We start from the raw sequence: 144,179 nt of genomic DNA, 5'->3' as shown, positions 1-144,179 counted from the left end.
TTAGTTGAACTTTAAGAGACCAACATCAGTGAGATAATTAGAAAATCTCGTAACATAATTGGAACAAACTTTGCTTCAGTGATCCTTTCCCTATTAATCCTGAAATCTCTTTCTAAATTCGAACATATTGCAAATTCTACCTTTCTTTGAGAGTTTCTCTAAGTAAGATTCTTTTTGTTGAAAAGTCCCTCGAGAGATTTTTTTTTGCCTTTTGGGGATTGAAAGTCAGTAGTGAGGGTTTGACTTTCTCCTTGGAAGGTCTCCATGTGAAGTTTTTGGCATTGAAAGAAGCAGAGAATAAAGCTTAAAATTGCTTCACCTTGGCTCTGAAGCATTGTGCAAAAAAAGGAGGAGTTGAAATCTCACCTTTTCCCAATAGAAACTCAAAGCACTAGACTTCTTGTGCTTTCTGGAAAATGAATTTGGCGTTGAGTACTTTACCTACACTCCTCATTTTCCAAGTTATACATATTATGTGAATTTTTCTGCCGTATCGTCATCAGCAGACAGTTGAACGAGAAACTTTTATTTATTTATCTTTTGCTACGAATCCAAAGAGATGAACAGAGGATGGCAAATAGGACGGCAAGCATCCTTTAAAAAAAAGGGGTTTCGTCGAAGCTTGGAGAAACGAAAAAAAAAAACAGTGGAACAAATGTATGGAAAGTTTATCAGAAGAGGATGGAACGCTGGAAGTTTACACTTTTGCCACATCTCTCCTGGATGGTGGTTGATGGTGCGAAATCCCAAAGGGTGTGTTCAAATAAATTGTTTTACAATTGGAGCCTAATTTTCCCATTTTCCACCCGAATCTTTCTACTTTTTAACTTTTTCACTCACTGGTCCCTTTTAAGACCCGTATCCATTTATAGCTCATAAATTTCTAATATACGCTTGAACAAATATACAACCTTAAACTTTGCAAGAAGCAAAATTATTCTGAAGACTTGGACGAATAAAAAATAAAACTCCAAGGCACTGTCTAAATGTTTATTTAATATTTCGACTCATAAGGTATTGTAGACTTTTGCCTTTTATCAAAAAAATAGCTTATTGTAGAGCGTACAGCCTATTCGATAGTTGGTAATCCAGTCGACACATTCACCAATCCTAATCTTTTATTCCTATCACACAAGCAAGGACACACAAAACCAACATACCTAGGCAGGTAATAAAGGTTTCTGAGGCTTTTGCTCGAGTCAAGCGCATCGGTACTTCAGTGAGTGAATTTCAGCGAGGGAGTTGTAAGATGGGTGGCACCGGTAGGATCTAAAGTTCACCATTTTCGCTTTATAAGTTATAATATCTAGGCTAGTCACAACAATGCTTACATTATTAAAAGCTCTAGTCAATCAGGAGACACGATGTAAATTATTATATTTTAAATATCAAAGTATCATAATATTTTCTTTCACAGACTAAAGTTTAAGATAAACTTCCATTAAAAAATAAATAAAAAGTTCAGTTTATGTTTTCAATTCTTATTTTTTTTGTTAAGGTTATCTTTTTTTTTTAAATAATTCTTGCTCCAAAATTTTCTCTGTATTTTCCGACAAAATATGGCTGTATAACTTTTGTTTTTTCATATACATTCATTTTGTAACTAGATTATATGGCAGATCTCTTAATCCTTTATGACCAACGCACAATAATTTTTGTCTGTAAACATGTTTTCAAAATTTTCCATGAGAATGACCGAGATGACTAGATCTAGATCTCACTCACTCTCATTGAAATGTCAAAAACATGTTTACTAAACAAAAGTTGTTATGCGTTGGGCATTAAGGACAAGTGGGACACCGCGGTGGTACAAAAATAAAAACTTTATTTTTTTGGCTATAGAAAGTTATCGTGCCTTCTAAAGAGTTAGAAAAAAATGGTTTTTGTTTTTGGGACACTGGTGTCCCACTCGTTCTTAAAGGTTTAAGAGACCCATAATACAAATGTAATAGTGTTAAGTCGTAAAAATCAAGAAACACATTATGAACATCCAAACATGAACATTTAGACATCATGTAAGAGTAATGTGAAAATGTATGGTAATTGATAAACTTTTAAACTGCTTGTGTTAAGAAAAAATTGAGAATCTGAGAAATTTTTTAACAGATAAACTAAAAAATACAGAAAGCAAGATCTAAAAGGAATAAAACTGGAGAAATATGCGACAAAGAACTATTGCAGTAGTTGAGCAAAGCGCGTTTCCTCCGGACGATTCGAGTTTTGGATAACTTAATTTTTTTTCTATGATCTTTATGGATATCCCTCTTAACTCTTTTATGGAAATTAGAGGTATTGGACTAGCTTATTAAAATATAGGGGAAACTGGGGCAAAAAGTCACAAATCGAAAATTTTAAAATTCAAAATCTTCCAAGATAAATAAAATAGCAGCTTAAAATTTTCTCCATAGATAGCCTCCATAGGTCTTCTTCAATGTCGTAAGATTGTTAGAATTTGAACTAGGAATTTAGAAAATAAAAAAAATATCGAAATTTTTAGCCTTATTTTTCAAATATTTTCCGTGCAGAAGATATCAATTATTAGCTTTAGTATATTTAGATATTACATATTAGTTACTTATTTTAAATTTGATGCACTGGTGAATATTTTCCAAATTATCTGGATATTCTTTGAATACGAAACCGCTATCTATTTTAGAATTTTACAAAGATTCTTTTCTCTAGAAATCCTTTTATTATAAAAGATCACTTGGGGTAAAAAGTAACAAAAGGTATAGAGCAAAAAGTAACAAAAACCGAAGCAATTTCTGATGTTCCACGGTGAAAAGAAACGTCAATGTTATGTGTCACCGCTTGTTGTTTGCGTTGGTCAAACGATTTGCAGTCTTTTGTGTGTTTTTTTGTAAAATAGCTTAAAATGCGCTTTTCTCGCTCAGATAGAGAAAACGGTGTTTTACAAAGGCGTAGAAGAATAAATTTCCTATGAAAATATGTAATCTCGGTATTTTACTTAAATTTACGGAATCCCGTAATATAGCGAATCAAAATGTGATAGTATCTTATGCCTGATACTATTTGCCCCAGCATTTTTGAGAATGATCACAAAATTACCCTTTAGAAAACGGCTCGATAAATATATTGCCTTACAATATAGAAGAAAATGACTTTCACAGAGTTATAGAGCTGTAAATTTCCTATAAAACTGTGCTAATTAGAAATTTTGGAGGTGCTCGGGTAGCTTATAAAAAAGTAAAATATCCTTTTTGTGACTTTTTGCCCCAGTCTCCCCTAATATTATAATGGGCCAAATTCATTAGAAATGCATTAAAAAAAGAATTGTTTAAAGCTTGAGTTGTCTCAGTCGACCGAAGGTAGCGCATTGCCCCTATTTGAAAGTGGGCGAGTCTTTAAGTTTTGAGCCAGAAGAAGAACAAGATACTACCATAACGGAAAGTACACATTGCGTTTTAGGGTTTTTAAACCACAATGATTTTTAATATACTTAAAATATTTTCAAGGTAATATACAGATAAAAAGTGTTTTTATTCGAAATAATGTAATACAGCTAGTTATTTTGTGTTTCATTTACGGATAAATCTATCAAAGAAGCTTGTCTTCTATTCTTCAGCAAAATTCGCTTTAGGAAGAACAATTACGGAATTTAAGAGACTAAAGAATTTCAACTAAAAAGAATTTCATAAAATAATGAACAAAAGCAAAAATATATCAGAATAATTAATAATTTCAATTATCCTCATAGTACTTTAAAACCAATATAGTGTATTAACGTTATATTAACTAATGACAGAATGAAATGAGATAAAAAATGACTGGTTTTAAATTGGTTATGAAGCGTTTTGTTTGTATTTCAAAAAAAAAATCAATTGCAGTGAGCAGATTTAAATATATATTTTTTTACTTTTGAGATTGGTAAAAATTTTAGCATACAATCAATTATATAATATTGCAAAAGTGATAATAAAAGAAATTAACGCAATTAATATTCCAAAAGAATCATTCATATATATATTATTATGTATTTAATACAAATTGTGTAGAATTTCATGATTTTTTTGTATTTTTCAGGTTTTACTCAACGGTACGACGGATATTATAATCATTTCTTCCTAAGAAAAATTAGGCCTACCTTTTGAGTATAGCAGATGTGAGAAAATTTTGAAAGTTCCAAATAATAAAGCCTGAATAAATTTATATGTTTATTTCGAACCTGAATACCAATAAAGCACTAGAAGAATAATTTCGTATTTAGATAGTGAGAGTGATAACTTCTACTTTACTCAGTTAATCACAAAGTTGTATCCATAAAATTCAATTCGTAGCCTTCATGAACTTTCTCGTTTCCTCCGGATGAGCTTTTGCTCGTTGGCAAATCAATGTGATTAATTTGCGGAAGAGATGAACTTTTATTTGGGAATTGTGGAAAAATCACACGGAAAAATCCTCAATGCATGAGAATGGATATCCTTTCATTCACCATCATATGTTCCTCCATTTTATTTATTTGGAACAATAAATTAAAGTTGGGAAGCGCGCTGAAGCAGTTTGAAAATTATCCAATCAAGTTGAAAAATGAGCCTCGTCTGGCTTCAATTGTACTCTCATGTGCTGTCCATTTTATTCTGCAAAAAGTGCAAGAAAAACTCACACGAGATGAAAATCACAGACTGAATGTAAGGGAGAATTAATTGAAAACTCTACGATTTCAGACACAGTTTAATTTGCAATTATATTATTTATTGCACCTTTTTTGGGTTCTCTCTTTTCTCGCCTTTTATAGAGCAACTCGATAGCCCTACACCTGGATCTTATGAATGCTTTAGTGCTGAAGCGTGCTATAGAATAGTTTACAGTATACATTTTTTTTGCTCTTTCTATCATTTCATTCATACAAACACTTAATTAGAGCAAATTAATTTCACAAAAGTGCACTGTGGCACAACAACGTGTTAGTTGAAATTGCAGAAAGGTATTGCACTTTGTGGGAATGCGGGGAAGTTTTTCATTAGGCTCTATGTTGTGCGTGAAATTTTTCATAAAATGTTGAATTGCATGTCGATCCAGCCTACAAAGCAAATATCCGCACGCAAATATTCTCAGAACTAGCAAGAAAGCGTCTAATTTCGAGAAGAAATTCTGCATATCAGATCGATTTAATCAGGAAACGCTCTCTATACTCATTTATTATCGTTGGATTGGAATAAAAATTCATAATTTTAATCAATTTATTTATAGTGTCCAATTTTATCCTCAATGTGTCCAAATTTAGAAACTGTCCAAAATTATGAGCTCTTACCCTATCAAAACAATTTAAGACTTATTTAGAGTACTTTTCAGACGATTTTTTGTTTGTAGAAATTCAGGTATGAGTCACTATTCTCAAGTAACAAAAACTAGTCTTCCTGATATAACTTTTAGTAATTCTTACTTATTGATTTTTGGTTTATATCTATCATATCTAAGGACTTTCAAAGGTATATGACTTAAAGAAAGAATTGATTGACGGAATTGATTGATTGGGCAAGCCATATTAGCGATGCTCTCAAAATCCTAAATTATAAGACTATTACTTATACTTAATATCGAATTCAAAATAAATACATTAAAAAAATATTCACAGATAAAAATTTAAGAAAGTTTATCAATTTGACTAAGCCACATAGGTCTGCAACTCATATTACAAAAAGGTCTCATTTTTTATGGGACTTTTTGTAACAGCATTTTATTATTTAAGCAAATTAGGGAGAAATGGGGAACCTTTGAAAGTAGAAATTTTTCCTATTTTTTTTAAATGTTTATCATAATGTAATTTAGGATGAAAATTAATAAGGTCCAGTTGCATTAAAAAATATGAGAAAAAATCCCAATTCTAAAGCTGTTCTAATTCAAAGGAGCTCCCTTCCTCCTATAACTAGCGATTACCATGATATCGATACTGCAAAAAACATACAATTTTAATCCATTTGCAGGTGATGTCAAACTAACACGATTTCGGTCATATATCTCTCAATATCTCGATTTTGATCATATACAGTGGCGGCCAAAATAATAGAATCAGCTCCGCAAAGACCCCGTTTTTAATTCGTTGAAATAATTTTTATATAGAAATGTTCAATGTTACACCAAATTTTTTTTTCAATTTTCAATTCAATTTATTTTCATCTCATTACGTCTTTTTACCTCCCTTCCCATGCGTCCATCGCCGTCTTAGAGTTGATTCCAGTCTCCAGGACTAAACGATGGAAACGTCCTTTCACAGACTGTATGTTATTTGTTACAAAGTCATTGTTACAATTACATTGGGAATAGGCCAGACATAAGAGAGAGTAGTAAAACCACTTCCGAGCCAAAAGGCTGTTTGGAAAAGTGGGTGTTTTTTTATATAAAAAAAAAACTACAAAAAAATATTAACAAAAAATATCAATAACTATTAACTAAAATAGCTAATCACCATAAAAATAAGTATTGTTTTGGCCGCTAGAGGTCTCTATTTTTCACAGAATACATCAATAGTGAAATTTGGTTTGAACAACACGATAGGACCACTTTCATTTAAATTAAAGAATGTAGTCTATAAATCGAATAATTTTAAATAAAGACATATTTAGAAATTATAATTGACAGTTTTCCAATTTTTTTTGACCAAACTGAATTATACCATTGACAAATTCCGTGTAAAATAGAGACATCTAGCGGCCAAATCAACCCTTATTCTATGATTCTAATAATTTGAAGAATTCTACTTCAGAATAATATCAACAAATTGTGAAAAATACAAAAGTTAAAAAAATATAAGCTTTCCAAAGTGATTCTATTATTTTATCCGCCACTGTATACCTCAATAAATACATACTAATATCGTTTATGCCCTAGACATCCTTACGACTTAAGCCAAGAGATAGCTTAACGTAATTATAATCAAAAAAACTGATCAGATTACACTTCAGTCAGATTCTAACAAATACGTCTCTCGACTTAATCCAAAAAACTTCTTAGTTAATGAGTTAATGATTATTTTGTTTATAATTACGTTAAGCCATCTCTCGGCTTAAATTCGACCTGTCTAGGGTATTAAGTATGCGGTATAATTTGGGTTGAGTCGTCAGATTAATAATTTGCTCCTTGGGATTCGAAGTACAGTGACATTATTCTAATTACATGAATAATTAAACATTTTTATTTTATATTTTATATTTCTTTGTCTTTATGCAAATTTTTGACTTGTTTTCCTCACGATTAAAAAAGACATAAAATTATAGTTCTAAGTACAGGTCTAAGTATGTACAATTGTACTTCAAATGAGCAATTAATCATTGTTAATGAGTGAATGCGCCAAATCTGAGCTAAATCAGCCTAAAAACTCGTAAAAGATATTTTTAAAGATAATATTTTAGAAAATATTGAGGATTCAATTGCTAACATTTTTTAAGAAATATTGCAAGTGCGAATGATTGTCGTATGCTAATGCAAATCAGTTTTTAAAATATGCTATTGCATATTTGCAAATACTTCGTATTTCCAAAGAATATTTCCAAGTCCGATAAGCTAAATCTTTTGAATACCGTAAACAATTATAAGTGTTTGCTAACAAAACACAGATAAGTGTTTTAAGAGTCAATGTAACTTCTAGAGGCAGTTTAAGATATTCTGCAAATTACCATATTAATTGAAATTTGTATTTAAACTCGACTTCATCTGTGCAAACTTAAAATCAATTTTTGTTGCTTTTCAACTTCTGGTTAAATTTCAGTTTCAATTGAAAAGATATTTGCTGCGACAGAGAGTCAATCCACATAATCTCAAGAAAGTAAACGGTTGAAAAAGAATCGTCTCACTTGATGAAATCACGTGTAAATGTTGTCAGTGGTGGTGAGATAAGATTTCTGGAGGTGAAAATGGGACACTGGGAGAGAAAATGAGACCACCACACGATAAACATCCAAATAGATCGAGTCACTTAAAGTGTTTATTTGCTGCGATGCCAGTCAAATTCAATTTCCCTCCATGGGGTATTCCTCCAACCGAGACATTTTCCTAGGTGATTTTCTTCACCTTCTCCGTCTCGCATCAATCCCGTCTAAAGTCATTTTCAATCTAAAATCAATTTCACGCCAACAAATTGCTGATAAAAATTGTCTTCACGGAGAATATCTTATCAGGTCGGAAGGTACTAAAGCTCTCTTGCTTCTTGGAAAGTGTCTTCAAGTATGTTTCTCTAATTTCCCTGTGGAAATATATTGCCACAAACCACATACTATCTCACACAGAAATCCACCCACAATCCACAGTATCACTTTAAGACTACACTGCAATAAATTAAAAGGTCTATAGAATATTCAGTTTCATTTTGCAAAAAGTGAAATTGACGTCACTAAAATAAAATGCTCAACTTCACGTTAGCGTCAATTAATGTGGTACCTGCATTTTTTATAGAGCACCTTTTCTGTCACTAACAATTTGACACAGACTACACAAAAAGCTGCATTTCCATTTTATATGCATTTAACGTGTCTGCCGCAACTTATAATTATCACATTCAAATGAATTTAGAGCGAAATTTTCTAGGAAAAAAACCAAAGCAATAATTATTTTCCCATAATTTTCTAAACACGGAATTTCGATTTAAAGAGTAGGGTGGATTTAGGTAATCTCGCTATATTCCCAGCAAATGTACTCAAATATTATTTTTGTGTTTGCTAAATAAGGAATGGCAAAAAGTTCCATACTTTGCATAGTACTCGAACTCGTGTCTTAGATGTTATACTTCAAAAATACCTTCGCGTCATTCACTATTTACCGATTCTCAACCGATTTGAATGGATTCATAAATCATATGAATCATCACGGATTCATAAACTTAGTTATTGGACATGAACCGAATCATTACCGGTTCAGAACCGATTGAAATCAGTTCAGTTTTATGAAAACTCCCAAGACCTTTCCAACAAGTCTAAACATGATCACAGTTAGATCCTTTAAATTTAAACCTTTGATCTTGAAAAACCGTTATGAGGAATGATTCATCGGTATTGATCACAAATTCGGATTTTCAGCGAAGTACGTTTCGATATTTCTCTCTATTACTAGAATACTTCAAAAATTTCTGAACGTAACGTGAACTTCCTTACCGAAACATCATCGGTTCCTTACCGAATCAATCGGTTGAGAAACACTCTCTTCCTTAACCTTTTTCTTTGAAAACCCGTTAGAAGAAATGATTCAAAAGTATTTCAGAATTTCATTTTCAAGAAGTTGCGCCATATGATTATCACTCTTTGCTGATTAATATTGCTATTTCCGATTGAAATGTATATATTATCTTAAATTGTTTTTCTTATGTATTAAGTATGTATATTTAATCAGCGACATATACGATCAGTGATTCGGAGTTTTCTGCCGTCTTCTCCGATGAGATCGGATGTGAAGTCGGCGGCAGACGCAAATTAGAGATTGGAAAAACAAATATTATTATTATTATTATTAGGTTATTTTAGAAAAACAAGAGTAAAATGTGATGCAAGGTGCATGATATGTCAATTTAACCACAAAATAAGGTATCGTAAATGCGGATGACTTTGCAGCCTTACTTTTCGCGAGCTTTGCTTTAATTCCAGGACTTAAGGATGAACCAGAGTTTAGAGACCGCAAAGGCACTTAAGGATGGCCTAAAGATCATCCTTAAGTACTTGAATTGAAGAAAAACTTGCGAAAGAGATGCAGGTGCAAAGTCACCTGCATTACGGCAATAAAATTTGAAATGAATTTAAACTGTGTAAACAGTCGAAATCTAGATCATTTGCTCTACCCTGTAACTTGTGGCTATAACTTAATTTATGCAAGTATTTTCAGTTTAAAAAAGTTGCAGAATTTCAAACAGTTGAATTAATTCTTGTTAAAATTTGCGATTGGATTTCGTAATTTCCCATTGGAGTGTACTCTGTATGATTTTGTTAGAAAGTAAGGTAATCGTTAATGAAGATTCAGAAAGTTTCAAAAAAAGAATTCATTAATTTTGAATTCAGAAGTTATAACATTTTAGAGAGTATCCACAAAAAATTTATTGAGGAATTTACAAATTGTTTCCAAATTTGGAATAATTCGACTTTTCCAAGGAAATTAGAACGGATTGTTAATACTCTATTTCAGAATCATTTAATTTTTTCACTAAACAGGATATCCTAAATTATTTCTAATAAAATTTTGTGAATTTAAAATTCTAATGAATATTCTAAGATTATCTTCAAAATATTAGCCTTCTGAACAAACAAAAGAAACTCATAATGAATCTTAAAAGATGCTTTTGCGCAATCTTAAACAATTTTTTCATGATCACATCGTTCTAAATTGCTTTAAAATTGCAGTCAAATTTACCTACTATGAGTAATTCGCTCCATGTAATTCCATCTGATGATATTAGTATACATTACATTACCTTTATGGAAAATTTATACAAAGTAGGTAAAATTTAATGATCGTATTACTGAATTAACGTAAATAGCTAAACATCTAATTGAAAAATTTCGCAACACCATTGATAACTTGCTCATTAGAATAATAATATCCACTTATTAACTTCTATGTTAAATCAATATTAATTTTAGTTTCAATATTATATGTTTAAACCCTTCAATATGACTGATTCATTTACGATCTCTAATATAATTGTTGAAATTTTGAATTTTGTAAAAATAAAGGATTATAAGAAGTACAAGTCCTACTTAACAGTACTACTTATGATGTTTTCCTTTGCTATTTTAAACAATGAGGAAATCTCCAAATTCTAATAGAGATCCTATTTAAAATTACCCAATTTTATCATAATTAATCATTACTTTCAAAGTAATAAGACGTTTAATGTATTTCCACGCCTATTGTATAAAAGTATCATAATGTCTATTATACCCTGGACAGACTCACGGTTTAAGCCGAGAGACGGCTTTGCTGGTAATTGATGGAAATGGAGTCTAATCATTATTTTTATTGTAATTAAGTTAAGGCATCTCTCTGCTTAAGCCGTAGGTGTGTTCAGCACCTCATAAACGGTATTAGGAAGCTTCGTTACTAGTTCGCCTTCCCTCTCTGATCTAAAGAACTGACCTGAGAAGTACATTTCTAAATTATAGAAAATGAGAGAATTAAATTTTTTGTTGAAATATTTCTTTAATTTCAAAATTCCCAAAGAGAAAACGTATTAACTGTTCACTTTGTCTACAAAGAGATTCATGAGATCGTCTGTTCGAACTTCGAACTGTTGTAACAAATGTTAGCAAATTTACCGTGATAGTTTTTACTCTTAAAAATAATACAGCACAGGATAAAAAGGTCCATTATGTTCCTGAACCGTTATAGATTTCCCCCAGGAAAAGATTCTAAGATCGTTTTAGAAAGCCAAAGAAAAATTTATATGTACTACATGTTTCGTCCTCGTGATGGCTGAAGCACTTCCTATTCGAATTTCGAAATGTTTTGAGAGTCAACATGTGTCAATCATTTTTTTTTTTTTGGAAAATCGAAACAAGGAGGATCATATTATTATTAAATCCTTTATAATCATTAAGAGGTCCCGTTCAAAATTATCAAATTTAAAAATTTTGGTGGTTAAAATTCTGAAAGCTAAAATCTCGATTTTTTAAAATGTCGTGATTACGTTTTCACGTTTGATTTTGGTCCTTTCGGAAATTTAGCTTTTGAGATTTTGGCTGATACCGATCACTGAGTCTTACCATTCACAAGTGGAGTTTGAGATATTCGAAGATCGATTTTTTGCTACTGCAGAATTCTGTAAGGCGTCTGAAGCATTTCTTTTTCGAATTTCGAAATGCTCGAGTGTCAGAATATATCAGTCTTCACTGTGTTGTGAAAAAACAAAGAAAAGACGACGGCTACTATTTCTGTCCTCAGGTCACTGAGTAACACTTTTATCACCTTTTTAGTGTGATTTATTTTTCCATCATGTGCGAAAACTTTAATTTAAAAATTCGAAATTGAGTTTGAATCATCGAACGTCAATAACATTTTGTGCAAATAGAGTTCCATTTACCTTGTAGTTGGAGAATCAAACCCCAATTGTAAGTACACCTAATATATTTTTTGTAACCTTGTAAATTTTTTTTTATTTGAAAATTCGAAATTCAGTTTGAATTTTTCGAACTTCAACGACATTTTGTATAAATAGAAAGAGACATGGGGTCCCGGGATTATTCACTTTGGGATTTTGCACATGATGGGATTATTCACAAACAATTATGCATTTTTGCCTACGATTGGGAGCCAATTTGAGAAATAATCCTGAATGTATGCAAATCTTTTACGCAGTTAATTTGAAATGCGCTTCTTGTAAACCGTTGGTGCTGAATATAGGGCGAATACTTTGCGCCAAGAATTTTTGCATACATCACTCATAGCATTCCTAAAGTATATTCGAGAGATATCCCCTCAGCGTATGCAAATTTTCTGGGTGCATAATGCCATTTCGTGCGGTTTTCTTCGGTCCCGGAAATGTACATAATCCCGAAACCTCCTTTAATTGCTTTTTAGCCGAGATAATTTTGGTGCTTCAAACTGGCTATGACCTATGAGTGTACCGATTTTCATGAAATAAGAAGCAATTTGTGAACTTATCTACAGGTAAGAAAATATCTTAGCCGAGACACTTGCTGTAAATAAAGAATAAAATTACTTTTAGGATGACTTTTTCAATTCCTTGAAAAGGTCGATGGAAACAACTCTAACCTGTAATTCATGAACATAATCAGACAAAATTTTGACTGGTTATTGTCGATGTACGCGGAAACGAATTGCCATTCAATGTCGAAAATGTGAGATAGTGTCTCGGATGGTATATTGTACGTACTAAAATTGTTGGTAATATAATTGATGGTATGTTGTACGTACTAAACACCCAGAAAATTTCGTGAATTAAATTTATAGTCCCTTAAACAATTGTTGGTAACGTTGGTAATAATTTGTGTATTAACGTAAAGAACTTTTGTGAACCAGTAAACTTTAAGCAGTAGGTTGAGGTCTACGATATAGTGAAAATAACTTAATTGTATTTTTGTAGCAATTTCTGAAGAGAGAAATAGTTCGGGTTGAGAAATTGTAGCATTTCTCTACACTGTATTTGTGAAGAAGGTGGAGAATCCACCCACTCTTGACTTCAATGCGAAGAGTGTGAGGAAACAAGAGTTGCGAGTAAGTAGAGTGTATGGAAATTAGATGGTTTGATATTTACCTTGGCATTATTGGATTGGAAGTAGTAAACCATAATAAACATCCATGAGATTGATAAGAGTAGGAGAAATTTCACATTCCTTCTCATTTTCACGGTTCTCAGCATGAATCTCCAGTTGCAGGACTTTAGTCGAGATATCACTTTCTTTTGGGACCTTCTTCGTCACACACTCACTGCACAATCCGGCACTCTTGGGCCACTCTTGCTACTGGTAATCATCAACTTCTTCAGCACCACGCGGTATTCACAGCACACTCTAGAGAGTACCCACTAACAATTAACATGCAAGAAATCACACCGAAATTCCTTTCACTTGCCACCAGTTTTGTATCGGCTTAGTGCTCGCTAATGGCTTATTATATTCTTTTTGCGTTACTTTTTTTGGCACCAGAGACAGACCGTTTGTTTGTCTATCGCGAGACACAAAGTAAATTTATCTGGGACAGTGGGGAAAAATACAGAGAATCAGGGAGTTCCAGCTAAATGGTACTCTCTTATGCCTTTTTTTTTATTTGAAAGCTCCAATGCGCGCTCTTTTCAAACTACAAGCGGATTAGCTAATTATTCTTGCATCACACCTGAGACTGATCTCAGGGCAAAATTACTCACACGACTCTTTTCTTTTGGGCAAAAATTCCCGCGTTCACTGCACAAGCTAAATCACTCTTTGGAATCGTCGAGATGGTTAATTTGCATTTAGGAAAAAGACATGGGTAATTTTGACCACCGGAGCTTTTCAGGTGATTACAACATATCACTCGCGACGGCAATTGGGCACGGGAGACACAACCTTAGCACCACTTCAACTTCCTCCTTGAGCTTCAGTGGAGTGACTGAGTGTCTGGAGAGCAATTCTGGGGTTAGTGAATGAGACAAATCTGGTGTCGGATGTAGCGCGCGCGCAATGTAAAAGCTCTATACCTCAGATCCGTCTTCACGAACAGTCGCACCAGCAATGCCACAATGCTTTCAGTACTGGAGCTGTCTGGCCTCATCGCCGTGGTCGCCAGAGAGTCGCGATTTTCTCTCTTGCCAGCTCCATTCACTTTTGTTGCGAAAGCACCTTCACTCTCTCTCTCTCTCCACGTGGGGGAGCAGCCTATCTCACCTGGGCCCACCGAGAGAGGCAATCACCTTGATTTAAGATCACACACAAATTGTCTTCACACTCCATTGCATCGGTGAAATGTTCTAATTTCTATTTTTCAGCGGTAGTCCCTCTGCTTTTTGGCTCCAAATCTTACTCACTTCCACCCTCGTCATTTCCTCTAATCACCCACTGTGAACTCGTTAAGGGAAGATCTATATGGATTGTCTTTCTTCAATCCCTCTAGGGATGGAAGTCAGAGTTGTACGAGCACTTAGTCTGATGCTTTTTATAGATGAATAATTCATTAAATTGTCTCCTATTTCAACACTTCAAAAACCAGTAAATTCACTTGGATGGGCTTCGGCAATGTGCGATAGCACACTTTAGGAAAAGAACAACTATTAATCGTTCATTCGAATTTATAAGGGTACAACTCGTTTTTCTTTTGCAATGGAAAGAGCATTTAATAAATATTTAGATAATCTGTGCAATTAAATTTCTATGTTCAAACTATATTTCACAATTTCACTCTTTTTGTTTACTAGACATAAAGAAGAAATGAATATAAATTATGTAGAATTACATAAACACAAACTTGCTTTTTGGAAAAAAGAAAAAAAAATATTTTGAAAGATAAGAATGTTAAAGATTCAGTACCTTAAATAGTACATAAACAAATGAAGAAGAAATAAACAATTTATGTCCATTATTAATTGATACCTAATTGAAAACTGTTTAGAATAATTTTTAATTTATAAATCCGAATGAACGAACATATTTTGAAAGATTTTGGACAAATCTGAATTAAAAAAATATTATAATATTGAAAAATATTATTTCACTATATTTAGTTGAATGGACAATATTTTATTTATAATCGTCAACTTAATAGAATATTTTATTTATAAAAAAAATATTGTCCATGTCCATAGTTTCATTTTTCTACCGGTTTGTTTCAGACTTATACGGTCTTCAGATCTAAGGTTTATTCAAATTGATTTAATTGTTCTAATTTATGGTAATTTCTCAATAAGTCAGATGATTGCAAAAACTCTGATCTAGGACCTATTGAGGGTAATTGGCCTAACATAGAGTTAAATAAAAAGCCTAATTGCTTATTGCTATTTCGAAAAACAAGATCTTTAGAAACTGGCCGAAGCCTTTGACTGAAGATGGTTTAGAACCGAAATGGTTGGATATCGACTACAGGATTTTAGTCATCTATGCCCCTAGTTATTCCCCCCCCCCGGGTCCAAATAACTTAACATTCCATATCAATAGGGGGAAGTAGGGCACCTTTGAAAGTGGGGCACCTTTGATATTGGAATCTTTCTTCTGTTTTTAAATTGAATTGAGCCATATCATAACGTAATTTAGAATCTTGATCTGTTTGTGCAGCTAAATTATATCATAATAAGGTTCAATTTTATTTAAAAATAAGTGAAAAATCCCAATTTCAAAGGTGCCCCACTTCTCCCTATGGGTTTCTTATGCCCTAGACACACTTACGAGTTAAGCCGGGAGACGGCTTAACGTATGGATAATAAAAATAATGATCAGATTACAACTCCATCTGTTTCTGACTAATCTGTCTCTCACTCAGCTCAAGATGAGAAACGGCTTAGATAGTGGCAAATTGAAGAGAATTAGTCAAATCATTATTTTGACTGTAATTATGTTAAGCCTTCTCTTTGCTTAAATCGTAAGTATGTCTAGGGCATTATTTAGCCTACTTCTACTCCCTCAGAAAATGATTTTTGTTTTGGTAATATTACATTATTGAAAATTGGTATATTAGATTTTACGGATATTACTCAATAAATTGAATTACCATAAGTGTAGGTGCTTTGCCCTTGCAGGTGAATTTGACCCCCTTCTGTTCGTAAGCTTTTCTTTAATTCTAATGTTTAGAAACAGTTCTCATCAATCAGACATGGTAGATTGGATCGGTAAAGGCTATCCTTAAATACTAGAAGCAAAAAAGCGTACGAACAGAAGAGTGTCAAAATCATCCGCAAGGAACAAAGTCACTCGCACTTACGGTTTTTATGAACTTTTCCAATTCGTCCGGTTTTGACCAATAACTAAATTTTTCTCATGATATTCAATTTCCTCGTTAGGTTTCGAGAACAGTTATAAATTGCTTCAAATGGGATAAGAAAAAACCAAAAAAACCTACGAAACCTCTAAAAATTCAGTAGAATTTATTCAAAAACTAAATTTTGTTTTCTTTTTTATATTCATTGATTCAATTTTTTTATTGTTCTGTAATTTTACATAATTTCATGTTCTTTTCAAATTTAACTTGCACAATTAGAAATTATTTGAAAATAATTTGGGCTCTTTTTTATTTTTTTTTCTATTATTTCAATGAAATTAGGCAGAAGTTCTTGAATGCATAGATTTTTTTTTGTGAAAATATCTATGAAATTATTATTTATTATTACGTACTCTCTTTCATTATATTTATATAAAAAAAAGATACTAAGTTAATCTGAAATTATTTTATTGAATTTCCAAAATTAGTTATACTTACAATTTTTCAGGCAAATTTTCATTATTTATTAGCTCTTCTAATTTTATTTTAATTGTGTAAGGTTGAAAGTGATTCAAGAATAAGAGCAGAGCAATTTAAATTTCACCCCTTAAGCCCTAATTTATTTGTAATTTGTATAACAACAGGCTAGTTCACAATCCCACAATTATTTTTGAATTTATTTTATTTATTTATTGTAATATAAACTCAAGAGCTTTAACATGTGTACAAATCAGAAAGCTCTTCAATTAGTGGCAGCCGCCAACACTTATAATTGTTGCAGTAGGACGGACTATAACTATAGATTGATAAGACTGGCCAGTAATTATCAATTTTGAAGAGATAAAATAATTTATTTTCAACAAATGAAGTTAATTAAGTTTACAAAAGGAAAATTATAAAAAAATGTATATTGTCTTACAATCTCAGATATGGTTAATATTAATTTATGGTCAATTGTTTCATGAATATGTTACTTTATTACTTAATATATTACTTTATTGGCCAAAATTACATTCCTAATTGCCTCAGTGAAAAGAAATTGCTAAAAATCTCGTATAATTGACTGAATTGTTTAGAAAAATATCAAACTCTAAAGTAAGCTTAGTTACTTTAAGAGGTTACGTGGGTAAAGAAGACTAAAATAAATTAGTCTCCAAGGGGTGAATAAGTGGTTCTCAGAGTGAACCGTGAGTGGTTATCAACACTATTTTGCTAAGAAATCGACAGATCGATATAATTTGGCCAAAAATCGGAAGATCGGAATGAGATCGGGAGATTGACACGATATCGGCAGATCGGCACCATTTTTGGAAGAAATCGAAAGATCGGCACTCGAGTGAATCATGAGGGGCACCGTTATCCCTTGATACTCCCTCCGTTCCGAAGAAAGTCGTAACTTTTTCATACTAAATGTACTGGCAATCCTTCTATTTCGAAAAACAGTCGTACCTAGATATAAACCTTAGGTCAGCAACCAACATAAACCTCATACGTATAAACCATGGTAGAGTGTGATCTTGAGTTGATATTCGAATTCACGAGTGTTATTCGACAATTTTTTAAAAGTACTAATTGAATATCATGAAGTTAGTTTCGTTACTTTGTTTGGGAGAGGGTGTAAAAAATATGACAAATATAATAAAAATGTTCTGTAGGGAAATTCTGTAACAATATGACCAAGAGGTTACTCAAACTTGAAATGCCGACACATTTATTCGTTCGAACCTGTAGAATTCATGGAATTACTCGTAAGATTCTAATAGAATCTAAAATGATATTCCTTCAAGAATCACTGGAATCAAATGGAATCACAGAATCATTCTTACTCAATATTTCGCGATAGATAATGATAAGCTATAGTATAGATTGAGTAATTTGTGTAGATTGAGTTGCTCATTATTTAGGATTGATAAGAGGCTCTACTTAGAGGCAAGGATACAGCCAAGGTTTTTACCAAGACGGGAGCCAAATTGGAAAACTATCCCTAAAATAAATCGTTTTTCCTCGAACGCAAATTTGTAAAAATTTGTATTTCTCAAAAATTTGTAAAAATAAGCTTAATTATTATAACTTTGAGCTTAATGAAAAATCAATAAAAGGAAAGGGGAATCCACTTATGATCTGTTTTTCGAGGAAATCACTGTTCCGAGTTAAGCGGTATTGGAGGATTTAGACAAAGAGTACAAAAGTGTTTTCATAGATCAGAGTAGGTTTCCGTTCCAGGAAATTGCATTTAAGTATGAGTTTTTAAACTTTATATGCTTGAAAATCCGATTTTGATTATTTTAAGTGGTTTAGATAGCACATAATCAGATTTAATTGATTTCCAAAAATAAATATTAGCTTTTAGGTTTTAAGGAAAAGGGATTAAAATCGCCTTACGTTTTTATAACTTTCTTGAGAAGACTTCGACAAGGTTTCTGTTAAAAGTTCACAATAAATTAATTTTCAAGTAGTTTTTTTTTGATGATATCAACGTATTTTCAAAGCCGAAGACATTCCACAAAAAATTCAAGTGGACTTTTTGATTAAAAATTTTTTTTTCTATGTTTAAACTCAAGAATTTAATTAAGGCTTTTCCTTGACTGATAATGCTGGTTTTAGAGTTTCATTAACTTTCTTTCAAAAGTTGAATTCTGGCTCTATTTTGATTATTTTGGGAACTGATATGGAAAGCTTTCTAACTAGATATTTTCTAAACCTGTTCCAAAGCGACATTGTAGCTCTTCCTATTGTTCAAAAATTATCCTGATCGTATTTAACAACATCTGAAATTCGTTAGATTCGAAGATATCGTGGATAAACAGACTCACAGAATGGAAAAATTAAGAATCACAGAATACCGAATTGAATTATTAAGAGAATCACACATTTGGAATCATTATAATCACATTGGAATCCCATGGAATAAATTGAATATAGACACAAATTTTCGATCTTCAGTAACCCCTTGAATATGACAATGTCATCGGATAAATTGTCGTAGTCAATTCGAAAGAAAGATGATATTAAACCAAATGGCCATTTCAAGAAGCTCTATTAAGCTCTTAATAACTAATATGAATCTTATTTTCAATGAATTTTTCCAAATTTTATCACACGAAAATTTTTGAGTTTGTCATATGACATTGTCATACTATTACAAAATTCCCGTACAAAACATTTTTCTACTTATAACCAATTAATCGCAAAATTAAGAAAAAAAACTGTCCAGTAAACGGTTTTTTCCTGTTAAGATCCTTAACTTCAACCTCAGACATAAGGTTTCCTTTTATAGAACAGATAATTTTTTTTAGAAACCGCTATAGTAATTATCGTAATATAATTTTGGAGTATTAATTTGTCGGGTAGACAGAAGGGCCTTACCCAAGAAGCAAAATAGCTGCCTTATAGAACCAAGTATTAAACAAGTCTCTTAGTGCACTTTTAAAAGACTTAAAGTGATAATTTTCTTTTGAAATTCCTATAGAAACTCTTAAGATCCTGAAGAGTGCGCCACTGTACTTATTGTAATCTCAGTGTTGGAACCAAGAGCGTTATAAGCAAATAAAAAGATTTTTGGTTCTATAGTGTCTTACTTAAGGAATCCTACAAGACTATATTAAGAAAAAATTGTTTCTTAGGTAATTGTTTTGTTTACCCTATAAATAGCACTATAGCTTCTTTGTAATAATCTAATCTTATCTAATTGCTCCAAGTCTAATTTCTTATTCATTAAAAATTTCATATACATGTCTTATCGTATGCTTAATTAAAAGGCATCGCGATATTCAGATTATAAGATAAGACATCGTTTGAACAATTTTTAACCTCAAAGCCACAAAATCATTGGTATATAAGATGTGTCTTTGAAATCTCTTTGACCTCGTAAGATGAACCTATCTGTTCCCAAAATAGCATTTGTGCCTTTTACATAGCAGATGTTTCCCCTTCTTTTTGATGGATTTTCCAATCTTGTGTCTGAGGCTTCTAGGGTGCATTGGGATCCCAATGAGGTGAATGATTGAACAATGGTTGGAGAATAAATCAACCAAAATGGGTTAATGTCTTCAGCAGTGAACAATGAGTGGAATCTTGTGAAAAATGTGTATGGGAATCCCTACTGCGAGAGCTTGGGGTAAACCCTCTCTTTCTGGAGAGTGGGCGTATTTTGGGGCTTCTTCCTAGCACTTGGCGGAAAGGGTCAAGGAAGACGTATTGGCTTTTTGCGTTTCACCCAGCCATTGAACCGAGACTTGGGGAAAAAATCGCGTGCTATGTAGCTGTTTGGTCATTTCTTAAACCTCAATCCCAAACCTGACGGTATTTTCTGGCTTAAGGGGTTAAGAGGGGTGGGGGTCTAATTGTGGGTGTTTACTCTAAAAATCCCTTGAGTTTGCCCCGCCAAAAGAGAATCATTTCTGAGTATATGGCTTATTAATTAAATCGGTGAAATGGAGTTTTTCCCCAAACACCAAGAATGTCTCATCATTGATTTTCCTCACTTTTTCGGAGAGATTTTCACACAGTGATTTATCACAAGCTTGTAATTTGATGGTTTATTCTTTCATGTGAATTTTGACACATTAATCGTTGTTGGAAGGAAGGTGTATAAATCTTTCACTTCATCAGCTTGTTTTTCACTCTCAGTCTTGCACACTATATTTAGACACTTTCAATTATAAACATCTTTTCCTTTGCCCCTCGCCCAGAAAACTGGGACAAGTCCATGGGGTCCGGTCCTGGCACTGCACTATTGCACTCAATCACGTGAATGGCCGACAGATAGTCTGCCCACGGGGAACTGCAGATGCCAAAAAGGGGTCTATTTTTGCAAGGAAAAACACTTTTTGACATTTTCAATTTTCCGTCATTTTCTCACGGATGACTCACGCCTTGTAACTGAGGGATTCTCCTGAAATCCTCTCTCTCTCTCTGCACTCGAAGAATTGTACGCATTGTCGGTGTTTTTACTTCCAAACATATCGTTATCCCACTTCTGAATATGTTGTGCCATAAGCAGAAGGGAGATGGTACGAGATAGAGACGAGTCGATGGCATTCGTATCAACCATGTGGAAATTCCGAGGCGCGCATGCGACTCTCCACACGCTCACATGAACATTTTTTCATCTGCAATCAATAACAAAACACCCAACCAGCTGATTTTACGTCACGTGACTCAACAATGCTCTAACACTCCCAATCCTAGATGGCACTGCTTTCCCCTACTTCAAACACCAACGGTTATCCCAAGTGATCTCAGCAATAACACTTGACCAATTGAGCGAAAGTGAACACATTTGTCACGATCTTGACATACAATGTGCAAAATGCAATATAAGTGGAGATTTCTTCAATGAAAAACAACTCGAGATGAATTATTAAATAATTTATTGCAAAAACAAAAATTCCTCATCAAGAGTCCTAATGCAGTATAAAACACCTTCACTTAACCATTTAAGAGGTACATTGTACGAATTATGGATTAATCAATAAAGATTTAATTCTTCCTGCTATCACATTGCACTTCATTCCCCACAGAAATTCTTTTTAGCTCGATGAGAGATTAAAGTGCTGCTTCACAAATTGTCCAATATACTGAACAGCTGGGAAATTGGTCCTCCTCAGGGATAACCTCTGACGAATGAGTAGGAAGGCCATTACATTGAAGACGAGGTAGAAAATGCAGAGAGCACCCACAGACAGGGGATAGCTGATTTCCTCAAAGCCCATTGTTACAAGGAGAAATTTGGCTTTGCGATAGGCACAGAAGACTTCTTCCTCCGGACATATCATGTCATCCCGACTATAACCGTAAATTGCAGCAACGATGCCTTCTAAACCATATCGGAGGTAGCTTAGCGACATAAGGGCCTTTACGTAACCGGGAATGACAACACCTTTGCCAAACCCTATTCCGTAGACAGCCAGGAGCATTGTGGGGACAGTAATTACAGGCCCGACAAACATAGCGTTCTGAAAAAAAAAAATAAATTTTACCCTATAAATTTTGGACTAGATTTAATATTAGTTTTACACCTAGTTCTTAGATTTTTCATGTTAAATAATATTTTTTTTTGACAATGTTCCATTTGGTATAGTTTTTGTATTTTGTTTTTATTAAATGTCTCAACCGATTTGTCTAAATTTGAGTTTTTGGAAACCCGGTTGCATCAGTTTTAATCGAGAATGAATCGATCAAGTAGAGGAGACTGGGGCAAAAAGTCACAAAACGGATATTTTATTTTTTTACAAACTACTCGAACGCCCCAGAAATTTTAATTAGCGCAGTTTTCTGGGAAATTTACCGACCTACAACTTTGTGAAAGTCAATTTCCTCTATTTTGTAAGGAAATACGTTTATCGAGCCGTTTTCTAAAAGGTAATTTTGTGACCATTCTCAAAAATGCTGGGGCAAATAGTACCAGACATGGGATATTATCATATTTTGATTCGCTTTCTTACGGGATTCCGTAAATTAAAAAAAAAAAATACCTAGATAACATATTTTCATAGGAAATTTATTCCTCTACACCTTGATAAAATACAATTTTTTCTAACTGAACGATAAAAACGATTTTCAAGCTATTTTAGAAAAAAAAACACACAAAAGACTGCAAATCGTTTGACCAATGCAAACAACAAGCGGCGACACCTGGCATTAACGTTTCTTCTCGCCGTGAGACATCATAAATTGTTTCGGTATTTCTTACTTTTTGCTCCATACCTTTTGTTACTTTTTACCCCAAGTGATCGTTTTTAATAAAAAAATTCTTGACAGAAGAATCTTTGTAAAATTCTAAAATAGATAGCTGCTTCGTATCCAAAGAATCCAAGTCATTTAGGAAATAATCATCAGCGCATAAATTTTGAATGATAAGTAGGTAATAAATTGATATATTCCTCGAGGAAAATATTTTAAAAATAAGGCTAAAATTTTGATATTTTTTATTTTGTAAATTCCTTGTTCGAATTCAAACATACAATATCGAAGAAGGTTTATGTAAGCTATTTATGGTAAAAAATTTTAGCCGCTATCTTATTTATCTTGGAAGATATTGAATTTTGAAATTTTTGATTTATGACTTTTTGCCCCAGTCTCCCCTACTAGTAATTGATTCATCTTTCTTTAATATTTTATTTTTATTTGTCGACAAGTTTGTTACCGCGCTAGGAGTTAAATGATAAGAAATATCGACTAACGGTCTTCGGTGAGCTCCCTACCCTATAAGACAATATTATCTTGAGACGATTGAATATACTATTTTTTAAAAACCCCTCTTTTTCAAGCAAAAATGAATTTCATTTTAAAAAATTAGAATTTTTAGTAAAAACATTTTTCAAATTTCTGTAAAAGATAAATATTTCTAGTTATATTCTAAATCTATGAATCAAACAATTAATATTTGTAATTTCTGGATTGAAATCTGTGTTTTCACTTACTTTAATATTAAAAAAATAAATACAAATATTCATTCATTTGTTTGTGATCTCTCTAATAGGTCAAAATGATTAATAAAACCAACAAATTTAATAAAAATTTGGCCAGAGAGAGAAAATCCTTTGTTAAGCCAGAAGATTTCTCAGCAGATAGAGAAAATTGCCATTTTCAAAAAAGAATTAATTGTGTGTACTAAGTAAGTATTAACAGAAAATCAAAAATTATTTAACGTGTAATGGCCTCTAAACCGGTATCAATTTTCATCAAAAATTACTTTAAAAACAAAAGACAATTCTGCCTAAAATGATAGAGGAAATTTCCTTCAGAAAAGTATCTTTTACAAAAATTGCTACCAGTGCAGTGTGTAAAAGCCTTAAATCATTTTAAAGGACAAACAATAAAAATATTAAATAAACAATTTAAAAATTTCAGTAGAAAAACCGTTAATAAAAGGCAGTGATTTTTTTCATTTTAATCAATAAAACAATCAAAATAGGGTAGAAATCTCTCAAAGGTATGTTTCATAAGTCATGGAACTCCATCCTTATGGATGTTCCAAAAAATCTTTTTTGTTTGAAGGCCTTATTCCACTTTGCAAAGTTATGCCACCAACTATTATTATTATTATTATTATGTTTCTGCTAAACTATTTCATAATTTACTTTGTTCAACGAATATTTTATGAATTTGTACTAAAAATTGTAAGGGTAAAGTACGCTACTTTCGGACGACTCAAACTTCGGACAACTCAATTTTTTCCATGTTCTTAATGAATTTGACCGATTTGACCCACGGTTCTTTTATAGAAATTTAAGGCATTGGACTTGCTATTAAAATATAATATTATAATGGATGAAATTCATTAAAGACCTTACTGACAAAATTAATTGTTCGAAACTTGAGCCGTCTGAAGGTAGTGCACGTTTCACCACTTTTTTTTTAAATTTATTGACCAATTTATAGATATTCTATGTCTATAATGAAATTTTAAAGTGTTATATCTTCTAAAATAAAAGAAACCTAAACGTAAAATTTTCACCATTGATGTACGGCTACAAAAATGGCTGTACCATATAAATCGGTATTTTATAAAAATAAATAATTATAAAAGGCATTTAAACATATTTATTTTGCAGAGAGATAATAGGAGCTTATCTCATTCATCAATAAAAAATAATTTTTACTCATACTTTCGAAAATAAAATATATAAATAAATAAATAAGCTTTAAAAATATAAAGTTGGTCAGTAAAACCGAATTTATATTATATTGTTCATGTGCTTTTCGTTAATAACATAAGCAAAAAAATATTACTTTTTTTCAATAATTTCTCATTCAGCCTCAAAGGATTTTTTTAGACATTTTGCCTTATTATACTTAATAGAATATTTTACTGGCCAAAGGGGTTATCTCAGTTTCTAAAAATGTATTATAATTAGTAAAGAAGAATTTAAAAATAAACAAGAACTAAAAAATTCGCAATGTAAAATGAGGTAATTTGGAACAATTTATAATTTGGGATATTTGAGACTTTCTCATTGTTTCAGATGAGCAAAGAGAAAACAAAGACCGAAAATAGAAGATAAAGGCAATTAAGAAGAACAGAAACAGCTTTTCTTGCTTTTGAATTTCTAAAACAGTGAGAAAATCTCAAATGTCCCAAATTGTAAATGGTTCCAAATTACCCCATTTTACCCTAAGTAAATTCTTTTTTGCATTCATAGTATTGAAGTCTTATTAAATTCAGCAAACTAATATAGTAAACTGTATTCATTAACATAGCATTTTAATACAATCAACAGAAATTGCAAAAATCTTTCCTTTTTTTAACAAAAAACAATATAAATGCATTCTCACCACAACTCTTAGGCGGGATGCAACCAAAAGGCCCCAACTTTCGGAGGTGAGGGAAACAAGAATGCTGATAGTGTAGAACATGAGCATCCTGGAGACGGAGATGGGCTGGTCCGTGAACAAGTATACCATCGTTATGTATACAATAGCTAGTGTAATTTGAATAGGCAGTTTGGCCAGAACCAATGCCAAATAGTAGACATTGAGGCGATACCATCTATTGAAGTACTCGCGCTTTAAGAGTTGCACTTGCAGAGGAACTACAAGAAAGAGGATTTTGATTACCATACTCTCCACTTACCCCCATTCCCAACCAGGAACTTACATTCGAGCAAAATTGGCATCATGGGAATGTACATGAAAGCAATGATGATTGTGAAGCAGAAGCCAAAGTTGTAGAGAGTCTTTGATGCATCGTTACCCATGTTCCAGAACAGACCGCCTATGACAAAACCCAGGAAAATGTGCAGATAAACACGGAGCATGAGGTAGCTTTTATCTCGCCACATTTGTATTGTCATTCGTCTGAACAGGATGCAGAATTGATGCCAGGACGAGGCGCGTGCTTTCAGATCCTTTGGGTTAATTTCAACATCAAAATTTTCCATTTGCGCATTTGAAGCTTCCAGCTCGTGACTCTCTGGATTACCATTTCTTTTCGCTTCCTCAATTGATGGTGTCCAAATATACCTGCCATTCCCAACACTCGATACCATCTTGTCTAAATATTCCCCACCATATTCCCCACTGGACACCTCCACAACTGCAAAATCAGAAGAAAGTACATTCTCAGAATAATTTCCTCCACTAAAACCATCCAACTTTTCATCAAAATATTCCATTTGTTGTGCAAGACCTTTCGTTCTGGGCAATTAAATTGCCTTTTTTGCACTCAATATCGAAATTGCATTGAAACTGAGCTGCTTTCATGTATTTAAACTTCAATTAATCATATTTTTCACACAAATTTAATCTCATAATCAATTGCAATTATTTAATTTTCATTCAATTTTAAAACGTAAATATATCGATTTATCGTTATTCTAGTGAAAAATCCTATGAATTGACATGGAAATTGCATATATTTATTTAAACTAATAGCTTATTATTAAAATACCCAAAATTCCCAAATGAAATCGGAATTAAATCGAAATTGATATATGGAATGTCTCCCAAAAAGCTACATCATATTACATTGGTATTGGCATGAATGCATAAATAAGTGAAATTAAATAATCCATTAAATTAATTACTAAATATATTTTGAAATCTGATATGCAAGTGGAAAATTTAGTAACAGAGATGTATTCTAATATATTCGATGTGTCAGTTTTAATGATCTAATTAGTGCTTAAATTGAAAAATCCAGAGGCATAATCTGATTACTCGAATTATTCGATTACAAATTTATTAGTCATTCGTATTTGCAATACTTCCTCATTTACGCTTACTCTATCTCTTTTGGGAATTAAAATTTATGTTCATGATGCTTATCCAAAGTTATTAAGACAAATTATCCATTGATCGCTATTTGCTGCACAGTTTAAACGGCTATTACTATCGGATTTACTTTTTCTGAAAATATTTCATATATCAATCCTGCGGTATACTCAAATCAGATTTGACGCTATAGTAAAAACAATAATACGGGCTTCAGACCTAAAGTTTAGCCATATGGCTTATTCCTCTAATATCTTATCAGTTCAGATTTTCGAAGACCTTCTGGCTTAGAATTGGATATTAAGAGCATATGATTCATTTCCAGAAAATTCAGTAAAATTAATTTTTATTTAAAAATTCGAGTCCTGGAACTAGGTTAAACCTCTAGACTGAAATTCTTCTAATAATTATTTCGTACATCAGACCGTTACCCCTTAATTCAAGACATCTCATCCCTCTTTAAACTTCTGCTCCCGTCTGACGAAGAATAAGAGAGCTCAGTAGTAAGGCTTTAAATAACAACCATCTTTAGATATTATTCAGTTCTTTAACGCTAAGATTTGAATTAGGGTGCAAGGAATACCTGTTCGGCAGGGAACCCCTATTGGCAGGCTCGCGAAAATATTGAAATTTCTTTTAAATAAATTATTTGTATCTAATACAATGCGTGTAATATGACATGCTTTTCTTTGATCTATCTTTCCCTGTAACTTCTCCATGATTTTATAAAAATTAAGAAATGTTTAACCCATTTCATTTTCCGACGTGAAGAAATTTACAAATTCTTATGAAAAATTATAAGAAGAAGCTCCTACGGAACTATCTTTTTTCGTGATTTTATCAATAAAAAGAACGTATAATTATTACATGAGAGTGAAAAAATAACTAAATTTTAGTGTCACACAAGGTTTATATCAATTTATTGTATTAAAAGATATTTAATTATTGTGCTTAAAGGTAGACTCAAAATTCATTGCCTTCGGGACCTTTAAGCACGTTCAATTTGCCCACTTTTCTATGAGTTTGACACAATATGAAGAATAAGAAGAATTATAGAAATCAAAACAGTGCTCCTCAATTTTGTTAAAAAAGACGTGGAAAAATAGAAGAATAAAGTATTTGTGAATGTGAAAAATTGATTAAATTGATTCGTGAGTGTCTCTTTAGTGAGGTGTAATGATATTTTTGCCTGGAACCTACATATTTCTGCGAAAATTTCGATTTACTTCATTGTTTGCTTTCTTTTGCAAAATACAGCTGAATTGAATGATACTCTCTGGGAAACGATGACACCAAAAAAGTGTTTGAAAAGATTGGCTTATCCTCAGAAACAGATTGGCGATGCAATTAATGCTGTTAAAAAAGGTATGTCAGTCCTAAGAGCTGCACGTGAATATGGAATTCCCCGATCAACTCTGCAGTATAAGGTGTCTGGCAAAGGAAAACTAAACACACTGGGAAGAGGAGGATTTCACAGTGCTCTAGGCAATGATATTGAGCAAAAACTGGTCGAGTGGATTGTGCAATGCGCAAATTTTGGGTTTCCTATTAGTAAGGAGACTCTGTATTCTGGGGTGGAAACTCTTTTGAAAGAAGCAGACATACAGGTAAAATATTTCAAAGACAATCGTCCATCGCCTAAATGGATCTACGCATTTTTAAAACGCCATCCAGAGGTTCGTCAAAAGAAAGCCGAATATGTAAACAAGGCACGCGGAAGTGTCACGGAAGCCAAAATCCGTGCTTGGTTTACGCAGATTCAAACTGAATTAGGAGAAAATGTCCACATCCTCCAGGAATCACAAAGAGTATTTAACATGGACGAGAGCGGGTTTAATCTTTCTCTACAGGGAGGGGTTGTAATTGCTCCTTTGAATCATCACGCATACATTGAATCTGAGCATTCGGATAAAGAGACCCAAACAACATTGTTTGCTGTAAATGCTGCTGGAGATTTCGCACCACCTTTAACCGTGTTTAAATACGAGAGAATGCCCCAGCAAGCCGCCACCTGTGCACCTACTCCAGATTGGGGTTTAGGCAAAACAGAGTCGGGATGGATGACCTCGGAGTGCTTTTATGAGTATATTGCTAATGTGTTTTTGCCGTGGGTGAAGAAGCAATGTATTCAACTTCCCGTTATCGTTTTTCTGGATGGTCATAAGTCCCATCTATTTTTGCCTTTGAGTAAGTTTTGCGCTGAAGCAGGCATAATATTAGTTTCGATCTACCCAAATTCAACACATATTCTTCAGCCGTTGGACGTGGCGGTTTTTAAGCCTATGAAGGCTAACTGGAGGCGAATAAAGACAGCCTGGAGGGTTAAACATGGACACGAAATGAATAAGTTTAATGTACCAGCCGCCCTGCACATGATTATCTCAGATCAAAGAATGAGAGGAAATATCATATCGGGATTTCGTGCGTGCGGTATTTTTCCATTTAATGCAGATGAAGTTGACTACTCTAAAGTTATTAAGAGGAAGGAAGAAGTGTTGCAAAATGATTGCAAAGAAACTGACCCGGAAGAAAGTGCGGACGCCGTCTTCCTGAGGATGCTAGAGAATAGAATTGATGTCTCCACGCTGCATCAATTCAAAATGACTAGGATGAAGAACACTCACTGGAAGGGAGATGTTGAATCGAAGAATTTATTTGAGTTTTGGAATAATGCAGTCTCTCTGGCTGAAGGAGCAACGCCAATGACAGTAAATCCTTTGCTGTTACCAGATAATGGCTGTTTCACTGAAGATCCAGTGTTGATTACAAGTGCTTCCTTGCTTTCGGTGGACAATAATTCTGCTTTTTCATTGGAAGATAGAAATGAAGAATATGGTTGGCATTGCTGAATTTTGCTAGCGATTCACTGCTGATGCTAATTTTTTATTTTACTTTTCAGCTTCACTTATCGAGGAAGATGATTGGTTTATTTCTAACACAAATAACCAGAATGCACTGATTACTATTGAATCAATTCTTTCTGAGCCTACTCTCAGCACGTCCTCAATCAGTGGAAATGACGATGATATTGTTGCCACTCAGGCCCCGAAAATGATGTCCGCTCAACTTCCAGTGTCTCCTTCCAGCACATCCTCGATCAGTGTAAAGGACGGTTGCTCCTTCATTCCAATCAAGAAGCGAAGGGTCTCAGAAATTCTTCAAAGTGTTGTGAAATGGCCAGAAAAATCAAAAACAGAGAAACAGACAAGACAAAAGGAAATCACTCCGTGTGCCGTTACTTCCAAAACATGGATCGAAATTAAGGAGGCCAAACAAGCTGAAAAGGAGAGGACAGAGAAAGAAAAAGAGCTCCGAAAAAAAGAGCGTGAAGAGAAAAAGAGGATACTTAATGAGGAAAAAGCACAAAGAAAGATTATGATGGAAATAAAGAAGACTGAGAAAATGAGGAAACAAGAAAATGTTGGAAAGAAAAAGAAAATTAAGAAAGAAAATTGATTAAATAAACAATAAATTTATTATGAATTTCAAAACATGACTTTTTAATAGTATTAAACTGATTTTTGTGGTCCTAAGAACTTGAAAACCATATAAATAAAGTGCCAAAGAGGTCCAGAATTTCACTTGCCCAATGGTACCGAAATTGCCAATAGGTACGGAATTTGGTAATGATCTTGAAAAATATTTTTTTTTCTAATTTTTAAAGCATTTTGAGCAAAACTGTTGTACAGATCGATAGCCAAATAAATAAGCTAATTACCTCATTTTTTTAAAAACAAAAAATTACAAAACAACAGAAAATATTAATGAGCAAAGTCACAAAAGTTCTTAGGGTGCCAATAGCTGTTCCTTGCACCCTATAGAACTTAATTCAGTACACGATTTTTTCCATTAAGATTAATGGCGGGACGAATGTAAAGCGGTCTTCGGACTAGAGGTTTATCCCAGTTCCAGAAGATTTAAAAATTCTAAATAGCGAGTAATTTTATTGCTTTTTGAGAGCTTAACAGGCCAACCATCTTTAATAATCCAACCCTATAAGTAAAATTTTTCCAAAAAATCGTGATTGATAAGAAATTAGAGCAGTTAAGCTATATGGCTAAGCCTTAGGTCTGAAGCCCGTATAATTGTCTCTAGTATCTCCTGTTTTATTTCCTAGTTTTGTACAAACGATGCAATGTAGACAGTGATTATCCAATATTGGATGGATTAATTAACTTTATTTGTATAAAAAAAAATACTATAAACCATTACTGCCGTTACTACACGACTGCATGCAGTAAAAAAATTATATTACCGAATTACTGTACTGAGCAATATACGTTAATTTTACTGAAATATGTTTAAAAAGATGCCTAAACACAGTTATCCAGTCATACTAAGATTTACTGAATTTAAGTTTGATTACTGGATTACTGTTTTTTGGACCATTATTTTATTTGATACAATACGAGTAGATTAAAAGATATAGTTTTTCAGTAATTATTCAGTAATTTAGTAATAAATTTAAATTATCCAAATGAGTTCTGTATATTTCCAGGGATCCAAAATACTGCACAACAAGTACCTGTAGAGCCCATTGGCTCAGATTCAGTAATAGAACCTAGTAAAATGCGCTTCATTACAGGATTACTAAATTACTCTACCGCTATCCAATTTTTTTTTTATTCAGTATAACTGGGGGAAAAACTTTTTAATAATAATCCAGATATACTTTATCTAATATTTACGTCCTGAATGATTATTTGCTTACTAAAACCGGTGAGATTGTTCCACTATAAGTTTAATATATTATTGAGTAATTGTTTATTTTTTTAGTATTCCAGTATTACAGATTTAAAAGATAAATTTGTCTAATAAAAACTTCTTATCCATTAATCGAAAAACTTTCAGATCAATGAAGTTCTGGATAACTATCTGTTTTATAGATAGCTAAATAATTAAATCGAAAGAATTACTGCCCTTAAGTAATTCCAGTAATTCAGTAATTTTAAGTTCTAGAAATATATCAATTGTGTATACCTGGACTTCAGAAAATCTTAACCCGATAGAAAGATTTAGAATTATACTTAACTATAAAATAATCCTGTAAAATTTTATTCAATATTAAATTAATGTAAAAAAAGTAGTCAGTACTATATTCCATGTTTATCGGTAAATTATTTAATATTGGTCAGTAAAAAATATGAAATTTATCCTAATTGCAATATATTTAACATTATTTATAAAATTCATATTTACTGACATTTTTTACGAATCTGCTGCCCAGTTTGTTGCGATCCTAATTAAATAATTCCATTTTTTGTTACTAATTTACTTGAACTAGTATTAATTTATTCTGAGAAGTAGAAGATACTAGGACAGTAGTAAGCATGGGGTAGTTGTAAACACTGCGATTTTTTAATTAAATTTTAGACTTCAGAGAATAAGATCTATGTGAATTCATAGATATTAAGTACATATATACATATATATAGTACAGATAAGTACAAGTAGTGTAGACATTAAATCAGTCTTCACAACTACGGTAAAGTGATATAAGTTGGACATAGTGTTACAAGTTGGACAATTCGCCGGTACAAGTTGGACATGGCTTTTTTCTTGATAAATACAGTACTATTTTTTTTAAGCACAAGAAACCAAATTATAAAACTAAAGCATTAAAAATATACAAATAAAAATAATATACTAAATTTATCAAGAAAAAAAGCCCTGTCCAATTTGTACCACTTTACTCTACACCATGTTTATTACTGCTCCAGTTTCTCCTCTTTTAATTTATTATCAATAGTACATAGAAAATATAAACTGACTCTATTAGAACTTACTGAAATCCGCTGGGTTGTACGTTACTGGACAAATGAGGCCTACGGACTGCATGTAATTTACGATGTTGGAGCCTAGTCCTTGGTAAACACATTGACCATTGGCTAGTATGTAGACATGGTCGAACATGGCAAACATCTTTGCTGAAGGAGTGTGAATGGAGCAGATAACTGTCCTTCCTCCATGGGCTATCCTTCGCAGAAGGGAAACGCACTGTGAACTGGATAGGTCATCCAGGCCCCTATAGATTACGTATATATCAATCGTTAATGTGAATCAATTATTCGAAATAATGTTTGAATTGGCTTACGTTGTTGGTTCATCCAGGAAGACAACGGGTGGATTATTCACCAGTTCCAAAGCTATTGACAACCTCTTTCGTTCTCCACCTGAGAGTTTGTGTCCCATTGTGTCGCCGGCTTTGGTCAATCTTAGTAAATCCAAAATTTCATCTATCTGCAAATTATTTGAAAGTCTTTAATGAACTTTTATCAGAAGCAAATCCTAAGATTTATATTACCACTTCCAACTTTTCTACCCTCGTCAGCTGCTTTCCGAGCTTAAGGTCGGCCGATACGAGCATAGCCTCCCTTACTGTGAGCATAGGCTGATAAATATCCTCTTGCATAATGTAACGGGACATTTTTCGGAAAATTCTCATATCTCTAGGACGACTGTTGATATTTATTGTTCCCGTGGCTTCTGAGCACCTGTTGGAAAACTAATATTAGGATCCCCAAAATTCGTATTTTGATCAAAAAGCCATACTTGTATCCGGCCAGGACATTGAGGAGTGTACTCTTGCCAGCTCCGGATGGACCAAGAATCGCTGTGAGGTGACTAGATCTGAATTTTCCATTAATTCCACGTAGTATCACTTTATTGCCTGAAATGATTGTAAGAAAAAAAAAGAACTAAAATCCATTGTCTAACCTTATCACTATCAGCTGGGTACATCGTGGAGCAATATTGTAAGCATGATCTGAAGTCCCGACAAAGGTCAGCATGCCGATAGTTTGTTCTAGTTTAACACACGATACTTTAAGAAAAAATTCGCTGAAAGCGATAGTGACAAGCATTCACTGAACTTTTATATGAACTTTAACTTTGAAATTACAAAAATTTTACTGATTATTTTGACATATCGATTTCGTAAGCCATCTGCAAAAAAACGTATAGTGTATTTTATTTAATATATTTGGTTGCTAAAATCTTATTAACATCTAAAGTTTATTGTCGTCAAATCCAACTAGTAGGGGAAAGTACTCTCCCTTCGAACGTTCATCCTTTCGAATAATGTGAAATTCTGTTATTTTTCCTAAGAGACTTGCAAATAATTATCACGTAATTATCAATAAAATTGCTTATAAGTTAATTAATGTTTAATAGAAATGTGTACATCTCTTAAGAAAAATAAAAGAAAATTCACATTATTCTAAAGCATGAACATTCGAAGGGAGAGTACTTTCCCCTACAATTAACACCTAATTTACTATCTATTATCACAATACTCTCGAGCTTACGAAATCTTTTTAATTTATCCATATGTCCACAATCAACGTACAATGAATGCCTTAAAGTGAATATTTTTCTGCTAATTGTATTTGGAATTTTTCGGCTATTTGACAAAAAAGAAACACATTCCCATATCGAAATGAATTTTGAAATTTGAACTGTTGACAATTTTTTGCGCATTCAGTGTTTGGTTTACATTGAAGATTTGTACCACTCCATAAGGAAATCCATTAAACAGACTTTAATGTTGCGGATAAGGCATTTTTTTTTACAACTCAGGGGAAAATTTAGTGCATTTCGCCTTATCAAAATCAATGGAACATGTCACGGGTTCATGATTGAGGTCGATCTCATTCTCGCAGAAAATTACCCTGAGATTCATCATCTGCAGAAATTTATTTATTTTCACAGGAAAAGTGCGAATGACGATTTTATAGAGATGTTTACATCTTTATTTGTGAGCTCCATTTGACTAGTATTCAGTGGTTTATCGGGGTGAATTGAAGCTATGATTGAGAGAAAATAAACTCACTAGGTTTATCAATTGAAGCATTTGATGTCATTCTCCTCATGCTCAACATTATTATTGTTCACCCAATCGTTCTAACAGCTACATCTTCCACTCAAATGGAACAAAAGTATTCAGAGAAATCTAAAACTTTGCACATTTGTCTAATCAACTGACAAGGGGTCTACAACTAAGCAAAAGAGGGCCCTTTAATAAAACAGAATAAAAAATTAAGATGGATTAATCAAAAATTACTTTAAATTAACAATTTAAATATTAAGATATTAATTATTATTTTAACTAAGACTTAAGATATTTAAATAATATTTCACTAACTTTTATTCATAAAAAAATATAATTCGGAATTTTAAATGTCGGTTTTACTGGGTTCAATATTATATGTGTTTTTAAAAAATAATATTTTTTGCAGGAAATAGATATAAGTAAAAGAAAACATACTTATTGCAATTCAAAAATAAGTTAATAGGTTTCAAAAAAAAAATTAAATTAATGAAGTTTTTTTTAAGTAAGTAATTGCTAAAAGTTTCCTCATTTAACTAATTTGTTTTTGAAAACTTAAATTTTATTTAAAGACTTAAAAGTTACTTTGCAAATTTAAAAACGAAAAAAAACTTCTTTTTCCAAATAAAAATCGTATTTATACTACGAAACTTTGAATAAAGGATCTTTCAAATTGTGTTGTTTTTTTCTATTTTAAATGGAACGTTCAAGAGGTAACGCATTTTGGCGAAATCGAACCAATCTGGACAGGGAACTCACGGAGAACCGAGAAGTCACGGGGAATCTGGGAAACCTATTAGGAACTCACGGGGAACTCGAGGAACTCATATATATATTTTAAGGGAACTCAAGGGGAGCCCAAAGAATTCATACAATTTTTACTCTCGAGGAATCTGGGGAACTCACGAGGAAACCGGGGAACGCGCATATTTTTCAGGGAAATCACCACGAACCCGGGTAACACATACCTACATACATTTTTCAGGGAACTCACGGGGACCGCATATTTCTTCAGGGAATTCGAGGAACTCATACATTTTTCGGGGAACTCATGGGAAAACTACGTATTTCTTACAGGGAACCCACGGGGATCTCATATATTTTTCTGAGAACTCGGGAAATCCATGAATTTTTGTGGGAACTATCAAGGTACCCGGAGAACCTACATCTATATTTTTTTAGTGAACTTACTGGGAACTCATGAAACTCAAAGGGAACTCAGGGAATCCATATATTTTTTGGGGGAACCGGGAACTCGAGCTACTGAATAACCCCTTGGGAAACTTATAATGAAATTAAGTTTCACAACTGGTTTATGGAGCTAAATTATATTACGGTAAGGTCCAGTTCCATTTAAAAACAGGAGTAAAACTTCCAAGTTCAAAGGTGCCTCATGTTAAAGGTACCCCACTTCCCCTAAAGCTTTTGATTCTGTAAATGTCTTATTGAAGCTCTCGCTAGTAAAAGATTGCGGAATGGCTAAAATAATTAATTGGAATTAATATTTATATATTTTATATGTTGATGATAATGTTTTCATAACATTTGATACTAAAACTTTCAATAACATAAAATATTAGAATTTATTCGCCTTATAATCATAAAATGGATTTGTTATAAAGCTCAAAAGTTTCTATTAAAGTATTTTAAAAAATGAATAAATCCCCAAATCTTCTACTAAAAACACCATTTATCAAAATCTCTTTGAAACAAATTTGTGATTTATTTCTCTTTCAACTTGCACATGTTTCATGTAAAGTTTCAAGTGAAGTTCAACAAAAAAATGAAATTTGTCATAGCTTTACCCCTCGGTCAAGAATGCTAATCAATCTCGAGCAGGTCATGTACATTATCAAGAAATTGACCTCTTCATGCCAAATAACAAATGACACCAGTAACTCAATTTTCTTATCAATGACATGAAAAATTCAAATGGTATTTCGTAATTATAATACGAAAAAATATACTGCAAAACATGCGTTTCCGTGTTACCTTTTCTTATGAAAAACAGGACAATTCTTTCTGACGTGCATTTTGCAAAACTTTCTTAAGTGATTTACGATGTTTTTCATGAGAGCACATGGGAATATGTTTGCGTGGAAAATCGTGTTTTGAAGAATTTTCCAAGAGAGAAATTTTTATTGTCTTTTCTATAGAAAAATACTCCTCCATTAATTTCGTAAAATTCCGTGAAAATAACACTGATTGCATCACTTATTTAGCCATTTTTGGAACAGCTTGAATTAATCTTTTTTCGACAAAATGCGAAAAAGACACATTTCATCTAATGATATGCTCAGACATTTGCATATTTCTCAAAGATTTGGAAGCAGAAAATGGATTTTTTATGTCTTCTTTAGAATAGAATTACTAGAATTATAACTATAACTCTGACAAATATATATTTATTATGTAAGCGTTTTAAGAATTTCGCAATTTTTTGGTTTAACTTCTTTCCAGCTCACTAATAAATTATAGATGATCTTTTATTTTAACATAAAATAAACATTAACTTCCCAAAAATTGGCAACAGCATTATAAGTTGTTAAAATGGATTTAAGTTAGACGCAGAAATATCCGTTTAGAAAATTCTTTCAGAAAAAATAATTCTATGTGGGCAAATAAAATATATTTTCTCTCAGTTGAAAGTGAAAGGCAAGGATGGTGAACTAGAAAGATAAAACTAAGTGTTTGTATAAAGAAAATTGACACATTTTTCAACACTTTCTAACAATTGAAAGCATTGTACTTTATCTTGAAACTATATTAAATGTAGTACAAATCAGATAAGACTCAGTCATGTCATTTGAAGCACAATTAATCCACATGGAAATCCCATCATTCTTATTTCCCTTTTGCCACAGTTGTCAGTTTAATTGAACTTTAGAGTTTCCTAATGAGCAATTAGTGATAATACTGTTAATGCAGAAGTTTGTTAAGCAGAAATTAATAAAGAAGTTATTGTATCCGGGAAATACTCTTAACTAGAATTTAACAAAGAGACAAATTCAATTAAAACTCAAATAAAAAGTTTGAATAAGACATTTCCTATATTACCTATATTACATTTACTTAGTCTTCCATTGGAATATTCAGCCATAACATCTGTTTCTTGCTGAAATTAATGCTAATTTCTAGGAATTTAGAAGTTTAACGACCTCTAAATCATTTTCATTAATCTCAAAAGTTCTGTGGCTATTTCATTTTCTTTTGCGATTGATTAAAGTTATTAGAATGATTCATTCAGTTACTTTTTGTATTTTTAAATCATTAGTATAATACAGAAGATGTGGAGGACATTTTATTGCTCATATTCACAGACAAATGAAATAACACTGGAAGGTTTTCAGGCTTCGCAGATATTCTGCCTTCGAACACTTACGTTTTCCCCCAAATTTTTTTAACGTATCTGTCCTATTTTTTCAGAAAATGTATGACAAGAGTAGCTATTAAAATATATTGCCATACATGCCATAAGATCTGTTTCTTTAAAAGAATATGAAAAATATGAAGTGTTTGAAGCCAGAGTGTTTGCGAAGGCTGAAGGCCTTCCCCTACTTCTTTTTTAAAATATTTTGAATATTTTAAATATCATCAAAAACAAAAATAAATCGAAGACTTAAAAACAGCATTGGAAGATCTTCAAATCCTGAATTTAATTATTTCTCTCAAATATCATTTTTATGGAAATATTTAAATTACATTTCTCTGTCTACATTAAATAATAGGATATACAATTTCAAAAAAATGACTATTCCTGAAGCACAAATATTCCAAAAAACATTCCAAATGAGAAAGCAAGTTTACAGACTGACTGAAAAGTTAGGCATAGCAAGGGAGGAAATGTAGAGTTTGAATAAAATTTTTATTATTATGTGAAAAATTTAAATGAAGGTGTGAAGGTACGGTTGATAGATATGTTAGATAGACTATCTGACAACCTTATCATATCATGCTGCTATTTGTTATACTCTAAGGAGCTAATACTAAGGTATTATATATAGTCATTCGATTAGAGATGAACGAGAGGTGTAAACAGGAGGCAAAGTGGTCCATCTCTCCCACTGTCCCATATCTCCTCGAATTACTATATCGCTCCTTGGAAATTATAAGGGGTCAACTCACTTTTTTGCGATTTTGATATTCTAATGCATTTAGAAAGACAATTTAATAAATTTTCAGATGATATAAGTAATTAAATTTCGTTATTAGAAAAGTTTTTCAAATTTTTAATCTTTTTAATTACTTGCATAATTTTGTTTGAAGTAAAGGGGCACAAAATATATTCATCGTTCAAATTTTTGTGAAACAGGGGACTAACTAAAGCAAGTTGATCACTTGTCATTCTAATTTTAGCAAAATTGGTGCATCATTTAGGACGACAATGAGCTAACTCATTAAAAAACATATTTTGAAAGGTAAAAATATAAAAGTTTTGATGTTTATATTAGAGCTCATACAAATAGAAAAGAAATAAGTTGTTTTTGTTCAGTCATTAAATTAAGATATTTACAGCCCCATTATATTATTGTACAGCCCCATTATTGTACTAATCTATGTACAGGGACATGAATCAGAAATATATTATTATTATTATTATTATTACACAAAGTTGAATCTTTCATGCTGTCTCCTGAAAAATGGCCGAAAATTAGTTGGCCCCTTGTAATTTCCAAGGAACGATATGTATCTCTACTATTTCTATATTACATTCATTCAAATTCATCACGAAATGGAAAAAAATGTACTAAGGGTATCAACTTATTAAAAATTAAACGTTTATAGGACCTTAAGTTTTAAAATAGCCTGCAACCATTAAAACTCATCAATGAAGCCGGGCGTCCAAAAAATGCATCAACATCAGAAATCATTAAAATAATCTATGATATAATTCCTTTAGACCCACATGTAGCTACGCGGTTAAATATACCATAGCGATCGAAAATAAATAGGTAAAGATATATTTTACAAAATAATTTGCATATGACAAACCTATAAATTAACTTGGAAACAGATTCGAGAGTCAGTTATGTTAAGTGCGATTTGTTGTATCACCTACTTTATTCATCAGAATTAGCTTTCAGTGACTAATATCTGTTCTGAAGCAAATAGCAATTCTACATGTAGAGCATTAATTATCAAATGAAGAAGAAAATGCAACAGTATGAGCATTTTTTACAATATTAACGTACTGTAGGGTCATACAATTAAGAATTATACAAGAGAAAATGGCATTTTCAAATTTTTGTGGCAAAATTTGATTTATACTTTTTTTTTTATTAATCTCTGATAAGCGACATTTTATGTATCAATCTCTATTTGCTAAAATTTAAGCAAAAAATCCAAAGAAAAACAACAAGAATATAAAACGAAAATTCTATTTCCGGGTAGTAAAATCCACTGCCCGGATAGTAAATTCTAAGATAGGCTTGAGTTAAAATCTAAATGAGGATATTGGATAGTAAATTATAAAGACGAGCACGCATATTCAAACAACTTTTGTCTGTTTGATCTAATATCCTGTTTGCACCCATTACTATTAAAAAAAGTCACCCATTACTATCCATCTATACAAATTTTGTATGAATGATGATAATTTTACCATCCTAGTTTCTCAGCGAAGGAAAAAAATTGTATTACACTACAAATTGTGAAAAGTTGTTATTCGGAGTGGTTCTGAATTAGGCCACTTTACTTTACATAATAGTACGGACAAATTTATTATAACTGTCAGAATTGAACCTACTTAATTTTTTGTGAATTACAATGCGTTTATATTCACAGATAGTAAGAACTTCTTGGTAGCTTTTTCTTCTTGGTTGAACCCCATGGGAAATATCAAAATTTACCATTCTTTCCATTGTTATTTGCTCAATTCTTTGGATTTTTAAAATATTTTAAATTACCTTTTTCCAATGTATCTAAAAATACAACAAAAAACAAGGTATTTCAATAGATTTTTTACTTAAATTCTGATAAACATTTCGCAGCAGATTAAAATGTGTGTTTTTGTAGCAATAAGCTTTATAAAAACAATTCTTTCCTTCCAGAATCATAGCTGAATCATAGAACAGACGTACCAAAAAAGTAATATCGTTAAATATTATCATTAGGAATGATCTAAACATAAAAAAAGATTAAGTATTACTATTACAAACTCCGTTTTAATTCAATATGATAATTATAATTAAATATATATCTAATATCTAAGCATTAACACTAAACCTACCAAAACCCGGTCAATTTGACCAATGTAAAACTAACACAGTTTTAAATGGTACGATGTCACTATCAAATTTTATGAATTTCTTAATATATGCATATAATATATTTTTCAGTGCTCAAATTTTAATTTTTTGCTCTTTTCCAAGACAAATTTGTTGAGTATCCTACCCTAACGCAGTTTGTCATTTGACCGAAACACGACCAAAAACGTTCGGTAGGTTTAGTGTTAAGCCTAATTAGACTCTAGATTACCCATAAAAGAGTTTTTAAAACAAATAAAATTTTTAATTGCAATATTATTTAGTTAAGTTATGAGAATTATGGTACATAAATAATCATATGAGATTGACCTTCGTCGAAGCACTTAAATTTTTTTAATAGCTAAACTAAATTATTAAAATATTACGAAATTTTAATTTACGAAAAAAATTTAGTACAGATATTAAATTTCTTATAAAATCTGCAAAGATTGCGTAGTGAATTCAGCAGCGTATTTGCGCAAACTTTTTTGTCTCATAACCGACTTTTGTATTAAAATAAAACTTTAATTTTATAGAGTAAAATATGACATCGACGGTAAAATTGTAGGCTAATGGTTAACAAAACAGAACCCATTGTATTTAGTGCAAATTGTTCAAGTGCAATCCCATAAATCAGGTGAAAAGTCAATACGGAGGGAAGAAAATTGACAAAAGATTGCAAATTTGAATAACAAATGAGTAAAACCTGGAAGTATCCGGTTGGGCTGAAGGTGAAGGTAAATCGAAGAATGGTTTGTGTGATACTTACATGAGAGATCGGGAACGGAGTATGTGAGGTCCTGGAACTCAATGTTGACCGGTGGCCACTTGGGCAGGTGTTTCAGTCCACCTCCCTCGAAGCCACCCCTTTCACCCGTATCATCGACACTGATGTCGTAGCAATTCATCGTCTATCAAGTTAATTGGTTCACGTTTTGCAATCCAAACTAATTGTTATTTTTCCTTCTCCCTGTGCGAACAACACTCCTCAACTAGTTTTTTTATGTACAGAACAATAGATATTGGAGCTTTAATTCACATTTGCAATTCCTGAATTTCCTGACTCTCATTCAACACCCTGCGTGTGTTTTCAGTCTTTATTTTTCACTCAGGCGTTTTCTGAAAATGAAAACAGAGAAACACTTTTGAAGAGCCACTATTTCACTTGAATTTCAGAGTTTGGTAATTTTATTGATGATTTTTCCAACAGTTTGGAAATGTTCAACTTGTCGTGGAGTTCAAATGAAAGTCGAAGAAGGTAATTTCCGTGACTGTTTTTTGTTACCCTTCCACTTGCAATATATTAACACTTTGCCAGTCACCAATTTACATTAAAAATATATCTATTTGGTGGACTTTGAGAAATTATTTCAAAATAAAACTACAAGTTTTTCAGGAAATATGACAAATTTAAGCAGTTCGAAATGAAATTTTTCCATTTTTAATGACAAATCATTTTCATTAACAAGCTTATTTTATTCATTATGAATTAGGGGAAATGCTCATAATTTTGTCCAGTTTCTTATTTTGGACACTTTGAGGATAACATTGGACACTAAAAATAAATTGATTAAAATGATGGATTTTTATTCCAATATTTGATGAATAATGAATTCTATCTAAATATTTGTTCTTTTTGGAAGATTTTAACACTAAATACGTTAAAATTTGAATATGATTTGAGTTGAAATTGCTTTGTTGAAAATTCAGTGTGAGCAATTGCTTACGAGAAATATGACAGAACTTCGTGGCTTACTTCAGTCTTATTTAGTTTTGGTGAAGTACTAACAAAGTTTGTTCGCTGTTTTTGAGTGATATTATTGAATATTCATTGAATATTGTGTTGATTCACGTTACTGATGATTTGTACATTTGACCTGAAGTGAGATTTGCCTTGTGAATTATATTTTTCGTGTGAAAAATGGGAAATTTTTTAAGACATTCACCAGTGAGGTGATGATTCTTATTTTGGACAGGTGTTTTTCTTACAAAATTTCGTGAAGTTTTAGCTTTTGTGATGACTAGGTTGGACAAATGCCTGGAGAAACAAAGGAGCATCATCTCTACGAAAGAGATGTAGCGAGAAATGCCTTGAAAGGCTCCCGGAAAGGTCAGGGAATGAGCGAATCCGCACGTACTTGGAGTACCGAAGTCAACTTACTTTAATGAATGATATGGAAAGTTTCCGGGCTTCTTGTGACATTCTACGTTTCCCTTACATGAACAGGAAGAGGACTTGGTAAGATTGGTTCATCAAATGAAGAACAATGGGCATCCTATTGAGGCGGATTAGCTGTCCAAATTTACAGTCAAGTTGGACAAATTAATAAACAAGTTGTCCAAAATAAGAGCCAAGGTCACCTCTACTTATCAATTCATTTTTAAACGTATTAAAACTAATTTTACTAAAAATAAGACGATAAATAGCTTGCCAAGTTTCTAAACAACCCTTCTGAAAAGAGAGTAACAAGAAATGTCAATTAGTATAGAAAATATCGCACTTCAAACTTGGAACTTCGATGCTTATAAGCAGACTGTCCAAAATTATAAGCACTTCCCCTATATACCTATAAAATTTTCTAAACTGTTCTGCAAAAATTCTGGTTTTACCCAATGAAAATAAAACTTTCCAGACAATTTTTAATAAATTATTTCAAAGCAGATAGAATTTAAACTTGAATTCATTTCTGATACTTTTGATAAATAAAAAGAGATTGTAAATAATCGCAGCTAATTGTTTAATTTTCATTTAAATTCCTCAATGAGTGATTCAAGTGGAGAATCCAGTGGCACTTGCTCAAGAAATGTTTTATGATCTCAAAGAATCAGAATCTCACGTCACTGAGTTATATGAGTTGGTCACGACTTGAATTTGCATGATAATAAAGAAATAACCAATTACCATTTTCAAAAATGAGATTAAAAATATAATTTTTACCCCCTTTACTAAAAAAAATCTTAGAACCTTAAGGAATAATCTTCAATTTCAATCAAAATTATTTTTTAGTATTAGTGAAGACACCAAAATAAAACGTAAATTTCTGAATATATATTCCGTAAAATAAAGAAAAACCTTAACCAAGAAAGAGTCTGGAGCTTTTCAAAGCATGTTTTTATTCTTTAATAAATTAAAACATACTAATTTAGGTATTAAATCATCATTTATTTGTATAATATTGCTTTTATGCAAAGTTAACTTACTTTTATGAAGAACAAAATAATAGTTCTCGGAATGAAAAATAATTAAAATAGATCTGTAAGATTTGTAATAGTTATAGTATATTTTTTTGCGGTCAAGTGGCTTATTAAATAATCATGTTTTTGCTTGAAGTATTCAGGGGAACACAGATGAAAAGATTTGTAGAATTTAATAGAATTTATTTTCCATCATTTTAACCTAAAAATCATTTTTCAATTTTTTTATTTTTTTGTCCCTCATAATTTATTTTTTGCTTATAATTGTTGACCCTTCATGCGTTTTATGAAATTTGAAACTGTATTATTAAGGCGTCGATTACTTCGAATTTTGTCCAAACATAAGCGTAAAATAATTTAAAAAAAAAAAGATTTTTTCTTCATTCCCGTAATTTCTAAAAATGTTTATGATTTATACTAGATTAAATTTTGTCTGTACAAAAAAATACTTTTTTTTCATTTCCGCCTTTTTAATTATTCTTTTTCTAATTCAAAATTTGTTTTAATCATTAACTTTATTTTACTTTATTTTCTTTATCAAAGTAAGAGCGACCGTTTAGTTTTAGGTACATTCCAATTCACAAAACTGGTCAAAACCTAATCAAAAAGCAAGTCTAACAACAAACATTGAGAAAGTCAAAGATTTGAAGACGGTTTTGACTTATTCTAGTGTTCAAGTACTTTCAAATGAATGTAACCCTAACTTTCAATTACGAAACAGACTTTCTATGAAGGTTGTCTTTTTAATTTTAAAAACAGACTGAGCGAAAAAAATGGAAGTGATTTAATTTATATCATATTCAAGAGATTTTTAAAGGAGAAACCTGAATCAAAAGGTCAAATTTGGTATATTTTTTATTGTTTAAATCGATAGATATACTGTCCAAGAATCTACCATAACAATTTTAAATCTAAATTCTTATTATTTCCACAAGACAGAGACGAAGAGCAAAACAACGTCGAACAGAATTGCATGCGTTCGGTCACTGAGAAAAAAAAAGGCTACGATTAACTTTATTTTCGTCATATCTTTAACACTTTTCGGGTGTAAAAATATATCAACATTTTTTAATGTTAATTTTACACCTTTTGAGGGTAAAATAAACATGAAAAAGGGTAACTTTAACCCATAATATATCTAAAAAGGGTGATATTTACACCGATTTCGGATCAATACTGCAGGGTAAAATTAACATTTCTGGAATATTATTTTGACTTTTTCGGATTTCTCTCAGTGGTAGAACATCTATAACTTTGAAATGCTTTTTCTCCACTTTTCATTTTAATTAGTCCCTCGAATTAGCGGGAAAGATCAAAAAAAAACTTATGGACCGATTTAAATGAATAAAGACTCATTCTGTTCAGAATTAAATTGCCTTCTAGTTGACCGTAATTGATGTTTGACAAAATAATTTTCTAATATCTTTTTCTGTTTGTTGAAGTCAATATTTCGTCTCAAAACATTGACTTAAAAAAAACACATGAAAATTTACAATGGTTTTGAGTTTTTTCTTAGACAATAATTACGAGTTGTAGATTTTCCACCAAATAGGGAGTGCTGCGTTGAGTCGCTAATTTGAAAATGTTTTTTATCCGAAAAAAATTTAAGCACATGAATATGTATATGCAAAGAGTAAAATGAGGTGTTAGAGATGCCAAAGTAAAAAATCACGAAGAATAGCTGTTCCTTTTCTTCTTAATAGTCTTTTTTTCTAATTCGCGATATTCATTTTCCCTTTACTCATCAATTTTAAATTTTGAAAGAGAAAATTTCAAATGTTCCAAATTATAAATAGGGTAAAGTGGTACAAATTTGACAGTGGTACAAGTTAGACAATGGTACAATTTGGACAAGGCTTTTTGTCTTGATAAATTTAGTACTTCATTTTTATTTGTATATTTTTAATGCTTTAGTTTTATAATTTGGTTCCTTGTGCTTAAAAACAAATTTTGTACTGTATTTATCAAGAAAAAAACCATGTCCAACTTGTACCGGCGAATTGTCCAACTTGTAACACTAATTCCAAATTATATCACTTAACCCTAGTTCCAAATTACCTCATTTTACCCTAAAGTTATGCCGAAAACTTCTTAGAACTTGGTCTTTTCCGTCTCCTTAAAAAAAAATATTGCAAAAAACGGATAAGTTTTGACTTTATAATTTCGGCTCTCACCTTAAACGTCTTGAGACTAGGAATTTAGTCTTGTTCAAGAAAGTCTCAAATTGCTAAATAATAAGCAGTTGCAAAAATTGTAATTAATGTTTCATCCTAATTATTTTTTCCGAATAATTTTGAGTGTTAGGAAACTTGAACAGTTTAACCGTATGGATAATACTTAAATCTGAAAAGCATGTTGGGTTGGGAATCATTTCCAAAACACTTCAAAGATTTCTCTTTTGAGAGTCAGAATCGGTCTTATCGAAGAGTCATTGAAAACCAGAAACTGATATCTCAAAATTTTTGTCCTGTAAGTACTGTATCAAAGTTTTGTAGTAATTGCTGAATTTTGTTCTATATTATGAATCTGTGAAAGATTATAAGACAAAAAAAAGTATAAAAAATGATTGCCCCATCACTGAGAAAAAAGGGGGTGCGATTAACTATTTTTCCTCGTAACCTTAACACTTTTTAGGTATAAAAATATATCAACATTTTTTAATGTTAGTTTTACACCATTTTAAGTGTAAAATTAACATGAAAAAGGGTAACTTTAACCCATAATACACCTAAAAAGCATAATATTTACACCGATTTCGGATCAATACTCCAGGGTAAAATTAACATTTCTGGAATGTTATTTTAACTTTTTCGGATTTCTCTCAGAGCCTGTACTCTGGGATAAACAATTATCTACTCCTTAGAGCAAAGGGCACTCAGGTCCATGGATCTGTGTCCTCGATCGAACCAAGACTGACCCTCCTGTCCATAAGCTTACTCTTTGCAGTACCGTTCCAGACTGACTTCTACGAAATATTGTATAATTCTATGATATATTCTTTTAGCTAAAATTCTTTTTTTTTAATTTCTATCGATTTTGACCAGTTAGTGGGCAGATGATTGTCGTGTGAATTCCCAGACAGAAATTGAGAAAATTGATCTATTACAAAATGAATTTGGAAATGCACCTTTGCAAAATTCAATTATGCAAACAGACCGGTAAACATAGCAATGCCCACATTCAGAGATGCATCATCAGACTTCCAAGTATGCGCTTAGTCGTGTGTGAAGCTTTTAGCCCATTTCTTCACAGAAGCACATTCACCTAATCTCAGATGTTGAATAATAAAGAAAACTTTCTCATGCAATTCAGCATGAAGCATGAGACACTTTAGCAAAGTTAATTGGTGAATAAAAGTCAACGTCAAGGTACATTTAACGGTCGATAGGAGCAATTCATGGATCATGGAGATTGACTGAGGTATCTATACTATATTGAGTCACAAACTCTTGGCTAAGTGCTCAGGTGCATGCATTGAATGCTGATGTTGAAGATATTGCCCACAAGAAGTAAACCGCACAATTTTGCAATCGTCAGGAGGTGAGAGGAGTCTGGCCATTCAAGTTCATTATCAATCCCTTGACTTACCTCATGGCTCAACCTCTGAATGCATTGTGTCATTTACTTGTTTAATGATTTCTCCAGTCACTTTCTTGAGAAATGTCTGCATTCACCCACAGACAATTGCATAAGGAATTTCTTTAATTTCTACAGAATTTCCAAGAAATCTCAATTTCACTAAAGTACAGATAGATATAATATGGGCATTCGAGAGAAATTCTCATTAAAAAAGAGAGTTTTTTGTGTATTTGTAAATAGTTTTTTTTTTAGCTCCAATGGTTGTATAAATATTTATGAGGAAGAGCCAAAGATTTCTCATCTCTCTAATTTAATTTTCACGAAAATTCTACATACTCAACCCGCATGTGCCTAGCAATTAAATAATTTTCGAAGCGTTTCGAACAAGAAATAGAAGACAAAATTTGGGTTAGTGCACCACAGTCTCTTACATTTTTAATTGAATCAATCACATGGATTTTCTGCCTCAGAACACTCCTCTTTGGATTCTACCAATTTTCCACTATTCACTGATTTTCACTATATATAAATTTCACTTCTACTAGGAAAGTCCATAAATGTGGAGGAAAAACATGTCAAGAGGAAGTTGCAGGAGAAAATGTTCTATTTTCGTATGTGAACTAGTGAAGTGTGTTCCCGGTGCGTTCCTGCCGCGCTCTAGAGCAACACTGAACTCCCAAGAGTCGGCCACTGAGCAGAGAAACGACGGCCCAACAATAAACAATGAATGTTCAGAGTGAAAAACAACAACAATATCGCTACTACACTCTTAGTAATATTGCCCACTTGGTTTATCACACTTTCGAGTGAGTTAGTATTGAGGTTTTGCTCTGCTGTTGGCAAGATTATATACTTAAAAAAAATTCAAATTCGTATTTTTCATGCAATAGCGATAAGATAATCTTGGCTGTTTTAATGTGTAGAAGCATATTTTTGTAAAATTCACAAACATTTGTAAAATAACTTAAAGTTTAGTACTAATTAGGAAATAACTAAAACCTACTTCGAACTGTAAACATTAATAAATATAGCAAAAATTAGTGTAAGATAAACAAGTCATCTTTGAATAAACGTATAATGAGTTTTTTAATTAGAAATTTGTATAAATTACAAAGGTTTAGTCAAATCAACCAAAGTGTACGATTAAGAAAGATATTGGAAATTTCACATTTTCTATTAAACAACACAAATCTAGTTTTTTCATTAAGGTTTTGTCAAATTAGACAATGTTTAATAAAATTTACTATGATTCAATAAAATACTTAGTTTCAACTAACATTAAATAAATAAAAAAGAAAAATTTAGCTTTCCCAAGGGCTTCCTCGACTTACCAATTTTTAATGTCCTTATGTCTCAATATAATCAGACTTTCAATATTATAAGTGCTTTGGTAATTTTTTATAATATTGATGGGATCATTTAAATCAGCTAGAGCATTGTCTTTGGATAGTCCTCTAAAGACTCAGTTTTCTTTATTGTATCCTTTATGGCGCTGCGATCGCTTTTTCTGCAGGCACGTTTTTTATCCCTTCCCTTAAACGATATTTTCGAATACAAATTAAAGTGAGTTGCTTCGGCAAACGAAGTGTCAGTGGTCTGGTGTTCGCTGAAGGAAAAGGTAGTCTCTATGTCGCTGCGTATGAGGATTTATAGACGGGTAAAACGATCCAAAAACAATGGCTAGAGATAATTTTCTATTACAGAAATATCTATAAGCTATATTACGTATTTTATAAATTAGATCAAACTATTAGGTGTTTTTATTGATTTTCAGCATCAACTATCACATAGCGTTAAATTACATCATTTGAATCGCAAAATACTAAATACTTATAAACCGATCTTGTGGAACTATGATTAACTTCACAATGATAGTATATACCAAAATTGGTTTTTCTACTGTTTTAAAATTATCCTAGCTTAGCTTTTTTTCTATGAGGCCATTTACACTGCCGCATTGGATTGAGATTGCATTGTCTCAAAATCGGTTTTTGGGATAATTCAGTCAGAATCTAATACGACAGTCTAATGACCTCAATGAAATTGTTTAGATTGCGGCCTTAGACTTAATTATCCGAAATCCGATTTTGGAACAGTTCAATCCCAATCTAATGCGGCGGTGTAAATAGCCTCTATGACTTGAACTAAAAAGCTCATTGTCCGCTTGAGAAGTTCTATCGCAAGTACCAGAGGACCAAAAACAATTAAGAATGCCGAAAAATAAGCATAATGACTGAAATCGGAGGAAAGTCTCAATAAGCATCACTACCAGCAAACAATTAAACAAGTTGAACCATACATTGCTCTTAAAATGGTCAGAATGAGATAACGAAAAGCCAAAATCTCGAACAGTTAAAATTCCGAATAAGCCCAAATTCTGTATGGGTCGAAATCCCGAATGAATCAAAATCCAGAAAAGCCAAAATACCGAAAGAACCAAAATCCCGAATGCTAAATCGGGAATACTTAAAAATTTCAGGGCTTACTCCTGCAATTGAATCTGTGTTTGTTGCAAGCAAATGAAAATGTACTGTGTTTTGGGGAATATTTCACACATTATCTTCCGTATAATTTCGTCCCTATAGGGATCTTGCTCCATTCGGAGTTTTGGCTCATTCGGAATTTTTTGTCTGTTCAATTTTGGGTCAGTTGTAATTTTGGCTATTCATAATTTTGGCCTATTCGGAAGTTCGACCAATTAGGAATTTTGACTCTCTGGGGTTTTGACTTTTAGAGATCTTGTCTTTTCGGAATTTTGGCTATACGGAACATTAGCCGATTTCATCTATTAGGTATTTTGACACATTCGAGTGCTCGACAAATTCGGAATTTTGGCCTCTTCGGGATTTTGACATTTCGGGATCTTGGTTTCTCGGGATTTTGGATATTCGGAATATTAGCCCATTTTAGCCATTAGGAATTTTAGACCATCCGGGATCTCGGCTATTCGGAATTTTGACTTTTCGGAAGGTCAACCCATTCGGGATTTTGTCTCTTCGGGATTTTGATTTTTCAGGATCTTGTTTTTTCGGGATTTTTGTTATTCGAAATATTATCCCATTTGAGCTATTAGGAATTTTAGTCGATTCGGGGTCTTAACTTTTCGGGATTTTAACTCATTCAGGTGTTCGACTCATTCGGGATTTTATCTTTTCGGGATTTTGAGTTTACGGGTCTTAGCTTTTCGGGATTTTGGCTATTCGGAATATTATTCCATTTAAGCTATTAAGAATTCTGGCCTATTTGGGATATTGGCTTTTTTGTAAGTTTGACTCATTCGGGAGTTGAGATTTTGTTTTTCCGGATATTGGCGTTCAGGATTCTGGCCCTCAGGATTATAGTCGGCACGGATAATATTATTAATTAAAAATTCAGAAAATATAAAGTGAGACTAATAAAAATTTAAATACATAGATAAAACTGATTCATCAATAATTCATATAATTTTGAAATACTAAAAAAAACTATGGTTTAATGTCCATCGCCATCTTAGTGCAAGCAGTCTATCTCCAGCGCAAAACGCTGGGAAAACTATTTGAAATATCTAGTTAGAGAATTAAACGTCAGGCTTTTAATTCACTTTCATACTACAAGTAACAATGAGAATTAACAACTGTAGTCATGCAGAATTTTTGCATTCGATAAATTGCATAAAAAATCATTACTTCCTATTGAATGAGAAATGTGAGAATAATAAGTTTTTCTTCTGCTAAATCACAGAAGAATCTACTATTTTTCTCACGTGTCGTGTGCTCTGGGTACGTGAGAAAAATTGAAGATTATCTAGTGAAACAATATTATATTTACCATATTAATACAAATATAATTGACATCTTGATTCTATTGATTGTTTTGCAAAGTATTGTGAATATTACTTCATGAATATCGTCTAATGCTCAAGGAGTTGTAGCGATGATGTTGATGGAATTTCTTCATGAATGCTGACACAGGTGATTATTTGATCGATTTGTTTGATTTACTGACCCACAACATTTTTTAACAATTTAGTTGAAGGGTTATTCGATAGAACTTGCACGCGATTCACAATATCTCCACATGAAAATCCACAAAATCTTTCCTTTTCTGGCTCTGTATTGAGTTTCGGTTGATTGTATAAACGGACGTCGCGTTTTCCAATGAAATGGAATTAAAGTAGAAGGTGAATAACCTCCTCTCAACAACTCATGCTCAGAACATGCATCTCCAACAGTGCATAGAACCCTAATAAACTCATCTTCTGCGATAGAATCAATTTCAATCCAAGTTCTTTCAATTGATTTTCTCTTTTCTTCTAGAATTACAGTTTTTTTTGCAAGCAAACAAATGAAAACTCTAAGGAAAAAATTTGCAAATGATGCAATTTTTGATCTTCCAATGTTATTCTGGGATACGAAGATCTCAAATCATTGCCATTAAATCAAAGTTCAACCATCGTAAATGTAATTTTTGCTCAATAAAATTCTTAATGACACAATAATCGTAAAAAAATTATCCTATTTATTCCACAAATACGGGATAAGTGCATTTTATGTTGTGCTTGCGATAATCTCTTAATTCCCAAAACATCCATGAACCCTTGCACTCTAAAATACGTCAATCAGGGTAAGGGTAATTTTCCATGAAGAATTTGTCTACTAATTCTTTCTAAATTGAAAGAAAAACAAATGTCTAAAATAATGTTAATCAATTAGTATTAAAAATAAAAATGTCTCATAAATTCAAATTAATTTTTCGATCTCTTTGAATTAACGTTAAAAAGTTGAGCCTAGTTGACAAACATCTGTCAAGCACTTAGCTTCAAAAACACTGATAAGACAAATTTATGTCAACGCTTCAAGATGTTACTACAATCATCTTGTGTATAATAAATGTGTTATAATCTACATACTTGAGGAAAAAATCATTGAATACCAACAAAACACCAAGTGATAAGGAATCGCAAACGATTTGTGGACTTTCATCCGCTAAAAATTGTGATAATCCGCATTTTTCGACGTAATGTCTTTATTCTTACATTCCTCATTTTATTGGCTTTGAAAAAAAAATCTTAATAACAACAAAAGGATTTATCAGTTATGTACAATGAACATGTGCTTAGGTCATTAAAGCATATTGTTCAACTAACTGAGACACATTATTCTGGTACACTAATGAACAAATAGAATCTCAGAAAAATGGGTTTAATATGTGTTCTTCAGAATTTAATATATACTGTTACAGGCTATTGCTCATAGTTAGCTCTTAATTGCTACAAGATTAATCTAATCTTCTAATCATTGCAATTTTAGTTTCAAACATTAAATTTATTTATATTACTGAATCCGTTTAAGATCACTTGTTGAAGTAATTGTTTTCATTCATTTTAATATTTTTCAAGTTTTTCGTATTAGATTGAATAACTGTACCAAATTTCGGCAGAGTTGCATGCAAAGTGTTAAGTTTGAAATGTAATATTCTCAAAACAATATTTTTTACTTCTCTTTAAGGAGTATAGTAAGATGCGGTAACCGGATCGTTTTCCGTATAATGGTACTTAAACACTTATTTTTGGACTGATGAAATTCTTTTTTCCTTCTTCTAAATCCCTAGGATTATTCACTGTTTCATTCAGAAACATAACATAAAAAAATTATCAAAAATAATAAAGAAAATTTATAAAATAATAATAATACTGAAATAAGTTAGCGTTCAGTAAGTTGATCGCATGTTCGCTAATTGGATCAAACGGTCTCTTAATTGGATCACTCAATTGACAAGAATATTCTCGACAATTCTGAAACCATTCCGTGAGATCCTTAACAGTAACCACAATCCTTTCCAATGAAAAGGACTTTGGCTTTGGCATGCTGAGCTCTGGGTGACGCTTGAGAAAATTCCTGAACCAAGCATCTCCAGGCCTTCCATCCGTAAAACAGTTTGGAATTTTGAAGGTATCACAGACGATTTTGACGCTGTCCATTTTGGATGAATAGGTTATGGTAGAGCCATCTCGTACACACTTCAAGGCATTCTTCAGATTTTCCTTAGAATAAGGTTTCTTTTTAAGAATCTTTTCTTTTCTTCCCATCGACATCTGAAATAGTAAAACAGTGCTGAACAATGTGATTCCCGGAAAAAATATTTATTTGCGATGTGCCCGTTTTAGAGCAAAGTGTAAACAGCCACAAATTCACTAATTTCTTTATAAAATATTATTATTTCCTGAAAATCTATTTACTCAACTTGTAGAGGAATGATTGCACTTCACTTTTAATTAAACCTTTGGATTTAAAATATTTTTTTCAACAAGGAAAAAAACAATAAATATTTTCAATCAACCAGCTGTAATTAGCGCAAATATCTCTGAAAGAAAGTTTTTAGTACAGAACTGAGCTGGCACAAGCTTGAAATGAGTCGATTACACTCACTTATTTAATGGATAAAAACATTATTTCTGCTTTTTCTAAAAGTTGAATGGTTACATTATGTTACTGTAGTGACTATAACACGGAAATAAAAATAAAAACAAGTCGATATCTCTCTTAGTTTAGGAGCTACTAAGCTCCAAAGAGTGGCCGGACGGACGGACGGGATCAGTTTTTGGCCATCCAATATTCGTGATCAGAAAGTGGCCAAACACATTCTGGCAAAGTTTAGGCCTGATCGGAGGACATGAAATTTTGGTAGGATTATAGTAGGTGAGATAGTTAAGAATCTCACCCAATTTTATTTTAAGTGGATTTTATCCAATTAGCGTAGTCACAACGATCCACATTGCGAAGCGCCCAGATTAGCGCATTTGGCTCTATTTCTTGGAACCCTGTCAATAGTTTATCGTGTTTGTTTTCTCTAAAATCTTTCTTGATACATTTTAAAATGAATAAAAATACAGACACAGCTGTGAGTAATATTTCGTCCACTTTGATTCTCACAGTTCCTTGTCCTTCCAGAATTCTTCCCGTCTCTTTGTATATCATCTCGTTTGTCCAAGCGAAATTTCTTGTTTTTTGTTTTTTGTGTTCTTTTGAATTATATAATCTCTAGTAGAGTATGCAAGAACTAAAAATTCATGAAATTTTTAGGAACAAAAGAAGTGTCTGAAATTGCAAGCTGGTCGAAATTTGATACTGTTACCCTATTCTGAAGAAGGTGAACTCAAAAAATAATTCTACAACGTTTCCTTATTAAACGTTTATTATATCGGAATTGAGTTTTTCCAAGGATGAGGGGATATTTTGATCATTAGTCACTTTGTGAATGATGTTTAGAAAAAGAATTTTTAGTCAGTAAGAAAAAACAAAATTTATCAGAAATCAGTGAAAAAAATCATGCACATAAGTGGTCTATATGGTTTGAAGAGGTTCCTAATATTCCTTTTTCCACAAATACCTTAATATTTTTCTGCATACTTAATTTATGATTTTTTTTCAATTGTTTTTAAGTCAAATTTGAATTTTTTTTAACCATTTTTACCAATTGCTATGAAACTTAAAATCCCTTAAAAAAGGGGTGTGGCCTATTTTCTCTGTTGTCAAAAATAATGTTAGAGTTTTTTACGATCTCTATGTAAAGTAGAGAATTATTTGCTGTTAAAAATTTAAAATAATATTTAGTTAAGGGTCAGTAGTGCAGTTACTGAGAGCGTTCGACTCATGAATGGTGTGACCCGGGACTCGACTGTCATAATTGTGAATTCGAGTGTTTGAAAAGACATATTTCTCATACACTTTTTAAACAAAATAAAAATTTCTAAACCGAATAATTTACAAAATGTCAAAACAGTTTAGTACTTCCAAATAAAAAATAAATAATATTTAGTTATGCCAAAAATCGATCTGAGAAGTGTCTCTTAGTCATCGTCGGAAGTGATGATAAAAAGCGCATTTATTAAAAACTCAATAAGCCGTATAATAGTGTCTCTGACAATAGAGCATGTAAACCAAACAACATCTGACTCATGAATGAATACCATTTTTTTCCTTTATTGTATTTTCCAATTGTCACATGAACTATCTTCCATCATCTCGATGAATGATCAGAATGCTAATATTCTATTCAGGGTTTTATACAAAGACCTTCCATTAACCGAAACATCTTTCCATCTTTCTCAATTAACATTTTTCAATTTATAGTAAAATTGTAAAACCATTTTGCCAGAGAAATTGTTTAGTGAAAACTATGCAGAAACATGATTAATTGCGCAAAATTTACAATAATATTCTTAAGCAATTAAGCTCATCCGATGGTAACAAATTGATTTGAATTCACACTGTAAATTGAAAGCCTGCGAGAGTGTTCATTCTAAAAGTAGATCAATTGAAATATTTCTCTAATTTCCTAGAAATCACATTATATGACAGGCAGGCATCCAAGAATTTCCTTTGAAGTCAAACCAAACCTGGACAAAGAGCTTCTATTGCTCAATCAAGTGGTTGCCTTTTGATGTCACTTTTTCGCACATTTTATTTAATTGCAATTGAAAAGTTATTAAATCCGGGATCAAATGGGCATTACACTCATTGATAACTTGCCCCCTTAAAGCGTGAATAAGGTAGAAAAATGTCATAAAAGTACGTCAAATACCTAGTAATTTACAATGACAACAATTTTTCACTCTACGATGCAAATTATTTAATAGGTTTAATCATAATTCTTATTCAGTAAACAATATTACTGCAAATCTTACACTCAAGATTTTGCAAAAGTGATGCTGCCTCGAACTTCAACCTCTTGAGATTTTCCTTTAATTGCATCGCGCTTCATTCAACAATACTGATTCACTTTAATATGCAAATCACGCTTTAACTTTTACTCACTCTCTTCCTCATAGTCCGGTGTCTGTCGCATTTTATGCAATATCGCCGTGATTTGCTTAAAACATCCTCAAAACCTTGAATACCCCTAACTACCTACCTAGAGTAGCGATACACCAGGCGGCTCCATCCCAAGCTTGAAGCTCACCTAGTGTATTATTTTCAGAAGAAAAAACAATTGTGATGCTAAATCCTACCAATTACAGATATAATCTCTTAATAATTTACTACGAAGTTATTAAACACTAATTTACCTCTCCATTTCCTGGTTTTATTGTAAATTAGATTAGTTTTGTAATGAATTTTAATTGACAAGTTTGTGATGTCAAAGAATATGCTAATTTTTCTAATTCACATTTTAATTAGAGAATAAATAATTTTCATAAAATTGCTCCTTTAAAAAAAAATGACGGTTATAGAAAACTTAGAACAATAATACAATAAGTTTGATGAGAAAAGAGATAAACAAAGGTCTAGACTATAAACTAAAAGCATTTAGCAAATGGAAATTTAATTAGAGAACGGACTTCATATCACGTGAGAGATTTAATCATCTGTTAGATTTAAGCAAATATACTGGAAGTTTTTAAAAGGAAATTCAAAGCAAACCACGTGGCACAATTCAACAATATTCAAACCAATTTCTGTAAATTTATTTGAAAATAATTATTTGAAATATTTAACAGGTAATTCCACAAATGTCTATTAATAAAAAGAAATATGTGTTTATCATAAAATCTAACTCAATTCTACCATCAAGGTTGGGGAAAGTATTTCAGTCAATTGATCTTATCTCCTCACGAAAAATTCTTCTAATTAAATTAAATGTAGATTGATGATAACCTTTGACATAAATAAATTAGAATCTACGGCTCGATGTAAAGGGGTTTAAAAATTTGATTTTAGTGTTGAGGAATGTCGTAGTATTATGGAATTTTATGTTTCACAATTTTATCACTTGAATTCTAAGATGTAAAAAACTTACAAATTTAGATTGAATGGATTAAATGTTTATTATTAAGCATTATTACTAATTCTAAGTATAAGATATACCAATCTCTTCGTATGCTTCGTGCAATTTCATATATTTAAAATTTTTGAGGGTTCTGACAACTAGTTTTAAAATTTAAGAATAAATTAAAATATGTTTGATTACTCTTATATCAGCTCCCTTATTGTGTGGTTTAACATTTAAATTTATGGTCTTAAACCTAAACCATTTATCAGGGAAGACCGTCTCAAGATAATAATAAATAATAAATGATATATAATTAAAGAAATAAACTAATAAGCTTGGTAAGCAAAGTGAGTAAATTAATGTGGAGAAAATATCAAACAATTTATCGTTGTTTTGTAAAGAAATAAATAAAATAAATGCTATCAGATATTACTTTGCATTGACAGAGTTATATAAAAAAATATTAGAGAAAAATGGGGTGATTTCAGAGATAAAAAAGTTACCAAAAAATTAAAATTTTCTAGTAATAAGAGAAAATACCAGAAATTTAGTTAGTTTCAAATTAATTAAATTAAGTTAATTAAATTTTACGTGTCTGAATCTGCACCACAATCCTAAATAATAATTTCGGCTAATAATTTTTCAATTTTTTTTAATTATAACCAAAATTATCATCCGAAATAAAATAGATTTATATTGCAAAATAAATTTTGTGTATTAAAATTGATTCTCTTTAGATATTTAAGCAACTTAACCCGTTATTGACGATTGGGTGACCTGTGACCCGTGATGATTGGAAAAATAATGCATATGCATTGGCAACGAAGCGCTTAAAAAGAGAAGTTGGTATAGGAAATAAGTTTCGACATGCAGATCAACAATCCGAGGCTGGCCTATCGTAGTTTAATCTGTTATCGAATCGATAATATCGATAAATCTGTATGTGTTAGATTAAGTAAATGACAATGTTTTACGCATTGTTAGGCCATTTATTGTGACATTCTCAAAAGAATGTAACTGTTGATGAATACTTGTGTTAGCTGCAAAAGGTCCAGATAAGATGGTCCAGATGTCGAAAAGAAGTTATCATGTCACCCCTAGTTCGTTGCCTTGGGGGCTAAGTTAGAACAGGATACAGGAGAATGGGACGTGCATAATGGGCCAAAATAAGTGGCCTGAGTGTAGCGGTTCCGAAAGGAATATAACTGACCCATGGACGAATCTTAATCTAGAAAACGTAATACTAATTTAACTTTCAATTTGTTTTATTATTTAAGGACTTATTGAAATTAAAAAAATATATACTATCTAGTATTGAACATATAAAGATGAAATCTGCATATAATTCAAAATTAACTGTATTTTACTGTTACAAAATGGTAACTGCCCAAGAAGCAAAATAGCTGACTTATAGAACTGAGTATTAAGCAAGTCTTTTAGTGCACTTTTAAAATACTTAAAGTGAACATTTTCTGTTGAAATTCCTATAGAAGCTCTTAAGTTTCTTAAGAATGCGCCACTTTACTTATAGTAATCTCAGTGATGGAACCAAGAGCGTTATAAGAAAATAAAAAGATTTCTGGTTCTATAGTGCCTTACTTAAGGAATTCTATAAGACTATATTAAGAAAAAAATGCTTCTTGGGTGCCTAGTAATCGATTCAGATAGGTTAAAAAGGACAGGCCTTATAACCCCATTATAACAATGAAACACGTTTGATAGAATCAATAAGATTTCAATAAAGATAAGTGGAGGGATATCTTTCACTTGGAGACATCTTTGAGATTAAACTTTTTGCTTCTATTTTTAAATGTAATTAGACCTTATCAATATGCAATTTAAGTTTAACAATTAGTTTGTGAAGCTAAATTACATCATAGTTAGGTCCAGCGCAATTTGAAAATGGGAGAAAGAAAGTCTAATTTCAAAAGTACCCCACTTACCTCTACTCAAGTAGCAACGAATGATTTAGTTAGACTTGCAAAATTAGGTTCTAAACTCGTCGTTTGGACCTCACTAATGATACATCATCAGGATGATTGAAGTTTAAATTATTTGACAGCAATAAAAATGTATCAAGGTTTAGTGTCGAAGTTTCAACGTCACGGTGAAGTGCTTTACAATAATAAAAATCTTTTTCGATTAAACCCGAACATCATCCTACCATGTCTTTCACATAGCCGTAATTAAAATTGTAAGCTGGAACAGTCATACGATTATTTTTTTACTTTTACGACTTTTATGACTTTTATGACTTTTGAGGTTACATAGAAATGACAATAACCTGGCTGCCATATCTTAAGGCATTATGATATACATAAAATAATATTTTTAAATGATCCAAATTTTGTTCAAATTATTTTTCCGTCAGAGTTACTAATATTAATTTACATCATGATAACTATAATGTTTCTGTTATTTATTGTTTTAGATGGTCCGTGGTTCAATTGCCTCTTGGGTGTGAGACTCTGTACTGTAACAGTTGTGGGTTCGAGTCTAAACCGGTTCAAATGATTGAAGCATCTCAATAGACACTTTTTTATGAAAGATTGTAAACTGTACAAATAATTTGTAAAGTGAGCAATATTCAAAATGATAAGAAGAGCATACAGTAGACTCTTGCTCAATCGGCTCTTTTTCAATCGGACGAAAAATTTTGTTGACATTTTTCACATTTAATTATGAAGCTAATTTGCTCAAATTCGCTGTAGTTCTTCCTATTTTATGGTTATTCTTTATAATTGAGCGCTTTTTGTGGACTTTACAAAGACTTTGACGCCCAAATCTAATGATAAACCGGATGACATTTTGCCCCAAATGCCCAATTGAGAGAGAGTCCACTGTATGTACATGAAAAATAATTAACAAAAAATATAATATTTAAGAGTTTAAGAAGATTGAATTAAAAAAGTAGAAAACATAAAAAAAAGAAAAAAACTTAATACCAACAAACTTGTAAGGATTCTCAGAGGATCAGCACGTGAGATTGATGTGAAAATGCGCAATTTCTCTAATTGGAAATCCACCGTTACAGCGCAGTTCATCGAATATTTATTGTACTGTGGATCAGCACTTAATTTTTGTTGGGAAAAGCAATGAATGTGAGAAAGGGAAAAATCACAGAGAAAATGTTTCAATTAATGTGTGATTTTCCAACTGAAAGAAATCAATCACGTCAGAGCCGTAATCAGTTTGTAATCAATTTGGTGTTGCAAAGTTAAACATATAGGCTATGTATAGAGACTAAAATTAATAAACATTTTTCCCACTAACCTTGAACCATAAAGCAAGCATTTTTATCCATCGTGTCACCATTTGGAGATGCGCAATCATTACATTTTATTTATTTTTTTTGTTTATTTTTCATTCCAAACGCAATGTTAATTTACAAACAAGCGATAGACAAACACGCTTCCGGGACAATTTATTCGACTTTTTGATGGTATCGACACATAAAATTATGCAAAAGGTATAGATTATTTTGTAATTTGAATTCATTGCCTCTACTTTTTGACTGTCGATGATGCAATTCACATAGAAATTGTCTAATTATTTATGTGTAAAATTGTTTTTTTGGAGTTGTGACGAAAAAGGCAGTTTCAATTTTTAATAAATCTTTATTGATCTATTTTTTTTAATTATCATCCTCCCTGCACATTCTGCCACGTATTTCAAAAATACAAAAAAATAATGTGACTAAATTAAAAATAAAAAAAAAAAAAACAAAATTGGCCCCTCTATCATAAATTAGTAAATGTTTTCGTTACTTTAAAAACATTTCTTAATTATCCAATCTTTCCACTGTTATATTTTTTTCACCTTCAAAAAAAGCTTGAACATATTATAAAAAATTCTTAAGAGTAAAGCCCTTTTGCCATTTTGAAGAATAGTGTGTTGCTTGTAATGATAGAGTCCACCTATATGCGAACTCTATTTGCAATTCTCGCAAATTGAAGTTATTGGCAAGTCATGAAAAAAGTTTCCCTCTTCAATTTATTTAATTTTCTTTTATTATAAAGGATCGCACACTGTTGAATGTAATCACAGCCCTTCAATTCAAATTATTCATTTTATTTGTTATCTTCTTTTATAAATTTTCTACTTTGTACCACTAAACCTGTTTTCAAACCAAATCACTTTGGACTAATCTTGCCTGAAGTTTGTGGAACAGTTTTATTTGTTTTTTTTTTATTGCAAAAGAGTGTTAATGTGTCCTTCATCTTAAATAAGTACTTAATAATTCTAACAATTGCGCTTTTTTTTGTGTTAAAGAGAGTAGCTAAAGACGATGATTTGACCTGATTTAGTTGGGCTCAGCCCAAAAAATTCCCATAGAGAGTTATGTCTATCGTGCTGTTCTTAGCTTCCATCTCAGGAAGAGGAAAGCAGCTACCCTGAGCACCGTAAAGATCACCAAAAGAGCCACAATGTCCAATGTGAAGTTGGCATCGAGCATGTCCAATTCTTCCAGTGTCGTTGTGGGTGATTTGAAGTGGCAGTAGGTCTGGTAGCACTTGAGTTTCTCGCGATTGTAGCCGTAGGTCGCCAGAGCTGTTCCCTCAAAACCGTAGCGGATATAGGAGAGGTAGGTGATCCACCTTAGGTAGACAGGAATGGCGTCGAAACTGACAAAGAATCCGGAAAACAGGAGGAAAGGCACTGACATAACTGGAGCCAGGAATACACCATTCTGGACATTCATTGCAGCCCCTACCACAAGACCCACGCTCTGAGCCACGAAAGATATCAAAAGGCACGATGTCAGGAACATTGAGAACCTAAACATCTCAAATGGCTGCGAGGTGAAGTAGTAGACAATCGATACGTAGATCACACAAAAGATGGCCTATTTCGAAAAGAAACAAAAAAGTTAGTTTAATTGAGAAGTTTAAAATAGAAGTCGGTTTTTTTTAAGACATAACTAGTTTCAATCGATTCTAACAGTTTTGCGGAATAGAAAACCTATGCGATTTATAGAGTCTAAACTTTCAAATCAAAGCAATTAGTATACCAAGTCTGACTATCTTTCTAAATGGATGCAAATAATCAATCTATAAAGAAAGAATAAAGGACAGTAATATTGTAACTTTGAACCATCAGGTATATACTCTATAAGCTTTAAGAAAACAAGGTCGACCCGGCCTAGCATATTATGGATTGACGAAGTACAGTAGACTCTCACTAAATCGGCTCTTTTTCAATCGGGCGAAAAATTTTGTTGATAATTTTCACGTTTAATTTATAAAGCTAATTCGCTCAAATTCGCTGTAGTTCTTCCTATTTTATCCTGATTCTTTATAATTGAGCGCTTTTTGTGGAATTTTACAAAGGCTTTGACGCCCAAATCTATCGATAAACCAGATAACATTTTGCCCCAAATGCCCAATTGAGAGAGTCTACTGTAGACCTGGACACCAGCTTATTTTAGGGTTTCGGAATTATTATATAAATCCTACCGACCATTTTTGGTCGTCTTTCTTAGCGTTCTCGGTCAAATAACAAATCGCGATACTTAGTTACTCAAAAATTTTTTTTTGGAAAAGGCGAATCAAATTTAAACACTGAAAAATATATTACATATTTTAAGAAATTCATAAAGTTTCATAGTGATATTTTACCGTTAAAAATATGTGTTGATTTTGAAAAGTTCTTAAACCTGTCAATTTGCCGGATCTTGGTCGGTTTAGTGTTAAAGAACAATGGAGTATTACAAGTTGTAACGATGATCGATTCTAAGTCAGGCCATGACCAGAAATTGCTACTTATTCCGGTTAAGTAACTAAATTAAGTTTTTCAATATTCAAATGAACTTTATAGTTTCTTTTAATAAATGATAAAAACATTATTAAAAATCTAATTCTGAAGAAATGCTGTCGTAACAAGAATGCTTAAAATCAAACTACATATAACTCTTCTGGTCTTTAACCCCAATATTGGGTTCTACTTTATCTGTTCTATAGGATTTTCGAATCAGCAATTCTAGAATGAACGTGCGAGAGGACAATCTTCATATTAATTGGACGTCAGATGGTTGTAAATATTCATATGACAAAAAAGAATCAAAAAGGAGGAAGGTAGTATTCGGGATCAGAAGAGAGTGAGTCTCATGTGTTCGATCCTATTGTGGCTTGGCACGGACTGTTAACCGTGTTTTAAAGTATTCTAAAATCGTGAAGATGTTTCAACAATCTACACTCTAAGGGTAACACTGATAAATAAACGTTTATTATTCTGAAAACTCGCCATATTCATAGACTTGGTTTTCTTTTTGAAATAAATAATAACGAGTAATCGTTTAAGGAAAAGTCAAGGACCTTTCATTCATTCGTTCATATTAAACAGATTATCCCTCAGATCGCAGGCATAGTACAATGAACTTAGATCATCCACTTTAGAAAGGTGTTCGGATCGGAGTCGATCCCAAGACAACCCAAGGCGAGATCCAGAATTTAATTCAGTCACCTTGACCCAGATCTGCTCCGAGGTTGCTTCCTTTTTAGAGGTTTGCGGAATCTTTATCTTCGGTAATTTTTGTTTTCTGGAAACTTTGTCTTTGGAAATCTTGTCTTTCATATATTTTAAACAAGTATATTTTATTAAATAAAAGAATGATATTACAATGGTGTTTTTTGAAGTTTTTAGTTTCGTCCTTCAGGGCAAAGGGAAATTTTCCATGTTTTGGGAAGTTTTTAGTTTCGTCCTTTGAGCCAAAGGGAAATACTTGTGTTTTGGGAAGTCTTTAGTTTCGTCCTTTGGGACAAAGGGAAATTTTCTGTTTTTGGAAGGTTTTTAGTATCGTCCTTTGGGGCAAAGGAAAATTCTTGTATTTTGGGAAGTTTATAGTTTCGTCCTTTGGGGCAAAGGGAAATTCTGGTGTTTTGGAAAGTTTTTAGTTTCGTCCTTTGGGGCAAAGGGAAATTTTCTGTTTTTGGGAAGTTTTTAGTTTCTCTTTTGGGGCAAAGGGAAATTTTCTGTGTTTTGGGAAGTTTCTAGTTTCGTCCTTTGGGGCAAATGGAAATTTTATGAGATAAGGGAAATTTTTGGAAAGTTATGAAATATACTTGTGCAAAATATGTTACAGACAAAATTTACGAAAACTATGCAAAATGTATGAAAGACAAGATTTCCAAAGACGAAGTTTCCAAAAAACAAAAATTACCGAAGACAAAGATTCCTAAGACAAACTGGGAAAAACAAAAGTGTAAAAAACAAAATGGAAAAAACGAAGATTCCCGATCCCCTTTTTATAATAGTTTAAAGTGCCGTTGTTGTCGTGGTAGGTTTGCCAAACCTGTTGTCATTTTTTGGCAAGTAGAGTATGTTTCACAGTACTACACACAGTATGCAAGCCTTAGGCCATAAGTTTAGTATTCACTAAGGACTTCTTAAAGACGCAAAGAAGTTGATAGGTGCCTGTAGTTATGTTCAATGAAACTATTGCCGGTTCTTAGAACCAACTACAGCCATTCCCTATTCGCCACCTGAAACGCGCACGAAGGGTACCCTGATCGCACGGAGAGTCAAAGGCCTTTACGATTGAACTTCATATCTAAAGAAAATTAAGCTTATCAAGCCTCGGACTAATAAATACTATGACGAGGCAAGGAGTTACTGGTTTTATTGCAAATTTTAAGAAAACTATTACAACGATTATAACCAACTCCTAAATAATTTTTAATCCTTGTTTTTTCTCAATTTGTAAATAATTTATCAAAATAGATCCAACTTTATTTTAAATTAGGACAAGCATTGGGTTCAGTCCAAATTTGTAGTTTTTCTATAAGGTTTCTCTGAAGTTATCTTAAATGTAACTAAATTTCTGTTATCATAGGGGGAACTGGGGCAGTAGTAATCTGGGGTAGTTGTGAACACTGTGATTTTTTTCAATAATTTTAAGACTCCAGAGGATAAAACCCATAAGCATTCATAGATACCATGGGGATGTATGTCCACAGATGAATTGGTCAATATAATCCTAATACTTTAAAAATAAAAATCGTTTTTCCTGAAAATGTTGATATTTCAATTATTTTGGTCATTTTTATTTCCACCTGGAAATTAAAAACTGTGTAGAATAATCGAAATGTAGCAATATCAGTTCTTTCCTACATCTTTTAGGATTATATTTATGCATTTACTAGAGAAATTCATATTCTCATTTTTTTGAAAGAATTAATAATTGGTCAGAAAACAGCATTTGGGGTAGATGTAAACAGGCAATTTCAATTTCACAAAATGAGTAGGTAAAAGAGCGGGAAATTGACCTTCATGCGAAATATCTAATTTATTGACTACGTAAAATATTCGTGGCGCTGTGTTCAATAAAAAGTCACATGATGTCAAAATATGGGGAAAATCCATTGAAAAATGTCTTTGATATGCATGCTTTTAGTTTTTTTGCTATTTTAATTATTCTTTGTAAAAAGTGTCGTGATTTTTTGAAAAATATACAGTTTTTATATATCTCTTAAGTAATTAAAATAATCGAAAGTGGTGCAAAGTTAATTTCAAGGGTGGGAAAAAAGGTGTTTACATCCTCCCCAGAAAGTGGTTACTTCTACCCCAAGTATTTTGTGAAAAGAGAAAAATGCACAGTGACACAAATTTTATTTTTATGGAAAACTCAATTGTTTTCCAGCATCCGCATTACCCTCGACGAATTGCCTATACCAAAGGGTAAAACATGAGCTAAGAAATATTTTCCAAAAAATCACGGTGTCCTTGGAAAATCACCTCAAATTCGCATCTATCGAAAATGGTTACATGTGCCCCAGTCTCCCCTACATGCCCTGTATCACAAGAAAACATAAACCAGTAGGAAAGAAATGTGCCAAAGAGCTCGTAAAAGTAATCCGATAAGAAATTATTGAGATTTATCAGGGCGCATTAAAATGTTTGCGATGTATTAAAAACACATAAAAGTCGTCTCCGTGACCTCTGACTTGTGATCGCACCATTTACTTCCTCATTGTTTTACGCAATTACAGGGTTTGAAACGTTTGAAAAAAAAATGATATTGTCACATTGGACTGATCTCTATGATCATCTCGGAATTTTGTTTTAAGATTTATGATAAGTCGCGCAATGCGTAATTTATTCAATAAATGGAGTATAGAGGTATAGTGGACTCGGACATCGACTATGCTTAGTAACTATGGGTAAATATTTCTATGGAGTGACTCAGCTTACCTGGAATGGAATGTCCGAGATCGTGATGGCCATGTAATAGGATCGTAAAGAATACCACCGGTTGAAGTTCTCTTTGAGAAGAACAGGCATTTCTAGAGGGACTGAAGAGAGAACAGGCTGTTAGATTTAGGGTGAACTAGGGTTATGTTTAAGGTCTTACATGATAAGATAGTGATGGTCATTGAGGTGTACATGAGGAATAGCATGTTGAAAAAGAGGAATCCCAGGTTACTGAGCACCTTGGCACCATCATTGCCAATATCGTAGTAGAGAGCACCAATAAGGAATCCCACCATGACATGAGCGAACAATCGAAGGTACATCAACGTCCAGTCACGCCTGCTGAACAGGAGGGTCCTCTTCAGCACAACCCAGAATTGGTGAAACATGGTTGTAGCGTATCTTGCAGGATTCTCCGTAGCTTCCAACATCTCATCCGGAAGCAATGCTGAATTGACGTCCAGTTCTTTGTCGATGTCAATGGGAATGGATACGGTGGTATTCTCTTTGGCGATGTCATTGTTGATGGTGGCCTTGATGACACCATTGCCGTTCGCATTGAGATTATCTGCGAACTTCTCACCAACATTCTGCACATCATTCTTGTCGACGACCTTCTTCGTGTGAACCTTGACCAAGGCACTTGAAGCATCATTCTTCTTGTCAATGAAATCCAGTTCTGTCCTGATATCTCTCTTCCCATTGAGGATACCGTTGACCAGTTTCCTCGTGTGATCTCCGTGCTCTCCACAAGACACCTCAATCACGTAACTGGCTGGATTGTGGTAGCTCGGACACTCAAGACCAAGAGTACTGAGGAAAGGTACCAGCTGCTTGGTACTGCCCTGATAGACGCACTGTCCATCAGCAAGTGTGTACAGTTGATCAAACATCTCAAACAATCTAGCAGAGGGCTGGTGAATCGTGCAGATGATAGTCCTTCCACCACGAGCCAACATCTTCAGCAGATTTATGCACTGGAAGCAGGTAGAGCTGTCCAGGCCACTTGTGGGTTCGTCGAAAAACATCACGGGCGGATTGTTGACCAATTCAAGGGCAATGGACAAGCGCTTCTTCTGACCACCAGACAGATTCCTCGTCATCGTGGTGCGGTGCTCCTGAAGACCCAGCGTATCCAGAATTTCGCGTATCTGCAATATGAAACATTTCTTAGTCATCAATGTTTACAAAGTACAAATAATTACTTTTCTTTTGACTTTCTGAGTGAACTTCAAACAAATCTTTATGTTTTCTGAAGAAAAGCTTCTTGTGCTCTTTGGATTTTTTTTTTGGTATTTGTCAGTGGTTCAGCAAATACACTAAAAAGTGTTAATTTGACACTCAATTTCCAGCAAATTCAGTTAGTAGAGTACCGATAAATGCATTAGAAATTATTATTATAGGCCCTATATTATTGCGTTTCAATTCGAGAGAATTTTTTAATAAATATGTACACTAGTTAAAATCGATTTTTTAATATGTTTGCTCTATCATAAGCAAATACAAATTTAGCAATTTGTTTTAAATAATCTTTAAATATTTATATCGGAAAATTCAGAATATAACTATAGGATAAACATAACATAATTTATATTTGAGAAAACTTAAAATCTTTCAAACGGTACGACTTTTTCGTATTTGAAAAATTCTATTTTTAAAAAATCAAAGAAAAAAATCTAAAAATAGAAAAAAACCAGTATCATTATTTTGATATTAATTAAAACAAAATAGTTAATCTTATTTGCGAACCTGATACACATTATTTAATTGGATGAAGGACTGGCGTGATATGTTTAGATAGGGGACTTTCCAGTGTTGGCTAGGGGATTTCAAGTCACCTCACAAAGAAAAACACTTCTTCAATTTTTCCCGGAGCTTTCGGTCCTGGATATGGACCTTTTTCAGTGGTTGATCGCTATCAATACACATTATGTATGACATCTTAGGCATTACGTGGCCCTCAGATTTAAGGAATTGATCAGCAGTTTAATTTTGTTATTTCAATGTTAACAATATAAGGCATAATCTTTTAAATCGAAATAATTTTAATGTAATCAAAATTCACATTGCTTTCATTCTTAAATTTTTCTTAGACTTTTGAATGCCCATAATTTTATATTTGACTGAAGAAAATTAAGTTTTTACTGCTGATTTTTTTTAAAATTTAGCCTCAGCTAAGAGCTCATAAGGTGTAAAAATGTAATTACAGAATCACAATACAGTCATTTCGGGTGACTTTACAATATTATGTCAGTAAGATTTTCATTAATTCTAGCATTATTTTCATTAATTCTTATGTTGTAAAATGGTATTTGATAGTCTTTCTAATTTTTTATAAGTACTTGAAGTAAATACTTGAATAAAAATCATTTAATTGTATGGAAATTTAAGATAAAAACGCCTGAGATTCACAGAGTACCGTGGTCTCCACTTTGGTTACACGTTTGTGTCTTCCATTTTGAATAACTGCAGAAAAAACTCATTCGATTGAGTTGTAATTTTAGTATGTTTCAGCTGATATCAAGGCCTTTGTGAGAATATAAACATAATGCAACCTAGGTTAAACGATTGCCTAGACACAAGGGTTACAAGTCAAAAATTTAGACACCCTATGGAGAGCTTCCTTTATAGAAACCATCGTCGAAAAGACAGTGCTTTCTTTAGGTGACTAGGTCTAACAAACGAAGAAAAAGAAAAGTAATGTTTTAACAAAAAGATAAAAAAAGATAAATTAACTTTTTGTGTATTTATTTTTTTTTTTAATTTTGGAACAGTAAATAAATATTTAATGATTTGTAAGACATTACGTTTAGGCCTCAAATATTTGAGATTAAAAATTAAAGACTGCGGAAATATGAATATTCCTATATTTTAAGTTTTGACTCTCTGAATCTAAGAAATTGTTTGACCTAGATCGGAAGACAGATATGTTCTGAAAAGGTTTTGCCATCACCTACAACATACTAAAATTTCAGCCTAATTGGTTGAGTTTTAGATTTTGTATCTCGTGCGTCTTAGTTGTAGATGTGTAGTCCTTTATTGTCACATATATTAGAAATTGTTGATTTTTTAATATTTATTAAAAAGTACAAAATCACCCGCACCGTATCTCAAATGCAAGACTTTTTCTTGATTTTTTTACCATGGTGAAATTTTATAAAATAGTATAAACTAGTATTAGTAATATAATTAATAATTTTACCCGTTAACCTTCCTCCTTTCATTTTCACTATGTTACTTTTAAAGAAAAAAGCTGAAAAATAGAGAGAAAAGAGCAAAGTTACCCGCAACGACGATATCGGTAATAACTAATACTCTATAATAGTAAAAATATAAAAAAAATCAAAATATTTAAAATAGAAAATATTCTTAACGAAAGTCGCGATCTAAAATTTAATGAACTTAATTAAGAAAGTATTATATTCCCGTTTTTTGCATAACATTAATATTTTAAGTTTTAATTATACTTTATACTTATACTATAAAAGTAATTTATAGATGTATTACTTTTTCACTTAACTTTTTCGTCTTTTTAGGGACTATGAATTCCCATAAAGAAATTTTTTGAGCTGTTTAAAATTATAAAAACCTGTTTCTTGTGGATAATTGTAAAGTAAAACTAGATCGAAATTTATTTAGATGGTTTTTGCTAGCATCTTGCTAAATCTTCAAATACTTTTTAAAAACATTTTTTTTCTAAGCAATTTTTTTCAAACCTTACAGTTTATTTTATTTTTTCAAATTTTTCACTTCCTTTAAAACCAAGTAATATGCCTTCACTCTATAAGTGTAGAAGAAGTGAAATAGATATATAAGACCTATTTTATGTTAATCTTCCTCAAGCTTCTAAATTTGAAGTCTTACTACCAAGTTCTTTTGCGTCAAAATAAAATCTTGTTTGCGATAGATGTCCTGTTGAAGATCTAAACCTTTGAAAAAAGTAAAGCTGAATGAAATAAGCTTGCTTGTTGTCTTACCGTTCGGAAAGAGTTCACCTTCCAAAACATTATACGGTTTCTTAAAGCTTTTTTACCTTCCTTTCTATGCAAAATCTGAATATTTTTCAATTTTTAATATTTCATATTGATCCATAACAATATTTCTTAAATCTGCAAATCAAATAGCTTTGGACTCAAGGTGTCTTAGGATTTAATTATTTCTCTAAAAAATGTCTTAATCAATTAAGTAATGAATATATTTTATTGATCATAATAATATAATTTTTAATTACTGCCGCAATTTGAGATTAATTCACAACAACGTCTTAAAACGACAGTAAAATCATATTCCATTTGCACAAAATAAGTCTTATTAATTTAACTTGCTAATAACAGAAACTTACCACAAGGTTTTTCTCTGTTTTGGGCTTCTTGGAGCTGAGTTTCAAGTTCGCGGCCACTGTCATGGCTTCCTCAACTGTAAGATTGGCATGAAGTTGATTGTCCTGCATGATGTAAGCTGAGTATTTTCTAAACAAGCTCAAATTCCTCTCCTTCCCATTCATCGTAATTGACCCCTCGATATTTGTGGTTCTGAAATTAAATCCGATTTTTATTGCATTTTGAGTCACTAGAGTGCCTGGTCAAAAGTCGCAAATGGCTTTGTATGTGAAGGACAAGAAGCTCATCGACGACAGAATTCCAGGGCGATCAAAGTTCAAGCCTTACTATCGGAAATGTGACGTTACGCATGTTCTTTGTTACGAGGCGGAATGGAGTTAGTCACAAGAGATAAGGGGTAGTGGCTGCTCGAGCAAAACAACCAGGGAGTTTTATTTGAGGGCGATAGAGGTTGTGTCACAGTGTTGAACGTTCCTGATAACGAAACTCATCGTGTTTTTATCGACATGCCTCTTTTTTGTGTCCAAAGAACAAGCGGAATTTTCAATTAAATACCCAAGAAGCAAAGTACAATAGTGGCAGAATTAATAAAAGATTTTTAATTTTCATATTTAAAGGCTCAGAAAGAAGTCTTATTAAATAATAAGAGTTATTATAAGTACAAAATTTATTCATAAAAATCATTGACACAAAATAAGAAATGTTGCACAAAACGCTCCAGAATAGAATGAGATATTGAAGTTTATTCATAACTGATTAAAATGGTATTAATAATAGTTTATGAGCAAACTGCTTCTGTGTATTACAATATGGAAAATAGCCCTATAAACCATGTAATCTCTCATGAAAAAATAAGCCACGCCCCTCAAAAAAACTTTTAATGTTAATTAATGTTCTTCAATTTTTATTTTTTAATAACTAACAATAAATTTTGATGGATTTACGAGAAAAAGGATAACAAAAACAAATTTAGTTGATTTTAGTTTCCAAAGGAGGCGTGGCTAAAACAAAAAAAGGTAGGGCTAATTGAACCTTGAGTAATATTTAAAAAAATACGTAGAAGGTACAGAAAAGATATTTTAAAAAAACCTAAGATGGAGGGTTTAGTGAAAAACAAAACTACATAGAAAAAATGTTTCATAAAATTGTTTATAAATGTTTGTGGATTCCTACTTTACGAAATGCTCGTACATCGTATGATCTACTAAAAAGTTCGTAAAAGTTTGAACTTTTTTCATAAACTTTTTTCGTAACATGATCACTTGATGAGGATTTTTTGTTCTTGCACAAACATTTGTTCAAAAATTTTTGTTTGTCTGGCGAAAATTTACGAACAAATGACAAAATTTTACAAACATTTTCCTTTGGGAAACAAAAAATGCTCGTCAATTGATACTGTTACGAACAATGTTTATGATAAAGTACAAAATTTTACGAACTTGTTTGCGGGTCACACAACGTACGAGCTTTTCGTAAGTTTTCGTAAGTAGGAATTCACAAAAAAATCTGCCATTTACTCCATATTGCAAATAAATATTTCTTGGGTATTCTCTATGGAACTTTCTTTTGTAAACAACACTCGTATTTGAGTTCAACAAAAGATACTGTGTTATCAAATGAATGGTAAAACAATAATCAAATAATATCAATTCAAAGTTGAATTTTATCTGTAAGTTCTTAGTGTAAAAAAATCTTTCCAAGTACAGGCTAGTATTATATCTTCAGTGCTTATCTTTTTCGACATTTATGACTTTAAACCTTTGCCAGGAAGTCTGTAATTCTTTCCCACAAAATGATTGAAAAGTTTCACTAAACTATCGGATTTATTTTTTTTTTGCAGTCGAGGCAGTTCGAAGGACAAGTTACTTTATGATGTGCGTGAAAATCAAAGTGTTAAGACTGTTGGAAATGCTGATCTCATGAGGAGAAAATCTTCTAGTCATGTAACAAGACTAATCGTCTAATCGTGGGAAAAACTAGCTTTAAATGTCGATATTTATCGCGTTTTTCCATAACGGATAATCATTCAATAGACCGATATTGAGGATGTTTCAGTAGGGTGTTTCAGATGCCATACAAAGGGACAGTATCTACTCACTTGTAGCCAGAGAGAATGTTGAGGAGAGTGCTCTTGCCAGCACCGGACGGACCCATGATAGCTGTAAGCTCCTTCGAACGCAGCCTTCCGCTGACCTCCTTGAGGATGACTTTGGCATCTGTAATGACATACGCACATTAATATCTCCAAGCAGCATATCTAGCAAACATTTTATTGTCACTCTTAAACAATGCATTGAGCCATCAGAAAGAATCAATTATGAGATAGGAGATGCAGTTTGCAATCTAAATGACTAAATGCAGGTGAATGTGTTCGTCTCCCTTGACATGCAAAATGCCAATGGACACGCTAGTCACTCATTTCAACTCACACGGAGCTATTCATTTATTTACACGTAAGAAATAGTGTAATTAATGACTTTTTCAGAGCAGCAAAATAAAGAAAAACGTGGTTTGTAATTATTTCAATTGCGAGATTTGCACACAGTCTGCACGGAATCATTGCAGATTACCTGATAGGCTTTTTTGGTGGATTTCTTGATATCACAAAAAGCCTCCCCAATGAGCTTTAAATACGATTACAATTCGATATTTTGTGTGAAATTCAGGTGTTGATTTTTTGGCAATAAAAGTCTTTGAGATACGAAGAAACAGCACGTCATTCTCGGTAAATTATGCCCCGGAATTTTTAGATTGAGCAAGAAAATGTGGTTAGTATCCCATACTCTCTTGCTCAAAATGTTTCATTATTTGAATTTAAGAAAATTAAAAATGGAAATTATTTTCAAAATTAAAAGTTGCAGAGATTAACAAATCAGCAAAGTTCATTTGCTGAAAAATAGGCTTAAAACCAAAAACTTTAATATAAGGAAGTCTAGTTAAAGACTAAAAAAAAAGAGAAAACTTATAACGTGAATTTTGGGTTCAAATAATTTAAGAATTCCCCGAGCTCACTGTAAGAGCGATATAGTAAAAAGTTCTTTCGATTATTAGGTTTTATACAGGAAAGCTCTATTAAATCCTAGGGGAAGTTGGGCACCTTTGAAATTGGGATTTTGCACCTATGTTTAAATGGAACTGAGCCATATCATAATGTTATTCAGCTTCTCAATTTGTTTGTGTAGCTAAATTATATCACGATAAGGCTCGATTTTATTTAAAAATAGGTGAAAAATTCCAATTTCAAAGGTGCCCCACTTTCAAAACTTCCCCTACTTGGAATAAATGAAAACATTTTCGACAACTAAATTAGCTGTTTGTTTAGTAAAAAATCAAATTGCAATTTAAATCCATGGTCAATAATTCCGATTTGGTAAATAAAAATTATAAAATGATCTTCAAAGTCTTTAAATCTGTTTAATGGCTGATATACACACTAGAAAAAATTATGTACACGCAATTTTTGACAAAAATTGCTCCCAATGTGTAGAGGCCATAACATAATGTAATTTAGAGAGACAAAATTATACAGGATCTAAATTAAATTATGATAAGGCCTAACTTTCTTTACAAATATACGAAAAACTAAAATTTTAATGCAACCCTACTACTTGAAGTAGCCTGACGAGCCTGATCTTTCCAAATAAAAAAAAACTATCAAAAGTAGACACAAATTTCTCTAGTGTGTAGAGGCGATAACCCATATTAAAAGTACCCAGGTGATTCATAACTTCTTATTTTTTTGATAGGGAATTAGAATCTTCTTTAAATCTCCTTATAAGAAGAGTCCCTTCTGAAACGAGTTCTGGACCTTTTTTTTGAAAAACGTTTCGTTCATACACGTCAATGACTTTGAAAATTGCTTCATTTCCTTTAAATAAATTTTAATACAATGTTAGATATACCGAAGATGGTTTTTCTGGAGAAGAAATCAGAGGGTGTAAGATTAATTGTTTCACGATAGTATCAACAGTCACATTATGTTAAGAATGTCACATTAAATCGTCCAACAATGCGTACGAAAGTCGATATTCACCTAATCGAAATACAGATACAGGTTATTGATACTATCAATTGGACAGTATCGTAAAGATATCATTCCAAATATCATTGTTTCGAAGTTAAACAGAATTTTCTTCAGAATGCTACTTTTATCTTGGAGGATAATGAATTTTGAAATTTTTGATTAATAACTTTTTAACAAGTTTGTATTATTCCATCCGTCTCAACGCTTATTTTGGTGACTTTTAAGAACTGTCGATATTCGTCAGAGGCAAGTTCCTTTATTTTAAATTAAAAAAAATCGAATTTACTTCAGATTTACAGTAGACTCTCTCTCAATCGGGAATATGGGGCGAAATGTCATCCGGTTTATCGATAGATTTGGGCGTCAAAGCCTTTGTAAATTCCACAAAAAGCGCTCAATTATAAAGAATCACGATAAAATAGGAAGAACTACAGCGAATTTGAGCGAATTAGCTTCATAAATAAACGTGAAAATTGTCAACAAAATTTGACGCCCGATTGAAAAAGAGCCGATTGAATGAGAGTCTACTGTACCGACTATTGGTACAGGTCTTCTTGGAGAAAATCTAAATTCTTTTGATTTGTGAAAAGGAGTCTATAGAGAATTCCAGTATATCTAGAAAACAAAAACTAAACTTCAAACAACCAGATTTAGATCAGTTTAGACCCTATTTAAGACACTACAAATTTTTAGAAATTAACAAATATTCGAATTTAATACAATGGCGCTTCACTACGGGATTAAAAACCCTATCATACTTTTGAAAAATAATGTTGCATGTCTCGAAATTAAACTTGCAAGCAGACCCAATTCCTCCATATCATGAAGCTCCGGATTATTATTTATTAAAAATCAAAAATATACATTTTTAAACAGTCATTGTAGTTCTTAGAACTTTGGCTTATAATCTGTTGTTGATTTTAATATTAAACAAACAACACAATAAATTTTAAAGTTCCACATTGAAAGCAGCATTTTTCTGTTTTTAAAATATTTATTTTTATTGAACGCGTGTTTGAGATCTGTAATTTCCAAGCAACTTCAAAGGTGAGAAGGTGAGAAATTCATGGTAAATCATAAAATAATCAAGTATGGATTTTTAATATATTCTCTATGTCATATAAAGTAACATTACAAGGAATCATTTAAAATATAATTTTCCATTTTTGCTGAATGCGAACATTGTCTGCGATATGTAGATTTTTTCCCAGAAAGATGTATAATGAAATATTAACGAGAGAGTATCGCATGTGACAAATTTATCTACCGAATTCTGCATCTGAGAAGGTTACTCTAAGAGGGAAATTCGAGAAAAGAAAAGCCAGATTATTCCGTGGGAGCTGGAGAATATGAAGATCATTGACATGATCAACTTACTTGCACGATCGGTGTTGATCTTGGTTGTACTCAATCATTCTCTTTGTTTTCCGTGCGCAAAGAAAGACGTTCAATGTCTCATGGGGATATTTTTGTATTATTCAACGAGTGTGAATTATATTTAATACCAGCTTGATTCAATATTTTACTTTGTGCGATAAGCGTTTGATAGAGCATGTGAACCTCATACTGTTGGGCATTCTCATTCAACATGATAAAGCTTATTTTCAACTGCAATTGAATTAGGTTTAATGTCACTTTCTCAACTTTAATTTTTCAATTATGCTCTTGATGCTGCTCTGGCTTATTTAGCCCTTGTTTAATTCCGTCTTGAGCACTAATGCTTCTTTCCTCTTCAGCAAAAGTTCCGGAAATTAACAAATAATTCCACACATTCGCTTTTGGTTTCGAGGAAATAAAACGACACTCGCAACCATGAGTACCTAACAAAATTAGACACATATACTTTTCCATTCGTTGGAATATAAATCCAGTTTAGACATTCAGCAGGTTTTTTTTTGTCTTCCATTTGGGCTTTTACGTCGATAAGAAAATTTTGACGCACTCATCTTAACGTTGAATAATTTTTGTGTAGTGTTTGCAATTTTCTCGTTGACATTGAATAACTTTTTTTGTACTCAAGAAATTTTATTACTTATCTACCTCTGATCTCTTGCGCGAATCTTTCCGGTTTTAAACTTTTTTCTCGCACTTCCTCGAACTTGGGCATCTCTTTGGCTACCTTCATGATGGAACTTGCCAAGCCCCATGGGGCAGACAATCAAAAAATCCATCCGCATTAGCACTGAGCTCGCACAAAATCCAGGAAAGTCAGTGATTGTGCAAAAAAAATTATCGACGAATGAGGTAAAAGAACACAAAATATTCTTGAGCAATAGTCCAGCAATTATTGCATGTTTTAAGTTCTTCGTTTTGCCCCCCATTCGGCCGACAATAGAAAAAATGGTTTTAGTGTTGTTTTGCGACTTATTTCCATGCTATTTTCTCTATTTTTCCTTGTCAAAGTAACTCAAGTGGTCAAAATAACAATCTAAATGCCAAGGTACTTTCACAATAGACATGTGATACAAATTTTTGTAAAACTGTATACGACTAGACAATAAATAAATCATTTGATTTAAATAGATTGAATTTATTTATGCTTTTTGTTAATTATGACAATTTTCCATAAAATTTTATTATGCGGTATTGCAAGATGTATATAAAATAGAATAATGCAATAGTAATAATAAAAATGTTCATTAATTTGCTTCAGGAGTTTCAATTGTTTATTACATCTTTCACAAATCGAAAAGAGTAATTATGAAATATAAGATATAGCATTAATAGCTTTTAAAAACAGAGCTACTTACATAGAATACTATACAGAAACAAATATTTCGCAAAATTGTTCGTAAATGTTTGTGAATTCCCACTGGTGACTCACGAAAGCTCAAAAATCGCTTGACTCACAAAAAAGTTCGTGCAAGTTTGTAATTTCTTACAAAGATTGTTCGTAAGATAATCATTTGACGAGTATTTTTTTACCCTTTTGGAAACATTTTATCGTAAATGTTCGTTAACACACAAAAACACGTTCGTAAAATTTTGTTATTTGTTCGTAAATGTACGTAAAATGTTCGACAGGAAAACAAACATTTACGAATAAATGCTTGTAAAAGTACAAAAAATGCTTGTCAAGTTATCGTGTTACGAACAATATTTGTGAAAAAAGTACAAACTTTTACGAACTTGTTTATGGGTTATACGATTCACGAGCATTTTGTAACTCCCCCATAGGAATTCACAAATATTTACGAACATTTTTACAAAATTTTTTTTCTGTACAACCAAAGCTTTGTAAAGGAATAAAAAATGTTCATTAAGTGATCATATTACAAACAAAGCTTGTGAAAAAGTACAAACTTTTACGAACTTTTTAGTGGGTTGTTACGAGTGAGAATTCACAAACTTTTACGAACAACTTTACGGAATATGTTTCTCTGTGTATTCAAGTTTACTTGATAATAGGCCAGAATAGCCTAGTGCGGAACCTGCTTCAAATGGGAACATATCTAATTCAAACTTATCAGTATGTATAGAATTTTGATTTATCCAATACGTAATGACCACTTTTTTTGAGTAAACTTTAACAGTATGACCAGTATTAAATCCGATATAGAAATTAGTATTTTATTAACTTGACATAATTTACTATGACTTTTCTACTGATCGATTTACAGATGTAGGGGAAAGTACTCTCCCTTCGAACGTTCATGCCTTCGAATAATGTGAATTTTCTTTTAGTTTTCCTAAGAGACTTACGCATTTCTATTAAATATTATTTAGCTTATCATCAATTGTTGATAATTCCGTGATAATTTAGTGTAAATCTCTTTCGAAAAATAAAAGAAATTCACATTATTCGAAGGCATGAACGTTCAAAGAGAGAGCACTTTCCCCTAGGTATAGGGTTTCAGGCTTCGCACACACTATGCCTTCGAACACTCATTATTTTTCTCGAATCTGGCCTAATGACAATTTATTTACAAGCCAAAGTCACACATGTCCTAAAAAATTAATTAACTTTCATTAAATTAAAGAAATGTATGATAAACATAAAATGTTCGAAACCAGAGTATGTGAGACGCTTGAAAGACTTACCTTACAGATTTTTCTCAAGCTTTGCACATAGTTCTAATAATCTTATTTATTTTACATATTTTACGAAACGTGGCATAAAATATTTCAAAAATAGTTATTTTTGTACAAAATTCTCCCGAAAATACAAATTTTAGATGAATCTACTCTGAGTAATAGTGACTACTGCAAAGTAAATTTAATTAAACGTCTATAAAGATCACCCCAAAATGACTCAATTTTTAAAAATTTGAACACTAAACCTACCAAACCCGGTGAAATTTACCGGATTAAATACTTTTTGAAATTAACACATACTTGAAGGGTACAATGTCACTATTAAACTTTATGATTTTCTTAAAATATGCATGTAATATTAGGGGAAAGTACTCTCCCTTCGAACGTTCATGCCTTCGAATAATGTGAATTTTCTTTTAGTTTTCCTAAGAGACTTACGCATTTCTATTAAATATTATTTAGCTTATCATCAATTGTTGATAATTCCGTGATAATTTAGTGTAAATCTCTTTCGAAAAATAAAAGAAATTCACATTATTCGAAGGCATGAACGTTCAAAGGGAGAGCACTTTCCCCTATATATTTTTCTGTTTAAATTTTAATTTTTTCCTCTTTACCAAGAAAAAATTGCTAAGAATCCTACCTACTGATCTGTCATTTGACCGAGCGCGCAAGGAATAATCACCAAAAACGGTCTGTAGGTTTAGTATTAAATGAAAACTCCAGAAAACATAGTTTAATGATGTTCTTATTAGTTTTAAGGGTTATGTGGGGTACGCAAACAACATTTTTCTTTGACATCTTTTTTCAAGATATTAAAAAAATATTTAATTCAAGGTCTTAGTCAAATAAAAGTACAATAATTTTATCATATTTTCTGAAATTTTATTTCAAAATTTTAAAAAATCAGCCGTTGGGAACTGATTTTTGGAAACCTTTTTCGAAGAAAACATACTTATCGGTGGATAAGATTTCTCAAAGAAGATTCATCTGACGTCAAAAAATTAAATATTTTCCGTTAGCTGATGGATTAAACCCGTACAACCCTTTAAGGACGAATGGGATGTCGGTATCCCAAAACTAAAAATTATTTTTTGACTATTTTGAGGACAAAATTACTTTCTATGGTCAAAAAAGTTATTTTTGTTTTTGGGACACCGGTTTCCCACTCGTCCTTAAAGGAATGTTGTACTTTTATATGTTTAACAACTTATGTTAAGATAAAAATTTATTATGTTAAAAAAATAGAGAAAATATGATTTTTGCAGTCTTTTTGACCCATGTAACCCCTTAATGTCTTATAATGTTGAATAAGAAAAATTAAAAATGCTAGTTTTTAGACCTCGTTATACGTAACCCCTTAGTTTTAATCAAACATGTATGTCTATAGCTCCTCACTTCACTAGTGTTTCTCAATTGAGACAAAAATGTAAACAAGCTTTCAAAATACCTTGTCCACACGAGTACCGCGAAAAAATTCCCGCCATAGAGAAAAAAGAGATCCGAATTATTGTGCCTGATTTCAGCCAGGTAATTTCAAGACAGTTTTGCTTTGAAAAAAAAAAAACATCTTAACACGAAACATTTTATGATGAGGAACGTTGTCCAAAAAAAACAGTGCAATAAAAAATTGTAAATTTTATTAAAAGATTGAAAAAGTCTAGGTTTCTTTTTGCTTTTAATTGTTTCTGTGCTTAGTTGCTACTTTGCAGCGTCTTTTCAAGGTGATGCCTGCACACAAGTACATAGTCCCCCCCTATACTTAACATTTTAAGCGCTTAGAGAGCTCTCCTAGAGATAATGATAATCTTTGCAATAATGTGCACTGTGCAAAAATTAGATAGGAAAGATTTTCTTTGTTTCATTGACGATTTCAATTTTTATTGAGTTCTTTCTGTGGCTTTTTTTTATTTTGCTGAAGGTATAATTATGTGGTAATGATGGAAAGTGGCACTTACTGCTCTTTCTGCCCTCCTTAACGCGATAGGTGAGGTTCTCGAAGGCCAAATCTACGGCAGGTCGATTAGGCAGATGGGATAGTGTCTTTGGCTGACTTGGGACGATCTGCAACTTCACAGCTCCACTTTTCCTGTCGGAATCAGGGAGTAAATTACTCGTTACAATATCCTCTTCAACCATTGTGATCCACTCTTGAACAGAGTTCTTCCTCGTTTGCAAATACTATGGATTGTTCTGAGAATCGGGGTATCTTTTGTCACAAAACACCCTGTTGTCCAACAGTCCAAAAATATCAAAATCTCTAAAGAATACCGTCCACTTCACTAAGCACAAAAATGTCTAATGAGTCGAAATTCCCTGCCTTTGGTGTTCTCACTCTGTCAGCTTATGAGACGGACTCTCGATTCCCGATAAGAAACACGGCGATAAGGGGCTCTTCCAGTACAATGAAACCCAGAGACAGAAAACAACAAAGCCAAACCAAAATTCAAAAAAAAAAAAACTTGAAGAAAAAGAAGATACAAAAGCTAAGAAACAGGGCAGCCTTCCGTGTCCAACTGCTGCCAAAACACAACTAAAACTCGGGAAATGGGATTGGAAATGAAAATGAGTATCCAAAGTCGACACTGTCGTCGCTTCGGAGTTCAACTGGCTACTTGCCCGACACTACACCGAGAAATAATGGTGACAACACACACGCCAAGTATTTTTCCTCAATCCCCCAACACATTCAGTTCCCATCCATGTATTCCGATTGAGAATTAATTTTACACCATATTATGTTTATTCACTACACCATTCACATTGCCAACAAAGAACAGCGCGACTGAAGAACCACACTACCAAGCATATTTCCATTAACAACCTGTTTTAGTCCAAGAACATTCCATTCAGAATGAATGATGCTCAGAATGACTGTAGTCGAGGTTCAAAGGACGCTGCACGTGGGACAATATCAACGCTGAAATGCTAAGAATACATTTGATATTCACAAAAAATCAATGTAACCATTATCTATCAGATAAAAATAGTATTAGGCTAATCTCAAAATTGATAAGAGCATTTAAGCACAGCTGCTGAATGCATGGATAATCTTATAATTAGTATAGTATGTATCGAGGCGAAGTTGGATCAGTGATAAGACGAAAAACTTAAAGAAGAATTACTAAATATTTTTCTGCTTGATGAACTAAAAACTAAAATCTTCTTGTAAACTAGAAACTAAATATTCTTGTAATCGAGATTTGTAGAAGGATGGGATTGCCAATTCAAGGCCCTGTTACATTGGACACTTGAGCTTACTAAATGCAGTTCGAATTTCGAACAGCTTAATCCGAGAATTTATCTTGTAATCTAATGGGAATTCAAACCCTAAACATTCACATTTTAGAGTCAGGGCACCAGGGGAAAGTATTCTCCGTTCGAACGTTCATGCATGCGAATAATGTAATTTGATTCATAAGACACTTACACATTTATATTAAGTATTAGTTATCTTATTATCTTTTATTAATAATTATGTATAAGACCGATAAGACCCTAAGGAAAAATAGAAGAAATTCACATTACTCGAAGGTATGGACGTTCGAAGGGAGTGTACTTTCCCCTACCTCTTAACTAATAGTATGCTCCAGCTAATTGATATTATAAATTTATTCGAATAAGGTAAGTTAAAAGTAGGAAAAACTGGGGCATCATCGAACATGGGATAGCATCGAACAGTGATTTTTTTTTTAATACTTAGACTATGACGATCATTTTTTTTAGTGGATAAGCATCCCTATAGTATTTATGAATTCCTACAGGTCTGATTTTCTGAAGTCCAATCTCTAGTCATTGAATTGGTAGCGTTCAGTGCCTATACCGCTATCGGCGGAGCACCAGTTATCCCAACAATTATTAAAAAAAAATAGGCCAGGCCGCCTCTCAGTATTCGTGTCTCATAAAAAAAGGAACATTTTAGAAAACGCTTCCGAAGATCCATATAAAATTTCAATGCCGTTTTCGTAAAAACAGAATCAAATATTTTGATCTCAAATATTTTTCCTGAATATCTGGAGTGTTGAGAAAATTAGTCAAGAATCTTACATCCTTCTATTATGATGTCGTGTACAAAGAGATAGATTTCAATTAATGTAAATAGTCAAAAAAAATTTTCCCCGGGTCATATATGACCCTAATGACGCGAAAGAGTTAAGCTTGATCTTTGATTTTCTATTATTGGTGTTTTAATTATAAATTAATTTAAATCATCATCCATAGTTTTTTTAAGAAGAATTAATTAGTGATTTTTTTGTATTCCAACCCCATGTAATGAAACCCTGGTACGTTCTATTAAAGAATAAATAAAGAAGTGGGGTCCTTTTGAAGTAAGCGACTTTAAATTTGAGTTTTTTCCATTTTTGAATGGAGGTGAGCCTTATCATCGTACAATTTACCTTCACAATTGCTTTATGAAGCTAAATTAACTAAAAATAAGGTACAGTTCCATTCAAAAATAGGATAAAAAGGCTCAATTTTAAAGGTACCCCATTTTAAGACACTATTAAGAAAAACAAAGAACCAAAATTAGCAAGACAAGTGGTATTGCCTATTTTTATTTGGAAAAATAGCCCTGTTAGTAAGTATTTCAAAATAATTTTTGTTTCAAAATTTTATAATAACTAAATATTATGATAAATGAAATAAATAAAATAACTGAAAAATAAATGAGAAAATTACAGAAAATTTATACAAAATGAAATACGTTTGCAGTATCATCCTGTTATTAAAGGAAAACACTTTTTCAAAATGCACTTTTTTTGTTAAATATTAAGAAGATTGTGTATTAAAATCAGAAATTGTAAAAATCAGTAACTAAAGTATCCATTTCGTAATTTTAATTGTAAATTGAACGATTAATAAATGCTTGTTTTTTTTAAATAGGATTTTTTTTCTTTTCAATACGTTCTTTAAAGAAAAATATATATGCAGAATTTATGTTGAAGGGATTTAAGTATTAGAAATAAAAAAAATAGTATCACATTTGATATCATATTGCTCAAAACTAAAACCATTTGAAATATTCGAATATTTAGATCAAATAATAATATTCATGTGTTATTAATAGTGGTCATAATATTCTGTATTTTATATAACGCATCTATCAACTCAACACACTTAAAATTATTCACTTCTCAACAGGTACATTGAGTAAAACTTATAAATGCACCATCCAAGAAAAACAACAATCTTTTGAGTGAAAGGTCAATGATTTATCAAAATTTTAAGCATTCATTAAAACCAATGCAATGGCACGCCTCTTGATCATATGTTACCAAAATCTTATACATAATATTGGTTCCGCATTTTATTTACTAAATAAAAATAAAAATAATTAAGATATCTTCAAGTAACAGTTGCAACGTGAGTCTTAAAAATTCATGAGGTCAGGAATTTTCAAGTTCACGGTGTTACTACAATCACTTTCTCAGAAGAACCAGATGGTAGTTCAACCTGTCCACAAAATTATGTGAGCTTCTGTACAGCCGATGGGCGCCTAGAAACGCATCGCGGACCCAAAGTGGGAAAATTCAGGGTGGAAATCGATTAAAAAGGCGGTGGAAATTTACTCAGACTCAGACTCTACTATTGACCTCTCTATACACAATCGATTGGACATTTACCCCCAAAAAACTACTGCAGAGAATAGTGTTGTAGGTCTCCCTCCCCAGAAAATGTGTCACAGCTCTCACAGCAGAAAAGTGATTGAAAAGTCTCATTGCACACTCGAAGTCACCACAGGGAGTTAAGTACAGCGTTTTGTTGGAGCTCTTATATACACGGCAGCTGTTTTTATTCTTATAAATAACTCATAAACAAGAATGAAGTATACAAGCAAAAGCGGACTTTTTATATACTTGGTAAGCTTATGTGTGAGTATAGTGTTCTGGAGATTTAGGTTTTGATTGATAAGCCTCTCGCGCACGGAAAAAAGTGAGTCTTTGCAATGCTTTTGAAGACATTATGATTGGAATGTTAACATGGACTTAAAGTGCTACAGAAAAACCCCATCAATCGTGTAGAGATTCCAAAGGTCAGTGATTGACATCACAAGCACGTTTTCATATCAACTCTTCTCTTTTATTTTATTTTTTTTTTTGAAACTAATTTTCCATATACCATATTTCTTATTTCAAAAACCCCATTTTATTCAGGGAATTTATTTATTTGGACAATTCGCCGGTACAAGTAGGACATGGCTTTTTTCTTGATAAATACAGTACAAAATTTGTTTTTAAGCACAAGGAACCAAATTATAAAACTAAAGTATTAAAAATATAAAAATAAAAATGAAGTACTAAATATATCAAGAAAAAAAGCCCTGTCCAACTTGTACCACTTTACGCTACTTCTTAAAGAAATAAACATTTACGATCAGTAAATAGAAAAGAAATAGGAATACTATAATGGTCAGTAAAAATCCTAAAAATCCTAACCAAAATTCATTTTTCCCTATCAAATAATTTTTGCTACTCATTTTGAAAGAAAAAATGAGAAAATTAAATTTGTACAGACAAAATTATTTTTTATTGGTTTTAAAAATTGATTTATTTACTATGCAGTTTTATTTAAATGATGTTTAATCGGCTACTGCTGTTTTTAAGTTGTATCTACCAAAATATGATATATTATAAAATAAAATAAAAAGTAAAATGTATGTAAAGTAAAATGTTCGACAGGAAAACAAACATTTACGAACAAATGACAAAATGTTGCGGACATTTTTTGTGTGTTTACGAACATTTACGAACAAATGTTTGTAAAAGTACAAAAAATGCTCGTCAAATGATCATGTTACGAACAATGTTTGTGAAAAAGTACAAACTTTTACGAACTTGTTTGTAGATTATACGATTCACGATCATTTTGTAACTCCCCCATAGGAATTCACAAACATTTACGAACATTTTTACAAAATATTTCTTTCTGTGTAGAAAAAAAACGCATTACCTTGTCTTTTTAAAGATTAAGCTCTTCCAAACAATAATTCTTATTCTTTTCAAGAGATTTGAATAACTCTATTTATCTTTAATGCACTCTAACTATAGCTCTTGCAGATTTCAGTGGAAATCCATGACGTCACCTCATTATTTCAACCTTAAAAAATATTGACAGAAAACATAGTTTTGCAGCAAAAAAAAATGAGAGTGATGAATTTTCTGAAGGACTTTCCGCTCAACTGATTCTTCGCCTCAGTGGCTTCCTCTTTGCTATAACTGATTTGCACAATGACACACAAGAAAAATCGGCAGAAATTGTACAATTTCTTACATAACTGCTTCTATCCCTTCTACTGCATCGCAACAAGTTTGAGAAAATTCTAAGATATGATTTCTGAGACATTCTGTATGAAGGAAAAGCACTCAAGCAACAATTGTGCGTGAGACTTTTGCACTTCGATATCCAATTAAAACCAGCTCGAGGGGCAATTAGTTTGAAAACCAAGCAAAATCCAAGGTATTCAATGCATATTGCAAAATGTTTTATTTCTAATTATTTTTTCTAGTTCCAGCAATTTTAAATAGATGTTATTTCTTTCTATTTCTTCCTAGCTCCTTATTTGCGCATTAAGTTGTCTTAAATTCATTCTTTAAGACTTCCAATACACTTTGATTTTTTTGCATTATTTTCTCTGCTCAGAGGGAATTGACCTCAAGTACATCAAGATTTGATTTCCAAATCATTTGTATAAAATACGATTGATAGAAGTGACAGTTAAAAGGGTCTATTTGAAGAGATTGGAAAATACTGCAGCTACCAACCTTGACATCAATACATTTCCAATTGAACTACACGAAGATTTTCTTTAGGTCGCGCTGAGATTAGCGGTATTTAATTACACGAGATTTCTAATAACGTGTCTTGTATAAAAATAAAATTACTTCATCCATCGCATCGATGATTTTTGCAACAAAGTTAACGTATAACTTACGCTTTTTCATATTTTAATTTTTTTATTAAAAGTAAAAAAAAATCCTGTGTGAAATAGAAAGAAATTATGAAATAAAGGAAAATGCGTAAATTAAGGATAAACAGTGAGGCTTTGACCGTGACGGTGAGCATTTGACTGTCAATGTGATTTTGCCCTTATATATAAAAATCCTTATGATAAATTGAGTTTGTCTGAAGGACTCATGGTGTGATTTAGGGACAATCAGTCTACCGACCCTAGCCGACCCACAAGAAATCAAAAGTGAGGCCAGGTACCCAGGATATCCTGACGCAATCTGGCGATTAAGAAAGATGAAGGCGCACATTTGAAGTAGCAATGGGAGATCACATCCTACAAAAACATTTCTATGAGATCAGATATGATTGCGAAGCTGCAGCCCGCAAATGTATCTCACACAATTGTTAAGCAACTGAAAGCCGGCGAATTGTGTCACTATGCGACAGAAAGAAGAGCTCTGCCCCATAATTAAAGAAAGGAAGTAACAATAGAGCAAGCGAGTATCATGAGGCGTGATGTCCCGGAAGCGTCTATGAGTATAGAGAGAAAAGTTCTCCTTGCGGCAAATGGTGGATACATGGTCACACCAAGACAACGTTTTGTTAAAGACAATACCTAGGTTTCTCACCTGATCCCCCTGATCCACAAAAGCAATAATTTTGCCAAGAAGACTTACAGGGTAGGTAGGTGATATTGGCTGTACCACAATAGTAGTAGCCAAGAGTAAAAGTATCACAATTTTTGGATTTGTCATTTTCTAAAATATTTTTTGCAATTTCATAAAAATATTTTTTTGTCAAAAAGAAAATCTTAACACATTTTGTACATATACACTTCTTTGGAATATATTTTCAAGATATATTAAATTATTTTCAAAAAAATAAAGTAAATAACACATGTTTAAAAATTGTGTAGTGGAAAGTACTCTCCTTTCGAACGTTCATGCCTTTGAATAATGTGATTTTTTTATTTTCCTAAAAGATTTCCACATTTCTATTAAATATCAGTTAGTTTATTATCTATTATTTATAATTATGTTATAATAATGTATAAGTCTGAGGAAAAATAAATGAAATTGAAGTTATTCGAAGGTATCAAGGTTCAAAGGAAAGAGTACTCTTCCCTATATGTGATAAACTTGCGTTAAAATTTTGTTTTTCACCAAAAAAATATTAAAATTCGGCAGACTGGCATGAGATCGGCCGGCACTCGAGTGAACTGTGACTGGTACAGTTATCTACCCCTTTAAAGTTAGTAAGTATAGTACCATAATCGATTCTTTTACTGATCATTTGCCAGCTCAATTTTATTTTTTTATTTAGGGTGAAAGGAACACCTATTGACACTTTAAGAGCTCGTGTCAGGACCTATTGGCACCCTACTCTGTACTATTTGGAATACGAAATTTGAACACTTATCTTTATCGGAAAACGTAGATTAATGAAAAAACTCCACATTACTTACATTTTATTAGATATATTAAGTAAATTGCAACATTTTGACAAAAGTGTCAATAGGGGTTCCCTGTCGAAGAGGTGTTCATTCGACCCTACCAAATTTTCTGATTTACTGACCGTATTATTGCGGATATTTTCTTTTATTTAATAAAAAAAAAGATTTCATTCATATTCAATTTTATTATTTATTTGTCAAAAACAAATTACAATAATTACTACAGTAGCAAAGCAAAATCTGTTTACCCATGTAATTTACGTAGTAAATAAAGCCACCTACGTTGCCTTAAACCTGATATCTAATAAGATTTATGACATTGTATCTAATAATTTTATAAGAATTACTTAGTGGAAGAAGTTTTCATTATTAATTTATTTTGTCACCTCAGTAACTTCTAAGCCAATTAATTTTTTTTCGAAGTATTGCGCTTAAAATTTATGACATAATGAATATTTGAGTTAAATTGAAAAAAATGTAATGACCTCAAATATTCTATATTGTTTTCCTTGATTAGTGTTACTCCATTTCATGTAAACGATTTGACTCATTAACTATATTACTCTCATAAATGTTTTGCATCAAATATTCATCACAAAACCGAGAAGGAATGGATACACAAAAAGCCAGTAAATTCAAAGTTGAGCGATGCATGAAGCTTATGCTGCATGAAACATAATAATTTTGTAATAAAGCCCACCCGGCGTCTCCATCAACAGTTTGTTTGATGAAGAGTTTTCTTCCCTGATTTTATATTTGTTCATTTATTTGCTCATTTAATCCAAACATTAAGCTAATTAATTACTTTTTGTCTCCATAAAATTTTGTAATTGAACAAACATGTAAATAAATCAGTTAAATGAGATCATTTTGTCTGTTTTTTATTCAATTTTGAATGATACATGAACAAAAACTCGAATATTGCAGAAAATTTAAGAGCCGGCTGATTACAAAATCTGCTAATTAATATGTCCCCGTTCTCTGGACAGAAAAAAAATCGGACAGCTTTTGCATGTGTTTTGTCAAACAAGCTGTCTTTCAGTGTTTTTTTCTGGAAGGTTGAATGAATTTGAAGCTGGTTTGTGCACAAAATGCGCATTTTATGAAAGCCACAACGTATTAGGATCCAACTATGAGTGGTTTTTAATGCGTGTCGAAGACAAAAAGTGCTTTTTAGAGAACTTTCCAAAAAAGATTTCACACCAAAGTGAAAGAGGTCCAAAGTGAAATTGAATTTGGGCCACAAAGAAATTCTATTGACTATTGAGAGTTCAAAGATTCATGAATATGATCAGTTGGCAATCGCAAGTGGACTCATTGAAGCAGCATTCACAAGTGTGTTAATGTTGAGCACGATAAGAGTTGTGCCAAGAGTTTATCTCAGGTCGAGGCAAGTCACTTATATGCTGACAGTGGAAATGTGAGCTTTTTTTCCTTTTCAATGAGAAGAACAAAGCATGGAAAAATCAAATAGAACTCTCATGAGCAACAATCGAGGAAGAATTTGTCTGTTAAAATTCCTAATTAGAGATTCAAGCTTGACGATTTTTTTTGGACTTACAGACAGGTCTGCCAAGTTGGACGACGAGATTATTTTTCTTCTAATGCTGATCTAAGTGTTAAAACAAATAATAAGAAACTTACATGTTGTTATTTAAAATACAAGCGCTATCCTTCTCCATCGTGAGAGGTTTCTTGGAAAAATCGTCACTTTAGAATAATAATCCTCTTCTGTCAGCAGTCCATCAATCAAATCCAAAACCACTGCTTAAGTCTGCAATGAAATATTTTCACCAGTTTGCTGGAGAAGGTTATGCAATTGAAAAATTTCCACTCCACTTTTCCAAGCACTGTTTTAATGTTCAAATTGCATCATCAACACTAAAATCCAATGAGCCGGTTGTCCAGAACTCTACACAAACTTCCTCCCACCAAATGTCTCAAAAGTGCACTTAAAGTTAGTCTCTCCCTAAGCTCGGAAAATCAAGGCCTAATTTCACGTGGCACAACAGAGATGACTTGAATGACTTAAGTGCTTTTCAAACTTGTCTGCGTGATTTGTTAAATGATCCGACTTCACTGAAAGCTGAAACACGAATAGAGCAATACAAATCCGTATGAAGTCTTTGAAGAGGCAGCGGGTATATTTCTCAACACTCGCTCATCTCACTCATACAACTGCATAAAACCCCATTTAGTGGGATTAAGATCTGCTTTGAGCAAGTGCAACACGGGATGCCACAATGTGCGACAATCTCGCGATCGCTTCCAGATTCCACAGGCACAGTCAAAAGGGCTCAAAACTAGGAAAAAATGCTAAAGATAAAAGTATTACCTATATCGATAAGCCTAGATGGCGCCACAAGCGCTATTTGGGACAAATGAATCAGCGTCTGTTAGTTTTAATTTCCTGATCGTCAATTTATTATTATTATTAATCGTATCGAGATATATTCATTACAAGTTCTCCCTAGTTCCGAGTTCCTTATGAGTTCCCTGAAAAATATATGGGTTCCCCGTGAGATTCCTAAAAAATATATATATGGATTCTCCGAGTATCCCGTGAGTTCCCCGTTGATTCGCCGTAGGTTCCCTGGCCGCATTGGTCCGAGTTCCCTGAAATGAGTTATTATTAATCGTATCGAGATATTATATTACAAAGGTAATCATTTTTACAATGTCCATATCCCGTATTGGAAGAATCTGCTAAGTCCAATGTATATCCCCCAGGTGCGCCTTACCCGTTGTGTGAATGCTTCTTTCATGTTCCCGGAGTTGTTGGGCGTAGGCGGTGCATTGTATTACGTTATTATTTCATGTGAAAATTGTCTAAATCAGACATTAAGATATTTGTATCTCTTGCCTATTGCGCCACTGATTTCCCGATCGTCACTTCATTTTATAGAATCATACAAAATAAACCAAGTGTCTTAAAGCTAAAAGAAAAATTACTAAGTTTAAACGTTTCCTTATAATTTGATAGACCTAGATGGCAACTTCAGCCCGATTTAGCAAACAGGGAAAGCATCAAGCACATCTTACTTGCTTATAATCAATCACGCTTATAGGGGCTAAAAATTAAAAATCTATTTAGAATGGGGAGGTCAGTATTTTTATAGTACGGATATATACAATAGGTATTAAAGATTGCTAATCCGAAACAGCCTTTCAAGACATCATTAAATGATACAATCCTAGAATTGAATGAAAAATTAGTCGAAATAAATTCAGGATCTCTCAGGAAGCACCTCGGAATCGAGTACTAGGAATCGAGTATTATTATTATTAATCGTATCGAGGCATTTTTTTACAATGTTTACGTGTTGAAAGGATCTACTGTAGATATATTGTCCCAACTCCCGTGAAATTCCCTGCGTGGAGAAGTAGTTTTTGACTTTGGTCCAGAACCAGGCCTAGGTGGGGTACGGCAGAGTATGACAGTCAACGTCAAGTAGGTAGAAGTTGTAGCGTGCGTCAAGAAGGGTCGCCCCACATTGGTCGAAACCGGTCCTTTGATTTAGGATTTATAGAGTAACAATAAACCTTCCTGGGCTTATTGTGCAACACTACTGATCGTAGGTTGTCCGCAGTACGGGTGCTTCGGAGGTAATCTCCTTCCGGATGCGTCAGAGATGCTGATCTTTTAAGAAACCAAAACAACAAAGTTCTTTCGACAAGGTTTTCGGCGTAGCAATGCATCTTCCTCAGGGGTTAAAGAAGATTTTTGTTACGTCCCCTGAAAAGCTCAATATCTAAGGCTCATTCGGAATGAGGTTACCTCCCTAAATATTGCTCTATGTATCAATCGTCAGGTCTTCTATAATGGCCTCTACACATTGGGAACAATTTTCATCAAAAATAGCTTTTTTGAAGGAAATTGCCTACAGCTCTGTAGGTTGAAACGTCAAACTTCTGTCAAAAAAGGAATTTTTGACAAAAATTACTCCCAATGTGTAGAGGCCTTAAGATTCTAACATATTGAATTACTGACGCTACAAAGAATTGTTGTTGACAAAGAATTTATTCTCATTCGAACCTATTACGTCTCAGCGTGCTCTAGTTCCAAACCTGTAATACCCTGATGACCTAGTCCAAGCCGTCAGTAAGATGATATAAAGTAAGTGTCATCAAGTAAATGCACTTCAATAATCTCCGGTAGGCCTGTCATCTGGTTCTGAAGTATGAGATCTATCTTTTTTCTGTTGAACCAACTATATGCACAAGGACGTCAATATAGAAGCCGGATCAGTAAGTAAGTTTAGTAAGTAACTATGAAGAAAACGTTTACGGTTTTTGTAAAGCTCACGTATATGACTGAATTTTGATCCCCTGAACCGAACTAATTCTTAAGAAAGAAAAAATTCAAAATTTGTAATTGATCAACAATTCTATAGGAATGAAATAAAATAAAAAACATCTCAAGTATCGATTAAAAAGAAAATTCCTCATTTAGTATTAAATTGTAATGTCTGAGTTTTTAAACAGAATTATGATTTTCCTATGATCTATTTCTCTACCTTTGCTCAGTGCACTAATTGAAAAAGCTCCGAAAGTTCAACCTTAGCGAAATAGAAAATGCTGAATACATAACAATAACTTAAATAAAGACACATACAACTAATTTCAAGAACACTTGATTCTATCTTAACTACAATTGAAATACTAATATCTAATTACCTTGAGCTCATCGGAATCACTTAACTCTTGATTTGCATCTTCTATAGGTTAATTTCTGAGAAATTGGCAGCCTCTTGGAAATGAAGTGGGAGATACCGCTTGAATCTTGTCTATCAGTCACAAATTCTTAGCAAATTGCGTGAATTTAATGCACAAAACTGTGCCAAAACTCAATGAAAGTGCAAACAAAGCACGAATTGCGATTGAGAAGATCTTTGGTAAGAGATCTTGCTCGAGATGTCGCAGTCTTTGGCACAAGACGTGATCGCGAAAGAAGTTGCTGGACGTGCTTCATTGCTGAGGAGGCTCATGGACGCAATTGCTGGGGTACAGAGAGATCCGTCGTGGGCAAAACCATAGAGGTATGGTCGTATGTTGATTTGACCTACTTCAACTAGCAACTATTTAAGCACATGCTGAGCCAGTCAACCCGTCGTCCATTAATCGATCACAGGGGTAGAGTGTGATGCTGATTGCAATATTTTCCCAATTGACCGATAAATTTATTGTACAAGCGATCATTTGCCCCTCTTTTTTTAAGTGACATCTTTGTGATTTTCTGCGAGCATCAGCACAATGCTTTCGTCTGTGGCGACTTTGAATATTGAGGCATTCTGTCGGCATGCTTCTTATGTTTGAGTTAATTTGCTGAATTAATGAAATTCGTTGCGCTCTTTTCACCTAAATCACGCTCTAAGCAATGGATCAAAAGTGATCGCGAAACAGGTTCAACTGCAGCTTAATAAAGCATTTGTGGAAAATCAAATTATAATTTTAGACCAGTCAGAAAAACCGAGATGCGAGAAAATTTTATTTAATTAGACTTTGGTACAACAAAACTTGTTTAAAGTATTTTTATGCTCGATATTTGGATCAGGGCATAAGGTAAACCAAAAGAGTTATACAGAGATCATAGAATCATTTTGTCAATAGTTCTTTTAATTAATTTTTTATGATTTAATTTAACATCACCAATATTCGTTTAACCACTACACTGTTAAAATTCCTCAAGAGAAAAATTAATCGTTACAGAAGCAATTAAAATGAATATGTTTCACGGATGTTTCTCCCTCGCATAAGAGAAACATTGCAAAAAAGAGCGCGAACAGCGGAAGTTTACATAAAATTCACCTTCAGCCGCAAAGCAAATTGCTCGTTCTGATAAAGGTGTAATCATAATTAAAACAGAAGTTGGAGTGTATCAATTTCACAGCAGAAATAATATTTGTTTTATTTCTTGGAGAGATATATTGTTTTAAAAATCCAATGACTACAATACTTGGACATCCCATAACAGGAAAGCAATTCAGAAATTTGCAATTCTAATTCTCTGACATATTCTATTGTTGACCTGAGAAAAATCCAACACATTCTTTCAATGCTCTTAAATATGTATATTGCAATACTGATTATTCGTCATCGTCACAAAACGCGATGATGCTGAAATAGAAGATCTCCTTATGGCAACAACATTCGTTTAAGAGATTTCTATTCAGCTAAGTTTTTTTCTTCCAGGGGCTAATAATTTATTAAGGTTTGTGTTTATGCTCTCCTTATCATTTTTATGTCGTCAATAAATTCTTTCTATAGAATGTAATATTATCATTTCTACTTATTTGTTGTTTTTGTTTATCTGTGATTGTTTATTTTGTAAATTTTACTCAAAGTTTTCCTACTTCTTATCTGAGTGAGTTTTATTTTTATAAAATCAGATGTGTCTCAGAGAGAACGCAGACCAAAAGGCTGTTAAAATGTCTCATAAGAATTTATTAGGATTGCAAAAGAGTTCAACGGAATTATAAAAAACTGCCTGGGAAGCCTACAATGATTGTGAGGATTGTGATAAGACATTCTTATAAGAAAACAATTAATAAAATGGTTATTATTTGAAATAACGTGAGTGTTTAACCAAAATTTATTACTATTTCTTAAGCTTTAGTTTAAATTTTCATTGACGGTTTAAGGACGAGTAGGTCACCGAGGGCCCGGAGACAAAAATCATTTTTTTTCTGACTGTATAAAAGGAAACTCAGCTTCATATTGAGTCAGTATAATATTCTAGCCTTTGGATTAAGGTAAAGTGTCCTCGACTCGACCGGTGGGTCAATTTTTGAATGTTTGATGGTCAATTTCTGTGAAATTGTCACTGATTCGTATTACTTATGGAATAATTAACCTATTAATGTTAAATCATACGCGCTAAATATTATAGCAAGTAATAGCAAATATAAATAAATTGAATAAATAATTCTACCGGTCGAGTCGAGGTACTGGTCGAGCGAGGGCACTTTACTTTACGTATATCACATTGTAATTACCATCTCTAGCCGAATCAAGACACACAAGGGTCTATTATGTCAAATTCAATATTTTTCTAAGGATAAAATATGTAAGAATATTCACAGGATTTTGACGAAAATTTAGAAAATGATTTGCTTCAGCCTTATGCTACAGCAAAAGCAATCTCGATTTTGGAAGAGACAGTGAACTCTTAAATTCTCTTAAACGACTTAATAAAATCAAACGGTCCTCAGATGATATTTCACGTTATCCTGCGAATATACTTTTCACTAATGGCATCTTATAGGACAGGCGAAAGGTCCGTCTCATATATGCAATTATGAAGAATAAAATAGGCTTCGAAGTCATATGGGAATCAGGCGATTTTCAGCATTGATTCCCACGAAATCGGAGACAGACCTGATAAGAACACTAAAATTTTATAACATTGTAAGCAATTTTACTGACATAAAAAATAGAAAAATAAAAAGATTAAAAAGTAATCACAGCTAAAACCGGTGATATGTTCAGATAATCTTGTGGTAGCTCAAAGTCTTTGCAGGCAGGCATTCCGAATTGCAAGTACTCCGAGTTGTAAGCACAACAATAAGCTTATCTCGGCTTGTCCTTTTCATTTTTCATTTTAAATAGTTAGAGTATGAATTGCCAATAAAGAAAATTTCATTGAAATCGGTTATTAAACATTAGAGGTAAAATCCGGTCAATATAAGTATAGTAAGACCGTCTTCAGACTAGAGGTTTAGCCTAGTTTCCGAAGGTCTCAAAATCCTAAATAGCAAGCAATTTAATTTGTTTTTCTGATTTAAATAGATTATTTTCCCTTAATAGTCTATTTCTAAGTCAAAATTTTCCAAAAATGTTCGACTGATAAGAAATTAGAGAAGTTAAGCCTTATGGCTAAGCCTTAGGTCTGAAGCCCGTATAAGGGTCGGGTCGGGGTAATGCATGCGGTGCATTGCATAGTATGGGACTTATCTATAGAAAGGCTTCAGCCTTTTAAATCAGGAAAATTTTGTCAAAATTCAAATCTTTTTTTCTTATACGCTTTGAATATATCTAGGGGAGACTGGGGCACATGTAACCATTTTCGATAGATGCGAATTTGAGGTGATTTTCCAAGGACACCGTAATTTTTTGGAAAATCTTTCTTAGCTAATGTTTTACCCTTGGGTATAGGCAATACATCGAAGGTAATGCGGATGCTCGAAAACAATTGAGTTTTCCATAAAAATAAAATTTGTTTCACTGTGCATTTTTCTCTTTTCACAAAATACCTGGGGTAGAAGTAAACACTTTCTGGGGAGGATGTAAACACCCTTTTTTCCACCCTTGAAATTAACTTTGCACCACTTTCGATTATTTTAATTGCTTAAGAGATATATAAAGACTGCATATTTTTCAAAAAATCATGAAACTTTTTACAAAGAATAATTAAAATAGCAAAAAAAGTAAAAGCATGCATATCAAAGACATTTTTCAATGGAGTATCCCCATATTTTGACATCATGTGACTTTTTATTGAACACAGCACCACCAATTTTTTTCGTAATCTATGAATTATAGATATTTCGCATGAAGGTCAATTTCCCGCTCTTTTACCTACTCATTTTGTGAAATTGAAATTGCCTGTTTACATCTACCCCAAATGCTGTTTTCTGACCAATTATTAATTCTTTTGAAATAATGTGAATCTCAATTTCTCTAGTAAATGCATTAATATAATCCTAAAAGATGTAGGAAAGAACTGGTATTGCTACATTTCGATTATTTTACACAGTTTTTAATTTCCAGGTGGAAATCAAAATGACCAAAATAATCGAAATATCAACATTTTCGGGAAAAATGATTTTTATTTCTAAAGTATTAGGATTATATTGACCAATTCATCTGTTGACATACATCCCCATGGTATCTATGAATGCTTATGGGTTTTATCCTCTAGAGTCTTAAAATTAATGAAAAAAATCACAGTGTTTACAACTACCCCAGTTTACTACTGCCCCAGTTCCCCCTATGCCACTGTTTTGCACCCTTCGTGTTCTTTTGAACATTACACTAAATTAAATTTAGTTCAGTCGAATTTTGAGACCGAAAGAGTGGGACACACTTATGTATAAATAAATCTTTGGGAAAGAAAAGAATGCGAATTTTTATGTTATGAATTCATACTGAGCTAAAAGGTATACCGAACATAATCTGATCATGTTATTTTCATTCATAGCTTGGGTCAGGGTAAAGCTAGAGCAAAGAGCGACCTATCGTTGAAAGAAGATCTCAACCTCAGATAAAACATATAAAAAATATTACCGAAACTTAAAGTGATAGTTCCGAGATATTCGAATTCTCAAAAATCGATTTTTTTTTGGTTTTAGTGCCCTAGCAATAATCAAATGAATTAGATGTATCTAGATGAGTTGTATCTTTTAATATAACCTTTTCGAAACACTTTCTCTCTGTTCAGAGGCCCTATGGCTTATTTTTTAGAGGGAAACGCTTATCGGACCCTGCTTAACTACAAGATTGTTTGTGATTCAAAAGAGTAAAGTTACAGCATTAAAGTTAAACACAGAAAAAATAGAAAGGAGATTTCTAGACAAGTAAATTTGACTTTTTATGATTAAAAAAAACCTTTCGAATTAAAAAAAAATGCAAATCTAGGATAAGTGTTCCAAATTTGCGCACAAAAATACATGCAAAGGCCAAAGTCTTAAGTTTTAAATGTAATATTTTTAATACAAATTGAATATTTTGGTTACTTTCAGATAATCTTGTTAGTCGAAGACAAATTTTTGTTATTTTTTGCATTGTATAAGCTCTTGAGTATGCAAAAACTAAAAATTCATGGAAATTCGAGGAACTAAAAATGTGGCCGATATTGCAAGCTGGACGGAATTTGGTACATTTGGGATATGAAAACTTCGTATTTTACATTTCGTATTTTACATGTTCGTATTGCACATTTCGTATTGCGGAAACTTCGTATTCTAGTACATTTCGTATTTTACCAATACTAATAAATTAGACCTTGAAGATCGACTTTAAACTCAGACCCGAGGCGCATAGCGCCCTTAACCCCATAAATCTGCAATTCTATTATTTTATTGGTTGATATGCTTGTATAAAATGTATGGCAGACGAAATGTTCAATTTTTGTACAAAATGCATTAAAGACGAAATGTGAAATACGAAATGTACTAGAATACGAAGTTTCTGCAATACGAAATGTGCAATACGAACATGTAAAATACGAAATATAAAAGACGAAGTTTCCGCAAACCGGTACATTTACCCTGTTTTGTTATTTTACTAGCCAAAAACTATTTTTAACCTGAAAGACGAATTGTCCCTGCCGTTATTTTGAATCCCTAAAGACTCACTGGGTACACAATGTATCTTGCCCCTATAGGGTTAGGCCTCTGAGTTGGAGGTGAAGGGCGTGCATCTTTACCGCCTAATAGTGAACATGGCGTCCGATGTGCATAAGACTATGATCATGGAGCACTCATGCCTTTCTTTGGCATAACGATCTTGCAGACGATCAGTTGAACTTAAGTTGTAAGTACAAACGCACCCGTAACAAGAGAATCCTAGTTGGGTCACCACCTCCAGTCGTGCTACTGTGCCCGACTTTCCAAAACATCGGTTATTTTAATCTCACAAACCAAATTTGCAACTGAATTTTTACTTACCATTGTTAGCAATATTTTAGTGTACTTACCTTCCTCTGACGCATTCGGACAATTACTCAAGATACTCAACCGCCTCTTAACTATTCACTCGATTTTGTGTACTTTTTAGCGTAATTCTGAGTCCGCTATTCTATTTCCCAATTGAACTTTACACTGTGCTAGTTTTTCTTCAAAACTTGCACATAAAGTCAACACGCGTTGTAGTAAATGGTCAAGAAAGGTCAGTAAATAATCTCGCCGGGCCTTTTGCAAAATCTTTCAGAGTAACGTCAGTCCAATTACTTGAAAATAAATAAATGTTTTACGACAAGCCCTTTTCTGGGAAATTTTTTGTGAGTAAAGGGGAAGAGGGCAGAGTTTTGTTTTCCGGTCAAATCAATGGCAAAGTCCAATAAGAAAAAGTATACACATAGTTTATGATTTATTTCACTTGATTTATTGATTTTTTTACCAAATAAAAACTGTTGTTGTGGGGCTATTTTCATCACACTATTTGAATATTTTCCATTTTTTTTCTCGCGATTTTCCGACGTGGAAAAGGGGTTAAAGGGTCGAATTTATTGGGGTGTGTGCTATCGAGATCCATTGTTATTTCATCCGTTTTTTTTTCTTTTCTGTTCTATTATTTCTCTATTTAGTCATTTAATTATCACAAAATTGATTTTTTCATGCCTCATTCAGTTTTTCTTTTCTTTTACTTTTGTGAATCTCACGGGCTAGCTTTATAAATTCATCCTTTTACTGAAAAGGAGCAAGTCAATTAACATAAATAAATTCAACGGCTATTGCTAAACGAAATAATCAGTATTCTATGGGTGAGTTTGTTCAATGAGCACCTAAAAGAAATGGAAATTACACAATTTATGTAAATGTGGAAAGGAGAAAAAGGGTATTTATCATTCTTTTTGCGAGAGTAGTCATTGTTAAAACTCCTAAATACTGTATTTATCACAATAATGAAAAGTTGCTTAAAGTTTTCCGTTGTTCTTTTTTTTTCTTGCTGTCTATTGCGCATTTTATTATAAATGGTTTTTTTTTGCTTTATTCTTTTTTTTTTGTCACAGATTTCTTTTGAAGAAATCCTAATGTTTACTTTTTGTGCAATTTCCAAAATGATTTCAAAATATCTGCAATAGAATGGGATTTTGTAAAAACGATTTCTGAAACAATTTTTCGAGAAATTGGGGAGATTTTAATTTTGTTAAAGGTTAGGTTAAATGTTATTATTTAATAGTTTTTATGGTTTTGGAAGGTTTATAGCATATTTTTCAAGTTTTGCCATTATTCTTGCGTACAGAAATGCTAGTAAGCTCTATAAATCGTTTGATAATCTAAATTTCTTTTATATTTCAGCAATCGTTTTTAGAAAATCCTAATGCTTCTTTTTAAAACAAAAATATTCTTCTTATAGAACCACGATACCTAAAATTACGATTGATTGCAAAAAAAAATTGCAGTTATTCATGCATTCGATAGTATGAATAGTTTTCTGTCAGTTAATATCTTTTTACTCTTTCATCTAAAAGAGGCCTAAATAATGCATATTTTTTTTCATGTTATTTTCTTTTACTTTCTAAACTCCAAAATTACAGAATAAAATCCACAAATCTAAATACTAATGATAATATCAAAAGGTAGTGACGTACAAAATATACGTATTCTCTAATTCAATCTTTTCAATAAATGTTATCCAATAAATATAGAATTTTCATTAATATTGTATAATATTGACCAAAAAAATGTGATTTCCTTCGTGACAGTCCCATCAAAGTCTACCAATTTGAGAAGGGTAATGGACATATGTCCATAACCCTTCAACATCATCTACAATGCAGCGATATTTTGTGATTTTATACTTCCTACGTCAGGATTATTCTATCGAACTATGATTATTTATAGGTAAACAATTCTACCAATTTCTATACCACGAAGAAGTTATAAAGTTGCATGTTCAAATTTGTAAGAAAAATTTGTTGATTAATTGATTTTCTTAGCGGATGGAATGTATTTTCCAGCGGAGTACAAAATATGCCACAATTCTGAGTGCTATGAAGATACCAATGAGTGCTGTAGCATCAATCCAAAATTCTGCCTTCTCCATTGACATCTCCTCGAGGAATTTCTTTGGACTCCTGAAGTGACAGTATATCTCTGAGCATTGCATCTTCTCACGATCCATCCCATAAACGGCAATCATAGCACCTGGGCAGCAGGAAAAGTGAGCAAAGAAAAAAAGAGAAATGGCACTTTATTAGACAAGGTGGTAGAAAGTGTTATTGAGGCAATGAAAGTCGCCTTGAATTGTTCCCAATGGGGATGCTTTTATTGCCATAGAGGCAAGGTGATTTCGATAAAAGCCTTCATGACTTCTGAATGTAATATTTATTGGGTTTTTTGCTCATTTTGCTTCTAGAACCGACAATCAATAGTCACCAATGGAATTAAAACATTCTATATGCATCTCCAGAGATTTCTGCTGATGTCAGGTTCATGGACAAAAAAACAGAAAAAGAACTCAATTAAAAATTAAAATTAAGCACGTAGAAAAATATTATTTTTATTGTTGATAATACGATATAGACTAAATGGAGAAAATTACTTTACCAACACGTTCAATTAAAACAAAAAAGTAGGGGAGACTGGGGCATAAAGTCACAAATCGAATAATTCAAAATTCAATAACTTCCAAGATAAATAAGATGATAGCGGCTTAAAATTTTAACCACAAATAGCCTCCATAAATCTTCTTCGATATTGTATGTTTCTTCGAATTCGAACAAGGAATTTAGAAAATAAAAACTATAAAAATTTTTATCCCTATTTTTAAAATATTTTCCTTGCAGAATATATAATTCCGAATTTCGAATTTTTGAATATACGAAATTTTTTCGAATTTTTGAATATAATATTCAAATTTATGCACTGATGATTATTTCCTAAATAACTTGGATTCTTTGAATACGAAGCCGCTATCAATTTTAGAATGCAAATGGATCTTTGGCAGCAATGGAAAGGTCTTTGGGAAATACACAAAGCGCACAGAATTTTTGATTTTTGCTTCAATCCAAATGGTTAGCTCTTTAAGATATCTGACAAGAAAAACAGATCACTGAAGTTTAGGGTACAATAGGGTAATTCCAGGTAATTCTGAATGGTATATAATTTTGAATTTTGAGATTTTCTCACAATTTAAGAAGTATTGAAAAAAACCACGAAAATTTTTCCTCCTTTTCTCTTTACCCATCTGAAACAATAAGAAAACTCCAAAATTCAAAATTAAATTTAGTTTGAAAATTCTTCTATTATGCTCTAACTAAAGAAATCCTCCGTCAAATATTAAAAACAAAATGTAGAATACAATTTTCGATCCTAAACTGAATTCGTTTAAAACTGTTTAAAAATGCAAATTTCCATTATTTTTCAGATATAGGACGTGGTGATGCTATACTGAAAAAAAAATTGTTTTTTTAGATATTTCTAAAGGAAGCTGGGTCTAGTCATAAATTAATTTCATAAGTTAAAATTTACAATTATTTTGTTTGCTTAAATTACAAGGGGTAAATTAGTGACCCTCAGAGCAAACTGTGAGCGGCGAACGGCAAAATAGTGTCGATCTGGTGCTAAAATTATCGGCTACAGAATCGGCACTATTTTACTAAGATATCGACAATTCGGCACAATTTGGCAGATCGACATGAGACCGATAGATCTGAATGAGATCGATAAATCGGCAGATTGGCATTAGAAAGGCTAATTGACACGAGATCGGCAAATCGTTTCCATTTTTGAAAGAAATCCACAGATTGAAATTCTAGTAAACCGTAAGGGACACAGTTATCTACCCCTTTTTAAATTACATCACGTTAAAGTTCAGCTACCTTTAAAAATACGCGAAAATAGCGTTGTCAGTGTAACCCTAGAACCCCCAGATCAATGTAAGCAAACCTGTTTCTATTTACGACTTGATCTGTTCTGAAGAATTTTTGTTTATTACAAAGCCTTTGATTCTTGCAATACAAAAAGTCAATTCAGTTTAACAGAATCGAAGCTCTGAAGAACGTCACTGAAGAACCAAAAAACAGCAAAATCATTTTTTATTATAAGGACCCAAAAGCAAATTAAAAATCTATTATTCCTAAAAATACCGAAGTTCATCGGAGAGTGGAATCAAATAAGTATGCGGATCGAGCTTTCGGCCCATGCTCAAAGCCTGAATGAATGGTCAAGTCAATTAGGACGGTATTTCAAATTCAAAAACGGTAAATATTTTCATTAATCATTGGATCGGAGCTTATAAAAATAGTAAGAATCTTCAAAAATAAAATCATTGATGCATATTAAAACGAAAAATGTGAGGTAAAAGTAAAATGGATAAAATCACTATTAAAAATTATTTTATATTTTTAAAAAGAGTTCAACGTTTTTTTTCCAAGAACCTTTTTGAAGATAATAAACAAAACAAAAGCAAAAGAAAGCCCTTTTACTGTGATATTAAAATATATAATATATGATACAAAAATAATAAGAAAAATATGATTTATGAAAATAGAACACCGGTGCTCCAAAAAGTAAAGCCAGTTTTTCTGACCATGTGGAGAACAAAATAGCTTTCAATTATCAAAAAATTATTTTTGTTCTTTAGGCAACCGGTATAATACTTGTACTAATATCAATTTTCAGATCCAATTTTTTAAACCAAAATCCCGGAAGGACCAAAATACCCATGGAGAGAAAATTTAAAAAAAATCCAAAAGTTCAGATGGATTAAAATCCCGAATAGTCAATAATTTCTCTTTGTCATACTCGCAAAATTTCTCTTTGCCCCGCTAATGCGAGAATGATAATTATCCAAAATACAAAAAAAAATCCTTTTTGACTGAATAATCAAAATTAATAGCTTTCCGTTTTTCGACTTTTCAGAATTTTAACCGAAACCCGTGTAGTAATTTATTATAAAAAATATACAATCTTAATTTGTTCTCGTTTAATGATCATAAGTATTAATGAATAACATTTTTTTAATCTATTAATAACTTTATTTTTCTCTCAATTTCCTTAAGGAATTTATGCTTTTGTCTCTAAAATATTCTTCAATTCAAAGAGAAAATTATTGGCAATGTTGCAATTTTCAATAATTAATTAGGACCAATAGGTTTATCGTTTATCGTTTAAATCTACTGGGATTTTATACTTCATGAAGATGTGAGAAGGCGTCGACCTTCTGGCAGACCTAGGACAAGGTAGCTGAATCAAATTCAGGATCTTGCCTTTTAGCGCCTTGAGATCGGACCTGTACATCTTCCTGAAGGAGTAGAGGATCGACAGGAATAGACTGCACAATTGGATGTCATTCATTCGCTCGCGCCCCCAATAGGGATAAGTGATTGAAAATGATGATGATGATGATGATGATGACGATGATTATGACTTATTCTTACCTTCAAATCCATATCGAACATAGCTGACGTATGTTACCCATTGCAGATAACCCGGAATAGTGTCCAGGTTGACAAAGAATCCAGAGAAGAGTATTGTAGGAATGGTAGAAACTGGACCCAGGAAAACTCCCAGCTCCACGCTCAATCCCGCCCCCATCAGCAATCCCAGGCTCTGAGCCACAAGGGATGTGAGCAAACAGATCAGGACGAACATTGAAACCCGAGTCCATTCCATTGGTTGCGACGTCAAGTAGTACACTACACCGACGTAGACGCTGGAGAAGAGAATTTGGAAGGGTAGGTCCGCCATGGTTTTGGCAAAGTAGAAAGCCTTGAGTGAGTACCAATAGTTGAGATGTTCTCGAACAAAAACCGCCATCTCCGTTGGGACTGTTTTGAGATATTTAATTATTTATTTAATACTCAATTGGACCTAAGCACTTAATCAATTTGACTTACATGTCAGAATAGTGGGCATCATTGCGGTAAACATGGTAAAGAGAACTGAAAGAGACAATTGAGCAAAATTAATCAAAGTTCTCATATGACATGGCGATTTTGGATCAAAAATTCAATTTGAAAATTGCAATTTTGCTTAAAATTTAAATAGTAATTCTCCAATTTTCTGTATGGCGAGATAAGAACTTAATAAGGGCAATAGGTTTTAGCCTTCAACAATGCTGCTGTCGATCATTTGAAGTGCTTCAAATTTGTATAAGTGTACAAACAACATTAGTCACTTGCTATTGTATTCTGAGCTTGAAATGTGAAGGTTTCATTTAAAAGAAATGTTACAACAGTTGAAATGCCATTAGGGTTATTAGTATTGAGAGAACTATAGAATATTTGTCTTTATCGTTAGATTAATTTAAAGCATGCTAAACAAATTAACATGATTAGTGTGATTAGCAGTTTACAACTTGTCCTAAAAATTTATGTTATATGTGGCATTATATCTCAAAAAAGGGCTTGCATTATATCTTTGAAAAGGACTAACCCGATGATATTGATAAGATGCACTTTTTTGTTGTTTTTATTGGATTTTGATTTACTGGACATGCTTTTTCAAAAATTTTAAGTCATAAAACGATAACCTAAAGAGATTCGTAATAGAGAACTAATCTGATAGAGGCCTTTATAAAGTACAGAATTGAAAATAAGATATATAAATATTTTGATATTTTATTTTCATTTTTTAAGAGGAGATACAGATTGGCTGAAAAGTTTGCGTAAAATGCATGAAAGAAACTTTAATTAATTCTAAAACTAATTTTCTCTACTAAACATTCTTCTATAACCTGAAAGTACTTGACCCAATTCCCGTAAAATAATTCTAAACCATTGCGAAAATGTGCTTTCGGAAGTTCAGAAAAATATGATTCTAAGGTTTACTTTTTCTTCTTTCTTTGATTTAAACCGCTTGCCACGAGGAATTTCTTTATGATTTTGGAAAAATAGAAGTCCCTAAAGGTCAAATCTACTAAATATGCTGAATGACCAAGGAATTCGTAATTCAAATCTTTGAATTTCGCCATTATATCGAAACGCTTTTGTGAGTAGGTATTTCGCCTTGGTGAAAGAGATATTTTAAGCTGAAATTCGGGTGTTTTTCATGAATTTAGTGGTTCGCTTGATCCAAAAGTTTATAATAATATTCAAAATTAATCTTTATATCTTGTTCAAGATAATTAATTAACAAACATCCTGGTAAATTAGAACAAAAACCCTTTAAACCGATATTTCAAGTTTTATTTCCTTTGGAACCGAATATCCAACTTCAGACTACAGAAATAATTATTGTATCAATTTAGGATAATTGTTATAAGATGTCCCAAACTTGTATTTACCTTGATTTTCAAGATTAAAAAGAATTGTCATATTGAAAAGAAACTTGGAACAGATTCATGCTAAAAGTGGTACTAAAAAATCGACTTCCACTTAAAATTCTACCGTTTATTTAAATACGCTTTTGCGGTAACTTTTCAACCAACATGTAATTTATTAAGAAAGGCAAAGAAAGGTTAATCAGTATGGTAAAACAGTATAACCGTAAATCCCGGTTTACGGAGCTATCTTGCCTTTTATCTTGCAACCTACGTTTTATACACGGGTTTCAGACCTACGGCTTAGCCATATGGCTTTGCTTCAATAATTCTTATCAGTCAAGATTTTTTGGAAAGTTCTGAATTAGGATTGGATTACTAAAGGCAAATCATCTATAAGATTCTAAAGAAACAATTGGTTGCTATGTAGGATTTCGAGATCTTAGGGAACAGAACCAAGTCTCTTTTCTTAAGACGGCGTTACGTCCCGTAATATAATTAAAAGGGAATAAAGCAAGGTACAAGTCTTTAAATAAAAAAATATATAGAATTTACTATACAAATGCATGCCAATATATTTATTCCTTTAAATCTCCTTCGCACAATTCTAAAACAGGTTTCCTATCATTTACTATAAAAGGGCTTACACTTTAGTAATACAGGTTTTTGACTTAGGGTTTAGCCATATGGTTTAATTTCTCTTATTTCTTATCAGGCAAGATTTTTGAGACATTTAAAATTTCTTCTTATTAGAGATTTCGAGAGATTCAGAAACTGGAGTTTACTCCAGGTCCAGGTCTGGTACCCGTGTGATTTATTGCTGATAAATTGCGGTCAAAAACATTTAAAAGACACTACTCTCATTATAGTTTCCATATCTTTAATTAGATAATGAGACCTTTCATTGTGGAGCTCAGAGGCAAAATGACACATATCCTATGCTTTAACTATAGGATATGTGTCATTTTGCCTCTGAGCTCCACCATTTAAGAACCAATAATTTATTCTAATTCTAATTTACTCTAATAGTTCATTCAATAAAATCTAATACTCTATAAAATTACTAAGATTATAAGAAAAAGTGTAAATGTTTTGAAGATTATTAGAGAAACCAAAGCAAAATTCCAAATATTTAAAGCTTTTAATGTTCAGTAGGTCAATTGTGTTTAAAAAAAATAACATTAACAAAATAATTTTCTATAGGCAAAAAGGTTTTTGTCTAACAACGGATCGTTTTAGACTATTTAAGCAAGGATTTAAAAATTATAAAATAAATTACAGTTAAATAATATTTCAGATTATGCTTCTGGATGATTTTAGAAAATTAATTAGGTTACTGGTTGAATATAATGAAACTAGGAAAACATAACAATCGATCAACAATTTCTTCATAAACAGTATATATGGATTATTATGTTTCTATAAATAAAATCTCAGTAAGTAAAAGTATTTGGAATTGGAACATGTCAGACTTAGGGCAGAATCACATTGACAGTAAAATACTCACCGTCACCGCCAAAGCCCTCACCGTATTTCGTTGATTTACGCATTTTCATTGCAATTCTTACGCAAATTTTCCATTACGATATTACCTTGTCTCATACTCGGTGGCACTAGGTGAAAATAGTATAAGAAAATTGAATAAATAAAGCGAAAATGCGATAAACGGTAAGCAAAACAAAAAACTGTAGGGTTTTTTTGCTACAGTTTTTCGTACAGTTTTATTGCTCACCGTTTATCGCATTTTCGCTTTATTTATTCAATTTTCTTATACTATTTTCACCTAGGGCCACCGAGTATGAGATAAGGCAATACGGTAATTGAGAATTTGCGTAAGAATTGCAATGAAAATGCGTAAACTAACGAAATACGGTGAGGGCTTTGACGGTGACGGTGAGCATTTTACTGTCAATGTGATTCTGCCCTTAAACTGCGGAATTTCAAATTGTTTAAATGACAGACTTACTTTATAAAAACATATCGCTCCTTGGAAATTACAAGGGGTCAACTCACTTTTTTGCGATTTTTAGATTCTAATGCACTTAGAAAGGCAATTTAATAAATTTTTAGATGATACAAGTCATTAAATTTCATCATTAGAAAACTTTTCAAAATTTTAATCTTTTTGATTGCTTGCATAGTTTTGTTTAAAGTAAAGGAACACAAAATATATTCATCGTTCAAATTTTTGTGAAACAGGTAACTAACTCAAGCAAGTTGATCCCGTGTCATTCTAATTTCAGCAAAATTTGCGCATCATTTAGAACGACAAGGTGCGAACTCATTAAAAAACATATTTTGAAAGGTAAAAATATAAAAGTTTTGATGTTTATATTAGTGATCATACAAATAGAAAAGAAATAAATTGTTTTTGTTCATTCATTAAATTGAGATACTTATTTACACAAAGTTGAATCTTTCATGCTGTCTCCTGAAAAATGGCCGAAAATTAGTTGGCCCCTTGTAATTTCCAAGGAGCGATATGCGAAAGCTAGATTCTGTATTTTGCTCTAGCGAGCGGCATTTACTTAAGTATACGTTAGTAACTGCTTAACTCAAACAGGGCTTAAGATTATCGAGAACGTGGCCTATCTGCAAGGTACCAACCATTCTTTGCCATTAGTACAGGTGACGGATAGGCTTTTGTAAAGAGTTAGGTGAATCTAAGGGCTAAAACCTTTAAGTTGGGAGAGGTAACATCCCAATTGCCCTTACTAGATACACTACACGCCTAAATTATATTGATTTCATTAGCAAAAGCTAATGCTAAGTGTTGACACGTCTCGGTCGCCGAGGAATTGCCCTGCACGATTCTGAATAATTTTTTATAGACTAAACCTTGCTTTAACTGAAACTTGAACAACAGTATTATATAGGTAGGGTATCTAACGGATTATATTGGATTCAGATCTTTCGGTGTTCGTCAGGGGCAGCTTCTTTTCCTCAATTAAAAATTCAATTTTTTCCAAAGCTTTCGACTTTTGGAAAAGAAACTACCCCTAACGAACACCGGAAGATCTGAAACCAACCAGTACACACAGAAAAATTTTTACTCTAAATTTAAGAATATATAAGAATCTGGGCACTTAAATTGGATGTGAATCCCCGAGGCGTTTAAGTTTAGAAGCTCTGAGTAAAAGAAATGGGCTAGAATCCCTAACTTTTTCAAGTTAAGAGTTCGGGAACTTAAGTTCTGCATTAGCTGAAAAATGAAAGATGTCTACAGATTTGCAAATTGCAACTAAAACTAAATGATAAAGAATTTAGAATTAGGGCATTGGCATTCATTGGATGGGATTTTAAATTAAATTCCTGGGTGTTTCTGTTTGCGAATTTTCCATTTTTCTGTGTGTATTATATTACGTTAATCGGATGGCCTATATGCTGTGAGCAATGGTTTCATACAAGGGTTAAGCGGCTCAACATTTTATGTTGTTCTGGGTCCTGGAATATCCTATTATTCATTCCTAGAAGCCCAGAACACGAAGCTCCCTGCTCTAATTTTTACTACCTAACTAGGACTGAAGCTTCTCTTCACGAACACCCTTCATGAGAGGGGAAAATTAATCACGACATTCATATCGTAACCTTTTTTTCCCGAATTTTCCGTGTAAGTGTTTTTGATATTCTCATTATTATTGGTAAAAATATTTTTCAAAAATTATCCAAAATTTGTTAAAAATGCATTTGTAGACCTGAGGAAGGAGGAAATCTGCCTCCGAAACGTCGTATGAGAGAATAAAGGAGAAGAAAGAACAAAGGTCATCACCGTGTACAATTTTCTTGAATTCATATCATAACCGTTGTAACTTTAATAGAAGACCGTCTTCTACAATTATACATTCTACCCTTTTAAGTTCATGAACTTAATGTGGAGCTAGCAAAACAATACGGACCTGTAAAGAAGACGCATCCAGCGTTGCTCATAACCTTTGATGCCTGATTGCCAATATCGTAGTAGATCATCCCAATGATAGTCCCGACAATCACATGCGACAGCAATCGCATATGAGTTAACTGCTGATCTCGCATGATAGTTAAGAAGGTGCGCTTGAGTAGGATCCAGAACTGAAGCCATCCGGATGTGGGGAAGCCAGAGTTACTGGGCAGGGCAACAACACTCTCGCTAGAGTCCAGGAGAGAGGTGGTGCATGTGGCTCCGGGAGTTGTAGGTGCTGTGCTCTTGGCAGTTTTCTCCTCGGGCATCGTAATGGCGGTATAGTCGGACTTTGAGGGTGGGAATTTGGTCAGCGACGTCTCTTGAACATCGCCAGGGCGGAGGGCTGTGGAATTGTGCGGTTTGGAGATATCATTGGCAATCCCATTGCTTCCGTTGCCTATTAACTTTTCGTTGGACGATGAAGTGACGTAGTTGGCACATTTGCCATTCTTTACGGCCATCACCAGCTTATGCAGAGACTCACCGTAGTCACCGCAAGCAACTTCCATAACTGCAATATCAAAGGGATTTAGGATTAAATTTGGGAGTCCAAAGGAAGAGTAAGATTTTGTCTTTACCGTAATCAGCTGGATTGTGATAACTCGGGCAGTCAAAGCCGAGATCTGACAGAAAGGGAACCAGCCCCCGTACAGACCCTTTGTAGATACACTGACCCTCAGCCAACATATAGAGATGGTCGAACATCTCAAAAAGCCTCGCTGAAGGCTGATGAATTGTGCAGACCACAGTTCTGCCACCTCGAGCTAGATTCTTCAGCAGAGAAATCAGCTGGAAGCACGTTGAGCTGTCCAGGCCGCTGGTTGGCTCGTCGAAGAACATCACCGGGGGATTATTGACCAATTCCAGGGCAATTGAGAGGCGTTTTCTCTGGCCTCCGGAAAGGTTCAGTGTCAGGGTATCACTGCATTCAACTAGACCCAGAGTCTCAATGATTTCCTCAACTACGACTTTCTTAACGGCTACTGTCATGTCTTTGCCCAGTTTAAGGTTTGCCGAGATCATCATGGCTTCCCGGACCGTGATATATGGCAGCAGCCGATCATCTTGCATGATGTAACATGAAAGCTTACGGAATCGTCTGAGATTCCGCTCCTTTCCATTAATCATCACAGTTCCGCTGAGGTGGGAGGTTTTGTAGCCAGCCAAAATGTTCATCAGGGTACTCTTCCCAGCTCCCGATGGACCCATAATGGCAGTTAAGAGACCCGATTTAAATTTTCCTGCAAAATCAAAAGAAAGCAAGTCAATTGATTTCCATTAAGACCACTCTAATCTCCCTCATCAAAATCAATCAAGCAGTCACTTCAATTAATCACAAAACAAAGACAATTCCCATTCTAATTCAATTATTACATTGAAGTCAAGTACTTCAAATTGATAGTACATGTATCGAATAAGGAGATTTGTAGGTAAAGTAGAATTAATTAAAAATTCCAATGTACCCATTCCGTGAACTGAATTGGTTTGCAAATCAATAGCAATAGATTCATTACTTAAATCCACCATGAATTATTAAGTGAAATTTTATCGATTTTAGTGCGGAAATTTTTTCTCATACATAGTTTTTAGATTTGTGACAATTTTCTACGGTAAATAAAATTGCCATATATGAAATGTTACATTTCCCCTATATAATTAATTTTCCACAAACACCGCAACGGTCTCCTAGTTTTAGTACCACAACATTAAAAAGTAATTGCTAATAAAATGTTCGAGATGACATTTACAGATATTTTCCAAAATTATAAACGAAGGGTAATAATTTCTTTCTGGAGCATTTTTTTTAGTCATGGGAATGAAGGTTACCAGTTTATAACAAGAAAAGGGATATTAATGAAAAGAACGACAGAATTAATTTGAATTTGAATAATTAAATATATAATATATTAAGAAATGTAAAAAGAATAAACTTTTAATGAACTCCTTATTTAATTTATTAAATGTCTATTTTGCCTATCGTTTAACTGTGAAAACTAAATCTAATTGAAAGGCCTATTGTTTAAGAAATATTTTTTAAAAATTATTTCTACAACCTATAAAATATATTTGAACACTTTTATACACCGTTAATGCTAAACTTCGTGAGGAATTTAAATATGAAGTAAAATTGAAAAGTCAGTAATTTCAAATTTTATTTCACAGGGATGATGCTCTACATTTAATATTACGCATAGTCGTTAAGAAAATTCATGCTATAAATCCGTTCCTGGTAATTTCATAACTCGAAATCACAACTCTGACAGTCTAGTAAGGGGTCACACCGCTCATGAGCCGAACGCTCTTACCAATTGAACCACGGATTCCCAAAGCAAAATCTTATTTTAAACCCTTAATTGATCATATTTTGCTTTACTGACCAAAATTAATAAAATATTTTCAATACAATCTGAAAGTTTATTCATGAAAAATTTTTAGAACTATCCTAGGTCCCCAAAGACCCAACTTTTATAAAGAATCTTAGAAAGGGTTTCGATTAACCGAGGACTAACCCTAAAGGCGCATTGCTCTAGACCAGAATTGATCAAGCATCGTTTGAAACCGAACAAACGTCAAATGAAAATTGCATTTCCATCAGTTTCTGACTAATCCTTAGTTAATGGAAAACTCATGAGAATTAAGTTAAATCATTATTTTGATGATTAATTATGTTATGCAGTCTTTCGAGTTAAGTCGTAATTGTGTCTAGAGCATAAGAGTAAGACAAATATACAGTAGACTCTCTCTCAATCGGGGATATGGGGCAAAATGTCATCCAAATTATCGAGAGATTTGGGCATCAAAATCATTGTGAATTCCACAAAAAACGCTCAATTATAAAGAATCATGATAAAATAAGAGGAACTACAGCGAATTTGAGCAAATTTGCTTCATAATTAAACGTGAAAATTGTCAACAACATTTTTCGCCCGATTGAAAAAGAACCGATTGAGCGAAAGTCTACTGTAGTGGAAAGCACGCTACCTTCGGACGACTCAAGCTTCGAACAATTCAATTTTTTCTCTATGTTCTTTATGCACTAGACACACTTACGACTTAAGCCGAGAGACGACTTAGTGGAAAATGATAGAAATGTAATTTGAACATTATTTCTAATATAATTACGCTAATCCGTCTCTCGGCTAATCCTCAAGTCTGTCAAGGCCCTTATGGGTTTGAGCCATAGCTCTATTCTGAAAATCTGAGGCATTGGACTACCTATTAAAATATAATATTATAATATAATGGGCCAAATTCATTTATTTATAACACACTAAAAAAATGAATTGTGCGAAGCATAAATCGTCCGAAGGTAGTGCGGTTTCCTCTATTGAGAAAAAAAACCGAGCACATTTGGTTTTTTTTATTTAGGATCCAATGATCGAAAATTATCGATTTTGGAAATTTCATAAACATTCCAAAAACAGTATAGTATTAAAACCAGACTAATGCATAGAGACAACTGAAGTAGATCCTTACCATTGACCGCTTTGAGAATGGTTTTAAAGCCACGCTTCCGCCCCTCGGACACTGAGTATGCGATATCGTTGAATTCAATATCGACAGGTGGTCGATTGGGCAAGTGTGTAAGTGTCACCATGAGCTTCTTCTGACCATTGGGACTCTGGTTGTGCACCTTCCTTACTAACTGATGCCCTGGTGTGTTGACCACTGAGCCATTGCAGAGATTATTTTGGTCACTGAAAATACAAGAAATGAGACATATAGTTAGTCTGTAGTCTTAATTAATTAAGACACAGTTGTACATGGAGCGCTTGACCCAGATTGGTGGTTGGGGTGGTTGTAGGGTGGACGAAGACTCGCCCTTCGAGGGAGCGCCCAATGTCGTTCTGGTGTGATTGTTGAGGAAGTTCACCATTGAGTCATACTGACTAAGGCGAAATGCCTGAGGGGCCTGAGGAACCGAAGCGAGACTCTCTAAGCTGCTACAGCCCGATGGAACGCTGTTCCGGTGCTTTCCCATTCTTGTGCACTTCCGTCTTCCACTACAAAAACCTTATGTATTTCTATTTCAAGTTCTTTTTTTTTTGCTTGCAAATCTCCACAGACAGCGAAGGGTTTATTTTCGTGTCCAGAACAAATTATAGATTATGGGAAAAAGTACTTTTTCACAGAGATTCCATCAGAGTCCTTCCATTCGCATGCAATCAGGCGATTTATATAACTTCTCTAGTTATGGACTTAAGGTTCAAGAGTGAAAGAAAAATGGCAATATCTATCAAGCTCAGACTAGACACTGGAGGAATGTGATATCGTGATGATGAGAGCTGCCTCGAAGGCAACAGAATCTTCCATTTGAGAATTTATAACAGTCAATTGAATGTGCAACACGCACTAAAGCCAATTATGCGTACTCGCGATACAAAATTCAAAACAATTCGTCTTATCGAAGCACAATTGGAGCAATTCCGCCAATTTTGGCATGCCTTACAAATTACAACAACTAGACATTGGCGACCCGAGGAGCAGAGTTCAATTTCTCATGGCTCCACTTGAGACAACAGCTGAGAGATCACTGATCACTCCTATTAACAATTCCATTCTCAATAGCTTTTTATGTATTGTACAACGAGACACTGATCTTTGACCAAGGACAAGACCCAAAAGGTGTCGACACGGCAAAAAATCAATTCTTCGTCCGGCGCGCACAAAATCCCAAACTTGACTAAACACTCGGCGAAGTTGAGGAACGTCGAGGTACTCCTTCTCACGAGGCAACAAACTTCATGTTAAAGTTGCCATAGTAATTGATTGGCATATATACTTCCAATTGAGGCTCAGCAAGGGGCTCCCAAATGCCAATGCGGATAAATCGACATCATTATTAATATTGAAAACTAAAAGAGAAGAACGAACTTACTTGGCCTGATGGCCAAAATGGAGCTATAAAATCGAAATCGAAAGAGATTTTATAGCACTATACACTACACACTCTATACACTTAGACGCTTCCGGGACATCACACCCTATGATATTCGCTTGCTCCTAGCCCGAGCACTGCTACTTCCATTTTTTAATTATGGAGCAGAGCTCTTCTTTCTGTCGGATGCTGACACGATTCGCCGACTTTCAGTTGCTTTCAACAATTGTGTGAGATATATTTGCGGGTTGCGCCCTCGTGATCACATTTCTTCTTATAGAAATGTTTTTGTAGGATGTGATCTCCCATCGCTACTTCAAATGCGCGCTCTCATCTTTCTTAACCGGTTGATTGCATCGGGATGCCCTGGGTACCTGGCCTCTCTCTTGACTCCTGGCGGGTCGGCTAGAGTCGGTGGACTGATTGTCCCTAAGTCACACCATGAGTCCTTCAGACGAACTCTATTTGTCAAAGGGGTTTTTATGTATAATTCTCTCGCTCCTCAGAAGCGTAGATCGCCTGACACTATTAGGGAGCACTTCCAGAATGGACCTTGCTAATTTCTCTTTTCATTTTTTAAATTCTTGATTTGTTTTATAAGCTATATTTTATTTTACTTTGCTTCATTTTCCTTTTTTTTTTTTAAACTATTTTTTTTTATTTTTTCTTTTATGCCACAAATTTGTAAGAGGGAACTACCCTAAGTTTTGTGTGTCAATAAATTGAATTGAATTGAATTTTCAAATATTCTAGCACAAGGTATTACCACTAAAAAAGACTAATGTGCTGTATATACCTACGCCTTAAACCTAGCAACGGCTTACCGTAATTGCAATCAAAATAATGACTTGACTAAATTCCCACTAACCTAGGATAATTAACTAACGGATGGAGCATTTTAATTCAGAAACGGTATATTTTTCTTAAATTCTTTATCATTTTTAAGTTTTAGATCCACAAAAAATAAATATAACACGAAATGGTAGGCACATGTACAGAGAATATATTTTTATTGAATTCAAAATGTTACTGGTGTTACAAATAGAAAATATGCCAGAAGAAAAATGCGAATTTTACGTCTTTTTCATATAGATTTTAGGAACTGTTATCCTCGTGCAATAATTATAAATTTTAAGCCAATAACATAACATTAGATACTCTTTCATTTCGTAAAAGTTTTAAAATGATTGCATTTGGTTTTATACTAAAACTAAAAATCACTTAAGAAAAAATATTAATCATACTTTTGTACGGAAAATGTATGAGAATGCTCCGCCCTGCCACTAATTAAGCCGTTTCTTGGCTTTGGCCCGAAGATAGATTGCTCAGAAATTGACGTAAATGAAATCTAACATTAATCCGTCTCTCGGCTTAAGTAGTAAGTGTGTCTAGGGCATTATACGAGCCAATAACTAAGGTTTAGCCATATGGCTTAACATCTTTTAGTCCTTATTAAGCTACATCATTGGGAAAATATTAACTTTGGATTGAATATTAAGTTTTGAAAAACCAGTAATGTTGATTTTTACTTAAGATTGCAAGAGATACAGGAACTAGATTAACTGCTATAAAATTTTAGTAATAAGTTTAACGCAGCTTTGTCAATTGATCTAATAGATTTTGAAAGATTCACTACAATTATCAAATTTAAGAAATTCAAATTCTTAAGGAATTAGGTTAAACCCCTAGCCTGAAGACTGCGTTGTAGGCATTATGTAATATTGGATAGTTCACAGAACTCTTTACGAGAAATTATGAAATATGGTATTTTATAGTTTGATGCTATTAATAAGATTTTATGTTTTTAGAAATTTGTTTTAGGTACAAATTGAAAGGTTCTACGAGTTGTTTATAAGTATATAATTTCAACAGTTTATGACTGCACCTTAAAAGCTTTGACTACACGTTATATAAAAACTTTACAATTACATAAAATATAGGGCTAAGTTAAATTGTAACCTGGGAAAACCTAAATTAAATTTTCAAATGCAAAAGCTATAAATAGTTTACAAGCAGATTTTGAATAATTAGTGTTTAGGTTATTGAATATAAAATCTGAGAATCAGTTATGTATGTACTAAATTTAATTCGACCCATATCAGAGATCAAGTTACAATAGGATATAGCCCAAAAGTTTCTAAATGTTTAATGCTTTCTAAAATTAATGTTCTACCTAAACAACCTTTTCAATTAAGTAGAACCTTTAGAATTAGGCAAATGTTATTCTTATGTGAAACAGAAATAACTGAGGCAGAATTTGAATGGGGTGTATTAAAAAATCATACATTGTAAGTGTCCGTATTTGGCGACTTCAAAAATATACTATTACCCTTATATTTCTTTAATTTTTTTTAATAACAAATTTTGCGGTCTTGATATTCCTAATTCCTAATATGGCTTAGGCCTGGAGGTTTATGAATGTGAATTAAATGTTCCAATTTTCTCTACAGGGAAAATTTTGAGAAAAATTATAAACTATAATTGATATCTTCAAGGAATTTAGAAAATAAAAAATATCGAAATTTTTAGCCATATTTTTTATTTTCTAAATTCCTTGTTCAAATTCTAACAAACTTACGACATTGAAGAGACTTATGGCGGCTGTCTATGGAAAAAATTTTAAGCCGCTGCTGTCTTATTTATCTTGGAAGATATTGAATTTTAAAATTTTCGATTTGTGACTTTTTGCCCCAGTCCCCCTATAGTTTATTTCTTAGACTTATTTTTTTTTTAATTCAACGGTTTTGCTTGTTATTTAAAATTTTCGGGCATTTGGGAATGAGAATAAAGCTTCAGTCGGAAAATCCTCAAAGAAGCAAAAAAAATGGATTAAGGGAGACCGGGGCAGAATTAGCCACGTATTGCACTAGATAGTGAGGTGTTACAGTTTTGCTTAGAAAGAATATTAAGCAAAATACTATCCATTCAGAGTAATTAACTACCTCCTTATTCATTTAAATATTTATCAGTCTAATTGAAAAATGTTTTTCACAAATTGTAGGCAAAAAATATCATTTATTGCCTAATTCTGTCCTGCTCTCCCCTATTATGGTTATTGTAAAACTTTGGTTATGTTGTATAACATCGAAGACTCGTTACATCTGCATGATATTTCAAATATTATATCCTTGAAAATAATTTCATAAAATTCACAATGGTTAGAATATTCCCAAAAGAAATATTTCATATTCATTTTCAGCTGTAATATTTCATATTCAAAAGTTTTTATTGCATGAATATAACTATTAATGTTCTTTATAAAATAGATTTAGTCTAACAGTTGAGGATTGAAACACTTTGCTAAGCTCTACTAAAGAAATGAATTAAAAAAATGATTAAGAATAATATCATTTGTGGTATTATGACAATTTATAAATTAATTATTTCCTACAAGAATAATTTTATTTGTATGGAATCTCATAAGAACTCGGGAGTTCGAGCATTCCATGTAGTACTCTTTCAAATAATCAATAGAAAAATTCTGTAATGTCTGCGTCTAATGCATTCCAAATCTATGATGAATAGCATGAACACAAGTAAAATGTTTTTTTTTGTTTTCAAGAATGATTAAGAAGCTTGATGCATTGTTCATTGGTTGAAATAAAGCTTGTTTGGTAAGATCCGGGTCTTCTAAAGATTTGTGCTAACCAAATATACAGAATTTGTAAGCCTCTTCTCAAGGGATCGTCAAATGACGCGATGGTTCTTTTTCATGTCCCTGTCGTGCTACCAGAGTGAAAAAAAATCGAAAAAAATAGCAACTTATGTAATGCGGGGTGTCTGTGACGTCGAAGAATCATACCATCCGAAACCCAAAGTGGGTGGTTTCACAGAGTCAATAATTCATAAGGGTCACCCGCACGGAAGTAGGTTTTTGTGCATCAGAAGAGGATGGGTCAGCCAGGGCGATTGATTGAATTAGAACACCCCATTGAGACAGTATATGGCACTTACTTGTCTAGGGTCATTAGTGGACAATGAATTATTTAAATTTTAGCACTGACCTGTTGCACTTCTTGCCCACTTTTCCCATCAATTTGCAAAGCCCGGCCAAATCATCATCGTCGACGTTCAATTGCCTGAACTGATTGTTTTCCTCATAGATATTTAATTGCAGATTCCCGTGTATTGATTCATTGAGGTCATATTGCGCCATTGTGTTCTGTTCTATCACGTGCAATAGTGCACTCGGACTCGGTGCACATGCACTAACGTCATTCAATTATACTTATGCCACCACAAATGATTCCCTTGCATTTTAATTGAATTTCCCCCGCGACTGATAATGCCTTCCTGTGGGGGAATATCTAGCGACCAAAAAAAACTCAATCCGAAAGGTCATAAGTGTCCATGATAAACAAGAACTGAGAATATAAATACCCAAGCACATGGAGAGATGATTTATTAAAAGAGAGTCCCACTTTATGCTTAATTTCAGCTGGTATTTATAATTCTGCGTGAATTATCGGTCTTGATACTAACTTTCAAGGGGATAAACAAGTTTTTTTTGTACTGCGACGGAAGACAAATTTGATAAGAAAAGAATTTTGCAATGTCTGAATACTACAGCTGAATTTCCATTCAAAACATATAAACGCAATTTAAATCTGGAACTCATAATTATGCAATGATATTTTGGTCATGATTGAAAGACAACGTCTTGAAAATGGATTGCAAATTTATAATTAGCCACAAAAACTGCATATCAACAGAAAATTCACGAAGTCATACTGTCTATATTAAGAATAACATGCAATGAAGTTAATTGAGAATCAAACTCTATTATTTTCAGGAAATATTATTAGAATAATTTCTAATATTTCTTTATATAAAAGCATACAACTAATTTACAATACAAATATCAGTATCGATCAAAAAGGCCCTTTTGTTATTGGTGAAACTCATGTATACTATAGGAAATATTACGCTTTGGTATTAAATCATCATAATCAATCCAGATAGAACTGGAGATTATTTCGTCAAAGTGACTTAAACTGATTGATCAACAGTTAGTTTGTTTTACTACAAATTTTTGTTATGAAAAGTGAAAAAGCTATTAAATAATTAAGTATTTGTTGATTACGATACGGAAAGATGGGGCTATTTTGAGCCGTTGGACTATATTGAGATACGATTTTTCGCTTAAATATTTCTAATGAAAACTGGGCCTTACAATTATTTTATTTAGTTCCACAATGGTTTTTGTACAGCTAAATTACAATCTGATGTATCTGAAATTTCCTGAACGAATCCAGAGGCAGTGATAATAAAGGAGGCATCAATCAATTGGCCGAAACGCAATAAAACACACATTTTACTTGAAAACAAATCAAATTCGTTAAAGACTGCAATTAGTTTAGTTGCAGTAGCAAATATAGTAAAATAAATAAAAAGAAAATAATGTTTTTTTTTTAATAATTTTCGCATCGTAAATGGTGATTCTGTAAATATTAAAGCTTTACTATTTATTTTTATTTTGCGGCATTAAATAGCTATAGGAGAAATCGGGGCAGCTTTGAAATTGGCTTTTTTCACCTATTTTAAAAACGAATAGAGGCTTATTTTAATGTATTTTATTTTCACCGATTGGTTTGTGAGTTAATTATATCACAATAAGATCTAATTTCATTTAAAAAGGGATGGCAAAATGTCCCAACTTTGCGGTGTGCTCCTACTTACGAGAAAGACTTATCCGAACATTATCTTTTTGCATACTTTTTAGGTACACTCCGTTTTAAAAATAATAATGCTGGCAGAATATTCCATGCAGGAACTAGGCCTTCGCGCAAGAGATTTCTAGACATGCATTATTTTTTTTTTCTTGCACGGGATGAGTTTGTCAGTCCCATGCCCGTGGAATCAAGTGCAGCGAAGCTTACTGGATGCAATCCGAACACCTTTAACGCCAGAAAAATTCCCGGTGACCTAAAAGGGATTCGAACCCGGAACACTTCCAGCATAGGGCGAGTGCTATACTATTTGACCCATTGAGTGCCCACTGTAATTGTTTACTAATCTTACCGTTAAACTAACGAATAAAATGATATATAAATTTAAAAAAATCTAAATTGCTCAAAATTGCTCAAGAAAAGTAGATTTTTGAATATTTTAGTATCAGTAGGAAGCATACGAACAAATGAAAAGTAAAGCCAAGAAAGATAAATCATTTACGAGTATATTACCTATTGACTACTGATTAAGGAATTTCAAGATCTCACAAAAAAAATCCAAAAAATAGCCTCTACAAAGTCGCTAAACTTTGGTCTTCGAAAATTCGATATCGAAATGGTTTTCAAACATTGGTGTCCAAGGACGAAATATTCGCCTTGACCACCTCAAAAACATATTCGAAAATGAAAAAACTTCAAGGAGTCGTTTTGGAAAAAACAAAAAAGATTGTCCTAGATAATGTTGATGTTTGGCCTCTAATCCTTTCACTAGTTGAAAAAAAGTGAATTATATAACTGCTCTTTCTTTGAATTTGAGCAGTAAAATGCGGGAAAAATGTCCATAATTTTAAAGCTGCCCCATTGCAAAGGTGCCTACTTTTCCCTATAACTGACATTAAAATAAAATAGGCTCCTTTCTTGCAAGAACACTTTCAAACAATTTCACAAAAAGAAAGAAAATTAGTTTAATTGCGAAATAGTTCTAACCAATAAAATAAAATAAAAGTGTTTAATGGGTTTTGATCTTGATGAGTGCTTGTGGACTTAGTTAATATGACTGCGTATAAGAGAAGGAGTAGCTGTTCCATGTTTTTTCTAAATAATAATAACTCTTCCTTAAGTATAAAAATTTGTAAGCATTTAAATTCAATTTTAGAGTATTAGTAGATTTTGGGAAATGCAGTAATTCCGTAAAGTCAAGACTTCCAAGTTTAGCAATTCTACGTTGATCAGAATTCCAAATTTTACCATATACATATAATTGATATAATTCATTTTATGTGAATATTATTTTGTGATATTCCGCTCCCCCCCCCCCCCACACGAAAGAATTTTCAGAATAATATTCCCATGGATTATATCACACTTGGAGAGGTTCCAAGTCATCGTGGTGCAAATGAAAATATTCCCAATTGTGGTAAAACTGTGTAAAACTTTATGAGAAAACTTTTCCAGTGATGAATTTTCAAAATAATATTTGAGTTCAGTTGCACTTTTGTCATCTTTCTCAGTGGCTACCAGAAAGAGTTGTGTATGCCTTTTATCAAAATTATCATTTTTCGGAGGTGTCGCAGAGTGGATTTTCATTGTTCAAAAGACCTAAATGACGATTGGGCATTTATAGACAGTAACAACATACGGGACCCTGAAGATTGCCATCGAAAGTGTGAACATCTGTGCTATGGAAGTTTGATCAGCCGACTTGAGGCCTATAAATGTGCCAAGACATGCGTCATAAATTCAAGAGAATTGGATATTGTGGGTTGTCAAGGGATTCCGCTCAAGACATGGGTTCTCAGGGACTGACCCATATCGACATCATTGGAGAATCTCAATCGGTGAGATAGGAATTTTTGCTACTATTTGCAAAGGTTCTTTTATCGAATTCAAGTGTGTAGATAATTAATCACACAAAATCCGTCAATTGCTTACTGAAAATCCCACCATCATCAATTCATTGATAATCATGACCTTATCAGTGGGAGCCCAATCAATTGTAGTTACTTGTTTACATATTACACTGTATAGTACCACTTGAGAGGATTGATAAATGCCGAAAAGGGGGAAATATCCCATTAAACAAAATATACCGAACACATTCAAAGTAGTTTCATTGTGACAAAAATAGTTTTGTAATAAGGGAAGTGAGACACCTTTGAAATTGGGTTTTTCTTCCACTTTTTGAAATAAAATTGAACCTTATCATGATATAGTTTAGTTCTAGAAACAGATCGAGAAGTTAAATTATCTTATGATATGTCTCAATTCTATTTAAAAATAGGACAAAAATCTGAATTTCAAAACTGCCCAACATTCAAAGGTGCCCCACTTCCCCCTATAAAAAAATTTTTTTTTTTTTTTTTGCCCACCCTACCTTAGGTCTTATTGGCGAATGCCTATATATGACCGCAGACTACCCTATAAAAAATAAGTAGTTTAGATTGTATAGGAATCGCACGGGCATATATTTATACAAATATTGTATTGGTCATGGAACTTTCTTCTTGAATTTTAAGAGATAATTGTTGTGTAAAAAAAAAAAAGAAAAATATATAGTGAAGGGATGCTAGAGACGCTATTAAACATGCCGGCCACTAAATTTTAGTTCTTTACATTAATTTTTTTACAAAGTACCCTGGGATGAAATGTATAGGAGATAGTCAAATCCTAGGGACTAGGTCCATTTTGTAGGTGTTGGTACATAATTTAAGAATTATCGAGACCCGAGTTAAAAAAGATTATCAGTCCTTGTGAAATTAAAGATATCCTTCTGAGAACTCACAAGTTTGACATTTTATTTCTTGAAAACGGCTTAACAGATCTTAGTTAGTGAAATTCGAGTAAAAGTTAATATTTCATGATTATACCTTTGACTACTCAAACTAACATTGCATTTTTAAATCCATCGAGAATTACAGGGCAATAAAAAGAAAACTTTTTTTTGGAAAGATGTTGAGATATCGAACCCGGTTGCATCGGTCGTCATCAATAATAAACCGGTTAAGTACTGATTTATGAATAATTTTTTTTCAGATTTTTTTTGCCTTAAGTTTGTTCCCGAGTTAGAGGTCAAACTGTTAGAAATATCGATTTTCGTTCTTGGATGACCCCCCTTTCCACAAAATTTTAATGGTTTTCACATTGTCTATAAAAAAGATTAAGTCAGCAGTAACCGTATGAGCATGCAAAAAATATGCTAACGGAGAGGACTTTCTCGTGAGTTCAATCATTTCGCAAAGCTTGTACGCTTTGTTTATTTTTACCCCGTACTTATAATTTAAAGTTTTTCGAATAACGGTATCTTTTAAGACTCTTTTAACTCTTTTTTGAAGAATAATATTTCTGTATAGGTGTAATCCTCTTATAAGCAATCCGTTTCATTAATATGAAGAATGTTCAAGAATTTATTAAGAAAAGAAAATTAAGAGAAATTGAAGGGACAGGGATTTAGTTTGTACTAGGAAAGTTTTCCTTAAGTTGTCCTTTAAAAAATTTTCTTTGACACCAACAATGTAAGACAAACCGTTATTGTAACAAAGAAGTTTTACAAGACATTTCAATTCATTTCTTAAACATAATGCTTCGGACAATGGTTGTTACCTTTGCCATAACCTATTCGATTTTTTAAATAATAAAACTATCTAGGAAAAGGCTGTATTACCCAGAATTTAAATCATGAAAGAGAATAAAGAAAAATATTATCAAAATCAAGGCTCGATAAAATGTATTTCTAGATTTTTAGTGTTCTGTTGGGGTATTTTTTCCTCACTATTAAAGAACTAAAATAACTAAAAATCTTTTTCCGACAGCAATTTGAATATCAATTGTGCAGAAATAAATTATCTAAAATTGTCCTTAATAATTTGGACACGTTGTTAATGTTTGTGCAATCTTATTTAAATAAAGGTTTTACGTAGAGGGAAGCTTTCGAAAATAGTACCTTTCGTCAATTAAATTCAAACATTACATATTGATGTAACAATAACATAAAATTACTTTTTAGTTTAGTAAGTATATAAATTGTTGAAATCTTACTAGAAGTCTTACCATAAACTATTGAGGGAGCCATTCTTGAGGTTTTCCACAAGAATAGGTGGTCCTCCAGGTGGATTCTGTAGATGATGATTGTGATGATGTGTAGGATGATATGATGCACTGGCCGATAAGTTCATTGGGATGATTCCGATGGGCCGAGTAGATTCCATCTCCACAATTGACTGATCCTCGGCCATTTCACCTTCAGACTTTTTCGACACACTTTTATATATTTTTTTTAGAATATCAATTTCACTAAATTCACTAAAGAACACACACTACAAATTCTTCACACTCAAAGACAACACACTAAGTATGGTTGAACTAGAGGCAGTCTCTGAAATCACATGTTTGAGAGTTGCCTTTGGCGTCTGTAGCATCTGCAGAATTGTCGTCCAGCCAAAACTGCTGAGATCCTAGGAAAGAAAATTAGAGAAAATCGTAAGATAAAAATCAATGGCATTTTCTCAATATTGCTCTTGCGGGACTTAATTATCCACAGAAATTTACCCAATGTAACTGGGGAGAGTCTGTGTATGAAGTGTTTGCCATTAATCTTCATAATCTCTCCCCCGACAAAACCACATTTCAGAAGGATGGAAAGGACATACAGAGCAGAGAAAAAAATCCATCTGACATTGATACTGCGCGTCCTGTCTTGTGCCAGAAATCCTATTAATTTAACGCTTTTTCTCGCCTCCGAACTCCGGAGAAAAAAGGGAAAAATAAAAGTTTATGATGTAGCATTAAAAGCAAAGAATAAGAGAGTGGATGCCAAGGAGGGTACAGCATCTTCCTAACTGAGAATTGAGAATCTTGTTGAACAAACATCTTTCCCATAGTACAGCCTAATGACACACATCTTTGCCATTCTACGCAGTTATTGAATTGGCCCCATTTCTCCTCCTTTCTTGGGATCCATACAGAGAAATTTACGCCTCAGACTTGAAGGATTATCTAGGAGATTGTACTGAAGGGATTATAGGTTGAGTTAGGTTTAAATGAAAGTTCATATGTATTTTGAACTCCAGAATGTTATATGATTGTGTCGTAAAGTATTTTCATGACTACGCAAAAACAAGACGGTTGCAAAATTTCTTTGACATAGGACTGAGAACAATGTTTAAGACTTAATTATTTTATTATCTTAGAACTTAGAACACTGAAGTTTATTAGAAGTTTAGTATGGATAGCCTCTACAACATCCTCTTTTCCTAATTGAAGCACTTTATTAACATTTTACTACATTTTGGCTATGTTTCATTCATAAAATTATATAGCTAATGGTGGAATTAAGTAAAACATTTCCAATCGAACTCATGCCAGGGCAGACATTTTTAACATCCCTGATTTCGAAAATCACGAGCTACCGAAACCTCCCTATTTAATTGCTAACCAACTGCAATAGGGGGAAGAAGGGCTGTTTAATGTTGAAAGACATTTCAAATTCAAATTAAAAATTCTTTTTAATTTATAGCAACAAAAATTGCTTTCAATTCACACTGAGGAAGATGTGATAGATACCAAAAGCTCAGGTGAAATTGTGTGTTTAATTTATACGATTTTATCAACAATTTACGATGGTTACCGGAAGGATATTTTGTTCTGAAACCTCATTTGATAACTATGATTGACCTTCTTGAGTGGTCGACTAAACTATGTTTCTTGATTTCTTGAGGATTGTTTGCCTTATATTTACAATAATATAAATCATCACTATCAGAACCTATCAATTGGGACAGTTTTTTAATATTTTCTCTAAAATCTTCTAAATAGAAAAGTTGTTAGTAGAAGCGCCTAAATGCATGGAAAATGAGTCTCTGTATCAAAAATTAGAAATTAGATAACACAGTTTAGAGAAAATATAAAAAAAACCGTCCCAATTGATAGTTCCTGATAGTGATGATTTACATTATTGTGAATAAGACAAAAGATCCTCAAGAAATCAAGAAACATAGTTTAGTCGACCACTGAAGAAGGTCCATATCCGGACCGAAAGCTCTGGGGAAGATTAAAAAAGTGCTTTTAATCTTGAGGTGACTTCATTCCCACTGGCGATCACTGGAAAATCTTCAATCTTAAATCATTTAAGAACCACCGTTAGATATATACTTTTCTATGCACAGTAGTAGGGGTAAAATTTCAGAACTAGGATGTGTGTATACACTTTAAACTTATACAAGTTCATTTTTCATTCTCTAATCCTAATTTTGAAAAATCCCAACGCAGTCGTGCACCTTGAAAGACAACAAAAATAATAATTGTGAAAAAGATATCTCAATGAATTGGTTTTAAAGTTATTAATTCGCTTGAATTGAAATTTCCAATAAGTTAAAATTTTAAAGAAACCGGATTTATTTTGATTTTTGTTTTCCTTTTCTTTTTGGGAATTTTGTTACATTTTTCAAAATTTTGCGGTATAAAACAGCTCATAAAATGGTTTATAAATTATTAATTATTTATTAAAATTGGTGGGTAAATATAGTAAATTAATCTCAAAACAGTTGTTTTCCAATGTATTACATTTCTCGAGAACAAACTTTGAATAAGTCATAAAAGATAATGAAAAAATGATTTATCAGAGGATTTATTTAATGATTTCACAAATTAGAATAAAATTATTATTATAAATATTTCTGGTCTCTTTTGGACGTTTTCATACTAGTGATATATATTCAAAAATTCCCTCAGCAAAAGTCAAAATAATCATAAAATAATACTATAATGTAGGTTACTCTAAATTTAAATAATATGATATTTCCGATGTTTTATAATTTATTTTGCAAATTCCTAAAATGGTTTTATTTCAGGAGGTCTACTTGAATTAATCCCAAAACTATGCTAGAGTTGAAAATACATCAAAAAACTTTCACGATTTCCCAAAAACTTCATTCCTAAAGGTCTCTTACACACTAGGAGCAAGTTTTTTTTATAAAAGAATTTCTTAAAGAAAATTTTCCCTATCCTTTTTGGCAAAACCTCAGAATTTTTTAAAAAGGCAATTTTTGACAAAAAATGCTTCTGCTGTGTAGGCACCATAAAAAAGAATCATATCGTATTGTAAAAAGCCAACGTTTTTGTATTGGATTTTAATCCTATATTTTATTTTCTAAAACACATTAAGGAAGTTCAGGTGAATATTTCTTTTAATTTTTCAAGTCAAGGATCATCAGTGATTTCAGTAGCATGAAGATGTTCTTTAAGAATCACATAAGCCGTTATAAACGACAAAATTTTATCTGTTTGTAAACAAAATATACTACTAGAAAATAGGAAGTTTCATATTGAGCCACCACATAATTTAGCAGCCTTATCTAACATAATATTATATTCAATTTTAAGCATTAAACAAATAAAACTTTAAAACCAAAATAAACTTTGTCTTTCAATGTTTGTTCTGTTATTAACCCTCTAACAGTTACCACGTGTGAAGGTACGCATTGAAAACACACTCTTACAGCATTTAAATTTACATTTACTGCATTCATTCGCATTTACTTTCAGAAGTAATGTCAGTAAGATTACAGTAGAACCCCGCTATAGGTCATCGCTCTATAGTCCACAATTTATCGACCATTGATTTCAAAACACTGATTTTAAGTTAAGTTATGTTTTTTTAGTACGCGACATACAATGTTGTCATAATTATTTTAATATTTTTGACAAACTTAATTAAGTAATGTGATAATTGTGATCCATAATGAAGAGAGCGAGGACAAATACCACAATCACAAAGAAAGTGAAAGCCGTTGAGCAATTTCAATACTAAAAGTCGATGTTAATTTTAAAATTGACATGGACTATAGTGCGACCCAAGTGTCAAATCTGGAACCAAATATGGACTATAGCGGGGCTCTACTGTACAACGAAATGGAAACAAAAATAATTTTAAATAAATAGAAACTTTGTAATCCCAGTAAATGTGATTTTTGTGATGACCGTCTTGAGGTGAACTTATCTAATAGAGGGTTAATAAAATTAATAGTCATCCTCAGTGAAAGTTTTTCTTGTGTTTTTCGGATTGTCTGAAAGTTTGTACCTCAATTTTTCACGTTTCTAGAATTTTTGTGCATTAAAATACTAAACTAATTCAGTTGATATACTTAATTAGGTAAAAAAGAGTTTATTGAATCTACCCTAAACCCTAAAGTAAAAAGTTTCACAATTTGCTGTCAAACAGTTTCCTAAAATTATATTTTTGTTTGAATTTACAACCAATTGAAGATCATCAATTCACCACTGAATTTACAATCTAAATAAAAACGTGTCCAAAATAATTTATCACCCTCAGTTCAAGCATGAACTGCATCAGCTAGCAAAGAGAAAGATTTTCTGCTAAATTGGATCACATAAATTGTAAGGAAAACCTAATAAAAAAAAGGATTTATTTATAGTTTCTTCAAGCATCAATTCAGACAATCATCTTCTCATCCGTCGAAGGTCACGAAAGGAAAAATAGCGTGAAAATTTGTGAGAAAATTCCCAAAAAAAAAAACAGATTCAGCTCTCGAAGGTTGTGGAAAAAAAGGAAAAGCCACAGAAATTTCCATTGTGCTCCACCCGAAATCGCTTTCGTTTGATTCCAATTTGAGATTTATGTATTTGTTTTCTATTTATCGCTTATTCCTCTCCATACAGTACATAAAAGAGTATTTTCTATTCTTATCGAAAATCTCAGATTGGAGGTACAACGTCTTCCACGCAATTTACCACCGAAACTTTGACTAACTTGTGAAATATTTGATTCATTTTAGAAAATTTATACATCAAAATCCTCTTTCGGGGAAAAAACTTGTGAATTATTGCAGTTTATTTAGTTTAATCTTCTTTCTGATGGTAAAATCGCGTTTGAACTATTTCTGGCGAGTGTAGAAACGAAAGTTCTGAGGCAGAACTCTCAACTCTGTTAAAGTTCTAAATTGATCAGAAAATTGGCAATATTTCTTATCAAATTCGCAAATCGCCATCGTTTCCGCTCAAATGATTATAATGAAAATTTTCTTCGGGAAAATGTGGTTAAAAATTGCACAGTCGTTGTAAGTTAAAGACTTTCTTCACAATTTTTTTGTAAGGGCTAAGTGAGACACCTTTGAAAGTGGGGCATCTTTGAAATTGGCATTTTTCTCCCATGTTTAATTGGAACTTGAGCCATATCATAATGAAATTTAGCTTCTCAATCTGTTTGTGCAGCTAAATAATATATTTTTTATTTCATTTTATTATTATTTAATACTATTTCTCAATTTTATTTAAAAATTGGTGAAAAATCCCAATTTCAAAGGTGCCCCACTTCCCTCTACTGAACATTTTTTAAACATTTATTTCTGAAGTAATTTTTTGTGTGAAAATGAACGATTGAAATTTAGTCTAGCTAGTGTGCATCGTTTAGCACAACCCAAATAATAATAACTTTCCTTGACAAACATTTGAGATTTTTGCTTAACAAAACTAAAATTTTCCTGAAAGTTTCATTTTGAATAAATATCTTAATTACTTACTTTCAAAAATATGTTTTATTAGCCAATTTGAACTAAAAGAGCGCAATTTTTCCCTTATACAATAAGCAAGTGCATAAAACAAAAGAATTGGTTATTTTTCTTTTGTAAAAAATTCTACAATGATATCATTGATTGTTAACATCTCAATTTATTTTACGTTTCTTATTTTACACTTTACAAATACATTATGATTTTTAATACTGTACTTAGGGGAAGGCTTTGAAGGCTTCGCACATACTCTGGCTTCAAACACTTCATAATAGGTCATACCTAAAACATGATAGGAGTATAGTCAAGCCTTTTAGTACGATTTGTCCCAACACTCATTAAAAAAAGAATGGCAAAAAGTGCCAAGCATTAATTTGCATAATTTATCGTTTATCGGTTCACAATAAATTTCTTTGAAACAAATTGCACCAGTTTATTACCGGTTCATAAGCGATTTGAATGGGTTTAGGCTTGTCAGGAGTTCCAAAACTTTTCTAACAAGCCTAGTTCGATTGATACCATTCAGTTGAGAAATACGCTCTCTACACTCTTTTCAGAATTAGACCTTCAAAAACTGTTTTTAGGGATGATTCAACGGAATTTTCGTGTAAAGATGTACCCAAAGCACGAGTTTGCAAGGGTTAAATAAATTATTATTATTATTATCATATAAAGATGTAATTTCCGCCTGGATGACTTTTTAAAATGTATCCAAAAACTAAAAAATAGCACGACGCGTTTTCGATCAATCGCAAAAACATGGTTTTGGAGCGGTAAGGTGAGGGAAATAATGTGCATTTTAATGGTCTTAGGGTCGATTTCAGGGGGTTTTCTATAGTTCCTAAGTCTATGTCTGTAACCGTTTGGGTTCTAGCGTGGTACCGGCCAGATACACATACGCTCAGATGGACAAACAGCGGAACGCAAAAACCCTTTTTAAAAATTTTAGAAAAATATGACCCCTTCCTTTCAGAGGTCACGAGTCGAAATTCGATTTATACATTATAATATAAACTCAAAATCGAGGCAATGTATATACTACCGTGCAGTTCGAACAGTCAAAAATGGACATATGGTAAGTGTGCCAAATTTCGGCATAGTTGCATGCAAGCGTCAAAGTCTCATGTTTGAAATGTAATATTTTAAATTCAAATTGATTTTTTTTATTCTTTCTTCTTAAAGAGTGTTGCTTGGAACCTTGTAAAGAGTTTACCGTCTTTATTTACTATATAATCATTCTTAATACATTTTAAAATAAATAAAAAATATAGACATAGCTTTTGTGCCCTATTTCGGCCACCTTCATTCTCATAGTTCCTTCGAGAATTTTTCCAATTTCTTTTTTGCGTCATCTCGTTTGTCGAATCTACATTTTTTGTCATTCTATTGCATTGTATAATCTCTAGAGTACGTAAAAACTAAAAGTTCGTGGAAATTCGAGGAACAAAAAAGGTGGTCGAAATTGCAAGCTGGCCGGAATTTGACACACTTACCCTAAACGTTTTAGATTCTAAATTCAGAATCGTAAGTTAGTTAATTATTTAGTAAATGAAAAATTTGAAAGGATCAGTAAATTACCTTCATTTGTTCAGTAAATCACAATTGATAATAAAATTTCTTTGTCTAAGGCATATAAGATAATTCAGCTTATAAGATATAAAACAGCACAAATTATCAATTTATTGAAAAAACAAAAGTAAAGATAGCCAAATTTGCAGACACTTTTCCAAGGAAAAACTTTTTCAAATGGAATGTTTTTTTAGCACATGTGCACAAATTTCTAAGATCGAAAAATCTTTTCTGGAACCATTCCTAAAAGTTATTGAGGAATTTTCCTAAGTGTCTATTTTGAGGAAAAACTCATCCGAAAAAATCTCATTTCATCTCTCTCAAACTCTAAATAGCGCACAATTTATGAAATGTTTTCTAATGTATACAACACTTTTTAATTGCTTATACGAGGCTAAAAAGCTTTACAGTATCTCTGAGTTCACGTGCACTTAAATTAGACGATGAAAGTGCATCTGTCGCCTAATTTTAGACGGATGTTACGCAAATTGGACAGGTGTGGGATAAAAGAATTAACTAAGACCGCTAATGATGATCTTTTTGGCAAACAATGAAGTTTTTTAGGCTTAAATTTATCTGAAAGATGTCACTCTAGGGAAAAATTCCTCTTCCGTGGACCAAAAACCATCCATTTGCCGAAGAGAAAACGAATTCACAAATACTATATGTAATATTAGGCATACATACATATTACTGAATGGGAGATGAGAATGGTATTGATTATTGTGGGTGCGATGGGAGATGAAATATAGGCCAGTGGGAATCTGGATATATTTGAGTTGCAATATTTGCTTTCAATTTGATTCTGAGGCAGTTTGGGGAGTTGGAAATGAAATGGGGTTATTTCCAAATGCCAATAAAGGGCCTCAATGGACACTCACTTCGCGGAAAACACGCACAAGAGATGATATTTTGGCAGATGATGACTTCTACTTGCTATTCTACACACAATCACCTATGGAATTAGCCAGCGACAACAGCTCGGCTATTTGGCATTAAGTGGGCACCTTGACTGGTACAACTTCAGAGGCCACGAAATCAGCTGGATGACACCAACGACTGAATAAATAGACGATTTTTTGAGCACTGATCACAATTTTTCAAGCCGTTTTCGCGTTCTGGCTGCCGAATGGTTTTGCAAAGCGCGTCGTCGCGGAACAAACCGCCGTAACGATATCGCATCAGAGTGAACAAACTACTGGCTGCAGACACTTCTGTGCCCCATGAGAGAAAGATTCCCCCCAGCCGGGTCTCCCAGCTTCGAGAAACCGCGAATGGGCCCGAGAAGTTGCCTGAACAAAAGCGTTCGCTGACGAGTTTGCGCCAGTCAAGAACCCGCGGTACCCCGCTGATTCCCTGACCCATCCGACACATCAGCTGGTTGATTGATCAGGGCTGTAATTGGCAAGTTGGTCAGAACGCTAAAATCTAAGCGAGACAACTATTTAAATTTTTTAGGAAAAAAGAATTAAGGAATTTGTTTAAATTGAAATAAAAAACCAACATTATTCTCACCGAAATGGAATTTGCAATTGTACGATATATTCCACTGACACCGGATTCCATATATAGAAGAAAGTGCTCTCCCTTGGAACGTTCATGCCTTCGAATAATGTAAATTTATCTTACTTTTATTAAGAGATTTCCACATGATTGTCACATAATTATCAATAATTGATAATAAGCTAACTATTATTTAATAGAAATGTTTAAGCCTCTTAGGAAAACTTAAAGAAAATTCACATTATTCGAAGGCATGAATGATCGAAGGGAGAGTACTTTCCCCTACTACAGTGTGCGTGCACTCTAAAAGTATAACATCAACATATCTGAAATTTTGCTAAAATAAAAGTTTAATTTCAGAAATTTTTCGAAAGATATAATTCTAAAGATATTCAAAGACATTCAATGTTTCTTCTTCTTGTGCTTCATATGCAAATTTCAATTTGAAATTCTTTGAAATGCTCTTGGGATTACATTTATACATAGGTACTGCAATGGGTTTGATTTTTTAAATCACACTTCACAAAAATAAAATTGTAAATACCAATACCAATACAGTATTCCACGAGTAAGTGCAATCCCACACAGTCCCAATAGATTTAAAAGCAAAAAATAAAATTTACTAGTAAAAGTCAAGGAAGAGAGTGAAACCCAGACTTCTTTCATTGATCTTCAAATTGTTTTTGTTTTTTGTATCCATTTGAATACCTTTGGGATTCGAAGGGATAATGAGAGATCAATTTTGTGTGAAGATACTGAATTGACATTTCTGTCTTACAACAAAATTCACACAAATAGTAAAGAATATACTAATCCCACGGCAGGGTTTCGTGGAAAATTCGTTGTTGTGTAGGAATATCGGATTAACATTAGGGCCTTTTATATTAACTAGAACTTAATAACAGAAGTAATAAAGCAAGTTGAAGAGTACGTTGAAGAATTAGTTGAATATACATAAAAATCTAAATGGACAAGACAGATAAATAGGTAGATAAATTTATTCGAATTATTACGATGCTTTCGAAGTACGAATTTGTTTTGAGAAATAGACTGTGTAGTTTCTGCGTCCACGCTGTCTTAACGACGTTGACCAACCTTCAGAGCGAAACAGTGGAAAAGCTTTTTCTCACGCCAGTCATGTAAGAACACGCTTAAATTTTTTGAACAGATAAAATTCCAATAAAAGAAGAAAAAACGTAACAGAACAATCTACTCTGTTAAAATTACACTACTTTGGAGCATTGTGAGAGGTTAAAAAAATGGCTAGCTCTTACCAGATTTTATGAATTTAGTTACTAGCAGTACACATTTTTGAAGTACACAAAAAATATATATAAATTAATGAAAAGTTAATAAAACTCAAATATTAATAATTAGTTTTGAATTTTTCAATGAATTAATAATTAAACTTGAAATTTCCAATATAGAGCATTTTCCACGTGTACTTTATAGCATTGTAGAATAAAATATTTCATGAGATTAAATATTTAATAAGACACAGATTATTCTTAATCCGCAATAAGAGAGAATAACATTTCAAAATTGTCCACTTCATTAATATCAATGAATTGGAACTTACCATTTTTCTTTTAAATTCTTTACTAACTACGAACAACGAATGCCACTTTGAATATTTTATTTAAACTGTTAAGCGTGATGTTGTGCATGAATTTTACAATAACAAAAAATATCTCGACAGAGTTTGTTTCATTTGTATTCGTTTATGATTAATGTTTAGTTATATAAATTGATTATATACGCACAGTGATTAAACTAAATTTATTTACACTGCATTTGTCAAGTTCGATTAGAATTTGTTAGTCTCGCTTTTTCTTTGTATTTTTCTCAAATTAGATTTACAGTGATCTTAATTTGACTTATTTTAATTAACTTTATGAAACACATATCACGTCTGTGTCACTACACATTGTAAACTGAATTGAATTCTTATATTAAAATTTACTGAATCGGAAGAGGGTTTTGCGTTTCATTGCCCTTATCACTGTGATAACACCTTTTGTCCCAAAAAGTATATCTAAAAATACCTCAAGAGACATTGATTACTGGAATCAACCAGATAAAATTGCGATTCTATACATTGTGTTGCGAACCAGCATGCTTTTGATCGCAAATCCTCAAATAGGAAGTGTTAAAGGCAAATAAAACCAGGTGATTGCTACCTCGAGTTCTGCCCTGTCTTTCTGGTCTTTGTCGGAAGACTATGAGAGAGTTGGTTTCTAGCACAGAATTTCTGCTGCTCGTGAGTTGAACAGAGTCCATTAAATAGTCATTTGTTCGCTCTCGGAAGTTTCCATCCACGGGCTTTTCGGCGGAAAAGTATGGGGAGTCATCAATGGAAACCACATGGGTATTTTTTATGAAGAATACGGAAATATATTTATCAATGGGAATGTGGGACAACAAAAGAACCAGCATGATGCTCTCTCAATCAGCATTTGATTCAATTCCAATCAATTGCACGCCTCGATATTAGTCATTATGCAGGAGACAAGTAGTGATCAAAAGCTTCAGAGATTGCATAGAAAGCCATTATTAGGTATCATTTCACAGTATATGCCATACAATTATATCCAGCAATAGTCACATACAAAGGGGAGTTCAGGGATGCGCATATGCGTCATATTTTTTTCCTCAATTGTTTACATAAAATTTCTTGTGTAAACTTTCTGGGTACATCTTCAGAGAATTTTTCTCTAGCTTGAAAGAGAGTCACAGGAACTTTAGTAAATGTTTGCATTCACTTGACGAATACAAAGAGAACTTTTATAAATTTATTGTCAACTATTTTACTGAGTTTCAACTAGTGCGATTTTCATAAATCAAAGCCTCATATTGACTCTATCGACAAAAGGTGATAAACATTTAAAATAATGTTCAATTTGTAAATGATAGTTCATAAGGAACTTCAAAAGCTTAAAGCGTTGTTAAATTTGACAATATTAGGGGAATGTAGGCATAGTTCGCACAGAGTGAACCTTCCAACAACGCAAATTTTCTCTTTGCATAAGATATTAAGCTCATGAAACGAGATGAGAAATGGTAGGTCAGCTCTTTGCAAACAAAGTGAAAATTCGCATCATTTGAAGGTTCACTCTGTGCGAACCATTCTTACATTCTCCTATTGTCTTGTTATATAAAAAAAAGTTTAAGCTTTGTCTTACAGAAGCTTTTTTTTATTGACCATGCAATATATTGATCAGTAAACTTTTTTTCTATTTAAATAACTATTCTATTTAGAACTTCAAGAAAAGTGAAATCGTCCAAATAAGCACCGAATGATTAGAAGCATGATACAAAGTCGTAGAGACGTTGTTTGTTCGTCAGTAGTTCAACGTCTCATGGGTATGGCTAGGAATGACTATACGTAAACTTTAATTTTGAGGTACCAACGTTTCGATGACTACCAATAACGACGTCTTTCCGATTAGTATTATGCCCTAGACTAGACACACTTACGACTTAATCCGAGTGACGGCTTAGTTGAAGGCGACAAAAATGCGGTTTAACCATTATTTCGAATACAATTACGCTAAGTCGTCTCTCGGCTAATCCTCAAGTCTGTCAAGGCCCTTAGATAGGAAGTGAAATGCTCATTCATAAAGAAAGTCTGAAAAAATTATATTATTTACGTTTAAATACTTTTTATTATAATTTTTCTAATAAAATGAATCAATAAACTATTATTTAATTGATTTTAAAACTAATAATATTTAATATTTCTAAGGTTCCTGGTTTATAGACTTCCTCAAGATAACTTCTATTATCGTATTTCGTTACTTATTAATATGTATAGGGGAAAGCGCCTTACCTTCGGAAGGGGTCAAGCTTCGGATAGTTCAATTTTTTCTCTATGTTCCTTATGGATTTCACGCATAGCTCTCTTCTGAAAATTTGAGGCATTGGACTAGGTATTAAAATGTAAAAGCATAAACCGTCCGAAGGTAGCACGCATTCCCCTAATAAGAACTTCTTAAAAAAAATCTATTTTTATTCTTTGTTATAACCATTTTTTTATGTTTATCAATTCAATCAAATGTCGACAAGTAAATTTTGAAGTCTTCCAAGAAAGGTCTTCAAATACTATTTGATTAATAATTAAGATTATCATATTGCTTATATTTATAAATTCCATTTTTCGCATTTAAAAAATATATTTAAAAATTTTAAATTATATCAAAGTTAAATCGTCATTTTCATAATACTGCAATGGCAAATATGCATGCAGATATATTAAATACTAAAATTCTATACATTACAGTTAATAAAATGGCAAAGGATTCTAGTTTAGAAAAGTTGCCAAACTTGCGTCTTTGATATTAAACTCTAAAATTAGATTTCCATTATCAATACAGATTAATAGATATGTTTAGAAATCAGCAATGGTTTTCCAGTTCCATTTTTTAAGTGTATTGATCCCTAACCGATTTTCATAGCTCACCCTAAAATTTTCTTGAAACGAAAAACTGATCATAACAAATTATAACTGATTTAAACTTGTCAGGGATTTCAAAACCTTTCCAATGATACTAAACTTATTGCAATCGGTTGAGAAATATACTCTCTAAAATCGTTAAGAGCTTAGAATATGGAAAATCGTTATAAGAATTAGTTGAATGTCCGGCTAGATACTATTTAAAGCATCCAAAAATAAAATATATGAAAATAAAGGTAATTGTAATGATGAGCTTAATAAAAGTGATATCCCTGTGAAGATAAAAGCAGTAAAATTATCTAAATTACCGGCAGCTCTCTACAAAAAAGCTAATGATTTCTTTTTCTAATTTCTTTTTCTAAAAATAAAATTCACGTTTCTACAAATCTAACATGATTGCATAGTTTGATTGAATGTACCAAGTTCAAAATCAGTTTGCAGAATTAGATTGTATCACAAAACATCAAACCGCATTAAATTTGAAATTATGGAGTCACGCTGTGTGAATAAAATAGAAGCCGCTTTAACACAACAAAAGCTCCAAGAGTCAACAATTTTCTTTGTCTACAAAGAAACACTCCATGACTGGGGATTAAAGCAAGTATATGTCTCTCTGAGTCAACTCTTGGACAAAGACCGAAGTGAAAGGCTATTGTTGCATTGCAGCTGCTTAAGAGATAGATGTAAATAATTTGATAGTTTCTGAGAGATTGCTTTGAGGAAATCTCATCAGTAGACTCTCCAAAGCTCTTCTAAAGTCATTTCAGAAGCTTCAAGGGCCACTCTAGTACACATAAACCATCAAATTGAAGAAATATGACCCTCACAATATCATCCATTAAATTTGTGTATCAACTTTCTCAGCAAAAAGCTCCGTGATTGCGTTACAACCCCCTTATCTTGGTATTTTGAAACATTCCTGGTATTGACACCATTTAGTCTGCTTGATGTTGCCTTGGGGGCAAATTCTTTTTTTTCCGGCTTGATATTTCTATCAAAAAAAATCTGTAGAATTTCTTATCAGTTATAACAAAATATAGTGCGAAATACTTTCAATTGCAATTTACGAAATTGGAATAGAATATTGTTTGTGCATTATCGACAATCAATTTTACGCGACTTAATCAATCTGTTTACAATTGACCAATTTTGTGACAACAACCAAGGCTTCTAGAGGGTCTTGCGTCACACAATTCTCAATCTTTCCTCTTATCAGTGAACATGTGGCTTGCGATGTAGAGACACTTTGAATGCAAATGAGCGCTTTTTTTTTACTTAACACTGGAAAAGACGTGCTACGACGACTTCCGTTCTTCCCTGATGGCTCATTGAATTCGCTTGGATCAGTGAAATCGTGACAAAGGTGGAATGATAGTCAGGGCACTTGAAAGACCCCAAAACCTTGACCTTTGACACTGAAAAATCTACACTGATGTTGTTAGTTTTTTTTTTTGCGTTCTTAGTACAATACGAATTTATCAAAATACCACCCAGATTTATGCTAATTCATACAACAAGTTTAATTGAGAGATTAGGCGTTTTTTTTAAACTAATCTGAGCACCGCAAAAAATCTCAAAAGTCCATAGTACAGTAACCACGTGGGAAAGTTGTGGACAAATGAGGTGGAAAATGTTGAAAATTTCAATTCTTCACATCAATTTTCGATTGCAATTAGGGTCAACATACTTAAATCCAATTTAAGTGTGAAAATTGTCAATTTTCCTCGATAAAGTACCTAAGGGAAATAATCTTTTGGATACACAGAACGTGCCACAAGATTCTCAAGAAAAAAATCGGTGTGGAAAAATACCTTATGATTGGGTGATTAAGGTTTAAAGGGAAATATTTTCAAGACGAACATATACCAAACTGTTTTTTTTTTACAAGTAAGAGATTGTAATATAAAATCAATAAAAAAAACCATTAAAATTTAATTAGAAAGACAAATTCAGAGTTTATAAATTTTTGACTATCTTCTTCTTTTTATTCCTAATTTATTTTATAACATATTAAAACTAATAGGTGTGATTATGAAAGAATCACACCTAAAATTGCCTCTTTAAAGTGACCAGTAAAATGAACAACAAATTAGTATATTCACTCATTAATTCAACTGTAATTTTCTTAATATCTTGCTAATTGTAATCTTTTAGTGAGCTAGTTCTTGACCGTAATTTTTTAGAAAAGTTAGACAACAGGAAGTTGGGATGGACTTTATTCTTAAAATGTTAATGATTCGATTCTCGCAGATATGCTTTTTAAAATTCAGGTCATGATTGCTATAGACAATATTTGGGTTTATTAAAATTTTCGCTTTTATTTAATTTATCTATATTTCAAGTGATTGATAACAGAAAATTAATATTGAGTCTTATCATATGCATAGTTAGGGGAAAAATTAGTTTTTTAAACTTTTAGAAATCGTTTTTCTTTATTCAAAGCTTAATGAAAATTCCGGTTTGTTTGGTACTTAATTTGTTTTTCATGTTCTGTTCTTTATTTTTCAATTTTCCTTTATGTTACATTTATTATTTATTTACATTAAGTATTTACTAAAGTAATTATTGAGACAAATTTGCAGAACTAATTCTGAAATAAATATAATTTTTAGAAATTAATCCACATCGAATGCCTTATTTTGATTATAAAGTTATAGAATTACTTTAAACTTGATGATAAAATACTGTATATAGAGCAATCAAAATATAGTTTTTCTAAAACAAAAGATCGGTTTAAACTTATCTCGTGATAGGCATACTCATCAGGCGCGTGCCAGATGGCGGTTAAGGGGAAACTTCAATAGGGTTACGTCAGTCACTTTAAGAATTGACAAGATGGTTCTTGGTAAATATCAAATTACAGACCACACCAAAACCTTTGTTTTCTATGGACCCAAAATGAGATCTGTGACCTTATATTTTCACCACGTTTCCCAATATAAACAACTACAGGAAAGGTTTGACAGAGGATCAAGGATTACGGCTGAAATCGGCCACGTTCCTTGTAGGACAACGTATAAAATGTTGATTCCAACTCCGGTCCGAATACAGTCAAGTAACCAGAGTTAGGATCCAAATAGATCCACGCTGACTTCCAAAAATATTTAGGCTATAAAACTTAGCAGTAAAAAATTATCCCTTATAATCTCGACAGACATATACACAGGGCTTAGGATCATACCGTAGTTTTTCTAGTCCAACGGCGTTATCACATTTGCACATTAAAATTTTAATGTGATTCACATTAATTGTCGCTTGTGAGCGTCCAAATATGTTATTTGTGTCTTTGAGTCACTTAATATTTGGGGTTTTTCTATTTATTAATAAAGAAGTGGACTTGGCCTGCAAAAATGAGTTTAAATTTACCTAAAACATAAATATTTTTCACATTAAAAAATTAAAGTGAAAATTGCATTAATTTTTCGCATTAATGCTATAAATCAATTTATATCAAATTTTGCGGGCCGAGTCTACCTTTTTATCAACAAATAGATCAAATTTGGAATACAAAATGATTCAAACACACAAATTACACATTTGAACTCTCACCAGCGACAATTAATGTGAATCATATTAAAATTTTTATGTTCAAATGTGATAACACAGTAAGAGCCCTTATAGAAACTCGTTTGTAAGGGCCCAAATAGGCTCAGGTCAATCCTTGCGAATAATCCTCTTGCCTTAAGTCGTAAGTGCTTCTAGAGCATTAACCTGATACTATTAGAGACCTTACAAACGAAGTTTCTATTGGGCTCTTAGTAGTTTTAATATATTGTTGTAATCATTGTAGGTTTTCTAGCCCTAGAGCCTCTATAGAACCCTGTTTATAAGGGCCCAAATAGATTCGAAAATACAAAATCTAAACTCCTACAAATGAGGTTCTATAGGGGCCCTAGGACCAAAAACTTGTGGTGATAGCAATGGCAAATCAAAACGACTATATAGAACATTGAGTAAGGGTCCCAGTCAAAATCCCGAAAGCCAAAATCCCGAAAGCCAAAATCCCGAAAGCCAAAATCCCGAATTCTTAAAAGTGTCATAGCTACTCCCACGATTGCACCCGCGCTCGCTGGAGGCAAAGGGAAATCTTCTGTGTCTTGGGAAATTATTCTGAAAATTTTCCTCCATATAATTTTATCCCTTTCATGGTTTTGAACATTCGGGATTTTGGCTGTCGGGATTTTTGCCTTTTCGGGATTTTGGCTTTCGGGATTTTGGCTGCCACCGATTGACTAAACCTTTATAAATGAGTGTCATAGTTTGGGAAAACCTATGCAAAGTATTTAAATCAAATTCAAGATCTTATTTTCAAAGCTTCGAAAGTATAGAATCTAAATACGTAACACATAAAAACCCTTACGTTACTGTGTTGGTTTTGAAGAATTAGTTTCGGAACATTGTTTTAAAATAAAATTTTTGGAGTTATGATTTGGAATGATAAGATATTTTTTTTTATTTTGCTCTACCTTCAACTGCGAACAATAGCTCATTCAACAATGCTTCGTAATCTGCTAAACTTAGACTTATTTAGCATTTCCGCAATAAAGGTAGAAGTCATCCAAAACCGTGACCTAACAATTCATCCGAATTATCATCTTAAATTATTCATCAAATTCAGAGTAAAAGTGTTAAAATTTGTCAAAACGTCTTCATTCAAACTTGTCGGAAAACTCCATGGCAGGCAGGAAATTTGCAATTCTAATACCTTTCTGACTGGCTTAAAAGATCTGTGTGAACCATTGAAATATCACTTGCCAAAAAATGCCATTGAAACCACATAATCCAAAAATTGGGTTTCGCAAGTGTCCTAAATCCTCGATGAAAGGAAATTTAATTGAATTTTTGCTCCAGTGTGCTGCACTATTCATGGGTTTGTAATAAAGGTTTTTTACGGAAAAAAGAGATATAACCTTTGTCTCATCTTGACCTTACCGTTGGCGAAAGGCGACACGCGAAAAGAGGTATTGAGGGCGATCTGAGAACGGGTTGGGTTTCTGCTATGGGGGTTTGAGGATATTTTCAGCAAAATATTTACGAGAATGGTGCGCAAATTGAATTTCAGGCCAAACTTCTGATGGGTTAATTGATGTGGATGAAATTTTGGGGTTGAATTTGTGTCACATTTATGCAAAATCTTATAGTCCTGTCTCTTTCTGGCGTAGTGAATCAAAACTGGAGCATGGGTTCATTGAGTTTCTCGGCGACCGAAAAAAAAAATCAATAATAAGAAAACTGCAACGCTCAGGGAATCGAACGAGGAATTTCCTACATGGAAATTTTCTTGTGCAGCGCAGGAGGAAAGACCTGTCCTAAATTGTTTTCAGATGGGAACTGATATAAACAAAGAAGTAAATCAAGGAAATCAATGTGGTACAACTTACCGTTGATCTGGATATTTTAGGATGCAGTTGCAGTATTTTACGACTGCAATTCAATTTAAACACAAACTCATATACTTTCCCACTAATTGCAGACTTTTATGATTTATTTTCCTTCCGTTGCTTCAAGATATTGAATTTGATTGTGCAACTGAATCACTCTCTTCAATGGAATCTAATAAAATTCACTTGAGTGTTCCGCGCTCTGAGTTCCTCCGTGGTACTCGGGAAACTGTTCGGTGCTCATGCACTCAGCTCAGTGCATGTGTACCCAAAACTCTGGCACAGTTCGACAAACTGCTTTGTATGTCTGCGCATGAATCACGAGAGGGAAGTTACTAACAAAGCGCCGAGTCACGAGCCAACTCTTCTCCATACGAGTCCTCCTCTAAACCCTCTCCGTCATCACTGACATGACGCAACGCTCAGAAGACTTTGCTCCGGGATATGGCCACTTTCCATTGAACTTCCATAGAGCCAAGTGCCTGGAAAGTGACCATATTCACTAATACAAAAGATATAATGTTTAATAACAATGTTCAGCAGTATTGACTTCCAGTGGCGGCGCAATTATAAACACGAAAGAAAATTGCTAATGTTCAGTTACTCGAAGTTCAATAAGCAAATATTCAGGAAATCGCGATATTGCGATTATGACGTCACATTTCAACAGAAGTCAAGTTTTCCACTTCTTGAG

At 32.7% G+C, this 144,179-nt stretch overlaps 5 protein-coding genes across 9 annotated transcripts in view; 1 reads left to right on the top strand and 4 right to left on the bottom strand.

The window, feature by feature from the left end:
- The window catches only part of LOC129807679 (polypeptide N-acetylgalactosaminyltransferase 2), a 281,760-nt gene extending 266,425 nt beyond the window's left edge, over positions 1 to 15,335 (bottom strand). Inside the window, exon 1 of the mRNA XM_055857114.1 lies at positions 13,211 to 15,335. Within this exon, the coding sequence (XP_055713089.1) occupies positions 13,211 to 13,315 (105 nt within the window). The 5' untranslated portion in view covers positions 13,316 to 15,335. The remainder of the gene's footprint in view (positions 1 to 13,210) is intronic.
- A 6,358-nt stretch (positions 15,336 to 21,693) lies between these two features.
- On the bottom strand, positions 21,694 to 48,614 carry LOC129807678 (ATP-binding cassette subfamily G member 4). The gene is made up of 9 exons (XM_055857113.1): positions 48,333 to 48,614; positions 41,897 to 42,246; positions 33,607 to 33,724; positions 33,359 to 33,548; positions 33,149 to 33,294; positions 32,841 to 33,079; positions 25,940 to 26,377; positions 25,618 to 25,874; positions 21,694 to 22,295 (listed from the first exon to the last, which is right to left on the bottom strand). The coding sequence occupies exons 2-9, from the start codon at positions 42,033 to 42,035 to the stop codon at positions 21,870 to 21,872; spliced, it is 1,953 nt and encodes a 650-aa protein (XP_055713088.1). The 5' UTR covers positions 42,036 to 42,246; positions 48,333 to 48,614; the 3' UTR covers positions 21,694 to 21,869.
- Positions 28,090 to 32,652, top strand: LOC129807675 (uncharacterized). Its single transcript, XM_055857108.1, has 2 exons — positions 28,090 to 29,889; positions 29,954 to 32,652. Exons 1-2 carry the CDS (start codon positions 28,341 to 28,343, stop codon positions 30,508 to 30,510), a joined length of 2,106 nt encoding a protein of 701 aa, XP_055713083.1. The 5' UTR covers positions 28,090 to 28,340; the 3' UTR covers positions 30,511 to 32,652.
- Positions 48,615 to 61,248: 12,634 nt separating the features above from the next.
- On the bottom strand, positions 61,249 to 90,749 carry LOC129807676 (ATP-binding cassette sub-family G member 1). Of its 2 annotated transcripts, XM_055857111.1 has the most exons (7): positions 90,287 to 90,749; positions 81,198 to 81,328; positions 73,279 to 73,396; positions 71,183 to 71,372; positions 67,001 to 67,991; positions 66,841 to 66,941; positions 61,249 to 62,497 (listed from the first exon to the last, which is right to left on the bottom strand). In XM_055857111.1, exons 1-7 carry the CDS (start codon positions 90,322 to 90,324, stop codon positions 61,997 to 61,999), a joined length of 2,070 nt encoding a protein of 689 aa, XP_055713086.1. In that variant the 5' UTR covers positions 90,325 to 90,749; the 3' UTR covers positions 61,249 to 61,996. The 2 variants fall into 2 exon arrangements, with proteins under 2 accessions (XP_055713086.1, XP_055713085.1); XM_055857110.1 differs by lacking the exon at positions 90,287 to 90,749 and having other exon boundaries at positions 81,198 to 82,039.
- Positions 90,750 to 99,722: 8,973 nt separating this feature from the next.
- On the bottom strand, positions 99,723 to 143,892 carry LOC129807674 (ATP-binding cassette subfamily G member 4). 4 transcript variants are annotated; one of them, XM_055857107.1, is made up of 8 exons: positions 143,486 to 143,892; positions 125,106 to 125,509; positions 113,988 to 114,208; positions 111,089 to 111,751; positions 110,467 to 111,021; positions 105,207 to 105,251; positions 104,748 to 105,137; positions 99,723 to 101,511 (listed from the first exon to the last, which is right to left on the bottom strand). In XM_055857107.1, exons 2-8 carry the CDS (start codon positions 125,288 to 125,290, stop codon positions 101,300 to 101,302), a joined length of 2,271 nt encoding a protein of 756 aa, XP_055713082.1. In that variant the 5' UTR covers positions 125,291 to 125,509; positions 143,486 to 143,892; the 3' UTR covers positions 99,723 to 101,299. The 4 variants fall into 4 exon arrangements, with proteins under 4 accessions (XP_055713082.1, XP_055713080.1, XP_055713081.1 ...); XM_055857105.1 differs by lacking the exon at positions 143,486 to 143,892 and adding an exon at positions 133,104 to 133,367; XM_055857106.1 differs by lacking the exon at positions 143,486 to 143,892 and adding an exon at positions 133,030 to 133,358.
- Positions 143,893 to 144,179: the final 287 nt, after the last annotated feature.

Source organism: Phlebotomus papatasi, chromosome 3, assembly GCF_024763615.1.
Source record: "Phlebotomus papatasi isolate M1 chromosome 3, Ppap_2.1, whole genome shotgun sequence".
In the NCBI taxonomy this organism is placed as follows: domain Eukaryota; kingdom Metazoa; phylum Arthropoda; class Insecta; order Diptera; family Psychodidae; genus Phlebotomus; species Phlebotomus papatasi.
The sequence above is the reverse complement of the archived record's forward strand: the minus strand, read 5'-3'. Positions and strand labels throughout refer to the sequence as shown.

What these genes read in the sequence shown, in the direction of transcription:
- LOC129807675 (XM_055857108.1), top strand. Translation starts at nt 28,341, where the DNA reads ATGACACCAAAAAAGTGTTTGAAAAGATTGGCTTATCCTCAGAAACAG. An exon ending in AGATAGAAATGAAGAATATG is followed by an intron (nt 29,890 to 29,953) that starts GTTGGCATTGCT and finishes TTTACTTTTCAG; the next exon opens with CTTCACTTATCGAGGAAGAT.
- LOC129807678 (XM_055857113.1), bottom strand. Translation starts at nt 42,035, where the DNA reads ATGAATTGCTACGACATCAGTGTCGATGATACGGGTGAAAGGGGTGGC. An exon ending in GTACAACCCAGCGGATTTCA is followed by an intron (nt 26,378 to 32,840) that starts GTAAGTTCTAAT and finishes CTGATTTTGCAG; the next exon opens with TTGTGGAGGTGTCCAGTGGG. An exon ending in GATGCCAATTTTGCTCGAAT is followed by an intron (nt 25,875 to 25,939) that starts GTAAGTTCCTGG and finishes TCTTTCTTGTAG; the next exon opens with TTCCTCTGCAAGTGCAACTC.
- LOC129807676 (XM_055857110.1), bottom strand. Translation starts at nt 81,378, where the DNA reads ATGGTTGAAGAGGATATTGTAACGAGTAATTTACTCCCTGATTCCGAC. An exon ending in TAAGGAGGGCAGAAAGAGCA is followed by an intron (nt 73,397 to 81,197) that starts GTAAGTGCCACT and finishes ATGTCATTACAG; the next exon opens with ATGCCAAAGTCATCCTCAAG. An exon ending in GACCATCACTATCTTATCAT is followed by an intron (nt 66,942 to 67,000) that starts GTAAGACCTTAA and finishes TTCTCTCTTCAG; the next exon opens with TCCCTCTAGAAATGCCTGTT.
- LOC129807674 (XM_055857104.1), bottom strand. Translation starts at nt 114,492, where the DNA reads ATGGGAAAGCACCGGAACAGCGTTCCATCGGGCTGTAGCAGCTTAGAG. An exon ending in ATCTGGGTCAAGCGCTCCAT is followed by an intron (nt 114,209 to 114,274) that starts GTACAACTGTGT and finishes TTGTATTTTCAG; the next exon opens with TGACCAAAATAATCTCTGCA. An exon ending in TCACAATCCAGCTGATTACG is followed by an intron (nt 111,022 to 111,088) that starts GTAAAGACAAAA and finishes TTGATATTGCAG; the next exon opens with TTATGGAAGTTGCTTGCGGT.